This window comes from Pelodiscus sinensis, chromosome 20 (assembly GCF_049634645.1).
Source record: "Pelodiscus sinensis isolate JC-2024 chromosome 20, ASM4963464v1, whole genome shotgun sequence".
NCBI classification, from domain to species: Eukaryota; Metazoa; Chordata; order Testudines; family Trionychidae; genus Pelodiscus; species Pelodiscus sinensis.
Window position 1 is genome coordinate 12936895 of NC_134730.1, and position 109074 is coordinate 13045968.

Consider the following 109074-nt stretch of genomic DNA (forward strand, 5'->3'; position numbering starts at 1 on the left):
TTGGAGAGCTTACAACCGTAGCAGGATGCAGCCAGCATTGTGCTCTGCTATTGACAGCGGGAGTCACCAATAGGACTAAATACAAATTCCATCCATTGGCACAAATCTTCCTCTGATGCATCTCCACTGATTTCAACAGAGTTTGACTGATATAAGTGTGGGAGATTTTGGGCCCCTGAACATTCTTCCCCTCCAGGGCCTGAAGGTGGGAGTTAGAGAACATTGTGCACGTCATGGGCTTAAGTCAGGTCCAATCCATTTTCATTCCACTATGCCAGGTATATGGACACAAATCCTATTGACTAACTGGCTCCTTAAGGCTATGGCTATACTGCCACTTTTTTACAGAAGAGGCTATGCAAAGCACACTCGCATTTGCATATCTTTTTCCAATTCTTTTTGCAGAAGAGGTTTTGCTGATGAAAAGTCCCATGTAGATGGGGTCATTTGTTGTAAAAAAAACCCTTTTTTGCACGATCCTGTAAACCTCGATTTTTGAGGAATAAGGGATCTTGTGAAAAAGATTTTTTCCCGATAAATGGCCCTGTCTACATGGGGCTTTTTATTGGCAAAATCTCTTCCGCAAAAAGAATTGGAAGAAGATATTGAAATGAGAGCGAGATTTGCATATCCTCTTCTGCAACAAAATGGCAGGGTAGCCATACACTTAATTAACTTGCTGAGGTCAGTAGGCCTTGGAAGAGCGTGGGCTGTGTAACATCCAAGTGAGTACACAAGATATGGAGCACAGTCATTTTGACTTTTGAAACCCACAAGTCTCTGCCACACCTCCTTAGAAAAAATAGATTTTGATGATTGTTAGCCAGAAGCAGCTGGCTTTATGCTGTGACACCCAGCATGCATGGGAGGTTTGCCACCATCTTCAACAGGCCCCAGATTTAAATCAAATGGAGGTATTTTTTCACACAATGCACAGTCTGGAACTCCTTGTCAGAAGACATAGTGAAGGCCATGACTATAACAGAATAAGTTTTCAAAAAAGAACTAATAAAGTTCTTGGAGGATAGGTCCATCAATGGCCATTAGCCAGGGAGGGTGACCCTAGCCTCTGTTTGCCAGAAGCTGGGAATGGGCAACAGGGGATGGACCACTTTGTGATTCCCTGTTATGTTCATTCCCAGTGGGGCACCTAGCATTGGCCACTGTCAGAAGACAGGCTAGATGGACCTTTGGTTATCCTTTCCTGTTAACATATGGCATGTGTCAAGTATGTCCCATATCACTTTATTGTTTGCCCTAGAACTAGAACCCCTGAGAGTTTTGCTTTAAACCTCCCAATTCCTTCCAATCTCCCAGTGCGGTTAGAATTAATGCTAACATAGTAGACTAAACCACCCTAGGGCATGTGATTGTGTCTCCCCCTAGTGGCGGGTTTTATTCGCCATCAATGTCTACAGCTGTCTCACAGCCAAAGGCATTTTTTAGTTCCAGGCATGTGACTTTGGTGATCTTGATCCCAGATTTGATTCCTACTGATGATGGTTGTGTGTGTGCATGCAATATTCAACTTTTCCATTAGCAAGCTGTGGATCAGTGTGCAGCTAGGGCAGTGGTTCCAAGTGCTAGTCTGGACGTGGTACTGGCCTACTGTAGATTCTGGCTGCTACATTGCATTAGAAGAAAGCTTATTAATTGCATTACTACTGATATTTTTAATAACCATAGTTGCCACATGGATGTTAGGGGATCCCAGATGGCAGCCTGTGGGACTGTAAATGAGATGGGAAGCAGTCTGTGGAAAGATCTGTCTGGTAAACCTGTTCCACATGATGAATGAGTTTTGAGAATCACTGCACGATGCCAAAGTACACCCAACTCTTTGAAGATGTCAAACTTCAACTTACACATTGATCAATATTTTTGAGTACCCTGCAGATAAAACACTAAATGCCAACCCTGGAGAATCATTGCCTCATAATAGCCTGACGGAAAAATTTTCTCAGCACTTGAGTGGAAAAAATGCTGTCAGTGATATGCAGCTCACTGCTCATAGTCCACGCAAGAAGGATGGGCAAGTTGTAGAGCATGGGCCATCCATCTTGTAGACCGAAATTCTACTGATAATGAAGGATAAGATTTATTTCACCACCATGGAATTATTTCTTTACGTGTGCGCCATCACTCTATGCATCATGAACTGTTACACTGTTACACTCTCATACTGAAGTATCACCCAGACAGCGTGTATCAGCTCATATGTATAATGAGTTGCCTTGCTTTCTTCTCAAGAATATTTGGAGGTCAGTGGGGAATGCTTTGAGTAAGGGAACTTATCCTTCTACTTCTTTCAACTGCATGATTTAACTGAACTAGCACAAGCAAAGGACTCCCGTTGTTATGTAGCTTTATTTTCAGAAGAGATATTTCAATTCTAGTTAGGCCTGAGCCATAAATGCCAGGAGATGAATAAACTCTGAGGCAGCTCAGATCTGGATCTCAAGGTTACGGTTGGCAAAGACGGGCTGAATTCAAACCCTGGATCTGAACAGGGGAGTTCAGAGATCAGGAGAGAGTCATGGGAGGACTTGAGACCAGAAGTGGAGGAGTCAAATCAAGGCTGTAGAGAGAGATGATGAGGACACTAGCACATGGAATGGAGAAGCAGTGGGACCAGGAAAGTTGTCAAGGTAGAAAATGAAGTTCCACAGATAAGGAGGGGGACAGAGGTGAGAAGAAGAAAGTGGATCAGTCAGGCAGCAAAGATGGCAGAAAAACAGAGGAAGAAGAGTTAAGTGGAGAGGCAGATAATGCCTGCACGAGGGGGAGGACAGGGAAGAGTCGCATGGTGGGATGGCCAGTGAGGAAGGAAGGAAGAATGAAAAAGAGAAGGGTTAAGAGTGGCAGGGGGATGAGAGGAAGAACCCAGTGGCATTGGCCAGGGCAGTTTAAGATGAAGAGGCACCCAAGGAAAATGCAGTGACAGTTGCTGAGTCAGATGGAGAGACCTAGGGTTGCATGAGGGGAAGGAGGATAGCAGGAGACAAAGAAGTCATGGAGTGGTGGGAGGGTTTCAGGGAATCAGGAAGGAGAATGGGTACAACAGGGTTAATACAAAGTTGGCGGGATCAGACTGCAATGGGCAGGGAAGGTGGTGTGGGGGGAAAGAGATGATGGGACTGCAGGGTGGACCAGGGCTAAGAGAGGTCTCCCCACGGTTGCATAGGTGGTGAGGAATGAAGTGGAGATGATATGAAGGTTTATGAGAGTGAAGGAATGAGGAGAGGAGGAAGGAAGGACAGCACAGAGGAGCAAAGGAGGGGTATGGGTCAATGGAGGCATGAAGTAGGAAGGAGATGCTGGAGTAAAAAGGAGGAGGCCGGAAGAAAGAGATGAGTTATGGCTGGAAAGCAAAGTGGCAGAAGTGGACTTCAGGCTTTTTAGAAGCGCAGACATTAGAAGTAGGGTGACTCAGGCGAAGTTGGACTAAGAGACTGTGGCTCTTTGTCTCCCTCTAGTGGTTGGTCCACATTAGAGGTTTGTAAGGCCACTGCGGTTGCCATGTAGATAACTTAATCCTTTAGCTCTGGGGTTCTCAAACTTCATTGTACTGTGACCCACTTCTGACACAAAAAATTACTGCAGGACCCCAAGAGGGGACTAAAGCCTGAGCTGCCCGAATTCTGCTGCCTGGGGGTGGGGCAGCTAAAGACAAAGCCCGAGCTCACTGCCCAGGATGGAGGGAGGGGAGGGAAGGAAAAGAGGATGGGGCAAAGCTGAAGCTCAATGGCTTCAGACCCAAACACAGGGCTTGTAACCTGAGCTCTGCTGCCCAGGACTGAAGTCCTCAGGGTTTGGGTTTGGCCTAGGCTGGTGGAGCTCGAACTTCAGCCCTGGCAGGCCCTAGCAAATCTAAGCCGGTTGAGATGACCTCATTAAAATGGGGCTCCAACCCATAGTTTGAGGGTTCTACCCACAGTTTGAGAACTGCTGCCGCAGCTCAAAGCAGTAGAGGCTCACGCTTTAACTCTTAAGGCCTTGAATTCAATCCCCATTGTTAGCTGGTGTGGGGAAGTCCCTTACATTGGCGCTCAGGGAGACCGAGATGGCACCAAAACCAGATAGTTTCAATATTGCCATTGACAGTATCCGTCTCCTGATTTTCATTAACCAAAGCACTTACTGCATCTCAGGTTAAACTTGTTAATCAGCCTTTTCAGGTTGCAGGCTCTCATTAATACTTGTGTCCAAACCAGTGCAGATGTTATAACCTCTGTCACTGGTTTGTCTATGTGGTATTTTTACAAACTGTTCTCAGCTGGATGAAAAGTTGTTATGGGCAGAGTTAAAAACCTCATTCAAACCACTGTGTGAGCATGCTGTTCATCTATGATAGTTGTAAGACATGCTTTAGGAGTCCTACCTAAAAAAAGGCCTAGTAGAACCTCTCCAGAAACTAGTATCGGGTGCAGAGAGGTTTCCACCGGGTATTGGGACCAGGTGTACATGTGTGTGTTTATGAGACAACAAATAAGAATAGAGATAGAGGCAGAGACAAAAAGCAAGAAAGCCAAGCAGTAGCCTGTGAGCATAGAGTGACTCTGGGGAAAAGCTTTTGTATCTGTTGGTTAGAGATTTTGGACAGGAAACTAAGAAACTGCCCCTTTTGTTTTGGGTTCCTCTTGCATTTGGAGAAGCAGGATTTGTACGTGCCTTGTACATAAACAAGGTCACATCAGAGAAAACATCTGACTCCCAATAATTGTTACTTCCAAGTGGAACATTTCCAGGACTGTGAAATGTCACTAGCCACCCATACTGAAAAAGGGCACCAGGACAGGAGGCTACTGAGAGTGACTATGAGCCAAATTATGCCTGATCAGTACTTAGGGTGCCTCCTCCCAACAACACCAGTCCGTGGGTTGGATGCTATGATAGTCTTTGTGAACCAGTAGAACAAGGGATGGAACGGGTCTGCCTCAAGGCAGGACAGTGACTCTGTGCTTTAATTGGTCCTATGTCTGCAGCTGTTCTGTGTGCTCATTGGTCTGGTTTTCAAAGGTGCAGCTTCCATTGCCCTCAACAGGATTTGTGCATCCCAGAGCAACTGAAAATCAGCTCATATGTTTGAGGCCAACCTGCTGTTCTGACATTTTTAAGAATCCAGTTAAAATTGCTTATGGGGACTAGAGACACCAGACCTGATATTATTATGGCATCATAAGTTAGGGGAACTCAGCCATTCCATTCAGCAGGGATTATAAACACTTTTCCCAAGAGCTCTCTGATTCTGTTGATCTACTTAGAGAAGATCTTACAAAAAGGAATTGCCAAATGTCTTCTGTGCTGTTAGCTGCACAGCTGTTGCTACCTGAGCTGTGATTCCAATCAAATATTGCTGATGATTACCAGTAGGTGGCACTCTTCTCTTTGCATTGTTACAAGGCCCTTATTCTAGGCAGGCCTGTGCTGTCTGTCAGATGAGGCACAAAATCAGTCCTCTTGTCTGCTTGGGCTCATTAGAGATCCCATGGCACTTTTGATAAGAACTTGACTGTTAAGTAACTTCCCTCACAGTTTCTTTGGATACAAGATGAATATTCCTTTCCACTTACGGTCCTAAACTCGTGGTGCTGGAACAGTTTTTGGAGTGGGGGGTGCTGAACTGCCAGCCCACCCCCATTACCACTGTCTGTGCCCCTCACCATCCCCTAAATCTGGGGCCAGCACCTAGAACCCTGGGACCAGAGGCCAGGTGAGACCTTGGGGCTGATAGTGGAGCCCCGGGGCTGGTGCCCACGTGGGACCCGCGGCCATAGCGGAGCTTCGGGGCAGCACTGGGTTGGTGGCCAAGACACTGCGGCTACGTCTACACTGGCATGATTTTCAGGAAATGCTTTTAACGGAAGTTTTCCGTTAAAAGCATTTTCGGAAAAGCGCGTCTAGATTGGCAGGACGCTTTTCTGCAAAAGCACTTTTTGTGGAAAACCGTCCGTGGCCAATCTAGAAGCGCTTTTCCGCAAAAAAGCCCCGATCGCCATTTTCGCGATCAGGGCTTTTTTGCGGAAAACAAATCTCTGCTGTCTACACTGGCCCTTTTGCGCAAAACTTTTTTTTTTTTGCCCGAACGGGAGCAGCATAGTATTTCTGCAAAAAGCACTGATTTCTTACAGTAGGAAGTCAGTGCTTTTGCGGAAATTCAAGCAGCCAGTGTAGACAGCTGGCAAGTTTTTCCAGAAAAGCGGCTGATTTTCCGGAAAAACTGGCCAGTCTAGACACAGCCCAGAAGTGTGGGGCCAGTGGCCATGACCCTGGATGGCAGGGGCCTGGGGCCAGGATTCTGGGTGCAAAACCTGGAGGTGTTGCAGCACCTACCACACTCTCACATCCCATGCTTATGTCCTAAACTGCTTTATGACATCACTGCTGAGATGTTAAACAGCTGCCATCTACCTCCCCAGAGTGGGCTGCATTTCAGCAGTGGCCAAAGTAATCCCCATGTATCCTTCTAACAGGAGTTGTAGAGCAATTTGAGATCCTTGGTAGGAAGTTGCTGATAAAGTAGAGAGCATTATTGCTTTATACTAAAGCAGATCTAAAGGCAAGGATCAGGAAGCACAGAGGGTAAGTGATACACAAATCTTTGATTAAACAGCCCCTGCCCATAGGTGTATTCCTTCAGTGCTTAATGGCGTGTTTGGATCACGTCATTACCTTTGCTAGCAGAGTGACTGGCAGCTACAAGGAAATGCACACGGCTATATTCTCCTCACAATGCCACCAAGAAAGCAAGCATGGCAGCTGATGAGACTTACCATTCTCTTCGCAGCAGATACCAAATGATGGGTTAGAGGTAAGCAGTCAGAGCCTTATCCAGCTTCCAGACTGGCACATGGTTTGTACAGACTCATGGTGCTGCTCTTACAGCTACTCATCAGCGCTGGTGCTATGCAGTCCTCTCTCATCAGGTCATTAGGGACAGCAGGCAGCTATTACCTCATTCCACAAATGGGCAAATAGGATTTAATCTCTCCCTTCCTGAGGTGATGGTAATTAACCAGACATTAAATTATTTACTCAAACACGTGTTGGATCACAAATAAAAAAAGTGCCCAGTTGTTTGTAAAGTTCATTTTGACCACAACAGTAATGCTGGGCAAAGCTGTGATGCAGGATGATCATCTCTGATCGGGGAGGGTGGAGCAACTGCACTTGCTGCTGGGAAACTGACTCTGGGACTGGAGCCAGCATGATGATGCAACAGAGTTTGCATGGCCACTTCCCAATTAGTAAATGGCAGGATTGCCTAACAGGAGGCTTTAGAAAAATCAGACGCTCAACCAACATAATCCACCTAAGAGCTTTATTTTCAGCCAGATCTGTCCCTACACCACATTCGCATAATAAGTTCCCCTGCCTTGCGCAAGCGCATTATAGGTAGCATCGTGTCCAAAGAACAGACAGGAAAACGTCTTGAGATAATGGGTAGCCATTGTATTGCTCCCACATTAGGTTAGGCTTAGGGTTAAGTTGCATAGTCAGTCACCTGCTTCCAGAGTTGTCAACTTCACAGTCTCTTGAGGACTCAGCCCACTTCTGGCTTAAGTAGCTTTTACAAAAGTGATTCCTTTTGGCCAGGTTCTTATCTCAGTTACACCAGGGCCAATCTGGAGTAATTTCATTGGTGTTAGCCTGGGTATAACTCAAATCAGAGCTAACCTTGTGTTCTAGGTAACTGTGTATCCATTTTACAGTCACACCTGTGCAAGTTTCCAAGGCACGGTCAGGACAAAGTACTGGTATAACTATTTTGTTTAGGGGAGTGATTTTTTTTAAACTACATTAGCTGTATAAATACAATCACTTGTGTGGACACAGTTATATTGGCACATAAGTAAAAAAATCCTGTCTTATGCAGATATAGCATATTTTTTTACCTGTATGAGACTAAGGCATGGTGGTCTATACCTAAAACATAGGTCAACAGCTCAGGGCTGAGAAAAATTTCTTCCGTCCAACTAGCTACTGTCTCTTGAAGGGATGGATACATGAATGACCCCTTTCTATATGGTAAGGGTCTATACTACAGTGGTGTTGCTGTAGTCTTGCAGTGCTGTTGTGCTTTTAGTGTAAACATTCCCTTAGCTCTCCTGGTATAACCATGTCCACAGTAGTATGGTATAACTATACCAGTATGCTTAAAGCAGGGCAACCTTGGTAGATAGACAAGCCCTAGGAATAAAGACTTATCACGGTCGCTATTGCCAGGCTGGGTATGAATCAAAGACGGTATGAGCTCTTATGTGACCCAGACCTATGGCTTTAGTCCAATGGGTGTGTATATGTAACCCGCACACCTTCTGGGTGTGTTGTATGTCTAGTGGCACTGAGACCACGTACAGAGAGAATAATGAGCTCTACAGCCTTAGCTACCAGCCAGCTGGCTTTTAGCTCAAGTCGTAGAGGCACATGCATTAAGCTCCAAACCTCCCAGGTTTGGTTCTGCCTGCAGACCACTGGGTCTGGCAGCCTGGCATGTGCAGGAAGTACAGTTCCCCTATCTGGCCACTGGAGTCGCTGTGATGCCTGCCCTCAGGCCACATGGCCTCTTAGTGGTGGCCCGTCTGTGTGCTCTCTGCTGGTGCCATGGCAACGTGGGGCCTTAAGAGGAGGCAGCATTGCTGGTAGGGTGGGGCAGGGATGGTGGCTGGGAAGGGACAATATACGGGAGACATATGGATGGGGGAGCATTGGAGGGGCTGTCCCAGGCCCTCCAGCCTCTCCCATCTTCCCAGTAGGAGAATAGGGAATGAGCACCAGGAAAGAAACTAAATCCTGGTCTACAGTAGGATGATATTTCAAAATATCCCCCCTAAGATCAAATTTATAAGCGGGGCCACTTATTTCAAAATCTGTACTCCTGCTTTTCTTGATGAATAATGCTATTTTTGAAATACTTATTTCAAAATAGCGGTAGTGTGGATGTGCTAGTGCTGCTATTTCAAAATAATTGGGCTCCAGAGGCCTCTCGCAGCTGCAGCTCTGACCACTCTGGTCACACCTGGCATCTCCACGGCGCCCCTCCTCCTGCAGAGCTTAAAAGTCCTGGGAGCAGGAGAAGGGCTTCTTGCATGTGGCCAGCTTAGAATACCCTGTGTGAGAGCCCACCACCCACGGAAGGCATGAACGACCTCAGTGCTCCCTTGCCCCTCCAAAGGCTACTGGCACTTCTGCTGCTCCCATGGAAGCCACTGCCCAGGGACGCAGAAGAGTGCCAGCCTCACCTGGTGCAGAGATCCTGGACCCCATCGAAGTCTGGGGTATGTTAAATATTGGTTAATTGAAAAGTAACCTCATGAAATGTTATTGGTTAGTCGACCAGTTCATAGTCCCTGGGGATGGGGTCAGCAGCCACTGTATCAGAGGCAGCAGCGTGGGGTGCCAGGTTGGAGCTGGTCGATGGTGTCCAGGGGATGGAGGGGCATGTGAAGTAGCAGGAGCACCAGGACGTAGGTGAGTAGGGCCTGCAGTCCATGGTGAGGTTCGTCCTGCTGGTCCTCATCCTGATGGAGCAACATTTAGGCAGTCTGGCCCGTGAGCATGGCACTGCTTTCCAGCAGCTCTGGCTCCATACTGTGAGTGCTTTGGCATCCACAAGGGCAACCAGAGCATGAGAAGGCATGTGTCCAATGTATCCTTTTGGGTCCCAAGAGAGGGAGGCAATTAAGGGGAGGCTTGTGAGACACAGCTGAAGAGAGGCGCCCCTTGAAAGCATGTGTTGCAGCTTGCCTGACCAAGCAGCCGCAGGAAGTATCCACCCTCCTGGTGCCTTCCCCAGAGACAGGCTCCATTCAGTGTGGACACACTATTTCAGACTAATTCTAACTAATTTTGAGGCTTCCCAGTAGTGGGGACACTCTATTTTGATTTTGTTACATCGGGAGTTATTTAGTCGATTTTAGTAATTTTGAAATAGTTTCCTAGTGTAGACATGGCCTAACTCAGTGGTCCCCAACACTGTGCCCGCGGGCACCATGGCGCCCGCGGGGGCATTGGTGTGCGCCCGCCAAGTGCTCGGGGCTGGCCTGGCCTCGGGCACGTGGCGCATGCATGGAGCCAGAGCCGGCCCTGGGCGCATAGCGCACAATGAGCGCCGGCCCCCGGAGCGACGTGGATTGGCCACCCACGCTCTGGGCGCGCGGCGCTTCGAGGGGGCGCTGGCCCTGGGTATGCGGTGCTTGGGGGGGCGCCGGCCCCGGACGGGCAGCGAATTGGCCGCCCGCGCTCCGGACGTGCGGTGCTTGGGGGGGGGAAGGGTCCCCACCCCCGGGCGCACGGTGCTTGGGGGGGCCACCCCCAGGCGCGCGGTGCATGGGGGGGCCCTGCCCCCAGGCGCGCAAGTGTCCCCGCCCTCTGGTGTTTATTATGGATGGATGGAAAAGCCAGGCTGCAGGATTTGTGGAAGGAACCTGCTTTTGGAAAGACTGCTGGCATCAGGGGATTATATTTGACCCCACTAAACTGCCCTGTATTTTAAGGATTTGTGAGCCGTTACTGTGTTTTTCCTCTCAGAATTGTAGTTTGTTGTTTGAACATATGGCTACAAATTCTGCTTTTAGTTATACCAGCACAATTTCATTGAAGTCACTGGGGTTTCACAGAAGTAATGGAATGTGTGTGTCAGAAGTTGGCCCATACCGTTTAGCTGCTTATGTGCTGACTGTATAAGGCAATAAGTAACATAGGCTGGAGCTGTTGGGTTTAAACATTGTCACTATAGATACAAAAATCTTGCCACATTGTGCTTCACAATGAAATTGATTATAACCAAAAATGAAACTGACGGGGCTTGTTTTACTGTCCAAACTGAATGTAATGCAAGAGGAGTCAAATGTATCCCTTTGTAAAAGGTGAATATAAACCCTTACCTTAAGTGGGACTTATGTGATGTATAGACTTTGTGCTGGCCTTCAGCATAGAACTGAGTTTTATCCAAAGTAAACAAACTGCATACATAGTGAAAAGTAAATTAGATTTAAGAATACTTCTTGTAGTTTTAAGGATAAGAGGTGTAATTAGTGACTTTGTAAGGAAATGTATGGAGTCTTTGAGTTGGATAGGCTCATGATGTAATGTATGTTACAGTAGTGTCCAGAGTTTACAACTGAGACTGGGGCCTCTTTGGGCCAGACCCTGTATACACACAAAAATAAGGCAGTCCCTGCCCTGGAGAGCTATTAATTTAAAAAGACAAAACAGAGAGACAAGGTGGTGAGGTAATATCTTTTAGTGGACCTTCTTCTGTTGGTGAAAAGTACAAGCTTTCAAACTACACAAGCTCTTCCTTAAGCCTGGGGCAGGAAATCAGAGTCAGAGCTAAATCCAAGTTGCTTCAGATGCTTGATTTCCTTCCCTAGTACCAAAAAAGAGCTCTTTGTAGTGTGAAGGCTTGTACTTTACCCCAACAGAAGTTGGTGCAGTCGAAGATATTACTCACCTACCTTGTCTTTCTCATATCCTGGGACCAGCACCACTACAACACTGCCAAAGACAGACAAAGGAAGTATCATTATGTCACTGTCACAGATGGGGAACTGAGGCACAGGGAAATCACATGACTTGCACCTGTCACACAGGAAGTTTGTGACAGAGTTCCTGAGTCCCAATCAAGTGCCTTAGCCACAAAACTGTCTTTGCTCTTTGTTTTCTTGTACATCTTAATCATTCACACTGAAATAACATTCAAGGTCTTCATATATAGTACATGTGTTTAAAACCACACGGACTTCATTGGGAACATAGGAGGCCATTAAAAACCATAAAATAGCTTCAAGAGTAAATCAGTGTGGTGACACAACATTCCATCCCAAATTACTGTTGGTCTTAGAACGACAATAAAAGTCTGGGCGAGTGAATTAACAAGACAACTGCTGGTTTCTGATGGAGCCGAATTCATGGATATAGGCAGACAGGAGAACTGGAACATTCCCAAAGCTTGCCAGTCCAGACCCCACTGCACTTTACTCACACAGACACTGGCAAGGAGAGAGAGTTACAAGCAAAATATAATTGTAAATTGAGAACCATCATCTGAAGGATGTGTTTCTAGTGGGGTCTGCAGGGATCAGTTCTTGGCTCGATGCTACAGGTTGAACCTCTCTAATCTGTCACCCTTGGGACCTGATCAGTGTCAAACCAGAGAACTGCTGGACCATGGGAGGTCAACATTGTCTAGCAGCATTACCCACACTTCCTCTGTTTACTGGGCTCTTAGAAGACATTTTGGGGTAAATTGGTGCTAAATAACAGCACAGAACACTGAGAGCCAGGAATGGTGGCTGTAAACAAACTGTTTGGGACCCTGGGAAACTTGGACAAACCCATGATAAGTGGACATCTAACTAAAATCATGCTGGACCACAGATGTTGCCGGAACCATAGAGTGATGGCCTAGGGAGGTTTAACCTGTGTTTGATATTTTTATTAATGACCGGGAAGGAAATATAAAATCATCAGTGATAAAGTTTGCCTATGACACAAAAATTGGGGTAGTAATAAATAAGAGAACAGGTCACTGATTCAGAGCAGTCTGGATCAGTTGCTGTGCTAGGTGCACATAAGAAATATGCATTTTAATATGGCAAATATATATACCTCAGAACAAAAATATAGGCCATACATCCACAGGGGAGGACTCTAGCATGAGAAATAGTGACTCTGGCAAAGATTTGAGGGTTGTGGTGGATAATCAGCTGAACATAAGCTCCCAGGGCATAACCGAGACCAGAAGGGCTAATGCAATGTTTGGATGTGTAAGCAAGGGCATCTTATGAAAGAGTAGAGAGATTATTTTACCTCTGTATTTGGCTCTGGTGAAATCTCTGCTGGAATCCCTCTTCCCTCTGTCCTATTGTGGAGTCCACAATTCCAGAAGAATGTTGAAAAATGGAAGAGGTTTCAGAAAAAGCACAAGAATGATTGAAGGATAAGAAAGGATGCCTTACAGTGATAAACTCGAGAAGCTCAATCTATTTAGTTTAACAAATAGATGATTAAGGGGTGATTTGATCACAGTCTGCAAGTACCTACATGTGGGACAGATATTTAATAATGGGCTCTTCAGTCCAGCAGAATGAGGGCCAATGGCTGGAAGTTGAAGCCAGATTGGAAATAAGGCGTACATTTTTAACATAGAGCATAATTAGCTATTGTGATAAATTACCAAGGGTCATGATGGACTCTCTATCACTGGCAATTTTTAAATGAAGATGGCATGTTTTTTCTAAAAGATCTGATTATCCTTTATAATTCCTATAGAGAGATTCTATCGCCTGTGTTACACAGGAGGTCAGACTAGATGATCACAATGGTCCCTTCTAATCTTGGAATCTATGGATTTATTAATGCATTTCTATTGGAGGAGTGGCCAGAAGCTGAAATCAGAGCCAAGGAAAGAATTTATAGAAAAGGGAAAGGTTTGTCTTATGGTTAAGGGCCCTGGACTGTGACTCAGGAAATTTGAGATAATTTGCCAGTTATCTGTCACGGATTTCTTTTGTCAGTTATATGATCAAGGGCTCATATTCCTGTATGTCCAGCAATGTGATATATGCCATCATGTGCCAACAATGTCCCTCTGCGATGTATATTGGACAAACTGGTCTGTCACTTTGCCAAAGAATTAATGCTCACAAATCAGACATCAGTTATCTCCACATAGAAAAACCTGCTAGGCTACATTTTTATCAAACTGGCCATTCCCTTAACACCAGATTAGAGAGAGAGACTTCAGAACTCTTTTCTATGCTAAAATTCGTCATGTTGCGAATGGGCCTTCATTTAGATGATAATTACCTTACACATTACAAAGGCAGCCTCACCACCTTTTGATATTCGTAGTAACTCCAGATAAGCCACTTAATTGACGCTTACAATAAGCAATTTCTACCTTCCTTGTCATTTCCTCCCCCCTCGCCTCCACCTTCCATGCTATGTATCTGATTCATTACTGTATATTTTGTTTACTTTTTCATTGTATCCCTCTGTTACATGATGGTCATGCCTATTCACTTTCAGAATATGATCTAAAGAAGTGGGTCTGCGCCACGAAAGCTCATCACCTAAAAACCATCTTGTTAGTCTTTAAAGTGCTACAAGGCTATTTTTTCCCAAAGTTTTGTAACAGATTCCTCAATCTAAAGCTACAGTTTAGTCTCAGTCCCTTTTAAAACATACCCATCTTGATTTGAACTTGGAAGCATGTTTTATACATCAATCCTACACTGGATCACCTGACCCAGTTAACTCCTGAGCAGTCCAAATTTAGCAACTCAGTCTTGTGGTTGTTCAGATGAGCAAGACCTTTCCACCTGAGACCAACAGTAACATTTACTGTGACAGTAACTTCCCGCCAGGCGCATATGCAAGGGGGGCAAGCAGGGGCTTGTCAGGAGGACAGAATACTCCTCCAGTCCTGATGTGATGGGGCAGGAGAGTGAGGCCCCTTCCAGGATCAGGGGACAGAGAGAAAGTAAAGCAAGATCGTGCTGGAGTGAAGACGGGGGAGCAGAGGAAAGAGAAAGTTCCTGTGAAAGTGGGGTGAGAACATAAGAACAGCCATACTGGGTGTGACAGGGCGCTCGCCCTGCACTGGCCCTTTAAGGGCAGACCCCGGCCTGAACCAGGGCCGGGGAATTTAGCCCAGCTGAGGCTGTACTAGCCCATTAGGGCCCAGCTGGGCGCTATAATAGAGAATGGGCTGCTGCTGTGGGGGGAGGCAGTGAGAACCTGGCTGCTGAGGGAGGAGGAGGCTCCCTGGAGCTAGGGCAGGGCTGGGGAGGCCAGGCAGGGCTAGGGGAGCTCTGGCCCGCAAATCTCCAGACTGCAGGGCTTGAAAGAAGGCCCGCTGGAGGAACATCAACCCCCGGAAGGGGGGCTCAGAGACAGACTTGGGCACTGCCGGAGGGCAGTGTGGCGAAGAGGACGCCGCAGCCGGGAGTGAAGAGGGGAGACACCACCCCAGAGAAGGCACCCCACCTGCCAAGGGAGTCAATACCGGAAGACAGACGGCAGGGGGATACGGTGGTGAGTGCGAACACCCTCACAGATGGTGGAGAATGTGGGCACGTGCGGTCCCCCCCTGATACAAGGGGGCTACTTTGGTGAACTCGGGCCATTGGGCCTGCTGCCCTGCGACCAAGGGGGCTGGTTTGGACCCGGGACATTGCCGAACGAGATGGACATTTATTGGAGGCCGTGGGTGGCCCAGCCTGCCGAGCAGCAGAAGAGGCCGGTCGGGCCGCTGCAAGGGTGGGCACCCAGACTCCAGGGACACACAGGCGCCAAGGGCTGGGAGCCCGGGCCTGGACTTGCAACTTGTTTCTCCTGTGGACATCGGGGCCACAGGAGGAGGGAGTGCTGCTACTGGGTTAGGGAAAGGAGGTCCCACCCAGATAGGATGGATGGTGGGAGAGTCCCCCCTGTGAAGGCAACAGGGGGGTTACGAAGGTGTTGGGCCTGTGGGGAACCTGGGCACCTGAAGAGGGAGTGCGCCAGGGAGACCTACAGGGCACTGGCTAGCCCGAGAGGAGGGGCTAAGCCACAAAGGGCCTGGCGGGGGGCCAGGACCCAGGGGAGGCACAAACGGTGCTTCTACTGCCACGCTGCAGGCCACATAAAAAGGCACTGCCCCCAGGGAGGGGGGCGGATGGCCCAGAAAGAGAGTCAGCGTAAGGCGACTCCCCAGGAGGGAGTGGGGGAGATAAGAGCCTTTAGGAAGGGGAAGGCTGAGGCCCGAAGGCCTAGCGCAAAATGGGGAACCCGCCTCGGGATAGGCAGGGCCTCGGTGGGAACCCAGACTCCAGCTGTGGTCGAGAGGACCACAGTGGGAGTCCAGACCCTGGAAGAGGGGAGTAGGCTGCTCCTGCGAGTGGAGAATCTGCGGGAAGAGAGGGACACCCTACGGGCCCAGCTAAGGCGTACATTGGGGCGTTAGGGTACTTCCCTCCCCTTCCCCCCCCCCCCCGGGAGAGATACTTAAGGGGGAGGGTGTGTGACAGGGCGCTCGCCCTGCACTGGCCCTTTAAGGGCAGACCCCGGCCTGAACCAGGGCCGGGGAATTTAGCCCAGCTGAGGCTGTACTAGCCCATTAGGGCCCAGCTGGGTGCTATAATAGAGAATGGGCTGCTGCTGTGGGGGGAGGCAGTGAGAACCTGGCTGCTGAGGGAGGAGGAGGCTCCCTGGAGCTAGGGCAGGGCTGGGGAGGCCAGGCAGGGCTAGGGGAGCTCTGGCCCGCAAATCTCCAGACTGCAGGGCTTGAAAGAAGGCCCGCTGGAGGAACATCAACCCCCGGAAGGGGGGCTCAGAGACAGACTTGGGCACTGCCGGAGGGCAGTGTGGCGAAGAGGACGCCGCAGCCGGGAGTGAAGAGGGGAGACACCACCCCAGAGAAGGCACCCCACCTGCCAAGGGAGCCAATACCGGAAGACAGACGGCAGGGGGATACGGTGGTGAGTGCGAACCCCCTCACACTGGGTCAAACCAAAGGTCCATCTAGCCCAGTATCCTGTCTGCTGACAGTGGCCAACACCAGATGCCCCAGAGGGAGGGAACACAACAGGTAACCATCACATGATTCCTCTCCTGTCATCCATTTTCAGACAAATAGAGGCTAGGGACACCATTCCTACCCATCCTGGCTAATAGCCATTGATGAACTTAATCTCCATAAATCGATGTAGCTCTTTTTTGAACTCTGTAAAAATCCCAGTCTTCACAACATCTTCTGTCAAGGAGTTCCACAGGTTGACTATAAACTGAAGAAAAACTTCCTTTTGTTTGTTTAAAACCTGCTGCCTATTAATTTCATTTGGTGACCCTTGGTTCTAATATAGTGGGAATAAGTAAATAACTTTTCATTATTCACTTTTTCCACACCATTCATGATTTTATAGACCTCTATCATATTCCTTCTTAGTTGCTTCTTTTCTAAGATGAAAAGTCCAACTCTTTTTAATCTCTTTTCATATGGGACCCATTCCAAACCCCTAATAGTTTTTGTTACCCTGTTCTGAACCTTTTCCAATGCCAATATATCTTTTTGAGATGAGGTGACTGTCGCGAGAATCACAGGTCCGATGATAAATACCCAAGGGGGGAAGGACAGAACCAGGTGGACAGTTTTATCAAGTAAAAAATATTTATTTATGACAATGGTGAATTTATAGTATTTATTCTAAGATTTGTAATAGACCGTGTTAATAATGAATTTACAGTATTTATTATATTTATTCTACGATTTCTAGTTAAACGTGTCAGAGATATAAGGATGGGAATGGCAAGGGGAATAGTCTCTAATCTTAAAATATCCAGCTACACTAATTAAATAACAGTGATAACTACAAACTCTATGTACTACCCAAAAACAACTACAACACTAAGCTTATACAACAAGAAAAAATCAAATCATACATACCAACTTACACAGCACATGGAACATTTCACAGATATCGGTTCGGTTGCGAAGGCGTTGGTTACGCCCGAGAGTCGGGGGAGGTGGCTGGTCAGTTGATCAGGCCGGCAGCACTTTGAAGTATGCGAGAAGGCACACGCACGGTGGTACGTGTGTTGCGAAGACCTCCTAGAGTGAACTGTGCCACGGGTATTTATCCCCAAATCTGCACATCGCTTTCCTGCACTTGCATATTACTATATATGGCCCAATGGTCACCAAGTGGGGGGGTCGGTGTCCCAGGGGTTGGGCCGAAACTGTGCAGGTTTCATGCGACCAGGTAAGCCCCGCAGTTCTCACGCCAAGGTGACGGGTGGGAGAGTCAGGCTATTTTCCCCTTTTCACACCTTCCCCTTTTCTAAAGGCAATGGTATGCAGGAAGGGTGCCGCTGGTTTCTCTCAAGGAGTCAAGAGCGGCCTGGCCAAACTTTTTTACTGGGGGGCAGTTTCTTTTCTCTAACAGTGACCATATCTGTACACAGTATTCTAAGATGTGAGAGTACCATGGTTTTATATAGAGGCAATAAGACTTATTTACTATTCCTTTTTTAACTATTCCTAACATTCTATTTGCTTTTTTGACTGCTGCTGCACACTGTGTTTTCAGAGAACTATCCATAATGACTCCAAGATCTCTCTCTTGAGTAGTTGTAGTCAAATTATATTGTATGTACAGTTGGGATTATTTCTTTAATTGTGCATTACTTTACGTTTATCAACATTAAATTTCATTTGCCATTTTGTTGCCAGTCACTTAGTTTGGTGAGTTCTTTTTGAATCTCGTCACAGTCTGCTTTGGTCTTAACTATCTTGAGCAGTTTGGTATCATCGACAAACTTTGCCACCTCAGGCTTTGCAGGGTTTTTGCGCAAGAAGCCTTTTGCAGAAGAGTTCTTCCGCAGAAACGTATTGCACAAAAGCGCGTCCAGACCTCAAAGCACATCGCAAAAATGATGTGCTCTTGTGCAAGAGAGTGTCCACACTCATGGACACTCTTGCTCAAGGAAGCTCTGATAGCCATACACAGAATGGCCATCAGAGCACCTGTGCTTTTTTGGTGAGTTCTTTTTGAATCTCTTCACAGTCTGCTTTGGTCTTAACTATCTTGAGCAGTTTGGCATCATCGGCACACCCTGCGGAGTGTCCACACTTGCTTTTTTGTGCAAGAACTCTTGCATAAAAAGGAGTTATTCCTTGTGGGGAGAGGAATAATTGTACCTCCAAAAGCCTTCTCTTCTGCTGATTTACTTCCACAAAAGTGCACTTGAGGTGTGGACACTCTGCCGGTTTTTGTGCAAAAACCTTGTAGTGTAGACGTACCCTCACTGTTTAACCCTTTCTCTAGATCTTTTATAAATAAATTGACTAGGATTGGTCCCAGGACAGACCCTTGGGGGACCCACTAGTTACCTCTCTACACTCTGAAAACTTACCATTTATTCCTACCCTTTGTTTCCTGTCTTTTAACCAGTTATAAATCTATTAAAGGATCTTCCCTCTTATCCCATGACAACTCACTTTGCTTAAGAGCCTTTGGTGAGGGACTTTGTCAAAGGCTTTCTGGAAATCTAAGTACACTATATCCACTGGATCCCCCTTGTCCACATGTTTATTGACCCCCCTCAAAGAACTCTAGTAGATCAGTGCATGATGGCACAAAAGGCGCTCTCCCTGAGTGGTCAATGTTAGATTTGTGTACATGCACCTGCTCCCCTCTCTATTGCTGCTCTACCTCTGGCTATCTTAAAACATTACTCCCCAAATCCCTGCATCCCAAGTCGGTGCCTCAAAGTTCTTTTTGTTATTATATTCCTTTTTCTGGTGCTACATTTGAGAACTTAGTGTGGCTGAAGACATAGCCAGCTTCCTCACATGCTCTCTCTAGCTGTCCACACTCCTTGCTGGGAAAGTAGACCAGCATTGGAATTTCTTAATATCATTCTCTTTGATTAAGATCCAAACCCCAGATAATGGGGGAGAGTGGTAGTGGGGGGGAATATGATCTGCTTTGTATATATTTTTTGTGGGTGGCTTTTCTGGGGCTTTGTGTAAGATGTCTTTGTAGATGGAATCTGCAAATGTAAGCCAGTGGGCATCGCTGTGCCGTGTGGTTCCTTTCCTTGCTGAATGTAGTACATTCAAAAATAATAATAATGGTGGAATTTAACTCAGTGTAGAGAACCTAGACAAGACCCACACACCACTTAAGTTCTTAATGAGAACATAAGGAGTTTAGAAGGTCATGTGTAGCTTTTCTGTACTCGGCTGAAATTGACCCAGTGTCCTTGTATAAGATATGTCTCCTCCACGTGCCGCAGTTAGTAATTTGCTTCACAGGATGTTGCTAATGAGTCCATGTTCAAAATGATCTCTCAGCTGTTCAACTGTATCTCCAGAGTATTTTAAAATTGCTATAAGCTGTTCTGGTGTAGTCTGTGGCATTTTGGAAATGGTCTTTCGGCCAAGGCATGTTTGTTATGGGAATAAAAATCTAATAAAATAATGAGGGTACGTCTACACTACAGCGCTAGTTCGAACTAACTTAGTTCGAATTAGTTAATTCGAACTAAGCTAGTTCGAACTAACGCATCTAGAACTAAAAACTAGTTCGAACTAGCGTTTTGCTAGTTCGAACTAGTAAGTCCACATTGAGTGGACTCTGAACAGGGCTTAAGGATGGCCGGAAGCAGTGCCGGCAGGGCATAAAAGGAGGACTTAGAGCATGGAGATGCTGTCTCAGGCTAGCCGAGGGCTGCGCTTAAAGGGTCCCGACCCCCACCCCGGACACACAGTTCTAAGGGGTGCCCCGCTTGCAAAGAAGTTCTGGCTTGGAGTGCCCTGAGTGCCCACACTGGGCACATCACACCACTCGGCCATCAGCCCGGCTGCACTTGCCGCAGGCTGCCATCTGGGGAGAGGGAGTAATTGGGGGGCTGCAGGAGAGCTTCCACCCCCAGAAGCCCGCAGAGCCAGCCCAGTCCTCCCCATCGGGGGCTCGTACCCCATTCCTCCCTCACCTCCTTCCACTTACCCTTCCCTAGCCCCCCTTCTTATTGATGTACAAAATAAAGATAACATTTCTTCCAACATTGACTCTGTCTTTATTGAAAAAAACTGGGGGAGACTGGGAAAAGGAGGTGGGAGAGGGGAAGAGAGAGGCTGGGAGAGGGGAGGGCAACTAACATGATCAGGGGTTGGGAACAGGTCCCAGATGAAGAAAGGCTACAGAGACTGGGAATGTTCAGCTTAGAAAAGAGGAGACGGAGAGGGGACAGGATAGAGGTCTCTAAAAGCAGGGGTTGGGTGGAGAGGGTGCATTCAGAAAAGTTCTTCCTGAGTTCCCATAAAGAAGGACTAGAGGACACCAAAGGAAAGGAATGGGTAGCAGGCTTCAAACTAGTAAGAGAAAGTTGTTGTTCTTGACAAAGCAAATAGTTAACCTGTGGAACTCCTTGCTGCAGGAGGCTGTGAAGGCTAGAACTAGAACAGAGTTTAAAGGGAAGTGAGATAAAGTCATGGAGGTTGGGGCCATGGAGTCCTATTAGCCAGAGGGTAGGAGTGGTGTCCCTGCCCAAAGTTTGTGGAAGGCTGGAGAGGGATGGCACGAGACAAATGGCTTGGTCACTGTCTTCGGTCCATCCCCTCCAGGGTCCCTAGGGTTGGCCGCTGTCGGCAGACAGGCTACTGGGCTAGATGGACCTTTGGTCTGACCCAGGACGGCCATTGTAAGCTCAGGGCTCAGTGTCGGGGGTCTCAGTGGACCCCCTTGATTTTCATGCACACCTGGTCCTGGGTGGCCAGGCTGGCAGCTCTCCTGCCCTAGACGGCCACTTTCCTGTGCCTAGTGCGGAGATCGTGGACGAGGTCCACGATGTCCGCACTAGCCCAGGAAGGTGCCCGCCTCTTGCGGTCCAGGGCAAGCTCCCGGGAGCCGCCAGCCTGGTCCCGGCAAGAGGGGGTGGGCTGGGGGGCATCGGGTGGGTGGCTCTGTGCCGTGCCAGGTGCAGGGTCTGCTAGCTGGGTGCTGGCAGGCTTGCACCTGGCACGGGCACCGTAGCCAGCCCGTGCCCCTTTAAGGGATCCGGGGCCGGGAGGGGGGCATAGAGTTTCCCTGGTGTTGGCCAGAGTGGCCACCAGGGAAACCTGGGGAGGGCTAGCCTCCCACTAGTTCGAACTAAAGGGCTACACAGCCCTTAGTTCGAACTAGCTAGTTCGAACTAGGCGTTAGTCCTCGTAAAATGAGGTTTACCTAGTTCGAACTAAGCGCTCCGCTAGTTCGATTCAAATTCGAACTAGCGGAGCGCTAGTGTAGCACCTATTAAAGTTAGTTCGAACTAACGTCCGTTAGTTCGAACTAACTTTGTAGTGTAGACATACCCTGAGTTTGTTACATTCGGTATTGCCTAATATGAGTTGTCATGAGGTCCTTTAGGAGAGGATATGTCTTTGAGCCAACTTCTGATATGAACCCCTTCCCCACCCTGGTTCTAAATTATTTGCTTAGCAAATCCAGATGCTTCCTATGCCCTGATCTACACTAAGGAGTTATTTACCCTTTTATAATAAGTGGAGCATCCACACTACTGAGCCCGTTATTTCAAAATAATGGGCTGATTTTTTCAAAATCTGTACTCCTGATTTCCTTGGGGAACAATGCTTATTTTGAAATAGTTATTTTGAAATAGCGGTAGTGTGGATGCTGCACTGCTGCTATTTCGAAATAAGTACACCCCGGAGTCATTCGAAGTAATTACTCCCCAGTGCTTCCTGAGGCTCCAAGTGGAGGTAGCACGTCCACAATAACAGAGCCTTCCTTGGACTAATTTCGAGGCTTCTCCATGGTGGGGACACATTATTTTGATTTTGTTCATTTAGGTATGTCTACACTACAGCGTTATTTAGAAATATCTTATTTCAAAATAGTTAATTCGAAATAAGATATTTTGAAATAACGCGTCCACACACGAAGGGTTCGTCTACACTGGCCCCTTTTCCGGAAGGGGCATGTTAATTTCAGCTATCGTAGTAGGGAAATCCGCGGGGGATTTAAATATCCCCCGCGGCATTTAAATAAAAATGTCCGCCGCTTTTTTCCGGCTTTTAGAAAAGCCGGAAAAGAGCGTCTACACTGGCCCCGAATAAGAGCCTCCGGAAAAGGGCGCTTTTTCCGGAGGATCGGGGCCAGTGTAGACGCTCTTTTCCAGCTTTTCTAAAAGCTGGAAAAAAGCGGCGGACATTTTTATTTAAATGCCGCGGGGGATATTTAAATCCCCCGCGGATTTCCCTACTACGATAGCTGAAATTAACATGCCCCTTCCGGAAAAGGGGCCAGTGTAGACGTAGCCAAAATGCATTTCAAAATAGCACGTCCACACTGATTGGATGCTGAATTGCATTTAAGGCCAGCTGAAACCAGTTGCAGCAGGGCATCAGGTCAGTAGTTGCTGTGTGTGGCTGCTGTCTGAGGCTATCTGAGGCTTGTGCTTAAAGGGACCCGCCTGGACAGCCGGTTCTCACCTTTCCTTGCTTGCTTGCCTACCTCACTGAGGGACAGCAAAGCATTTTTGTCTCTGCCTGCTTTGATTGCCCTGACTTGGGACACCACAGCACTTGGTGCCATGGAGCCAGAGCTGTCCCTGGGCACTCTGGTGCTCATTTTGGATGTCTTGCTGCAAGCCTGGCAGCAATTGCTGGAGTCTGCCTCGCAACATCTGCTGCAGCCCGACCCCCAGGCCCTCTTCCAGACTCTCCTGGGAGACGAGGAGGAGCAGCAGCAGTGCCCGGATGCCAGCATGCCCTGCCGCATCTGGCTTCTGGACACCAGTAGCAACTGGTGGGACCACATCGTCCTGGAGCGCTGGGGAGACCAACACTGGACCCAGAACTTCAGGATGAAGAAGGACACCTTCCTCGAGCTCTGTGAGTGGCTTGCCTCTGTTCTGCAGCGACGGGACACGCACATGAGGCCTGCCATTCCCCTCCAGAAGCGCGTGGCCATCGCCCTCTGGAAACTCTCCACGCCGGATAGCTACCGATCCGTGGCAAACCAGTTCGGCGTGCGGAGATCCACCGTCAGAGCAGTGCTCATGCAGGTATGGCAGTCTCTGGCCACTGTGCCTGGGAGGAGGGGCTTCCCCAGGGAAAATGGGGGGAGGTGGTGCAATTCCCCTCCCCGGGAGGGTTTGTTCTGTCCCAGCCACACTACGGACTGCTCGTGATGGCCAGGATTGCAGGGGAAGGGGGGTTGCTCCAGGGGAGGGAGTGGGGGGCAGTGGTGAGGAAGGAGCACTGTCAGCCACCCTGGCACCCCAATGACTCTCGGTTTTGTGTGTCCCTCTGCAGGTGGTCAAGGCCATCAATAGAGTTCTGCTCCGCAGAGTCATCTGCCTCACTGATGTGGAGGCGGTCATTGAGGGCTGTGGCGCTCTGGGCTTCCCCAACTGTGGGGGGGCAATTGACAGGACGCACATCCCCATCCATGCCCCAGACCACCAGGCCTCCCTGTATGTCAATGGTCTCCAACCTTTTTACACCCAAGATCACTTTTTAAATCTCAGAACAGGAGAAGATCTACCACCCCGCCCTTCATTGAAGCCCCGCCCTTTCTTGAAGCCCCATCCTCTCTATTCTTCTCCTGTCCATCACTTGCTATCCCCAGCCCTTCCATACACACTCTGAGAAACAGTTTATTTTTTAATTGTGCGATATATAAAATTAAAATCACGTGTTTATAGTTATGAAATAAATGGTCTATTTTTTATTCATGCTATTTAAATCTAAAATGAAGCATTTATAATTATACATTTTGTAGGGACAGAGTTCTGTGGCTGGGGGCAGGGGAGAGAGAACAGGGTGCTGGGAGGGCAGAGGACAGGGTTCTGCATCGGGGGACAGGGTGCCAGTGGGGACAGAGTTCAGGGAGTGGGGACAGGAATAGGGACAGAGTTCTGTGGCTGGGGAGTGAGGTCTGGGGAGTGGGGAGTGGTGTCTGGGGAGTGGGAGCTGGGGAGCGGGGTGCCAGTGGAGGCAGAGAGTCCCCTGCATCTGCCTCCTCCCAGGATCCCTGCCCCCAGAGGGAAGCCAGCACGTGCCTCCTCCAGGCCTGATTCCCCCCCTCCCCATGGTGCAGGGAAACTCCGCGCGTGCCTGCCCTGGGCCAACTCACCCTTCCAGCGCCGGTGCAGGGAAGTCGCTGAGCTCCTCCTCCAGGGCCGACTCCCCCTCCCACAGTGCACCTGGCAGAGCAGACAATGCACTTACGGAATCCCCGGAAGTGGCGTTAAGCTGCGGGACTTCCATCCACCCGCGGGAAGCCGCTGCTATCTCCATTTTTGCTGGAGGTAGGTAGCGGGGCTTCTCAGGAGTAGGAGGAAATGGGGGGGGGGGGGCGCCACTCGATCGACTGGTCGAGGCCTCGCGATCGACCAGTCGATCGCAATTGACCTGTTGGTGAACATGGCTGTACGTAAAGTGGAAGGGATATTTCTTGGTCATCCTGTAAGTTGACCACCAGGGCCGCTTCCTGGACATTAAAGTGGGTTGGTTCGGCAAAGCACACGACACGCGAACGTACTAGAACTCCTCCATGTGCCAGAGGCTGCACGCCAGGACTTTCTTCCCTGAACATTCCTGTGGACATATCTGTGTGCCTGGTGGGGGATGTGGCCTACCCACTACAGCCCTGGCTCATGAAGCCCTACACAGGACACCTCAACCCCTCCCGGCAGGCCTTTAATGCCAGGCTCAGCAGGGCCTGCATCATGATGGAGGGTACCTTTGGCCGGTTGAAGGACCGTTTTAGATGCCTCCTCACCCACCTGGACCTCTCCAAGAAGAATATTCCACACGTGGTGGCGGCATGCTGTGTGCTGCTCAAATTGTGCGAAAGGAAGGGGGAAGCTTTCCTGCCAGCCTGCATGGCAGAGGCTGACCACTTGGCTGGCTTCTACGTGCAGCCCTGCACGGCTGCCAGCCGGGAGGCCCAGCGGGGGGCTGTCCGTATCCGGGAGGCCCTGCGGGAGAGCTTCCAGACAGAGGAGGAATGAGGTCTCCCTGGCATACCCCACTGGGGCCTTGTGCCTTATTCCACCCAGGGCCGAACGGAGGCATGGGTGAGCCGGGCAGCTGCCCAGGGTGCCAATGATGGGGGGCGCCTGATAGCAGCTGTAAGGGGCGTGCGGCGTCCCTTACAGCTGCCATCAGGCACCGCATGCTTGGCTCCCGCAGCGCCAGCCCCTGTGGCACTGGCCCAGCAGCATCCTTCCCCGCACAGCCGCAGGGCCCTGAATGGCCCGGCGCGTGCGCCAGCAGCACTATCGAGGCCGGGCCGGGCAGCATATGCGCCGTGCGCCCTGGTAGCAGGCCCTGGGCTGCGCGCCAGTGGTCATGGCTGGCCCACGCATGCGCCGTGCACCCTGGGGGCAGCGCTGCGCGCCTGGGCCCAGAACGCTGAAAGAGCTCGGGCTGGCCCCGATTCCACCTGATGTCCTTCCACTTTCCCCTCCCTAACCCCCCTTCCTGATGTAAAATAAACACACGGGTATGGAGGGGGGGTGGAGGAAGAGGCGGGAGGGGGAGCAGGAGTGGGAGGAGGAGCGATAGATGGGGCAGTGGCAGGGGCTGGAGCGGCAGGAGGCACCAATCTGCACCAGAGTCTGCAGGTGGTCGCAGATGGCACGGCCCTGGGCAAGCAGCTCCCGTCAGCTCTCCCACCACAGCTGCAGGTCTTCATGCACCTAGGGCTCCAGGATGTGGACCTGCCTTCGCAGGAGCCCTAGGTGCTGCCGCTGGTACTCCTCCTGGTTCCGGGTCAGCCTGCTGAGTGCCTGGGTCCGGGAGGCTGTCCTGGGCGGGGTTGGGCGCCCTGCACTCACAGCTGCTGCGGCTGTGGAAAAACAAGAGAAGTGGTCAGTCATCCCTGGGGACACAGTGGGTGAAGCCCAGCCCCCCCTCTGCAAGGCAAGGACAGCAGGTCTCCGCACCATCAGAGCCAATGTGCTTGCACACACACCATGTTTGGAATGTCCTGCTATCCCTGGGAGTGTGAGCTGGCCTGGGACTGCACCCATGCCCTTGTGCTGCATATAGTGTGGGGGTGGGAGGGAGAGGAGATGTGCCCTGCCTCTGTGTAGAGGGGGCTTGTGGAAGGAGGGCATTGTACAGTGTCCCTCCCTGGGGCCAGGAGCATGTCATGTGCTTTCATACATACACGCGTGTGAGTAACAGGTCAGGGCCCCTGTGTGGCAGCCAGCCGGAGCCACATGCCCAAGGTGGCATGACACATGCCCAGGTTGCTGCGTGCTCCATGGTCAGCAAGGCCCACATGCGCGGTCCCTGGTCCTCCTCCATGCCCTGCTCAGGGCCCTCTGCCCCAGGGTCAATGACCACCTGGGAGGCACGGACTGTCTGCCCCCCCCAGGATGTGGTCCAGGGCATCATAATAGTGGCAGGGGTCTGGGTTAGCCTCTGGTTGGGAGCTGCCCCTGTGGCCCTGGCATAGGCCTGCCTCAGCTCTTTGATTTTCATGCGCACCTGCTCTTGGGTGCGCATGTGGCCTTTGGTGGCCAGGCTGTCAGCCATCCACCTGTAGACGGCCGCGTTCCTGCATCTAGTGTGGAGATCATGGACATTGGAGGGCTCCCCCCAAACCTCAGTCAGGTCCGTGATCTCTGCGCTAGACCAGGAAGGTGCTCACCTTTTGCGGCCCCTGGCAGACTCGTGGGAGCTGCCAGCCTGCTCCTGGGGAGCAGTGGAGGTCTGAGTGCCAGTGGGTTGCTGGCTCATGTTGGGTCAGGGACAGCGACTGCTGGCTCTGGGCTGGCAGGCTTGCCGCTGGCACAGGCACTGTGGCCAGAGTCTACCCCTTTAAGGACTCCGGGGGGGAAGCAGAAGAGTTTTCCTGGTTTGGCCCAGAGTGGCCACCAGGGCACCCTGGGAAGGGTCGGAGGCCCCCTATCCTATATATGTAGTAGCCCAATGTCTGTGACTCTGTAACGCTGTAACGCTGGCTGTTCCCTCTGGGTGGCGCTGTTGCCTCCCGCCGTGGCACTCGGCTGACTTCTGCCGTGTGGGAGCAAGAGGCGCAAGCGGCTGTTTGGGGTCCGCGCTCCCCATGCAGCACAGGGATGCTGCATGGAGAGCGCAGGGCTCAAATGGCAGCTTGCGCCGCTTGCTCCCACGCGGCGGCCCGGCTGAGCGGCGCAGAAGTCAGCCGAGCGCCGTGGCAGGAGGCAACAGCACCGCCCAGAGGGAACAGCCAGGGGGCGGGGCCTGGACGAGCGTGCATCTCTGACATCAGGAAAGGCCATTGGATTCAAAAGGAGGAAAGCGGAGGAGACAGAGAGGAGAACGGAGGAGGCGGAGAACAGCAAGAGAGAGAGTGAGAGAGACGCAGCAGGAGGAGGAGAAGAGAAACACAGAGTGAGAGGCGGGAGGGAGAGAAGAGAAAGAGAGAGAGACAGAGAGAGAGGCAGGAGGCGGACGAGAGCTGAGAGAGCGAGAGGGCGAGGCAGTAGAAGGAGAACATAGAAACATAAGAATGGCCGTACTGGGTCAGACCAAAGGTCCATCTAGCCCAGTAGCATAGGCATGCGCAGCACATTTCATTAGGGTGTGCACTCAAAGAATTTTTTAAAAATGTACTTTGACCCCCCCATTAGCCACACCCCTGACCCCTGTTAACCACACCCCGGGACCCCATTAGCCACGCCTCTGGAGGTAACCCTCTCTGGGCAAGATGGGCACATGACCAAAAGTAAAGTGTTATGTGACCCCCCAAAGACTTTTCCCACCATCCTCCTACCAATAGGGATTAGTTTGGCTCTCCCCCACCCATGTAACTATCCTGCAATTGCATTAACCCAATGTGTGTGACATTAATGCGGGGGTGGAGAGGCTGGGGGGGAAGTGTTCCCTCTAAGAGTTTCCTCCCATGAGCAGAATGAATTTTGTGTTGTGCACCAGTACTGAACTGATGTGGCTTGTTTAGATGTGCCATTGTGGCACCCAAGTTATTAATAACTATCTACCTTCCCACTCTGCTGCCATGTCTCCTCCCCTTGCTCCATCAACTTCCCTGGTGCCTGCTGCCCCCCAACCTCTCACCCTCCTCTGCTGTCCTGACTCCTGCCCTTCTCACTGCCCTCAGCCTTCCTGAGACCTGCCCTCCCTCCACCAGCCCTTCTCTCCCCCCCCCGTGCACACTCCTCCAGTACCCCACTCTGATCATGTGAGCTACCCCTCCTCATCCCCTCGTCTAACACGTCCCTCGTTTCTCTCCTCTGGTGCTGGTCCCTCCCCTGCAGGCGTCTGCCCTTCTGCTTCAATCCCAGAATCCCCTGGCACCTGCACATTTCCTTACCCCTGCACCCTCCTGGTGCCTCCCCCTTTCCTCACTGCCCCTACCCCCTTTTCCCTTTTTTCCCTGATGCCCATCCCCTCACCACCCTCTGCCTCCATTCCCCTCATGCCCCTGTGCCCTCACACATGACTTGCTCCAACCCCACCTTCCTCATGCCTACCCCTTCTGTAGCCTTCTCCCAGCACCTCCCCTTCCAATCCCCAATGCCCTTACCCTCTCCTCTTCCAGCATCACCCTGTCCCCCCTCCCACTGACACCTCCCCTCCTGCCCTTTTCCTCATTGTGTCCACTTCCCCCCTAGCATTTGTGTGTCCTCTACCCTGTTGCTTTGGTGCCTTCCCCTTTCTTCCTCCTCTCCCTTCCCACTCCGTACAAGCCCCTTCCACCTCTTCTTCTTCCTTCCTCTTCCACCCCCACCACAAAAGCCCCTTCCTCTCCCACCCCTTCTTCTTATCCCCCCCCCCCCCCCACTTTCTTACCTTCAGCTTCTGCCTGGGTATGTCTACACTACCCCGCTAGTTCGAATACCCCCTTACAGCTTGAAGGGCTGGAGTCAGAGCCAGCCCAAGCTGCAGGGCTGGGATGGGGCACCCCCAGGGTGCCGCGCAGTGCTGCAGGGCTGGGTGCCGCACGGTGCTGCCGGGAAAGGTGGGGGCGGCCCCAGGGCGCTGCGTGGTGCTGTAGGGCGGGGCCTGGGCTGCAAAAATGTCTCGGGCTGCCGTCTATAGTAGGGTCCCAGCTGTTTTTGGAGCTGGGCCACTGGGTTTTAAAGTTCCTGGTGTTTCCCCTCTCACCTGTTGCGCGGTGTTTGAGGATGCCATGCATGCGCTCTCTCTGCCCCACAGTGCCCAGAAGATGGCTGCGGGGAATTTAAAGTGAGGGGCTGTGGCGCACCGTCAGAAATCCCCCTCTTCCTCCAGCAGCTGCTGGCTAGCTCCAGACATTAGGGTGTGCCTGGGCACACCCAGCACACCCTGTGCGCATGCCTATGCCCAGTCGCCTGTCTGACGACAGTGGCCAGCGCCAGGTGCCCCACAGGGGGTGGACCAAAGACAATGATCAAGCGATTTGTCTCCTGCCATCCTTCTCCAGCCTCTGACAAACAGAGGCCAGGGACACCATTTCTATCCCCTGGCTAATAGCCTTTTATGGACCTAACCTCCATGAAATTATCTAGCTTCTCTTTAAACTCTGTTATAGTCCTAGCCTTCACAGCCTCCTCTGGCTAGGAGTTCCAAAGGCTGACTATGCGCTGTATGAAGAAGAACTTTCTTTTATTAGTTTTAAACCTGCTACCCATTAACTTCTAGTTCTTCTATTATGGGAACTAATAAATAACTTTTCTTCATCCGCCCTCTCCATACCACTCATGATTTTATATATCTCTATCATATCCCCCTTTAGTCTCCTCTTTTCAAAACTGAAAAGTCCCAGTTGCTTTAACCTCTCTTCATATGGGACCCGTTCCAAACCCCTCATCATTTAGGAGAAGAGAGAGAGAGGCCGTTTGCGCCTCTTGCTCCCGCGCGGAGGCCCGGCTGAGCAGCGCAGAAGTCAGGCGAGCACCACGGCGGGAGGCGAAGGGGGGCGGGGCCTGGACAAGTGTGCATCCCCAACGGAGACAGAGGAGAGTGGAGAGAGAGTGAGAGGCAGGAGGGGGAGAAGAGAAAGAGAGAAACAGAGAGAGAGGCAGAAGGCGAAGGAGAGCTGAGAGAGAGACGGGGAGGCAGTAGGAGGAGGAGAGAGAAAGAAAGAGACTCGGAGCGAGAGACCGGAGGCTCAGGAGAGAAGACCGACATGGAGGAGAGACCAGAAAATCCCGTCTTATGACGGGCTAATAGGCTAGTTTCAAAATAAGCGTCTACACAGCGCTTATTTCGATTTAGCTATTTCGAATTTGGCGTTATTCCTCGTAGAATGAAGTTTACGAAATTCAAAATAAGCGCTCTGCTATTTTGATTTAATTTCGAAATAGCGGTTTGGCTGTGTAGATGCTAGTAAAGTTATTTTGAAATAACGGCTGTTATTTGGAAATAATTTTGCTGTGTAGACATACCCTTTGGGAATTATTATTTCGAATTGAATTATTTTAAAATAATTTCCTATTGTAGACGTGCCCTATGGGGGGGCTGATATAAATTAATTAGCATACATGTCAGACACTACTGAAACAGGGCTGTTTCTTTTTTCTTCTATTTCTTCCTCTCTTTAAAATACTATCAGCCCATTCCTTTTTTGCTGCTTTTCCTTCCGTACACAGACAATGAAATCCTAGAGCTTAGGGAGAGTTGGCTGAACCATTTGTTATGAATTTAGCTCCCTTTATGATTATGATGATTATTAATAAAGCACTTCTAAAGTACTGAAAGGCTTCAGTCATGATTGAGTTGTGGAGGTACTGTGCAAACAGCATTAGAAGCATTTGCTGCTTCTTAGCAACTGAATTTTGTGAATGTATTTGCTAGATAGAAGCATTTTTTTTCACAAACCATTTGCAGTCCGTTGATTGAACACCAAGACTACCATCTACACTGCAGCCTTTTGTCAGCAGAGACAATGCAAATGAAGTGCTCATTAGCATTTGTCACACTTCATTTGCATATTCTCTGTCGATGCTTTTTGCGGAAGAGGTTTTTGTGCAAAAACAAGCAGTGTAGACAGGTCTGTTTTGTGCAAAAAAAACCTTTGTGCAAGATCCTGCATGCCTCCTTTTTTGAGGCATAAGGGATCTTGCGCAAAAGGATTTTTTGTGCAAAACGGCCCCATCTACACTGCTTGGTTTTGCGCAAAAACCCCTTCCGCAAAAAGCATCAGCAAAGAATATGCAAATGACAGAGTGACAAACCCTAATGAGCTCTTCATTTGCATTGTCTCTGCTGACAAAAGGCTGTAGTGTAGACGTAGCCTTGCAACTGTTCATTTCTGTTGTTCACTATTTTCTGGTTGTGTGGTGTGATTGGTCACATACAGGAAGTCCAATGGTATTGTTTTTCCTCCCTTGTTTGGATAAAACTTTAAAAGTGGGTGAAGACTGAGAGACAAATGTGAGCATTCAGAATACAGTTTTGAATGAATAGTAATTTCTGTTAAAATAATGGACACTGTCAAGATTCACATGCCATGAGTACCCAGTAGTTGCCCAAATGATAGATGAGGTTCACCCCAGTGAGACCTCTAATCTACTATTAGCCCAGATAAACTCTGTTTTGAAGGCTTTAGTGGGATGCAGATGATGCAGGGGACCCATGCTAGCCCTCTGCACAGGAGTAAATTTAATAGTGATTAACTACTATTGTGAGCTTGTGAATCATAATGAACTAAACTCTACATTTTTACACACACAGGTACTTGTGAACCAGGTTTCCTTTTACTAGTCAACCAGCCATTGAAGTCAACTACTGAACTTTCAGTCTAAGTGACTTTTATTTTAGATTGAAGGAAATGACAGACTAAGAAGGAACAAATATAAAGTCTCTAGGAGACAGACTGTGGAACATTTCTTGATCTTTCTCCTTCAACACCCTGCTTCTTAGCCAGCAGGTAGCCAGGCAGGGTTCTTTTATGTGTTTGTTCAATGCCCAGCACAAGGATTAATGACTGAGGCCCCTAGGCACTATGGTAATACAAATAATAATGCTAAAAGTATAGTATGCAGCAAGCAGAGCCATAGCTAAGGATACTGCTATGCCAGACAGTTGTGTCTGAAGTAAGACTAAAAGTCTGGTGGTGAATCAGGCTTTGTCTGAACAAATGGTTATAACCATCAATTGCACTAGTGCAAATCTCTAGTATAAGCAGGGAAAGCCAATGTAAGCCAAAATTTGCATCAGTACAATTTATCCAGGCTTGATATGGAGTAAACTGCCCAGGTAGAAATCATGGCTCATAACGTACCAAATATATATGCTGGGGGGAGCTACATCAGTAGCCAGCCGCTGATGACTGCCACTGGGACAAATCCCCCACATGGACAAGACATTAGAGAGCTGAATAGATGATTTATTTAGAAACTCAGTTCAATGGCAGGAGCAGACGAGGAACCTAGAACATTCTCAAAGTGGATGGGACTGGTTTTCCCAGAAATCCGCCCCCACAATGATGTTAACTATGAACGCATTATTACACCCAAGCAATGCTTGTTGGCTAAGCTGTGACCTGGGAGCAGGAGACTCTTAAGTAGTAAGTTCTGAGAGCTGATTAATCCTTAGTGGGTGGCACTGACTCCACAGTCACACAGCCAGTGTATCAGCTTTGGCGAAGGGATGTAACATAGAACTTTAGGTGCATGTTTACTGGGGACATTCTTCACCCAGCCAAAACCCACTGTGAAATCCAAGATCTCTTTGCCCTTCTAGGGAAAACCTCTGATCTCTCTCTACTTGGTCTGGGGCTCTAGCTTACTTAATAGTACAGCATGTTAGCACAGCTGATGCTATGGTTCCTAGAGGAGATTTTCCTTATGGGTCCCAAATGGACTTGGTGAAGTTCCATCAGGAAGGGAGAACAGTATCCCCAGCGACCAAGTCTTTGACAGGAGACCCCTGCTATGGTTTGCAGACATGCAAAACCCCGCAGCCTCCATCTTTCAACCTGCAGGAAAGGAAAGAGCACAGTAGAAAGAGAGAGCAAGACAACATGCATGAGTCACTTGGCACCTCATCTCTGATCCTGTAACTCCCCTTTGCATCCTTCTTGCTGTGTCTCTTGTAAGCTCGATTCTGTCCTTAACCTCTGACTTCTCTTAACCTGCTCACCAAAGGCTGTTGCGCCTGAGACAACAGAGCCACCCAGCATCCTCTCTGCTCTTGCTCCTCTTTTCTTGGGAGTAAATGAAACCATATCCTCTGGCCTAGATACATTGTTGGTGTTTCAGTAGTTTCCACCAGTGGATTTCTCCCCCTTTGCCATTTCTACTGCCCGTGTGACTGTCTATCTCCATCTCTTATTACATTCTCTTTTTCCTACCCCTTCCCTCCCTCCTTCCCACCCTGCCTCCCATGGACATTCCATGTGCTAAAAGTTCCCAGAAACTATGCTGATGCTTGCTTTTAGAAATGGGTTAGTGCTGCAGCTAACTCTTTCCCCTTCCTGCCCCTTGTTTTCACTCCTAGACTCACTCATGTTTGGTACTCATATGTAGGAACATTTGGAGAGAAAAATAGGAGTACACCTAACTCCAAAATCCACAGAGCTAGGGGAGCTTTAGGGCAAGACAGAGTGAGAATATGAGTAGTATCTCGCTCTAGGAACCCTCCCTCCTAATGAGGGATGCTTGGCACGCATACGAGGGTCCCACTCGCTGTTCTTTGTTTCTCTCTGCTCTCTGCTCTCCCTTTTCTTGCCTCCAGAATAGCTCTGCACTCCTCTGTAGGAGTGGTAACATTTTTTTATATTGCTGCCCTTCCCATGTCCTTTGGCTTTGGCGAGAGCAGCAGAACTCTGCTTGCCTGCACAAGCTATTCTTCATGACAGGGAGAGCCAAGGGCAACAGACACGGCAGCACCATAAGTGGGAGAGAGTCAGAAAGGGCGTGGAAGGAGCAGATGAGGGAGAGAATGAGAGGGTGAGAAAGGGGCAGAGTCTAGGGATGGGAGTAAAGCCAGCTTCACATTACTAGTGCTAAGCAATTTGAGCTTACAGTCTGCAAACATTTCCGATTGCACACTGTGGCCCTTCTGCCAAAGCCAGCTGCATTTCTCTGCGGTCTCTGCCCTTCCCAGGACAGGCTCATTTGTTATTTGATCCGGCAGAGGTACTGGCACTTGGATCACTCTGCAGTGTCCTGTGCTCTGCAGGGGGATGGAGTCATGGCAGGAGACGCGGATGGAGAATCAGGACCTGTACCAAGAGAGACAGAAGGGGAAGCAACCAAGTGAGGCAGGCACAGACAGGACAGATCCTCTGCAAAAAGATTCTCCCCTAAACCACAGAGTGGAACAGCCAGCTGCCCCAGGAGAAGGGAGAAATGGCCCGGAGAAAGGTGAGAAACTGGGGCAAGGGGACACACCAAGTCAAGACACTGCAGCTCCAACACCACAGCTTCAGACTGGCCTCAGCAGAGCAGACCCCCCAGTGCAGGAGGTGACTCCAAAAGGACAGGATCCAGGGTCCTCTTTAAATCATCCAGTCCCGGAAGGAGATGGAAACACACCCAGAGGAGAAGAAATGCCGAGGGTCGTCCAGAGAGGTGCCAAAGAAGAAAGGGAGCCTCCCGAGGAGGGAAGAAGTGAGGAATCTCTGATGGGGGAGCTCTCTGAGCTGGTGCAGCAGGTGGTGAAGAGAAGCAGCTGGTGGGAGAGACATGGCATAGACGACTGTATCATTGCCCTACACTTCTTCGTCCTTCCTGCAGGTAACAGTGGGAAGGCTTGTGTCAACTAAGGGAGGGAAGGGAAGGGAAGGGAAGGGCCCCTGAATCTCCTTATTGCTTTCTCATGATATGTTAATGGGAATTGTATTCCCTTTGCGTTAGCAGGCATGATAGCTCAGCTGGTTATTAGCCACCTAGATGTTGCTGCTAACGGGGTGAAGGGCACCTCCGAGCACTGCCGCTGTGATCCAAAGCTCTACTTCTCATACTGCCACGTGGGTCGGTGCCTGAGATCTGTATCATATGAACACTGTTACCTGGGGTCAGCAGTGGGCTCAGCGGAACCAGTGCCCAATGCCGTTTCTCTGCAAATGTCACTCCAGGCAAAAGAGCCTGTGGCAATGGGTGCAGCGTAAGAGCCGGAATGCAGCAGAGCCGAACTGTGCTCAGCATCATTTCGGTGCCCATGCTTGAAACCTGCTCAGGCTTAAAAACTTGATGCAGCTGGTAATTGTTCCTGAGGATCCAGACTGAGCATGCAGGCGAATTTCAGATAAGTGGGATGCCAAGGCAGCAGCCTTTTCAGTGCCTCTGCCTTCTCTGATTTAACCCTTTGCAGATGTGCATTTGGGGAAGCCTTCCCTATTCAGCACTGCAGGGCTGCTTTTCAACATTCACTCTGTCTGCCCTTGTGAGATCTTCAAAGGGGAGCTCAGCCCTGCTGGGAAAGATTTGTTATTATATTTTTATGAGTGACTCCGTATAGTTCTGGTGGTGGGCGTGATGTAAGAGAGACATTTTTATAATTGCAGGCAGAGCTGGTCTTGCAGCTTCTCTCAGGAGGTGCAAGAATTGCCAGTACAGGCCCTAGTTTGTTCTCTGGCAGCCAGTGAACATTAATTCTTGCTATGAATAAAGGGCATGAGAAGCTACCAGCATAGACAGATATCACTGATAGTTCTCCATTCATCCTGGGACAGGTATTTCCAGGTCTGTCCCAGTTACACTGAAGAGCTTCTGCACCCTACAGACAGTGCTCACACCCCTTTTGTAGATCCCTAAGGTGGCTTTGGAGCTAGTGGTGTTTCATCTCCTGGAAGTGCTGCATAGGGTTGGAATTATGAAGACAGCAGCTTATGCATAACTTTATATCTAAACCAAATGTATCCTAGTAAGTCAATAACGTGACGCCTCTAACCCCCAGCAGCTTCCCTCACTGCAGCTCAGAATAAGGGATTAGGAGGGTGCTAAAGCTTCTCTCATATTTGTTTCATTGTATCAAATCTTGAACTCCTTAGGCAGGAAAATTTCCCCTTTGGCCATATTCTGGGAGGGGCTGAGTATCTGCAGCATCCCTTGATGACACTGGGAGTTTTAATTAAGAACTCAGTACCTTTCAGGAGTTAGCTCAGTGGGTATCCTGCCTGAGAACCTGGTAAAAACAACTGGGTAGGTATTTCTCCCTGTGTGGAGTATGGATGCAAGAGTGTAGCTATTTACATGGGTAACTGATAAGCATGAGCTTATTGGTTACCCAAACAGTTATATATGTGTCTCTCCGGTCCCGGGGGTATCAGAGGCAGCAGTGCGGGGCAGAAGTTGGGAGCCAGGGCATGCCGGAAGCCGACTTTTAAGCCAGCTCCTGGTGTGCACTGGCTCCTGGGGAGCAGGCAGTCGCCATGCCCTGTGGGTGTGTGTAACCATGTAACTGCTGACATTTTCAGTTGTAACACGGTTAGCCAATTACCCACATTTTAACATCCCTAGCACAGAGGGCTTGTTCAGTTCTTATTTAGGTAAACTCTCATTGATTTCAGTAGGAATTTGCTTGAGTGAATTAAAAAAGACACTGGGAACTTATAGATCCTTGTGCATGAGGGGAGCTGTTGTGCCAAGCAACTAACAGGTCCCTGCCCTAAAGAGCTTAGAGTCTCACTCTAATAAGGTACAAACAAGGAGACATACGGTGTGATTGGAGCTAGAAAATGCGAGAGTGGGGTAACTTCTCAGAAGTGTTTTTGAAGAAGGAGTGAATGGGAGTGTGGTGTTGGCCAAGGTACACTGAGCAGTGTGACAGAGGGCATCGGGTTGGGAGTGGGGAAAAAGAGATTAAGGGAGTGAACCTTCCTGGGATGGGGTTGGGTGGAGCTGGAGATGCAAACTGAGATGGAAGCAGGGTCAGGTTTATGAAGTGCCTTAAAAGCCTTGGCTTTAATGTGGAAGATGAAGAGTCTCCCACAAGGAGAAGGGTGGGGGGACTTAGATCCCTGGGATTATTTTTTGGATTTATGGCTGCTTAGCTAAAATGGACTAGAAGTCTGGAATGTTTTGCCATCACTGTTTATTTGACCAATCGTGTGAGGCCTTCCACTCACTGTGATGGCATTGCTCCATGTGCATGTTTGGATTCAATACAATAACTTACAAATGCTGTATCCAAACACTTCCAAAATGTTAGGGAATGATCTCAGGACACTAGATAGAACCCTATATATTTTGGTGGACATGCAAAAACTGGAAGGATGGAAGGAAGAAATGTGGGACCCATGGAGACCCTGGCATCTAGTTATTAGAGCCATCTGTTTGGACCATGTATAATTGTCTATAGACCAAAGAACTGGCGGATGGTAGCACATTAACAATACTCCTCAATTTAGCTCTCCTGCTCCTCCCCAATACAGTAAAAAGTGGTGACAATACAGTAAAAAGATGAAGAAAGAAAGGAAAATAAGAATGGTGGAAGGCAAGGAAGGAATGGAGGTGCGTGGTTGGAAGGGAGGCAATGTATGTTAAATACTTTTGCTAATCAATCTGTCCCACCTTGTATATAATTGGACACAGAGTATGTTTCCCAGACCTGAAGAAGAGCTCTGGTTAGCTCAAAAGCTTGTCTCTCTCTCCAATTCAAGTTGATCCAATAAAATATATTACCTCACCTAACCTGTTTCTCTAATATCTTAGGCTAGCTCTACACTGCACTTACTTCGATATAACTGCATTGCTCGGGGGTGTGAAAAATCCACTTCCCTGAGTCATATAGTAATACTGACCTTAACACACACACCCCAAGTGTGGGCAGTGCTGTGTCAGAGGTGAGCTTTTTTCATGAAGCTGGACTTATTAAAGCAACAGGAGAATTCTCACCTATCAGCTTAGAGCAGTGGTTGGCAACCAACAGGGTGCACGTGGCCCATCAGGATAAGCTCCTGGCAGACCACCAGGCAGGTTGTTTACCTTGTATCCACAAATATGACCACCTGCAGCTCCCGTTGTTCTGCAATTCACTGTTCCTGGCCAATGGGAGCTGCAGGAAGCAGCGCAGGATGCGCGGACGCTAGGTAAACAACCTGTCTGGTAGCCCGCCGGCGGCTTCCCCTGATGAGCCATGTGTGGCCTGTGATCGCAGGTTGCCCAACACTGGCTTAGAGAGTTTTCACCAGAAGTGCTACAGCAACACAGCTGCACTGGTGCAGTTGAGCCAATGCAAGTTTGTAGAGTAGACCTGCCATTAGAGATGTTAAGCAGAAGGAATCAGCAAGTTTTAGATATAGCCTGGGTATGAGGATCTATTCTAGAGAGAGATTAAGGTTGAAGGTGATGCCCTGATATTAGGCCTAGATGATGGTGGTGTCCACAGTGGTTCAGAAAAGAGAGAGGGGAGGGCTTGGCAGTGGGGAGTTAGGAGTTGTGAGTTAATCATGTTTACCTTGAACTGATGGCTAGACATTCACAAGGTACACACAGACACTTCCCTGTCTCATAGACTTTAATCTATCCATCTAGCGAGGTACTTTTTTGGCCCTCATCCTAGTAGTATATGAAGTGGACACCTGGATTTCCACTTTACTGCAGTGAGAAGAAGGAAAATGGAGACTACCTCTGAAAGAGATATCATTTGCACAGGAGGGCTACGTCTACATTGGCCTCCTATTACGAAATAGGCATGCTAATGTAGCACTTGGGAATAGGCAAATCCGCGCGGCATTTGCATTTTCATGGCCGCCGCTTTTTTCCGGCTTGGAGATAAGCCGGAGAAAAGCGTCCAGACTGGCGCGATCCTCCGGAATAAAGCCTTATTCCGGAGGATCTCTTATTCTCTTATTGCAAGTAGGAATAAGAGATCCTCCGGAATAGGGCTTTATTCCTGAGGACCACGCCAGTCTGGATGCTTTTCTCCAGCTTATCTCCAAGCCGGAAAAAAGCGGCGGCCATGAAAATGCAAATGCCACGGGGGATATTTAAATCCCCCGTGGATTTGCCTATTCCCAAGTGCTACATTAGCATGCCTATTTCGTAATAGGGGGCCAATGTAGATGTAGCCGAGAAGTATAGTTCTTATGGGGAACGTAATCCTGCCTTGGCCATTATACTGCTCTGATCTTGATTATCTAGAGAAGGCTTAATACCTCCAAGGTTTTTCTTTCTATCTCTAGGGTTCCTGTGTCTGCGTTCAGACAATGTCCTTCCCTTCCTTCTGGGCATCTTCCTCTTGGGCATGGTACACCACACAGCAACAGTGAAAGGAAGCCACTTGGCCAGCCACAATGCTTTGACAGAGTCCAAGACTTGGGGGAAAGTTTGGGCCATATTCTTCATTGAGGTATATCACCAATACCCTGCTGTGTGTAAGAATGTTCCTGTGTGTAAGTTTATATCAAAGGTGCTCAGATTTCATGCTGCTAGGAGGCTATAAAAACCTAGGTAGCTCGGCAGAACACTGCAAAGCTTACAACAGATACACATTGTAGTGTTGCATCAATGTGGAGATGGTGAGCTGCACCACTGCATGGCACGTGTATGTGGCTCAGGGTACATACACGGGCGATGTGGTAGATGATATTCATAGAAGCACATTTCCATTGAACAGAGGCAGTTCTGTGAGATATTTTAATGCCAAGGAGGGAGACTCATCACCAGGTTCCTAACTTAGTTACTCTCAATTCATGCTAGTGTATCCAAGTTCAGAATTTGTTACATTAGTTCTAACCAGCGGCTCAACAAGTTGCAATGTATTCACTGCCAAGTTCCTCTCCAAAGAGGAGAGACTTTTCTTCTGATTTTGAAAATACTAAAGGATATGCAGGAAATCCTCTTCTGTCTTCTTCTGATAGCAACCAGCCTCACTGATCCACTAGGAAGTAGCTTTTGGAATGAAGATTTGATCCCTGGTGTGGAAATAGTAGCACTGTCCAGTCAAAGGACAGGTATATTAAGAGAGAAAAATTACCTAAAAAAACTAATTAGTTCTGTTGACTAACTTTATTTTTCTAAATGAATAACCTAGCAGAACTTGGAAAACATATTTTTGACTGTCCACTGTATAGATAGAACACTGCAATCAGCTGGCTAGTGTGCCTGTACCTCACTGCCCTCTACTGGGTGGAATCATAACTGTTCAGGAATGTGTTGTAGCCTCTATATTGTTGATGATTTCTAGGGATTCTCCTTTGGCTCAGTTGTTGCAACCTGGTGCTTTTTGGAACAGGAGAAAGTGAGTTTTATCTCTTCTGGTGCTCCAAAACTGCAAATGGCCCTAGTGTGCAATGTAATGACAACCAGGAAGTATAAAGTGAACACAGTTTGTTATAATATCTTATTGTCATATTAAGCAGGCCATATATCAACTCTGACACCATACTGGAAAATTGGAATTTCCAAAATAAAGATAAATTAGCTTTCCAATCAGTTAGGGCACAGACATCAGCTCCTAATTGTCTAAGAGTTTATACATTCAGAGCAGCCAATTGTAGACACAATTATTAGAGGTCCCACTTAGTGGAGCTGGGCCTGAAAATCAATTCTGCATCTCACTACCCCAAGCTGGAAGTTTTTTGATTCAGGGTTTTGATGAAAGCCTGTCTCTGATAATCAGTAACTTGAATAACTCTTTGTGTAACTGGAATGTTCTTATCATGGCAAGTGACCTTAGAGATTAGTACTGTCCTCAGCGGTAAAGCACACATCATTGTGTAACTCCAGAAATTATCTACCATCCATGTGTCACGCAGCTTCAATAGCATACCACAGATGCATTTCTCCAGTGTAGTTATATCATATTAGTCCTCTTATCCTATTGCATGACCATAACAAGGCCTTGAGTGTGAACCTCTGTGGTGGTGTCATTCCAGAGAGACAATGTTGTGGATCTGTATGCACGCTGTTCTGCATTTACATCCCTTTTCTTTCTCTTCCAGATTTGCTCAGCTTTCACAGCAGAGCAGGCATACTACAACCATGTGAAAATGCACCACGGTTACACTAACGTTATCAGCCTAGGCGATTCCAGTACTTGGAAGATTCCTTTCTTGAACCGATACATCTACATGTTCATTGCACCCATAGCTGTACCTATTTTAACTCCTCTAGTGGCCCTTGGTATGTTGCTTTCCTCTGAGATCTCTTTCTTCTATGAGTATTGTTTAAAACTTGCAAGTTTTTAAAACTAAAAATTAAATTCATTTGTAAGAGCGAGGGAACAGATAGATACAGTTATTGACATGATGAAAATCCTAGTCAGGTTAAAGGCCTGGTTGTAGTAGGGAGTGAACATATGTCATTCCTTGCCTGAACAGCATACAGTCTAAAGGTAGGTTTACACTACGCACTTATTTAGAAATAACTATTTCAAAACAGGTGTTATTCCTTGTGAAATGAGGGTTTATTATTCCAGAATAAGAAGCCTGTTATTTTGAAATTATTTTGAAATAACGGGCTTGCTGTGTAGACACTCACCTTGTTATTTCAAAATAATGTTAGTTCCGGGGCAGCCAACCAGCTAGAGATGAAGAGCCAAAATAGCTGTGGATAGAGTACAAAGAGCCACATATTATATATTTATTTTTATAGATAGATAGATAGATAGATAGATAGATAGATAGATAGATAGATAGATAGATAGATAGATAGATAGATAGATAGATAGATAGATAGAACACAAAATGTAGTGATAAAAATTACAGGACATTTCAGACAAAAACCAATAAAAAAGTCTGTAGTCACTTGAAAAATTCACAGCCAGTCCATAGATCTTCAGAGAACTTGACAAGGAACAAACATCAAATAAAAAATAACTTTAAAAATACAGTAATATTCTCACACTAAAAAAAAGCATCCCCACCATGTATTTTAAATTTAACACTACTGCCCTATTATGGCCCGTGAGGTTTTTTTTTTAAATTAAACTGAACAGAGAAGTAAATTAGCACAATTTGAAGTGCCTGTTTCACTCCAGGTTGTTGATCTCTCGTATGATTTCCTCATTTTTTTACTTATGAAGATTATGGCTTTTTTATAGTTCTAAAAATTCAGGTCTGTCCCAGACTGCAAATATGATAAGTTCAAAAACAACAAGGGAGAGACTCATATCTCAGAATAATTGCTTCAGCCTGGCAAACAATAGTCTTTGATTTTTCTTTAAAGAAATACAGTGTAAATCAGGTACATGCTGATATTTTTTTTGCCCTGGAATTTAAATATGACACTTGTGTTGGCTGCCTTATTCTGCATCCATGAAGACTTTGAGTTTAAGGTGCTTCAGCACCCCCCCAGCCCTGCTCTAACCCAAAATCCCCTTCCTCTCCCCCAGAGCCAGGCACTCCCAGCCTCCCAACCTAATCCAATGCCTCACTCTGCCTCCAGAGCCAGGCATCCCTGGCTCTCCCCGCCCCCGCTCTAACCTAATGCTTGGGTCTCACTGGAGCTGCTGCCATCACTGTCGTCATGTGCTTCTCCCTCCAGGTGCTGGGGCATGTGCGCAGAGCGGCCAGCCATGAGCAGTCTGGGCGCACGGCTCAGAACTAGCAAGAGCCGCATTTCTTGGAACAAAGAGCCGCATGCGGCTCAAGAGCTGCGAATTGGCCACCCCTGCATTAGTTATTTCAAAATAACACTGCAGTGTAGACGTGCCCAAAGTTAGGATGAGACATGACAAGCACACGTAACACGTGATAGGAAGGAGCAGGAGAAGAGCACTGGGGTCAGTGGTAGGGTGTGTAAGAAGATGGTGTTAGTGGGAAGAATGAGATCAGGAGGTGCAGACAGTGGAAGAAGAGACTGCATGATAACTGAGGAAATGCAATGTCCATTGTGTATGGAAACTCTTCTGTCAGCACATAACCACAGGCAGTGAACAGCTGCCAATTGCTTGCTGAAAAATCAGATAGGGCCAAATTCTGAGGTCATTATGTAAGCCCTGATTCTGCCATCCCAACTTGTGTTGCAGAGTAACTGTAGCGTTCAGTCAGTGGGGCTACTCATTCGGGTGAGTGCTACTCAGAGTGAGCGAGCTGCCTTTAATTTTTAGTTGGTCCTTGCTCAGGCAAATGTCTGTTGACTTCAGTGCAGAATTTGACCTGAGTAAGCTGAAGCTTGCTAAGAGTATCAGTAATTTGACTCAGGACTGAAACCGTCCAGCCAGTGGAACCGTAGGTGTTGAAGTGGGTCTGGGATCAAGTGCCCTTGGAATTTATACAGAGTGACAGACCAGTGCCTGTTCTGGGATTTGGAATATAAGCACTGCAGCATTATACCCCATCTGGGTAAACTGGGAGATGTAGGGAGATGTTGAGTGCTGCTCTGTATGTTATCTGTTCTTTCATAGGTTTGCTGAAGGATGTCGAGTTGAAAACAGCTCTCCGGACCCTCTGCTGCATGTGTCTTGGTCTCTACTCCCATTACTGGCTCTTGGTCAATGTCTCAGGGTTCCAATCGGTGTGGTCTGCCCTCATCTGCATGTTGATCACACGATCGTTCCTTGCTCACCCCTACATCCATGTTAACATCTTCCAGGTAGAGGCCACAAACCCCAGCTTGCACCAAAGTCCTTGGAAGCAAAAAAAGCAAAGCTCCCTGTATTAATTAACTAGCTGTATTAATTAACTAGATCTCACTTTGTCTTTGGCAACTGAAGCATCTATAAACTTAAGACAAATGACCTGACTCTGATCTCAGTTGTACTGATGTCACATTGGATTAGACTCGGGTCCAAAATGTTGAGGAGACCAATGTCACCTGGCATAACAGTGTGGATAGTTGAGACAGAATGAACACAGAAGGCTTCATATAGGTGTAAATGAGATCAGAATTTGCTCCTTCTCACACTAAGAGATGATAGGGTGTGTCTAGACTACCTAGTTTTGTTGACAAAAGTGGACTTTTGTCGACAAAACTATACCAGCGTCTACACTACTGCTGAGTTCTGTCGACATAACGTCGACAGAACTCAGCAGTTTTGTCGACGCTGGTATACCTCATTTTACGAGGCATAACACCTTCTGTCGATAGAACTCTGTCGACAGAAGGTGTTATTGCCTGTAACACTGCGTCCAGACTACGGAGTTCTGTCGACAAAGCAGCTTGCTTTGTCGACAGAACTCAATGTGTCTGGACGCGCTTTGTCGACGGAAGTTTTGTCGACAGTATCTGTCGACAAAACTTCCGTCGACAAAACGCGGTAGTCTAGACGTACCCTTACTTTAAAAGCCAGGTGCCTTTGGGAAGGATGGAACAAGAATAGTTGGTCCTTGCCCATTGGAGAGTCACTGATCATTTTCAACAGGCCTAAGATGAAATGGCCAGATTCCGATCACATTTACATAGAAACTCCTCTGAAGTCACAGGGTTTCCAAACTCTTGTCATGTCACTTGACTCTGGGACAGAGGCTTCTTTTTGATTTGCCACAAATAGCTGGCCTTGAGATAATATGTGGGAAGCAGTGTGTGAGTGCTAGTGCTCCCACAACAGACTTGACCCGTAAGGTGTGAGTGGGAAATCAGAGCATTCCAGTTGATGGCACTAGCCTGTTACCTGTTATGAGGACTTCTCAACCCCATAAAGAAGGAGACTCACAAGATCATGTACAGAAAAAGATGAGGAGCTGGAGAAACAGCCATCATTCCACCCTGGCCTCACATAGCTGGATTCCACCCTTGTCCTCAGGAAGCCATGCACCCTATCTGCCTGCTGAAGAAAGTGATGCCACGTTTTTTATTTTTGTCTTGTAGCACATTGGCCTCCCGATGTTCTCTGTTGATAAGAAGCCCAAGCGGATTCACCTGATGAGTCTTGCAGTTCTGAATCTGCCCCGCAATGCCCTACTGGATTGGACCTTTGGGCACTCAATCATCAGCTGCCATGTAGAACATCATCTCTTCCCAAACCTCTCTGACAACATGTGCCTGAAGGTGAGAGAGAAAAGGAGGGCCTGGCCAGAGGGTGTGCCGAGGGAGGGGAGCAGGAGGGAAAGTGACGTTTAACATAGAGGAGAAAATTGATGCCCATGGGAGGAAATAATGAGGAGATAAGTTTGTGTGATTCCCCTTCCACTTAACTCAAAATGGAGGTGTGAAGCCTCTCTCCCTACCTTGCAGGTCTGAGCACGCTTCTGTGTTCCATTCTTGCTCAGGCTTTCCCTCATCATTAATTTTAAACCCCTTCACATTTTCAGAACACTCCATAATGCCAATTCTAACTGCATCTCTGTCCTCATTTCCTCACACTCCACTTCCTTCTCCACACACTCTACCCTACCTTCTCTTCAACCTTCTTCCATGGTCTCCTTCCTCCATGCTTGACTTTGTGCTTTATTATTACAACAGCCTTCCAGAGAGTGTTTAGCAAAGTCCCTGCTCTACTCCTGGGAAAGCTTTTCAGACCACACCTAAACTGTGAATAATTCCTGCTAGAATCATCAAACACCTGGCTGTACTGCCTTCATTCTCCACTAGCAATGTATTAGGTGTAGACTCCAATCAAACCCCTACATCCAACACCCTGAATTTTTGGGTTAGTTGAGATGTGGATCTGTATTTTTCAGTCCAGGCTGTATTTGTTTGAAACCCTTTACTTATTTTACAGTCCCATGAATACTTATGATGCTAGTAACAATAAAGACATGCTGCTGCTATGATATTAACTCAAAGCAGTGTCTTTGTCATATTTCACATGCCTCAAAAAACAAACCTTCAGGGGCTGCAAAAGATGATGTTAATTCAGTAAGCACTCTACCTTCTGAACCAGTGCCCCAGTATGATATGAGGGAAAGATGCAGGAGATCCTAGATGCAAGAGCAAAGTAGTGAGCGCTTGTGGTCATCCAGCCCTTATTATGACAAAAGGATGTCAGCTTTTCAATATCCCTCCCTTATTCCAACTCATATAAATATATTGTCAGTCTAAATTCCTGTTGCTGCTCGAGCTCGATATTATATTCATCTTCATTCCCTGATGTAAGCCATTATATAATATTAGGTACTGTTAAATAGTTTTCTTGTTCCACCCCGGAGTTGGCTGCATTTTGACAGTAGGCAATATGATGCCAACATGCATAGTTTTCAATGATTGCTCTGGATGGAAGGTCCTGTAAAAATGTAAGGCATCACCATCATCATTAGAACTTACGGTGTCATTGTAATATTTTTTCCCTTTTAGATCAAACCCATAGTCTCCCAGTATCTGAAAAAGAAGAAGCTGCCATACAATGAGGACTCCTATATGTCCCGACTACGGCTGTTCTTACAAAATTACGAGGAACTGATGGTCAATGCACCCCCAATAACTGAACTTGTGGGGATTCAATGATGACTGTCCCTGGAGCACTATAGCAAGATATGGGGCCATTTCCTGTGGGTCATTATAACATCTGACAAGATTGGGAAGGTTAGAACCAAAGACATTGCTCTTATAAAGCAATCAAAGGGGAAACGTGTTTGCCTCAAGTGTCTTGCTTCTGGGCAAAAAGAAATACACATAGAGGCTTAGAAACAACACTGGAATGATAAATTGTGACTGAATGGTGATGGGACAAAAGGGAATTCTGTAGCTCCAGTACAGTAGGGTCAAATGGAATTTACTTGAGATATTAGTAACTGGTATTTATTTTTCTTCCATTTTCTTTTAACTCTTGGTTAGAGATTGCTATTAATTCCTGTTTTCTGTACTGTTATGTCTCTGGGAGAGGATTGGGAGCACAACAAGGAAGGGGCTTAATATTCTATCCAACTCCAGGGTCCCACACACACAGGATGACTCGGGGAACTGGCCTTTAACTCTAGGTCAGAGGTTCAAATCCAGGCAAAGTTTGTATTTTTGAAAACAACTGAAAACTGGCTCCCATCTGAGGGCTCTTTGGTGTCCCAAGTCACATGGAGTTTATGACTGGTTTCTCAGAGAAAGAAGCCTGTATTACCAATCCTTAGTCAGCTTGAGAGGCTGAGGCTGGAATGGGCCATAAAGAATGTAGTGCTTTAAAGGTGGTCTCTCCAGATTAATGGAGGCACACTGGAGGTGTGGTGTAAAGGAAACTACACTACCACCAGCTGTCCTCTACCTGCTTTGTGGCAGAATAATTCCTTCTAGGAGTGTAGATTTGACAAAATTAGCCAGAGCGTTTTCGGACTAAGTTGGTGAAAATTTTTAGTGCCTCCCCTTCCCAGTGCAATCATGGTTTCACCAGAGTGCACAATGCAGGATGGAGGGTTTGCAGAAGAGGTAGAGAGAGGTTTCTTTGGGGTGCACTCCAACTCATCTGACTTCTGACATATGGAGAATTTGTCTTGTGGGTGTTGAAGGTGGAAATCATAAGGTTACCCCAGCCTCCTGCTGCAGACATGGAACCCAGCTGTTTGTCCTGGCCAATTACCTAGTAGCCAACAGGGCAGAAAGTTTTCGAGAGACAATTATCCAAAGAAGGCAGGACTCTGGGAGCCTCTTCGTTTCCAGCTACTGGAGGGCTCAGTGCTCATTCAGGAATGTTGCTATGTCCCTCAGGTGAAATCCTGGCTTGTTGAATTCAATGGCAAAACAGGCAGCGCTGGTCTACACTAGGGCTTTATTTCGAAATAACCTCCCTTTGGTTGAATTTATAAGTGGAGCATCCACCGTTATTTCAAAATAAGAGGCTGCTCATTTTGAAATCTGTACTCCTGCTTTTCTCAGGGAGTAATGCTAATTTTAAAATGCAGGTTGAACCTTTCTTGTCTGGGACTCTCTGGTTCGACAACATCCATGTTCCAGCAGGACCACAGATATTGCTAAACCAGAGAGACTCTGGACCAGAAGCCAGGGAGGCCATGGGGTTGGCTGCAGGAGCCCTGGGATAGTGGAGCTGTGGCAGCTCCGGTGGCCTGCTGGGATGCCAGAGCCCCCAACAACCAAGAGCTACTAGAAGATTCTCTCTAAAATTGAGTGATCTGTAGCTCAGGTATTCATGAAGCCAGTGGACCAGCCCTGGGTGTCTGTAGAGGAGCCAAAATGTAACCTCTGATCTTTAAGTGAAAAGTCTGTGGCGAGCTTTCATCCATAGTTACCGGGTTCCATCAATTAAGTTGTCAGAGCACTTTGCAAGGAAAAGACTGAGAAACTTGAGAGAAGAGATCCTCTCCTATACACTAAATGGCATAGTTCCTGCACACTTGGGGTGGGGTGGGATGGGGTGGGGTGGGGTGGGGTGGGAGTGGGGGGTGGGAGGGGAGAGGATAGCTCTGGGAGCCACAGACACCTTAGGTTGGCTCTGGAATTTGGTATCTTTTGCCAGCACCAAATTGTGGGTCAAAGGACTAAAATGCAGGTCGTCTGTTCTCAGGGAGAGATCTGGAAAGCCTTCCTCCCTTCTGCTGTAAAATCCCACCCCTGCACCAGTAGTATTGTTGGAGAATATTGTGGGAAGAGGGGAGGTGACTGTATAATGCTAAGACCTCCTCTCAGAGCTGTCTGAAAAACAGCAAAAGGCAAACTCCTCTTCTGGCCCTTTTGGATTCTCTGCCAAAAAGCTATTAATATTTATCCACTTGAATGGATTAATATTTCATGTTAAGAAAAGGCAGGATAACTGCTGATAAGGGAGTACTGCCTGCACTGTTCCTAACACTTTGTGTACTGTGTGGCTATGCAAAGAAAGAAATGCTCATTCAGCAAGAAGCAAATCCTAAAGCCCTGTACATCAGCCAAGCTGCCTATTACAAACCCTTCTCAATGGGCAATAAAATTCTCTTATTTATCTTTGTCCTCAGGTCTCTACTGCTGTTGGGAAGGCAGATTCTCTGGTCACCCTCTCTGGGCCAAGTCCTGCAGTCAATCCTTATTCTGGCCAAATTACCCCTGGGCTACGTCTAGACTGGCATGATTTTCCGCAAATGCTTTTAATGGAAAAGTTTTCTGTTAAAAGCATTTGTGGAAAAGAGCGTCTAGATTGGCACGGACGCTTTTCCACAAAAGCACTTTTTGCGGAAGAGCGTCTGTGGCCAATCTAGACGCGCTTTTCCGCAAAAAAGCCCCGATCGCCATTTTCGCCATCAGGCCCTTTTTGCGCAAAACAAATCTGAGCTGTCTACACTGGCCCTTTTGCGCAAAAGCTTTTGTGCAAAGGACTTTTGCCTGAACAGGAGCAGCATAGTATTTCCTCAAGAAGCACTGATTTCTTACATGAGATCGTCAGTGTTCTTGCGGAAATTCAAGCGGCCACTGTAGACAGCTGGCAAGTTTTTCCGCAAAAGCAGGTGCTTTTGCGGAAAAACTTGCAAGCCTAGACACAGCCCTGGAGTTAAGGAAGAAGGATTGAAAGATCTGGCCCTGGGAATACCGTGGCGGTGATAAGGGTGGAGTTGGGGAGTGAGAATGGATCTGGTGCTGGAATGTGCATCTAAAAAGGGTCATACTCGAATATCTGTGGCATTTACCTGACCATGATTTACCATAGCTCACATTTTGGCAGATAAAGGCCCTTCCTTTTTCTCACTGAGTGTGATTTTCACCTCTGAGCACAAGGCCAGCCCCAGGCATATCCACAGCCTGCCCCCCTTGGCTCAGGGCACAGGAGTGAATATCACCCTGACTACAGGGGTCTCACTCCATTGGCTTCAGTGCAGTGACTCCTGAGTAACATCACCAGGAGGGGAGAATCAGGCCCTGTGGATGTGCCATTGAGTCATGAAGAGTTAAGCTTTTATAGACCTTTTCCATCTATAACTTTTATGATTCCATAATTAAATGCTTCATTAATCATGATGGCCAATGTATGCTAATATCGGCAGAGTGAATGGAGCTCCCACTTGCAGCAATAGCGGGAGAGAGATTTTAACTGTGCATTAGCTACACGCTTAGGCAGTATAGGGATGCTAATCCCACTGCCCCATACTCCTACAGTTATTGCAGCACTCTTTGGAGAGAAGTGGATTTGACAAAAAACCTGGTGGGAAATGAAATCCGGAGGCCGGAAAGTGCCATTTTAAAATCCACTAACACATACATAAACTGGTATCTCATCAGCTTATGAATACGCTAAGCAACAAAGCCTGTTTTAAGTAGTTCTGCATTACAGCTGGCATCCTTACATATAGCTGTCTAGAGGCTGAAAGTGGCTATTACTTAGGTCTAGGAAAGACTCTGCAGGGTAGGAATTCAACCAGTTATTAATCACTACCCAAAAATCTTTGTGCTGAGGTTAAGGTTGGGCTGTGAATTTTCCCTTACCGAAAAAACGATAAGGCTCTGAAAGTGGTATGATCAGCTCAGTATAGAGGGGCTGTCATGGGAGCCCCTTCACCAAATGACCCCAATGTTGATCCTGAAATCAAAGACCTACTTCAGCCTCTAAATTGTGACATACCAGTTTTCAAGATAATCTCCCTACACACATGGGATTTAGAGTAATTTGAATATTCAAATAAGCTCCTTGTTGAGGAAGCTGTGCTTAAAAACCTACTGGGCTAACTCACCACTGCCTGCCACTACTCATTCTGCTCCTGGCTCTGGCAAGATATAGCAATTTTCAAAATAAAAAAATCTGAATATGCGTGTGGCTGTTAAAGCAATTTGAAATGTCAGCTCTTGAGCCAAACTCTGGTGGGGTGGCCTGTGCCCAGAGGGTTGGAGGCCTGGAGCTGGCCAGCCCCTGTCCAATGAGCCCAGCTGGGTATGGAGAAGCGGACTCCAAGTCGGGGAATGCTCAGGAAGTTGTGCAGAGTGTACAAGGCTTCTTCAAGAGTCTTGATACTAGCATGTTCCTCCAGCAAGGAAGAGCTGAGAATAACCAGGTAAGGTTGGAAGGACCCTGGGACTCCTGGGGGAGGAGGAGATTTTTGTATTTATCTTTAACTTTAATAAGCTAGACACTAAGAATGGCTGTTTTTATTGGATTCATGAAAACCTCTGGGCCGGGGGGGCTTATTTAGGAAGCTTCTTGACGATGGAAACTGAGGCAGGCCCCAGGCAGAGTGATCTCTGGCCATGAGGGGGCACTTGACAAGCAGCCAATCTGGTGACATATGCTGTGATCTCAGGCCAAACTTCCAAAAGGAGCTGCTCCAGAGCAGAAGCAGAGAGGTCCAGATCTTTAGAAGGGTTTGGGTTAGGGATGTTACATTAGATTAATTAACTAATGGATTAATCGATGGGATTTCCATTGACTATTCGATTAGTCTATAAGGGCACCTCTGCCTTTGAACTGTAGCAACAGCCCTGCCGGGCTCTTGCTACAGTTCAAAAGTGGAAGCCCCACATGGAGCACGGCCCTGCGCTGCCTGCAGCACGTCAGCCTTTGAAATGGGGCTCTTGTACATTTCAAAAGCAGAATTGCAGCAGAAGCAGTGCAAGCAAAGACTGCTTCAGACCCCGCTTGCGCCATTTCCTGCTGTGCCTCTACCTCCTCTGTCCCCCGTGGAGATGGTGTGAGGGGGACTGCCTTTTAAGCTGGCTCCCCCCAGCACTGGCTCCTGCCTACCCCTTGCTGCCTCTCTCTGATAGAGGCAGCAAGGGGGAGGGGGGGAAGTGACTAGTCACATCACTAGGGATATGTCTACACTACCCCGCTACTTCGAACTAGCGGGGGTAATGTAGTCATCTGCAGTTGCAAATGAAGCCCGGGATTTGAATTTCCCGGGCTTCATTTGCATGAAGCCGGCCGGCGCCATTTTTAAATGCCGGCTAGTTCGAACCCCGTGCCACGCGGCTACACGCGGCACGGAGTAGCTAGTTCGGATTAGGCTTCTAATCCAAACTAGCTGTACTCCTCATGGAATGGAACTAGAAGTACAGCTAGTTCGGATTAGAAGCCTAATCCGAACTAGCTACTCCGTGCCGCGTGTAGCCGCGTGGCACGGGGTTCGAACTAGCCGGCATTTAAAAATGGCGCCGGCCGGCTTCATGCAAATGAAGCCCTGGAAATTCAAATCCCGGGCTTCATTTGCAACTGCGGATGACTACATTACCCCCGCTAGTTCGAACTAGCGGGGTAGTGTAGATATACCCTAGTTGACTATACGATAAGCTTCAACTAGTCTCTTAGGGTATGTCTACACTACAGCACTAATTCGAACTAACTTAATTCGAATGAGTTAATTTGAACTAAGCTAATTTGAATTAGTGCATCTAGACCTAAAAACTAATTCGAATTAGCGTTTTGCTAATTCAAAATAGCATGTCCACATTGAGTGGACCCTGAACTGAGGTTAAGGCTGGCCGGAACCAGTGCCGGCAGGGCATCAGGTTAGGACTTAGAGTTAGGACTTAGTGGAGCTGCTGCCTCAGGCTAGCCGAGGGCTGTGCTTAAAGGGACCCGACCCCCATCCTGGACAGACAGTTCTCAGGGTTCTCCTCTTGCTTGTCTACCTCGATGAGGGACAGCAAAGCAGTCCTGACTTGGAATGCCCTGAGTGCCCACACTCGGCACATCACAGCACTCGGCCATCAGCCCGGCTACACTTGCTGCAGGCTGCCATCCGGGGGGGTGGAGTGTCAGTCGAGGGTCTGTCAGGATCCAGGAGGCCCTGCAGGAGAGCTTCCACCCCGAAGAGCCCGCAGAGCCAGCCCAATCCTCCCCATCGGGGGCTCATGCCCCATTCCTCCCTCACCTCCTTCCACTTACCCCTTCCTAGCCCCCCCTTCCTGATGTAAAAAATAAAGGACATGTGTGTTCAAAAATAGAAACTCTCTTTATTTAACAAAACTGGGGAGGGGATTAACCCCTGGGGAGACTGGGAAAAGGAGGTGGGAGAGGGGAAGAGAGAGGGTGGGAGAGGGGAGGGGGAAACCTGTGAGGAGGGAGCTGGAAGGGGGAAGCCAGTGGAAGAAGGAAACTGTGGTACGCCATATCTTCTGTACTGTGTACAGATGTGGTCTCCTCACCTCAAAAAAGATATTTTGGCCTTGGAAAGGGTTCAAAAAAGGGCAACTACAATGATTAGGGGTTTGGAACAGGTCCCATATGAAGAGAGGCTAAAGAGACTGGGACTTTTCAGCTTAGAAGAGAGGAGACTAAGGGGGGATATGATAGAGGTATATAAAATCATGAGTGGTGTGAAGAGGATGAATAAAGAAAAGTTCTTCATTAGTTCCCATAATAGAAGGACTAGAGGACACCAAATGAAATGAAAGAACAGCAGGTTTAAAACTAATAAGCGAAAGTTCTTCTTCACACAGCACATAGTCAACCTGTGGAACTCCTTGCCACAGGAGGCTGTGAAGGCTAGAACTATAACAGAGTTTAAAGAGAAGTTAGATACATTCATGGAGGTTGGGTCCATGGAGTGCTATTAGCCAGGGGCTAGGAATGGTGTCCCTGGCCTCTGTTTGTGGAAGGCTGGAGATGGATGGCACGAGACAAATCTCTTGGTCATTGTCTTCGGTCCATCCCCTCTGGGGTTCCTGGTGTTGGCCGCTGTCGGCAGTCAGGCTACTGGGCTAGATGGACCTTTGGTCTGACTCAGTGTGGCCATTCTTATGTTCTTATGTTCTAAGCTCAGGGCTCAGGGTCGGGGGTCTCACTGGACCAACTTGATTTTCATGCAAACCTGCTCCTGGGTTCGCATGTGGCTTTTGGTGGCCAGGTTGGCAGCTATCCTGCCCTAGATGGCTGCATTCCTGTGCCTAGTGCGGAGATCATGGACGTTGGAGGCCTCCACCCAAACCTCGATGAGGTCCACGAACTTGCCAGCTCTCTGCACTGGCCGCTTGAATTTCCGCAAGAACACTGACGATCTCATGTAAGAAATCAGTGCTTCTTGCGAAAATACTATGTGGCTCCCGTTCGGGCAAACGTCCTTTTGCGCAAAAGGGCCAGTGTAGACAGCTCAGATTTGTTTTGCGCAAAAAAGCCCCGATGGCAAAAATGGCGATCGGGGCTTTTTTGCGCAAAAGTGCATCTAGATTGGCACGGACGCTTTTCCGCAAAAAGTGCTTTTGCAGAAAAGCGTCCGTGCCAATCTAGACGCTCTTTTCCGCAAATGCTTTTAACGGAAAACTTTTCCGTTAAAAGCATTTGCGGAAAATCATGCCTGTCTAGACGTAGCCCCCTAATTTAGGTGCCTCGCTCCCACTGAAATCAGAACAACTAACTCTGCTGGGCCAGAGAAATGCAAATTCTCAGAAAGCTGCCCAGTGATTTTCAAGACAATGTGGGAAATCCTGTGGATTTCAGAACTCTTAGAATAACCAGCTGTTATACCGTAAGCAAGTTACAGTCCTCACTCTATGGGGGTTACCAATTCCAGTGTAACAACCAGCTTGGAGATACAAATCCATCTCTTGCTTGATGAGTTGTGGTTCCAAAGAGTGCAGCTTCTGAGGAGGGGAAGAGCCATTGCTTCATGCTGGTCAGCAATGCAGAAGTAGGGACCCTGTGAAGTGGTTTGGGACACATCTGAAAGATGGTTAAATCAAGTTCTGCCAGTACCAAATCTGGGGTTGATGTTAAAAATCAAAAGTTACTGCACAACATGGCTGTAAATGTCCCGGTAAGAAAGAAGGCTGAGTTCAGGCTAATGGATGTGTAAGAAGCACAATGAAACTCCAAGCAGAAAAATTACTAGCCTGAGAATAAAATATTAAAGGACAAATTAGGGGCATCATGGAGGCAAAGAAGAAGGTACAAGGAGTCTCATCCTCACTGGTGCTTCTGCTCACAAGGCAACCATAATTTCCCAACCTGCCCCTGTTGAGAATGGGAGTATGGTGCTAGTGCTGGAAGCACTTAGTAGCCCAGAGGGGAACAGGGCAATAGCAGAGGGGGCAGGAGCCTGTTCTCTTTCTGCACCCACAGGCCTATGGATGATGGTACTGGAGGGAGGGCCTGGGCAGCTAGTGGGTATGCTCTGCTCTGCGTCCTTGGTCCTGTTATGGATGCAGTACTTCTTTGCAACACTGCTTGTGTAGTAGTGTCCCTCCTCCCCGCTCCCAAATGCAGGTCAGGCTTAGTTGGCTCCTTACTTGGCAATTAAACACCAAAGGATTTAGAGAAAAGAACTGAGGGAAATTTTTCCCAAGATCTGAAATGACTTCGGTTCCTAAGTCCCATTTTTAAAAATGACTGAAAGGCTCAGGAGCCTAAGTCTTACTGGAAAGTCTTTGAAATTGAAAGACGTTAGATACATCAGTGCTTTTCAAAATCCCACAAGGCACTTATCTGCTTCATTAGGGGCCTAAATTACCTTTAAACGCCTGTCCCTTATTGAAAATGTTACCCCGTTGCTCTGGTGCTATTGTAAAATTGATTGTTCCCCACAGCATGCTCTCCGGTGTTTTGTCCTGGGAGCTTAAATTCATAACTCTGCTATACACTAAAAATCATGGCTGAATAGAGACACTGATTTATGGCTTTTTACAACAATCTGTAACCTGCTGACCCCTATTTTTGTCCTATGACTGCAGAGTTATTAATGAGCCACTCTGCCTTGAACGGTCCCTTCCAATGCATGCACATAATCTGTTCCATTTTGCATTTTGTTGTGATGTGGGGTGCACCTTTCTAAGACCTGAAAAAGAGCTCTGTGTTGCAGAAGCTGCACTACACTGCATACAACTCCTGTTCCAGAATGTACAAAAAGAGGAAGATACTCACCTTGGTGCAGTAACAATGGTTCTTTGAGATGTGTGTCCCTGTGGGTGCTCCACTGCAAGTGTTGTGCTTGTCTTGGCACCACAGATCGGAGACTTTTAACAGCTGTAGTCAGCCGGACCACGCATGCACAGTCAGCATCTTGGGCCGTTCACACCCTTTTCCTCATGTGCGCGATCCAGCTCCCACCAGTTCCTCTCATCTGCTTGAGTATCTGAAACGAGAAATTTACTAACAGAGATTCCGGGGCAGAGAGGAGGGCGGGTAGTGGAGCATCCCCGGGGACATACATCTCGAAGAACTGTTGTTACTGCACCAAGGTGACTAACTTCCTCTTCTTCTTCAAGCGATGTCCCCTTGGGTGCTCACTGTAGGTGACTGTGTAGCAGTACTCAGAAATGTCTGGATGGTGGGCTCCGGAATCAAGGTTTGTTTGATGTTGAAAGTCCTACTGAGGTCAGCATGGAGTCTGCAGCCAAATGCTGCACGATTGCATAGTGCTTTATGAACGTGTGGCTGCCCGACAAATGTTGTGAAGGGGAACTCCCGGTAGAAAGGCCAAGGATGTGGCCACAGCTCTTGTAGAGTGAGCCTTTGGTTGTGATGGAAGTGGTCTATAGTGGATGGAGTAGCAAGTGGTGATGCACGAAACTATGAGTTTAGCGATACGCTGGGATGACAGTGTCTCGCCCTTGGATCGATCAGTGAGAGAAACTATCAAACGGTCTGTTTTACAAAAATCTCAGGACCTATCAATGTAGAAGGCGAGCGCCCTGCATACGTTGAGAGTGTGGAGGATTGCCTCCTGTGGTGAAGTGTGTGACTTAAGGTAAAAGGAAGGGAGTATGATTGGCTTGTTAATATGGAATTCAGAGCAGACTTTGGGGATAAAGTCTGGGTGAGGTCGTAATACCACAATATCCCTGTTGAAAGTCATGTACAGTAGCACTGACACTGGGGCGCAAGCTCACTGACTCTGTGGGCAGATGTTATAGCAAACAAGAAGACCACCTTCAGTGTCAACATTTGGAGCGACGTAGTGGCTTGGGTTCTGAGTGATGCACTTGAGGTGATGCACTTGAGGTGGTGGGCTTTGTGGTGGTGGCAGGGTGGTGGTATGGAGGCAAGTGGGTATCTGGGTGACCTATGGCAACACAGGGACCCTCTCCTTGAATGTGACTGATGGTGATGATAATAGGACAAGTGTGTGTGGTCGTGATGGTAGATGTGCTAATGATGTGGTCGCCCAGGCGAGGACCGTCTAGAACAGGGGTCTCCAAACTTTTCAGCCCGAGGGCCGCATTAACTATCAAACAGCAGTTCGGGGGCCGACTACACACTTGAGGTCCAAATAAAAAACAATCAAAACATGGATGTTGTTTTTAATTATTTATTTAATATTATTTTATTCAGTTATTATTTAATAACACATTGATACACTACACATGAACACCTGTATTAGTGTGAATGGTGAAATTGTTTCCTGGATGCCAAAATAGCAGACATTTCTGGCTTTAGATTTGTTGTCCCTAACATCAACAGTGACCTGAGATTATCATCGGATCAAAGATTGAAAGGTACCTTGATGCAAAAGTTTTGACATTAGGAAAGTCTTCCTTGGGCAAAAACTGGTAAAAACCCACCAGTCCTATTTTGAACGTAAATTTCTGTAATTTTTTTTCCGTAGACAAAAAGGTCTCCACGGGCCGGATGAGAGGGCCTCGCGGGCCGCATCCGGCCCGCGGGCCGTAGTTTGGAGACCCCTGGTCTAGAAGAAAATGCACTCCTGTGCTCCCCCAGTACGCAGCATGTGGTGACAGTATTGGGGAATGAGGAAGGATTCCAGATCCTCTCGACGAGGGGGGTGGAGAGAGAGGGGTCTCACGTGGTAGCAAGAGTCTCTCTGCAGTGCCTCAGGGTACGGGGATGGAGACCTTCCTGATTATGAAAACTCCTCCGGTTCCATATGGGGAATGCGCAGCACCAGCGACCTCAGTGCCGGTAAAGAAGGTGCTGATGTCGGAGAGAACGTTCGGGAGACAGAAATAGGGCTCGGGCTCCAATGCATGTTGTTCTTTGCAGACACTTTTCTTGGTGCCGAGAAAGCGTCGGCCCTTTCCAGTGCCGGATTGGATTGCGGCACGGATTCTGCAGCAGCAGGTGCCAGCGGTGCTGCTGGAGTCGGCGTTGATACTGGTGCAGGTGTCTTACACGATGAGGCTATCGGTGCCAATGTTGATCTTGGTGCCATCAGTGCCCGTGCAGTTGGCACCGAGGGTGCCATCTTTTTAGGTCTTGTATGCAAAGAGGCGGTACCGGGCATTCCAGGCTTATCTCCTGTGCTCACCCTGCTCAGCAGGATCGGCGGCAGAGAATGTGCTGGTGAAGCCTGCATCTGTTTTGCAGGAGCTGCCCTTGGAGAGGACGCTCTCTGTTTCTGTATAGTAGCAGGGTCTATTGTAGCCACGGACGCCAAGTCAAACAGGATCATCTGAAGGCTCATTTCACTATCTCACTGGGCTCTCGCCATTATCCTTGAGCAATGGGTGCATTTCTGAGGCGCATCAGCCTTGCTCAAACAGCAGACGCATGACGAATGGCCATCTGAGGCTGGTGTGGACTCACAACAAATGTCACATTTTTTAAAACCCAGAGAACCTGGCATCATCTGTTTGAGGGATGGTCTTTTTTGGGTCAGCATCTTAAAGGCTGATGGAACAAAGAAGTTTTTTCTTTTTTGAACTATGAACTATAAACTCTAACTATTAACTATAAATTGGCTAATATTAACAACAACAATTAACTAATAACTATCTATGCTTCTCTGACTAGACGAAGTTGGAGAGAAAGAGAAAGCTCCGTCTGCAACCGAGGACGGTTGGGAGGAACTGGCGGGAGCTGGACCGCGCTCATGAGAAAAAGGGCATGAATGTCACGAGACGCTGGCCGCACATGCTGGTCCGGCTGACTACGTCTGTTAAAAGTCTCTGATCTATAGTGCCGGGATAAGCCTGATACCTACAGTGGAGCACCAATGGAGACATCACTCGAAGAAGAATTACCTGTTACTGATAACAAGTGTGAGCAGCAGATGCTGAACACAGCACAATTTGCAAGCATAGCCAGGCAGTACCCATGCTCAATACTGTGACAGCTTTGACTGGGACCATCATCATCACAAAGAGCAGCGAGGGCTTGAATATGGAGGTTTCTGAGTAGCAGTAGTGATGCTCAAAATCACACTCTTTAAAAACATTTTGTCTGGTAGTTGTGCTTAAGCGACAATAGGAGTTGTCTGGTTTGTGGTGAGGCAGACAATGTAAATATACTTACTATTCAATGCAAATACATCCCACAGGGTAATAAAGGACACAAAGCTCCATATTCCTATGCCCCAGCCACATAAATTGTCTAGCCTTGGGGTGTTTATCTCTGGGTCGGAGGACATTCTTATCTGTCAGACCTTCTTTAGAGAACATATTCTGGGAACGTATTCTGGGCCTCAAGGCTATTTTTCTGTTAAAAGTAGCCTCACAAAGGACTAACTTGTGTTTCTGTAGATAAAGAAAACTCAAATAGCAGCAGCTGTCATGGGTAGGACATTGGGGCAAGTATGAGAGCTAGCTGGCTGATGCTCAATCCAGATAAGACTGAGGGGATACTGGTAGGCTAAGTGACATGGTGTCAAGGCTGTTCCCCACTTTGGCAGGATAAATGCAGAAGTGGAGGCCCCCTAAAGTACCCCAAAACTTTCTCTCTCCAGGCTTTGGTATAAAACTTCTCCCCCAAATCCTAAAAACCTAAATTTTGGGGATAAAAATCTGCTGCCACCATCATGTGCTTTTGAACCCACAAACAGGGATGGATACTTGAAACCAACCCCCGGGTTACCCCAAGCTCTCTTCCCAAAAGAGCTTGAAAAAGAGAAAAGAGAAAAACAACCTTCAGTCTGTGTGGCTACCCCTCTGTCGGGCAGGTAGAGATATACAGTAATTCCTCATTTAACACTATAGATATTTTCATAAAATGATCATGTTAAGTGAAAATGTGTTATGCGGGGTCAATTTTCCCATTGAAGCGGTGGTGTCTGTTGGGACTGGGACATAAGGTTGGGGGAGAAAGGGGACTGGGTTACAGCAGGGAGGGGAGGTGTTTAGCTCTGAGGAAGGGAAGGGGAGGGGGATTGGATTGGGAGTATGCCCCTGTGACGGGTCTGCCGGGACCCGCACTGTGTCCGGCAAGCGGGGGGTCATCGGGGAACGGCGCGGCAAGCGGCGAACCTTCCGCCGCTTTGCAGGGAGGCGGGGGAAGCCCCGCGCAGCCACCGGCAGTGGGCTGGCTGGGGAAATCGTGTTATACCAGGGATGGTTGTGTAATTCAAAAAATGTTCCCTAAAAAAAAAATTGTGCTATCTCGAAAACGTGTTAAGCGGGCACGTGTTAAATGAGGAATTACTGTACACACAGACCTTTCAGGACACAAAAAAGAACCAATACCGGTTACTTAGAAAAAGAAAATAACCTTTTATTACCAAAACAAGATTACAGTTGCAAACATGATTAAGGTGACTGTACGGTAAGAGTCACAAATTAATAAACTCATCGGGGAGTCCCATGGGCTCAGGACTTAGTTACAGAAGGGAGAAAAAAAACATTTCTAACAGAACAGATCTTAGATCAGTGGTCTCCAACCTTTTTACACACCCAAGATCACTTTTTAAATGACAGACCAAGCCAAGATTTACCGCCCTGCCCCTTCCTTGAAGCTCCGCCCCTTCCTTGAAGCCCAGCCCTCTCTATTCTTCTCCTCTCCATCACTTGCTATCCCCAATCCTTATACTGCTGCTTTTTTAAAAAGGTTTTTGAACATTTGGAAGTGGTGCCCACCAGGGTGCACCACGCTCCAAGGTGCACCACGCTCCAGCACAGCTGGAGCTAGACACAGCCTCCCTGGGCTGAGCGCAGGGCAGCCGGGCTGGAGGGAAGAGAAGCGGCTGCCCGGCCAGCTGGCCATGGCACTCAGCCAGGGTGCACCAAGCTCCATGTGGGCAGGCGCAGAGGAGAAGCCGCCGATCAGCTGGAGTGCGGGGCAGCCTCTTTCAGCTGAAAGCCACAGTCAGCTGGCTGGGGTGTTTCAGCCCTCCCGACCTCCCAGCTCCCACCATTCCTCACAACTACTCACCTGTGTTGTTGCTCGGAGAGTAGCTGCTCCTCAAATAAGGAAATCTAATGTAAATGTACTGCACAAGCGCGCAGTTCAGAGAGGGCTCAAGAGCTACTCTTAGAGCCCCTGAGATCTACTGGTAGGTCATGATCTACCGGTTGGTGACCACGGTCTTAGATCCAAATTCTCAAACCAGAAAACAATAAAACCTGATGGATTTATCTAGACTTTTCCCTACTTACAGATGCTGAAGAGTCTTTTCTTGGAGAGAGACAAGTCCTCTGTCCCCCCTCAGAGAGTCAACTGGCTCAGAGACAAAGGAGGGGAAAATTAAAAATTCCTTTGTCTCGGTTTGAAATCCCTATCTGCATTTCTATTGGCTGAGCAGATACCTGGCTAGGTACAGGGACATAGTTAACCTCTTAATCCCCAAGCTACTGGCCATCTCTCATGGTCATGACACACCCCCCAAATCGCAGATGGTGCTGGACAGCTTGGCTACGTCTAGACTGGCATGATTTTCCGGAAATGCTTTTAACGGAAAAGTTTTCCATTAAAAGCATGTTCGGAAAAGAGCGTCTAGATTGGCATGGACACTTTTCCGCAAAAGCACTTTTCCGCAAAAGCGTCCGTGGCCAATCTAGACGCGCTTTTGTGCAAAAAAAGCCCCAATTGCCATTTTCACGATCAGGGCTTTTTTGCGCAAAACAAATCTCAGCTGTCCACACTGACACCAGGGTCCTCTAGAAGATTATTTCGAATTTACTAAATTTAACTTCTGGACTCACGATTTTACAAATTCGAACTTGTGTATCCTCAAGATGGGGAAGAATCAAATGTAGTCCAAGGTAGGCTCTGTTAATGTGGACGCGCTACCTCAGACTTAGAGCCTAAGGAAGCACTCTGGGGAGCTGCAGAAGGCCTCCTGGAGGCCAATTAATTTGAAATAGTGGCACTGGAATGTCCACACTAACGTTATTGCAGACTTACAAGTTCAGAATTAGTGTTATTCCTCATGAAACACAGGAGTACAGAGTTTGAATTCCACAACCCCTTATTCCAGAATAACGGGCTAAGTAATGTGGATGCCACTTACAAATTTGAACTTGGGGGCGTATTTCAGACTAAGGTATTTCCTAGTGTAGACCAGGCCTTAGAGAGCTGGTCCAAAATAGCCCAGGTCTGTAGATGACCTTCAAAGCCTGGTGCAAGGCACATGTGTTTATATGGGCTGCTGTGGCAGTGAGCCATTGAGAGAAATCAGATGTGAAGGAGAGAGGTTTGAGGATCTGCAAATATTATGTGTCCCCCCTGTAAATCTGGCAGGTGTGCCTAGAGTTTGGTTTTGTAAATAAATACATAATAATAATAATAAAATATCCTAAAGGCCAGTGGAGTTTTGCCATTTACTTCAATAGGAACAGGACTAAAATAAGGACCTTAAATAATTATATGGACTGATTAATCATGGTATATTGCTTTGAAGATGGAACATTCTATCCTTAAAGTCCCTGGGAAAGAGATCACAACCAAGTCATATTCGTTACTGAAGAAAAAGTCTTATGTTCTACACCTGCGGTGTCCAACATGCTAGCTATTAGCCACATGTGACTATTTGGTTGGTTGAGTGTGGCTATTTGTCTGGCTGAGTGCCTTCGGCATGTCAGCATTGCAGTAATAATGTAGGACTCTGCATTTCTATAGCACTGTCAGTCTAAGGCCGTGGTCACCAACCAGTAGATCACGATCTACCGGTAGATCTCAGGGGCTCTAAGAGTAGCTCTTGAGCCCTCTCTGAACTGTGCACCTGCGCAGTACATTTACATTAGATTTCCTCATGTAATGTAGACGGGGCTTCAAGGAAGGGGCGGGGCAGTAGATCATCGCCTGTTCTGAGACTTAAAAAGTGATCTTGGGTGTAAAAAGGTTGGAGAACACTGGTCTAAGGATCTCAAAGCCTTTTACAATAATAATGAATTAATCCCTGGGGGCCTGAGGTACACTGTTATCCCCATTGTACACATTAGAAAATAGAGGAACACAGAAGTTAATAGACATGGTCAGTTATGGAACACAAACCAGACCCCAGAGGCGCTGCATTACACAGTTAGGAGGCTTGCCCAAGGTCAGACAGGAAGTCAGTGGCAGAGACAGAACCTCAGTCTAACTCCCAGCCCATGCAGGGGATTCAGGGACTGTGTGATAGGAGCTGTGCTGGGACCATCCAGATGACCCTTCCCACGGGGGGGGGGAGGAGGAGGTAACAGCCTGTTTGGGACCAGTGGCCTCTGGCTCCTTCTCCTCCCAATGTGCCTGGCCTCCCGCCTCTATGGTTCTTCCTAGCAGGGATCGGTTTGCAGACACTGGCCCCCTCGCGCTCCAGGCTAGGGGCGCGCCTAGCTGTGCGCGCGGGAGGATAAACCATAGAGACGGAATGCACGGGCCGGGAAGGGGCGCTTCCTCTCTATGCTGTGGGCGGTGTTCTGACTGGGCGTGGTTAGGCTAATTACACGATCGCCTTAGACTTGGTGCTTGAGTACGCGGGGGGCGGGAGCTGTGCGCCGGGGGCCGGGCTATGCTAATAAAAGGGGACGTTCTGCCATGTGATTGGTTACGACTGAAGCGGGGCGGAGCCTCGGCCTGGAGGGTGGGAGTGTGGAGGAGGCAGAGCGTGTCCGGCGGGCGGGGGTGTTCCCTGCGCGCTCTCAGCATGGGGCTGAGCTGCGGCTGCGTCTGCTGGAAGTGGGGGTCCCCTCTCCGCCGCTGGCGGCCTGACGGCGGCCTCGCGGGTAAGGAGGCCGCCCGCCGGCGCGGACCAATAGGGGGCGGGGATCTGGGGGGGACCGGACCAATGTGGGGGCTGGGAGCCGGGCTGTGCGGGGACCGTACCAATGGGGGGGTGGGGATCTGGGGGGGACCGGGCCAATGGGGGGGCTGGGGACCGTGCCAATGGGGGGCGGGGATCTGGGGGGGACCGGGCCAATGGGGGGGCTGGGGACCGTACCAGTGGGGGGCGGGGCTCTGGGGGGGACCGGACCAATGTGGGGGCTGGGAGCCGGGCTGTGCGGGGACCGGGCCAATGGGGGGCGGGGATCTGGGGGGGACCGGGCTAATGGGGGGGGCTGGGAGCAGGCCTGTGGGGGGACCGGGCCAATGGGGGGCGGGGATCTGGGGGGAACTGGGCCAATGTGGGGGCTGGGAGCAGGCCTGTGGGGGGACCGGGCCAATGGGGGGCGGGGATCTGGGGGGGACCGGGCCAATGGGGGGCGGGGATCTGGGGGGAACTGGGCCAATGTGGGGGCTGGGAGCAGGCCTGTGGGGGGACCGGGCCAATGGGGGGCGGGGATCTGGGGGGGACCGGGCCAATGGGGGGCGGGGATCTGGGGGGGACCGGGCCAATGTGGGGGCTGGGAGCAGGCCTGTGGGGGGACCGGGCCAATGCGGGGCGGGGATCTGGGGGGAACCGGGCCAATGGGGGGGCTGGGAGCAGGGCTGTGCGGGGATCGGGCCAATGGGGGGCGGGGATCTGGGGGGGACCGGGCCAATGGGGGGCGGGGATCTGGGGGGGACCGGGCCAATGGGGGGTGGGGATCTGGGGGGGACCAGGCCAATAGGGGCGGGGATCTGGGGGGGACCGGGCCAATGTGGGGGCTGGGAGCCGGGCTGTGGGGGGACCGGGCCAATGTGGGGGCGGGGATCTGGGGGGGACCGGGCCAATGTGGGGGCTGGGAGCCGGGCTGTGGGGGGACCGGGCCAATGTGGGGGCGGGGATCTGGGGGGGACCGGACCAATGGGGAGGGCCGGAAGCCGGCTGTGGGGGGGATCGGACCAGGGGAAGGGCGGTGGGGAAGGAGAGCTCGCTCATAGGGTGAGTGGAGTTGGCTAGAGGGAGCTTGACTGGGGGGTACCAGAGAGCTGGGCTACGGAAAGATGGGTCAGCGCATGGGAGCCAGGCTATAGAGCTGTGTCCCTCAGCCTGTCCTCTACTGTGCTCCTTTCATGTCTGCTATGCCTTGGGTACCCCTAATTACACCCCACTTAAAAACTGCTAGTTTGTAAACTCAAACAAAGTGTCACAGCACACTTCTACTGATACATGGCTCCCTTGCTTATTGCTACCATTACAGCTATAAAATAAATCAATTGGAATATAACTGTACTTACATTTCGGTGTGTTATCTATAGTGCAATATAAACAATTCAGTGCTGTATGAAGTGTTAGTTTGTACTGACTTATCTGGTGCTTTTTATGTAGCCTGCTATGAAACTAGGCAAATCTATAGATGAGTTGGTGTACCCCAGTTGAGAACCACTGCAATAGATGGTCGGGAGAGGGCAGGGAAATGGGAACTTGGCCTCAGTGGTGCTGGAGAGCCTTAGGGCAGGGGTTCTCAAAATTTGTGATACCATGACCCCCTAAAATGCTAATGTGTATGACCCCGCCCCACCCTCACTGCTCTGGGTCACTTCCTCCCCCCTTCTGACCAGACTCCTTGCCCTCCTGGGGTTCCTTTAAGGTGTTTGTGGTCCTCCGCTCCTCCCCCCCTTTCTCCTCTGTGCCTCTTTTCTCCTCTGCGTCCCTTTAGTTCCTTCTCTCTCTCCTCGCCTCCATCCTCCACTCCTTTCCTGTGTCTCCTCCTCTGACCCCCATGTGCCCTTATTTACCTCCGGGTCCTCTGCCCCAACCCAATCCCCCAGCCCGCTGCCTGAGGGACCCTGCCCTCTCCCAGCTGGGGAAGCATTCGGTTGCCCGGCAACCATGCCCCAGCCAGCCCCTCTTGCATCCACTCCTGCGCTGGCCTCACTCTCTTGCCGCCTTGCCTCCTGCTGCAGCTGAGCCGTGGTCCTGGAGTCCCGCGGCCCCAGCCATGCTGCGTGGCTTGCCGGTGGCTGCCTTAAACTGCCCTGCTGCTCATCGCAGCCCAGGAGAGAGGGGTCGCAAATGGAAAAACTGAATCCCCTCTAAGTTGCTCACGACTGGTTGCGACCCACAGTTTGAGAAACGTTGCCTTAGGGAATGAAAAATGAAGTGGTAGGAGGTGTGCTGTGGAGGCAGTGGTTGGGGTGTAGAGGAATGGGAGCTGTGTCACTGAGGAAATGCAGGGAGCAATATGATAATGAGATGGGAATGAGGTGAAGGAGCCAGCTGATTCTTCAATGTCCACATGCTTAAGAACAGTAACTGGCCATGAAGCCTGTGCTCACAAAAAGAGCTTGGCTGTTTGCAAAGATCCAGAGTCTTCACTCACAGAAGTGATAGCCCAAAGGAAGGATTATGCTACCTTGGAATAGGCCTACCCTGAAATGGCCAAAACACCGTTCCTGTCCCACAGATGTTGTGCCCTGGAATCTGCATTGCAAGGGCTTCTTCTGGAAGCTGCTTTCTGAAAGAGTGAATAAAACAGAGACCCCTAGGAATCTTTGGGCCTGATGTTTTTGGAAGATGAACACCTGTGTGGATGCTTTATTCTGAAGCACCATGTGTCTCAAGTTGAGTTGAGACAATCTCTCATGGAAGCGTGATGCTAGGTGATGTAGAAGTGATTGGTGAGACAGCTGATGACATTAAATTGGTTTGGCTGATTTAAAAATAAAGCAACTAAAACCACTGCAGGTGAGAGAGATTTGGATGCAACAAGGGAAAAGACCAATGAGAGAGCAGAGCAAGTTCATCTGGCTACATATATAGCAATGCAAGTTGGTAAAACTACTTTAAACTTTTAATCTGCTGTTAGGCTCTGAACTTGCAAGATTTTTTTTCCAGAAAAAGAGTTGGAAGTAAGCGGCAAGAATGCCATGAAAATATCTGTCCTGTATTTAGTGTCAGTCTGAGATGCTTGGTGGCCTCTGGAAGGGAGGAGAAATATTAAAAAAGATGAAATTTTTATCAAATGGTGCAGCCTATGGAGTTAGCCTTAAAATAGAGGCATTTGAGTGAATATGACTCACTTTCAAACTGATCAACTTTTCCTTTTATTCTTGTCATGTAACTTGAGTGCCTAGGTTCATTTTCTTCAAGTAACACTGTTCAATACAATACAGTGTTGTAAATAAACCACTGATTTCCTGATGTTAGTAACTTCTAGGGTGACTAGAAGTAAAAGTACCCTGCAGCAATGCCTGTTTGGAAGACTCCACCATATCAAAATGCAGGACAATGTAGCACTTTAAAGACTAACAAGATGGTTTATTAGATGATGAGCTTTCATGGGCCAGACCCACTTCCTCAGATCCACTTGCTTCAGCTACCCCAGACTAACACGGCTACATTTCTATCACTATTCCACCATGTCAGTTAGCATTTCAAGAGCTAGAGCCCCTCTCTTTGTTAAATACATGTACATTTGGATGTAGGATTGTGTGCCTGGGAGTGTTGTTTGTTAGTGTCTTCAGAGACCTGTTGGGTTGCTGGTTTAAGCACAAATCAGTAGCGACTTTATTGTTGCCTGCTGACAGGCCTCAGAAGAATGAGCTGGTTTAGTCCAGTATGTGATGAACAAATTTCCATGTCTAAAAAATTGCCTTCATGGTTAATGCTATTTTGGGGGCTTGGTTGGCAGCCTCAGTAGAGGCCTAAAGTCTGAATGAACCATGGAAACTCAACTATTTTCTGTCCTCCGAGGTCAGGGTAAGTCAACTTTTTGGAGTGGGAAGGGGAGGACTCTTGCATTGCTATTGCCTGTACCATAGCTGTTCTGGGAAGAGAGAATTTCAGTCTCCGAGGATGTCCAGCTGCCACCGTTCACCAAGTGTAGAGTCACTAAAAATTATCCCCCACCCCATGCGCACATATCCTCTCCCTTTCAGAGGAGGGAGGAAAATCTGTTCCTGACTTGTACTTCTATCATGCCTTTCCTTTGGAGTCAAAGTGCTTTAATTAACATATTAATTAATGAAGCCCCAATTTCCTTGTGAGGTAGGTAGGAATTTCTGTACCTGATTTACAGGTGTAATGGTGGCATCAAGAGGTGACTTCCCAAGGCCAGCTACCTTCGGAGTCTGGAATGGAATCATGACTCCTACTCCTCAGTGCCTTCCCCAGACACGCTCCATTTCTAAGAGTCCAATTGACTCTACAGGGACAGTGGAAGTGGAGCTGGGTAGCTGCTTCTAAAATACACATATCAAGGACACTTCAGAAAAATATCAGGGTTTGACAGGGAGGGGTTGTTCCTGGCATTTGACCCCCATGCATTTTTCTTTGAATGCCTTTGTACTTAGAGGAATAAAACTTCTCAGCTGACTGGCAAGGTCGTGCTGGGCTATGGCTGAAATTGCTCTTTTGTCTCTGGCCCTTCCGATTAATGTGATCCGATTAAACAGCAAAGTTTATTGATGGCCTGTTCTCTGAATAGCCTGCACTGTGGGGAACATGAAACGCTAGATTACCATTGCAGCAAGGTCTCTGGTTGGGCTTGTGTCTCAGGAGAAAAGTTTCAAGTGGGAGGGGGGCAAGAGAGTAGCACAGAAAGGGACTTAAAAAGTAATCCACAAGGGAGGTTGTCTTATGCCGTGTTTCAGCAAAGATTCCCTTCCAAAGGGGAAGTCTGTTACCTGGCAGAATCCCTGGGTATTTCAGAATCCTTGATATTTTCCTGTTGGTGGCTTGGCTATCCTTTCCTTTCCATGGTATGTACACATGTTCCTGAGGGTAACATCCATCCCTCTGTTTCAAAGTCCTGTGCTTCTCAAATACAGAAGAACTAGCTCTTAGAAGCCATTAGCATCCCTCCCAATTTCGAGGGCCAGCCAGCATGCGTGGGAAATCCTAGCAGGAGAAAAGGTGTCAAGGGTAGTATTTTCTCTGCTCACTGACTGCTTTTGTGCTCTTTGCTCAGGCTTCAGCAAACTGCTTTCTACGGCTGCCCTTGCTCCTCAGATATGTATCGTGGGGAGTGGACCTGCTGGGTTTTACACTGCCCAGCACCTCCTGAAGGTAATTGGTTTTCCTTCAACACGAGGGGAGATTTTTCAGCCTCTTGCTTGCTGACATATGGGCTGTAGCCATCCTGCAACAATTCTGGGGGGATTCTTCTGGTGCCTGTATTGTGCTGGGCTGCCATAGTGGTTCTGTGCTGTCCCCGTCAAGCCAGGATGAAAAGCGTGTGCAGCGATGGAGTTGTATTGCCTATTGCTGTGGCTGAGCTGGCTTGCACGGTGAAGTGCAGGCACCACTGGGGAGGCTTCAGTAATCTAGAGCAGCCTCTGATCTGCTGAAGTTCTGCATGGAGCCAACTTGGTTCCCATAGCAGTCTGGGATCAGAAGCGTGCAAAGGTGGTTTAACATTTGCATCTATTCTAGTGGACTGCCCATCTGTTAGGTGCAGCACAACCTCTAACTCAGCTTCTTATGGACAAATCATCACTATAAATTAGGACAAAATTATGTTTCTGTATAATGCCACACCATAAGTATCTGTCTCCGCACCATTTAAAATATTCCACAGAATGCTGGTAACGTTCATCTATACATAAAGGAAACGAGTGAGAGTGCTTTAGATCCTTCACCATTTTGACTAAGCCAAACACATGGAATTTGTTCTTTTAACAGTGAATGTCAGAACCTTGTCGATCAGTTTTTTAGTCTGGCAATGAGACTAGATTGCAGAACCTGCTGAGGATGCTGCTAATGAATAAATCTCATCCACAGGTGATTTATCAAGTGAGGTTACCTGCTTTTTGCTGTCTCTGAAGTACTCTTGAGCATGCTTTGGTATAATACTCTGCATTTTAGCCATTAGTGAACTACAAGGACAAATTTCAGGGCTATTTAATCTCCACAGGTAGCACAACAGAGACACTGTCTCAAAATAACTGCTGGCAAAGTACTTAAAGCAAAAAGTCTGTCTCTAAAATACATACAAGTTGCAAACCTAAAATGTCTTTAATCAGCAGCAAGATTTCAGAATCTTGGCTGGCATCATTAACTGATCTTTCACCCTATATATGTCTGCACCAATTGCTTAAATGTCCTGTGCCATACTCTCCATGATGGGCTGGTCATACATGGATTTCTGCTGGCAGTGTTTTGCAGTATCTCGTATTCCTTTCACTGACCTAATGGGCATGTTCTAACATAAAACAGTTACTGCACAAAAATCAAACAGTCCATAGTCTCTAGCTCAATATGGTGCTCCTATTGGTACAAGTTAATGAATCCTCAGGTCAGAAGAGAGATCCTTGTGTAAAGTTTCTTTAAATAGTTCCTTTCCTCTTACTATTGGGGCAGGCTGGCAGAATCCACTGCATTACACTCTAGGGATGTAAGCGAGTAGTTGAGTAGTCGACTACTTGCATTTCCTTCTCCCCCATTGCCTCTGTATCAGAGACAGTAAGGGTGTGGGGGGGAGCTGGCACTCAATGTGGGTGAGGGGAGAACAGGGGAGGCTGCCACGAAGCTGCCTCAGCCTGCAGCCGGCCCAGGTTCACTGTGAGCACAGGCTGCTCCGCACTGGCTGCTGGAGACGGGGGCCTCTGCCAACAGGGGCTGCAGTAGGGGTTGCTCCCGGACCCGGCATGAGCTGGGACTGGTCTGGGACCTACCCCCGCTGCAGCTCTGCAGTTTAAATGTAGTAGGAATCACGCTGTCTGTGCGCCTGGCTATTGCTACGCTTAAACTGCAGAGCTGCAGCGGGGGGTAGCTTCTGGACTCATCACGAGCTGGGACAGAGCGCCTTCTCTTATGGGCTACACGATCAGTTGATACAAATTGTGTTGACTACACGATTAGCCAATTACCTGCCTCTTAACATTCTTATTCCACCCTGATAATATGGTTTAGCTGAACGCAGGAGAGTTTTGCTATGGAAGTGCATACAAGCCTAAAATGCACAATATTGTACATTTCTAGTGCATCTGGTCCCCACATACTAATTTTTTAAAACGTTAATTGAGGATGGGAGTAGTCTGGCCAGCCTCTTTTCTTTTATTCCAAGCCAGCATTCTGCATACATCAGTTTACTTTTATTTTGGTGACTGACCAGAACATGTGAGTACTGTTAGGACAGCTAGTCTTTATAAGATCAGACAATTGTTGTCACCATTGTATGCGCCTCCTTACTATCTGAATGCAACATCTTACAACCAAAATTAAATTCAGACAGCTTTGCTGATGTAAATATTCTTGCCCCAGCTGGACTTACCAGATGTTCTGCAACCTGTGCATTCAGAGGTAAAAGCCAGACCCTTGATAAAGACTGTAGGGACACAGAGGATAGGCTATATCTTGCCTTCCGTTCCTGCATGATGACCCCAGTGTTCAGGAAGTTTATATGGGTCCCTGTGAACTACAGACTCCCCGCACGCCTACTCTCAGTTTTTGCTGTGCCTGCAGATTCAAGAAGTTCAGTGACTCTTGATGCACAGCCTGTTTCTGCAGCAGGTTGATGCTGGTGCCTGTTAGCCATTTAGCTTGTGTGTTTCTGTTCTGTCTTGGTAGATTATATCATAATTGTGAACTTGCTTTTCTCCTCTAGCACCACCAGCTAGCCCAGGTGGATATTTATGAGAAGCTGCCGGTTCCCTTTGGCCTTGTTCGTTTTGGAGTGGCACCAGATCATCCGGAAGTCAAAGTGAGTATTGGCTTTTCCATTGCCTCCTGGGAGGGATGGTGGAAATGGAGAGTCCGTTTCAGGAGCTTTGTCAGAGGGGTGAAATGGGTGTTCTCAGCTCAGTCGCATAAGCGGACAATGAGTTGTACATCCTCTCAGGTCTCTCCTCTTAGTATAAAAATTCTTAGGTGCAGTTCTTGTTGGTAGGGGCCTGTTCTCTGTGGCCAGACCAGGTCTGGTCAGGCATTTGAGGCACTGAAGTGGTGTTTGACGAACAGAAAAAGGTACTGGAAGGCAGAGGCATTGGAGACTGACATGGGGGAGGAAAGCTTGAAAATGAGGGAGGTGCATATCAAAATTGCTGCACAGTCTGGTTTCAAGAGGAGCTTTTATTTTAAAACTTGGGAGAGGAAGGCAAGGACACTTGCTTCAGAAAGTCAGCGCTGAAATTATTCAGTCATATTGCTGTCTCAGGATTTCTCCTTTAAGGAAAGGTGTTCTTGCTAGTACACTGCAGCAGTATGGTCTGTGATAAACCAGGGAGTGACCGGACCTGTCATGAAGGGTCAACTTATTAAAACCAGTGAGGTTCTTACTGAAAAATGAAAGAGTGCTTCTAAATGAGGCCCCCAAAATCCAGCCAGACTCTGGCCTTCTGTGCTGTGCCGGCTGGAACTTTGAGTTGCTCCTTTTCCTGCTTGTTATGACTGTTCCAGGGACAAAAATTCAACCTAGCAAAACTTCCAGCCAGGTGTTCTCTTCAGTGGGGCAAACTCCCACCAGCCGTAAATGGATCTTGTTCCTGCTTCTTGCCCTTTGCAATACCCACTAAAAATGATCTATGCTTCCTTTCGACAGAACTGACTGGTGTGGTGCCAAGCCATGGATAGCTGTGTTTATTTTAAAATGAAATATTCAAGCTTTTCTCAAATAAGAGCAACACATCTCGGAGCAGCCAGCGTGAATTAGGGAAGGAGACGCTGACCTATAACTTCAAGGCTGTGTGGGGGCATTGAGGGCGTATTCAACAAGGGACCATGCCTCTGTCCCATCTCTGGCTGTGCTTTGCTGTTATATTTAAACCCTTTCAAATTTCTTTTGACCCAACAGAATGTAATCAACACATTTACTCAGACGGCGCGTTCCGATCGCTGCTCCTTTTATGGGAACGTCACTATTGGGAAGGACGTGATGGTGGAGGAGCTGGAGCAGGCTTATCATGCAGTGGTTCTGGTGAGTTACTGGTTCCTGTGTCTGTGGGGGAAGGGACTGGGAAAGATCCAACATGGTTTTGGGGGTATCTGCTGGATCTGTTTAGCCCGTTCTGTGACGTTTGGTTTTTAATGGGGAGGGAATCTGTCTCTCTCTTAGGTACTCCGTCACTATAATGTCTGAGCACCTCGCCAACCATTTTTAACTATTTCTCTACAGCACCCCTATATGGCAGGGCAGGGTTGATGGGAAACCAAGGCATAAAGCGGCTAAGTGACTTGCCCAAGGTCACTTGAAAGATTGTGGCAGACCAGGGAATTGAATCCACATCTTCCCAGTCACAGATTGGTGTTCTAATCATTGAACCCGCCCTGTCTGCTGAGGATGAAGTGACCCCTGTTGGGTACGAGTGCTAGGGGATGAATTTTGCAGCTACAGAAGATGGTGTTTAGATCTCTGAGTAATCTGTGCTCTGAGCCGGTGAATATTTGCTGTTGCCATTCAGCCTGATGTGCGCATCCCATAGCATGTTGCTGACCTGGGGACCGTTCACCTCAGTGCTGGTTGCAGAGAAATGGCTGTTCCTTGTTTTCCATTACAGATTGGACTGGGACCCCTTCTGACTGGAATCATCATTCCAAGTCTGGTGCCTGACTCAGTTGTCAGGCTGTGGGTTGGCAGAAGGCTACAGCCTTTGACACTCAGCCAGGGGAGAACGTGTCTATGGCAAAGTCTCCCTGCCGAGCCGCTTGAGGAAATAGCTGTTGGTCTAAAAAGGGACGGGCTGTATGGTTGTTTGGGGACTGAGAGGAGATGCACAGTTACCATTTCTCCAGTTTTATGTTGCCCCTGCCCTAAAAATGCAGCTTGAAGCCCAGCTCTCCCTCCTCATGTCCTTGTGTCTGACATAGCTCAGCAGGGCCCGGACTAGTGTGGTGAGCAGGGATTCCTGCCGGCCAAGAAAGGAGAAGAGCCAGTAACTCCACAACTCACTGGGCAGCGATGAGTGACCCGGCTAGTGAGTGGGCCACATGAGCGGGCCCACTTCATCCCAATGCAGGATGGTCTCCTGGGATAGGGCAGTTTTGCTAACAGCACTGGAATCTGCAGCACCTAGAATCTGCAAGCTTTGCGGATTGAACCGTAGCAGCACTTGGACTGCAGAGAGTGCACAGATTTGTGTGCAATCAGCAGGCACCTCCCTTCACATGTCCTTGCTTTACAGGTTTGCCACTTGGGTAATCTTGGTTGGGGGGGAAAAAATGATGCAGACAGAAACCAGCAAAATCTGGTTACCCTGTGCATGGACAGTGGTAAACAATGTCTAGTGGGCCACACACAGAACCCCTGATGGGCAGCATGTAGCTCGTGGGCTGCAGGATGCCCACTGATACTTTAGGATCTTTGCTGTGCTGATCTACTACCCCGGCCAGTGCGCAGATAGTATGGTGACTGGCAGCAGTACAGTGTCCAAGAAATGCCACTGCAGAGCATTGGCTCCTCTGTGATGTGTGTAGTTGAAGACTTGCCTTGGGTCTGATATGTATACCCCCATGTAGCGACGTGTATATGACTATGGGAGTGTTGATTCTGTCTCTGCAGAGCTATGGTGCTGAAGACAACCGGATTCTGGGCATTCCAGGGGAGAACCTCTCGGGGGTTTATTCAGCCAGAGCGTTTGTGGGCTGGTACAACGGACTGCCCGAGAACAGAGATGTAAGGGTTTGTTTTTTCCTCTCTAAGACTTTGTACTCTTCATGCATCTGCATGCAGTCAGCCAGCTCCGGATTAGTGCCTGCCTGAGAGGCTTGCAATTGAAAAAGATTAGCAGATGCAAAATTAAATCCTTCTTAGATGTTAAAAATGTGAACAATTTTCACGTCAATAAGAGAGGATTAGCGAACTCTGTAGGTTGGCAGCGCTTCTTGGAGAGGACGTAAGGAAGCCCAAAAGGGACACTTTTAGGGCTGGAAAGATTACGCTGGTTTAGTAGATGTTCATAGAGCTTCCCTACAGGAGATATGGGAATCCGGGAGACCTAGAGGAGTGGGGGCCCAGGAGCTACTGAAAGATTTGCCAGTTGGGAAAATAACTGAATGTATTGCTAACTAGTCTTTCTGACAAAGCCGCACTAGGCAACTGCATGAGGAGGAGTGACTGTTCGGCCTACCTGGGTCCCATTATCTGGATTGGAATGGCCACTAGATAGATACAGGAGGCTGAAGAAACTTCTGCCTTTGTATGTAAAAAATGTACAATAATAGTAATCAGGTAACTGACCAAAAATCGGTCGGTTACATGGTTAAATGTTTTACCTGAGGCTGTAGGGAGGGAAGAGTGCTAGAGGGGTGCCCCTGTGCTTAGGGTCCTAAGTGCCAGTCCCTCACTGCAGGCTTTGTCGTCGGCAGTATCCTGGCTGCAGACTCTGCTGCAGGTAGCTTCCAGGCATGCCTGAGGTCCCAGCTGCCAACCCCTCTCTGGGGACCCTAGTGGACTTTAACCATTAACCTGATGCTTATTAGTTTCTATCATCATTTAGCGGGTTGAACTCTTACATCCACAGAGAGAACTAGTCTTCAGTGGGGTAAAGATAACAGGGTCCACCAGCTGTTGAATGTGTTATTCAGTGGGTGTCTCTCTCCGTACAGCTAAAGCCCGACCTAAGCAGCGAGACAGCTGTGGTCCTGGGGCAGGGGAACGTGGCTCTGGATGTTGCCCGAATTCTGCTGTCTCCACTTGATACACTCAGGGTGAGTTGAGGCCGGTGCTGTAAAATATAGAACCCAAAGTGCAGTTTGTGTGTGAAGGGCTGGAAATTGACTTCAAATTCATTAGGGTTTGCTGGAAAGGGAAACTCAGACAAAAGAGCTAAATGAAACACCCCCCCCCCCCGAGCCTACTGCCAGCTCTCTGGAGGATTCGGCTTTTGGGTTTTGTTTTCAAACAGCGCCTTTCTCCCTCACAGCCTGCTTCCCCCCTGCTCTTCCCGTATTTCTGTTGGCAATGCTCAGGCATTGCCAGGGGCGTGATTGGAGGAGGTGCGGATTCAGCATTACTCTTCTGCTGATGGGTGGAAAAAGCATATTTGGTGCTTTAAGAAAAGTCAAGGGCAGCACCATCCTCCAGTCTGTTCTGCCGTGTGTTAGAGCTTTCTCCAGTGTGAAATGTTCTAGGGAATACAGAAATGTTCTAGGGAATGGGGCTGGGATTCTCCCAGAGCCAGGGCGTCTCCCCTGTAAAACTCAGGGCCCATCCTGGCATTTCATTTTATCCCACACAACATCAAACTCCCTGAGTTCTTTAAAGACATTGACTAAAGCTGGGCCCTTTCTCCTTGCAAGGGCCCAAGCAGGAGCCGCTGCTTGCTGGAGCTGCTGGCAGGGCAGAAGTTTAGCATGAGTTTCTCTTTTGGAAAGGGTGCACCTCTTTCCCAAGCAGCTCTGCTTCCAAGGCTCTTAGCAGTAGCAACACCTTATGTACCTGCTCCTCAGCCTGTTAGATCTCTTCTCTGCTATGCTGGTTTGATAGCTGGGGCCTTGTTAGCAGCAGCTGCTGTCTACAGCTGCTGCCCCAGATGTTAGCACCAAGGGCCTCCCAGAGCTTACTGTTGCTCGGGAACTGAAGAGAGGCTGATTGAAACTTAACTACTACCTCCAACATTAATGGCTAAATTTAAGAGCTTGGGCTTTAGCCAGGTTTTAGAGGCCTTAAATAGTAAAACTGATTGGGAATTGAGAGCTGTGCTTCTAGCCATGTGGTCTTGGGGACCACAGGCCTTACTCAGCCAGAGCACAAAAGGGAATGGCATATGTCTGAAATGCAGTGTTCCCACAGCCAACTCTGTGCCTTAGATTTGCACCCTTTTTGTGCTGAATGTAGGTTCTTCCCTGCTTTTCTCTCTCTGAAGCTAATCCAGCTACAAGCAAGTGAGCCTGGAAATGTGTTTGCACCTCGGGCATTGTTAATAAAGCTGTCAGCCAGTTCTGATTGCAGAATCTTTATCTGAAGGGGGTAGGAAGAGGCAGGACGGGGCCCTGCTGGGCTTTTCACATTGTCTAGCTTGCGATGCTGGCAGTTAGGAAAATCACCTTTTGATTTCTGAACTGAGCAAATCCGATTTGGATCCCTCTGAGGTACCGTCCAGCTGGAATCTCTTAATTAATCTCATCCCCTGAGTGAAACTGCCCTTCTCGTTTCCTTTCTGGTGTGTACTGGAGTCTCCTTATGTTTTGTTCTACTCCCCACCCCACGGCACGTTTTCAGTGGTGCCAGCATAGATCCCATCCCAGCCTGTAGGGAAGTTTCCTCAGCAACGAAGCTTCCTCTATTGTAGGGAACGGCAGAGGAGCCAACAGCCTTGTTGTGTCCCTGAGTATGGTGGGGGGGGGAGGAAGGCCTGCTCTATGCTCCCAAAAGAATCACAGCATGCCCTCCCCCCAGCCCTCCACGCCTCCCGGAGTGTAGCGCTCTGATTTAAAGGTCTCTGAGCTATGGGACCTTTTGACTGACTGGGCCCTGGAGCAGTCGTCTCCTTTGCGCCCCCCCCCCCCCCCTCACTTCCCACTGGCAGGCCTGCGGAACAGTAAAGGGACAAGTCATCAAATGCCCCCGTGTGCACCCCTACAGCAGAGGTGGTTAGAAAGGTGAGGTTGCTGTACTGGCCCCAGGATTTAAATGACTGGTTTGGGGCTGGGTTTCTTTTTAAGCACCATCTTCAAAGGCCTTTAAAGAAGGGAGACTTCCCTTTGAGACTGCTCCCTAAGATGTCACTGCTAAGGCTTGTAGCGCGATTTTCACTCAGTGCTTTAAGGCATTCGCTGTGAACACCACTTGTGCAAAAGGAAGGGGTGGTGCGCGTGTGTGCGCGTGCGCGCAGGTGCCCCATTGTCTTCACCTTCCTCTGTCTCCCTCCATCTTGGTTCATTGTCGCATCTTTGTCTTGCAGAAGACAGACATCACTGAAGGCTCCTTGGCAGCCATTGCCTGCAGCAGGGTCAAGCGCGTGTGGCTTGTTGGGAGGAGGGGGCCCCTCCAGGTAGCTTTCACCATAAAGGTAAAACTGGTTGGCTTGATCTTAAGGATGTTGTATCGTGACAAGTTTTCCTGCGACTGTAACCCTGTGCCCCTCTTGCTATGGGTCTAGTTAGCGCGACGTGAGCTGTTGAAGCCGTTAATTGTGGCTCTAAGGGTCTGCCAGAAGGCATGGAAATGCAGGTGTCTCGGCTACTGTGCCCACCTGCTGAATGCCGCCTCCTGCCTGTAGGCATTGCCAGCTTGTGTGGTGAGGGTGGCTTCTCTTTTGGCTCTGCATTGTTCTTACAGCTTCTCTGTCTCCTCCGTACACGGGACAGCAAGGTATCACCTCTTCCTGTCTGACATTCCCAGGAGTTGCGGGAGATGATAAACCTGCCTGGAACCAGACCTCTCCTGGACTCTGCCGACTTCACAGGCCTGGGCGATGCTATTAAAGGTGAGGGAAGTGCTCAGTTGGAAATTGAGATTCCTGTGGCGGGGCGAATTCCCAAGGGTCCTGTCTGAGGGAGCTCTGAGCGGCGAAGGACGAGGTGATGGGGCCTTACCTTGCTTTTCAGTCTGGTGGCTAAACTAAAACAAAGCCAGTGGGCAAATGACTCTGCCCTCATTGCCCTTGTCTCTTGGAATCTAGTCTCTAATTCCTGCCTTCTCAGGGTTGTAATGAGACAGCTCGTTCCTTCTTCCCCTTGGCCTTCATTTGCTTGCTTGGCCGTAAGGCTCCAGAAGAAGCCCTTGCAATTCACTGATTGACTAACACATGAGTTCCACCTGGCTAAGCCACTGCTGACAGAGCAGGTAGCCCTGGTGGCAAGCCTGTAAGGATGGCTAGCAGCAGGAGAGCTGCAGCCCCTCTGGTGCCTGGAAGAAATGGACATGCTGCCAGTAAGGGCTGGATGTCCCAGCCTAGCTTGCCTTCTCTGGCTTGTAACAGCATTACGTGGCTGGGTGGGGGGCTGGGATTGGGGAGAGCTCATCCAGGGCAGGATCAGTGACTTCAGTGAAGGCGAGTCCAGGTCTGAAAGCCGATGTTCCCAGCTCAATTGGAAAGAGTTTGGTTCTAAGGTGCCCTTGGACTTTCTACTCACATTGAGTTCAGAGACTGGAACAGCTTTGTCAAAAGCCACAAAATCCCATTTGTGCAGCTGTGCCAGGCACAGCTATCTGCCGTATGCATGCTTAGAGGCTTGCAAGGCTTGACTTCCTGTAACTCCTTAGCATTAACTGGATGCTGGTCCTTACTCTCCTTGTGTGGTCCCCCTCTGGAGACTGCCAGACCTTTGTTCAGGGCTCCCTGTGCTCTTGCAGTGCTCTTGTAATTCTAGATGTTCCCAGACCCAGGAAGCGTCTGACCGAGCTGATGGTCAAGTCGGCTCTGGAGACACCTGGTGAGAGAGAGGCTGGTCGCTGGGCATCCGCAACCAAAGAGTGGGGCTTGAAGTTCCGACGCAGCCCGCTGGAGGTCCTGCCTGCTGCTGACGGGAAGCAAGCAAGAGGCGTACGACTGGCCGTCACCAGACTGGAAGTATGGACTCAGAGTTCTCTTTGTAGCGGATTTGCCTTCCCCATGCTAGGCTCTCTGTGTTGCTGAGAGATGAGTAAAAGTCTGTTGCATCCACTTGGATCTGGAGATCTCTGGGGAGCCCTTCTGCGTTAATCTAAAGACAGCTTGATACTCCTGGTCTAATTAGAAGCAGCAGAACTGCCTGCTGTCTGAGCAGCTGGACTGGCAGATTCTTGGGAAGCCAGCACTGGGTCTCCCCCAGGAGCTGTTTCTGATACAAAGGCAGCACTTTCTTTCCCTTGGCATTGATCGCTGCCACTGGCGAATGCTCCAACCAGCCTCCTAAATATCCAATAACGGGATTGCCAGTGAATCCGGGCGGTAGAATGGAGATGTTGCTGCTTCTCTTGGGGTGATAAGACTTGACTGCATTTGCGGTGCAGGCTCTTTAACTATTTGCTTTCTTCCCATCACTCCCTGTGTCATGTAGGGTTCGGGCGAGTCTGCCAGAGCTGTCCCCACTGGAGAAATGGAGGAGCTTGAATGTGGATTGGTCCTCAGCAGCATTGGCTACCGGAGCCTCCCGCTTGACCCTTCCGTACCATTTGACCCCAAACTGGGGATCATCCCCAACAGCCTGGGCAGGGTCCAGGGGGTACCAGGTCAGTGTGAATGCTCAGGGTGCCATGTTTGGGTATCACCCCTTGTGTGTGGGGGACAGGCTTTTAGGAAGGTTGAAGAGGAAGTGGCCTGGAGGTTTGTGTGGAAAGGAGTGAATGGGAGAGTCTGGGCTTGTGTAAAATCGGGATCAGGAAACCAGTGTTCCATCCCTATCCAGTTCCTAGGCATTCTTTGTGACCCCTCTTGGGCAAGCCATTTATCTGTGCCTCGGTTTCCCCATCCATACAAGTGCTGTAATACTGCCTGTTTTAAAGGCGCAGTGAGGCATCATTCACCAACGTCTGGAGAATGTTTTAACATCCTTTGGCAGAAGTTGCTATCGAGGTATCAGGTAGCGTAGCAGCTGGACCATTTTGTGTCCTTGTTATTAAAAAAGTTAGTTTTAAAGATTTGTCCCACATTTTGGAACATTAAGAGCTCAGGCACACAAATCAGACGACACAAACTAGCAGGTAATTATTAGTTTATTAAGGAGAAATGGAAGCCTGCGTTCATGAGGCACTGTAAACTCCTGTAGCAGCTCTGCACTGGAAAGGACAGTGCAATTAAGACAATGCGCACTCTGCTGTGGGGAGCGTAGATACTACCCTATTACGCATCACAGATCAGATGCTCCAGTGGGCCTGGTAGTGATCCATGTGATGTATCCTAGTGAAAACTCTTGTTAAATGTGGTTAACTGCATCTGAGACAGCCTGGGCATGAAACGTCAGTGGGTCAGGACATGTAGATCTGTAGTTAATGCCCCCACAGGGACTCAAGCATTTGCTGGACCCTGTCCATACACGTGCACTGGGGATTGCGTAAGAGCATGTCAGTATTTGTCTAACATGCTGTCCTAGGTCTGTACTGCAGCGGCTGGGTGAAGAGAGGCCCCACCGGCGTGATTATCACCACCATGAACGATAGCTTTGACACAGCCCAGTCCGTGCTAGAAGATCTCCAGTCGGGGGTGCTCAACCTTTCAGACACCAAGGAAGGCTTCAAGTCCTTGAGAAGCGTTCTCCACAGTCGAGGTTGGTGAATGTGCATCCATGAGTCCTTGTGTGAGAGCACCTGTAGCAATGAACAGAGGTGTGGTGTCAACCAACCTCCTTCTAGCAAACTCATGCAGAAGTTCTAGGCTGAGACGTTGGGTTAATGAATGGTCTCCTGAAATCTGGAGCCTGGGTTCTAATTTGACAAGGAAAAGGGTTTGATTTTTGTCTGTCTGTAGCAGACATTCCTCTTGCCCTCATTTCCTGGTGGGTGGTGGGAGAGGAGGAGAAAACGAATGTCACACATGCTGTTCTGTCAGTCTCTGTACAGACAAGGGCAGGCTCATGGTGCTGAGAGTGAGGATTGAATTGCACAGGCAAGGCTGAGTGGGCAAAACTTGCACAGTGCACTCTCTGCTGTTCCTGGTGTGTTCACTTGTGTGGACGCTACCCGAGCTAAATTCCACCCATCTTTCTAACATTTGATTTTGGAAAGCCTAGGTTACACTTTGGCTGTGTCTAGACTACATGGCTCCATCGACGGAGCCATGTAGATGAGGGTTGTAGGCAAAGGGAAATGAAGCGGCGATTTAAATAATCGCTGCTTCATTTAAATTTACATGGCTGCTGCGCTGAGCCGACAAACAGCTGATCAGCTGTTTGTTGGCTCAGCGCTCTAATCTGGACGCTCCCCTGCCGACATCAAAGCCCTTTGTCGGCAGCCCCGTTATTCCTTGTGGGATGAGATTTACCAGGGCTGCCGACAAAGGGCTTTGATGTCGGCAGGGGAGCGTCCAGACTAGCGCGCTGAGCCGACAAACAGCTGATCAGCTGTTTGTCGGCTCAGCGCGGCAGCCATGTAAATTTGAATGAAGCGGCAATTATTTAAATCGCCGCTTCATTTCCCTTTGCCCAATAAACAAATCTACATGGCTCCGTCGACGGAGCCATGTAGTGTCGACATACCCTTTGTGTGCTGATTGGACACGGGAAGCCGTTCTTGCTTGTCTCTGACTTTCACTTTTTGCCAGGAACACTGTATTTTTAAATTAAAAAAAGGGTGAAAATTATACAGTGCCTTTGGATTAGGGATGTAAAACCCTATTTAGTTAGTTAACTGGTTAAATGTAAAGTTTAACTGGCTAATCGATTAAAGGGGGGTTAGCTGGGCTAGAGCAGCTCCCCCACCGTGGACAGGGGCTGATCTGGTCTGCTGCTCCAGCCACCACCGATTAACCAGAACCAGTAAGTCCCACCTGTTGAGGGTGAGGCTTACCAGTTAACCATTCACATCCCTACTTTGGATTAGTTTGCCACAAACTCACCAAAGCAGCAATAAGGTGGAGGGCTGAATAGAGAGAGACCGAGTGCTATTTTGGGCACCTCTGCTCTGCCTAGTCTCTTAATGTTATCATGTGGAACCTTGTATACAAAGCTTTTGAGTGGTTACTGTGAACGTATTAGTGACAGGCGGCTGTCCAGGGTCTGAGATGGTTACCCGCTGCTCTGTTCAAGGACAGCATGAGCTCCTCACCAGCAGGAATTCTGAGCCCTCTCAGAAGGAGTCACAAGCCAAGGCACCCCGCCCCTACCCAGAGAAACCCTGAGCCCCAGCCCTCAACCAGGAGACCCTCTAGTGCAGTGGTTCCCAAACTTTTTGGCATCACGCCCCCCTTTTTCATTTTTGAAAAACCCTCATGCACCCGCCCCCTAAAGCAGCAAAACTTGTTGAGCAAAAAAAGAATGGAACAGGGCAGCAAAACTTGATTGGGGGGGGAGGCTGGGTCACCTCGCACCCCCCTGGAATTTCTTCAAATCCCCCACTTTGGGAACCCATGCTCTAGTGGGTCGCTGTGTCATCCCCCCACCTGCCTGGAGGTGCCCTTTGACCCTCCTTCCTTGCTCTGCCTCCCTCCCCCCCCCCCCCCCCAGCAGTCCTGTGCGCCCGTCCCTCAGCTTTTCTCCCAGATGTCCCTGCCTACCCATGCTTGCACCCCTCTGCTCTTTTGCCTTCTCAGCCCGGTTCTTCTGCATGGCCCACCCCCCCCCCCCCATCCTCACTCCCTGTAGTCCCAGGCCTGGCTCTACCCCTAGAGCTCAGCTTCCTTCTTCTCAGCCAGCTCTTCCCTACCCATTCGCTCTGCCTCATTCCCACTGCCCTGCCGCACTGTGGACCTGCATGGGGGTTTTAAGTGACAGAGATCTCCTGCTTTCCACCCCGTGCTGCCTGCTCTGCTGATTTTAGTGCAAGGCTTAAAGGGGCAGGGAGCTCTGGGCCCACTTTCTGCCCTGCTGTTCTGCAAAACTGAGCTCCGGGTTTCACCACAGCTGCTGCCTTGCTGCTACAGCACCGCTATTTAAAAGGACCAAGTCAGGGCTGCTGCTTAACTCCACCAGGCCTCTGTGCCATTTCCCCCTTTGCTCCCCTTGTTGTTGGGCCTGCCCACCAGAGCTGCACTCCCACAATGCCTCAGTCCTAACCTGGAAGAACCACCTCCAAGAATGTAAGAGACGATATTTCCATGGGTGGCTAAACCCTTGGTACTGCTGCTGAGGTAGCCGCGAGGGTGCCGGTCATGCTGGTAGATTCTGTAGTGTGAACACAAGGGCTCTGTCGTCTGTGATCAAGCTCATTTAACAGATGATACTCAATAGCTCTTGCTTTCTACTAATCTGATCCATATTTAAGTCCCTGATTTAGAGAGACATTTCTACCCGGTTCACCCCTGGAGGCGGCCTGTTCTCAGAGCCTTCCCTGTGATGAATCTCTCCTTGAACTCTGCACTTATAGGCTCTCAGGAATTAGCACAGTCAGCAAACACCAAGTGGTGCAAGTAATTCCCTAGTGGACAGTTATGGAACAGCCTCTCTGGATGGAAATTTTCTTCCTAACACTCTGATTTAGTGGTTAACTTATGCCCTGAAGCATGAGGGCTACTAGCCTTTAATTTTTGTATCTTGCCTTAATCTAACTGCAAACCATACTCTTAGCCCCTCTTGCCAGTGGTTTGCACAGGCTGTGGGGAGCAGAGTATGTAGCAAGATAAGCATCCAACCGCACTTTTTGTTATGGAAAAAACCACCTTTCTGGTGGGGGACTGCAATTCTCCCAAATGAAATGCAATTATTAAGGTGCCTTCAAGACTGCACGGCAGGGGCTAGGCAAGGGCCATTTAAAAACTGCAGTGTCATGTCAGTTGCATAAATGGTGTGGCTGCTGCTTTTGAATGGCTTTCATAGAAAATCCTTCCAGGCACGTTTGGGGACACATTAAAACACCCAGGAGGGTCATTTGTAGCTGCTGTATTTAAAGGCTTTCAGTTAAACTGAGCTTCCCTCCAACAATTCAAAACTTTAACTGAACCAAAGCCGTTTCCCTGAAGCAAGTGCTGCACTGAATGTTGTGGCTCTCAAGTGTGTCTGATCAGGCAAAGTTGACTGGCTATCTGCAATCTGCCCTCCTGCAGAGTTCTGGAGGCGCCTGCGTTTGCAGGGTTCTGGGTTTTCTGTGTGCTTACATGTTTCGTTCTTGTTCATTTGTGAAAGATGGGCCTGCACTTTCTCTTGCTGTCACACCAGGGGTCCATCCGGTCACCTTCTCCGACTGGGAGAAGATAGATGCTGCTGAAGTGGCAAGAGGCAAGTTGGCTGGCAAACCTCGGGAGAAGATAGTGGATCTTCAGGAGATGCTGCAGTTGATCGGTCACTGACAAGGCCTGTGCACAGCTCCCTGGGTGTGAGGAAAGTGACATATCCATGGTGTATCCTTTGCATTTCCTCAGCAAGTCCCACTTGCTGCTGGGAGTGTCTGCCATGGAGAAAGGGCACAGTCAGACCTGATTGCTGTGCTTGGATGCATGGAAGAAGGTGGGTGGCCTAGGCCTAGGGACCTTTCGGGTACTGAGCTGGAACGGACTCTGGAGCCTCAAAGCAGATACGAGTTTACACAAGGCCATGTATTACTGACTCCAGCCACCTTCCCTTCCTGAACCAGTCTTATAGGTGGTCGCTGCAGAACCTGGAAACTTGCTATAGACTGGGTCACTTGGGCATAAACGTTTGGTTGGACCAGATGCCGTGTAGGGGGAGAGGCCCTGGCTTGCTGATCTCCTTTGACCATTAGAGAAGTTTTACTGCACCTGTAAAGCCAGTGAGAGAAAATGGGCAACCGTCCCCTTTCCATTTACACCAACAGCCTGAAGCCAAATGGCTTGATTCCTTTGTAACCTGTCACAGTCTGAGCAAGTTATTTTCTCTTTTAAATCCCTTTTAAATAAACCCTTTCAAGAAGAGGAAGATGAAGGGGGAGCTACAGTTTAAAACTCCAACCTTTTAATCTGTGTCTGCGTTCATCTAGGAGCTGGCGGGCCGGCCTAGGGTTGCAGCTAGCCGTGAAGCTGATAAATGCAGGGCAGTGGTTCTCACCCACTGAGCGAGTGTTGCTTTCTGTCTGTTGCCAACTTTACTAGGCAGCCTGGGTCAATAAGCCTTGGAGAGTCCCGATCAGCACTTCATGGAGGGACCCTACACCGGACTGGACTGATTCTGTTTTATTTTAGCCTGTGGAGCAGGGGGAATTGATAAATATATAATTGACTTGTCCCTGAATCATCCGTGTACTGGTACTTAGAAGCTACAGCCAGTCCTGATTGGGACTAGTGGCAGCCTCTTGGCTGTCTACTTTATTTGGTAGACTGTGTATTTTGAAGATTGTTAAACACTCTTTGATCACATCTATCATGTTTTAAATGACTCCAGATTTTGCTGATAAACTGTGAGCCCCTAGAGACTAATGTCCTCTCTTTTAGTGACAGAAGAAGTAGAGCTATAAGGGCTACCTGTCTGGCTGTGACTGCATCTGTGTCGCATGTAAACTGTTCAGATCCCTTTTCTATGTGAACACATGTTTTAATGACCACATCTGCAGAGTTCCCCCTCCCCCATCAGGTAAATGTCTACCATCCACCAGGTCTCTGGTGTTTGGGGAGTTAAATCTCTGTCCTTATGCAACCCTTGGTCCCTTTGCTGACATTGTCAGTTTGGGTGCTGTTTTGTTGCGTCGTGGACACCTGTCTGCTGGGAGGTTCCAGATTGTATTTCCATGCTCAGCATTTAGTCCGGTTGTAGACGAGACAGATCTGGGCCTCATCTCTTTTAAAATCTCATTTGCAAACTCATTAAGAAACTCAGGAAATGCGATGACTGCTGGAAACATCTATGCAAATGAGCAATAAAGCTTGCTGAACAGCTGTTTGTGCGACGTGACTCGTGTTATGTCGTAAGGATGATGCATTTGTAATGTTAAACTCTGAGCTGGAGATTACGTGGACTCTGGATTTGGAAAAGTGATTAAGCTTTTTTTGGTAATGCTGTCGACTACAAGGGAATGGAACTGTTCTGCCCTGCTTTGGGCCTGGGCATGCAGAAACCTAAGAGTAGAGGAAACTATTACAATGCATTCTGAGTGATGTATTTGCCCGCATCGTGATGTGATGGGCTGGACCTTGCTTGCTTGTAGTGGGTGGTGGTAAATGCTTTTTTGCTTCTCCCATCAACAGAATTCACCTTGAATGTTAATCCTAAAGCGCTTTGCCGGCTGTGTACGTGGCATGAGGAATACACACTTACATGTTGGATGGGTTGCAATAGTCAGTTCTGTACCAACAGGTCTCCAGGCCAGGTTTTAGGAAGGGACAAATATTGGAGGGAGATTTTAGGCAGGCAGAATGCTATTACTTAGATGGCCCTGGTGGGAAGTGCCATAGGACTATTCAGGGCACACAAGAGGTCAAGATCTAGATTTTAATAGTTCAGGCAGATGAAGGACTTTTATTGAAGATTATGTCAATTCCTCTCCTGTTCGCAGTGCCTTTGAACTGCCTGTTCCTAAGCTGGCTGCACATCATCTGTCCCTGACCAAGTTAATTCATTGCAAGGCGGAGAGCTGGCTCTTTCCCCTTATCCTCACGCTGCTCTTTCATCTCTAGTGACCACAAGCTTCAGAGGGGTGGCAGAGTTAGTCTGTAACTGGAAAAACTTAAAAAAGCAACGAATAGTCTAGTAGCATCTTAAAGACCTACAAAACATGTAGAGCTTTCATGGGCAAGACCCACTTCCTCAGATGACTAGTGACCAGGGCAATGAAACATGCCTGGTAAACTTTATTTCCCACTTGCGCTCTGTCCATTAGGTGGTGCTGTGGAGCCAACACTAACACCTAAGAAGTGCAGCAGTGTCACTTTCTGGGGCTGAGTGACAGCCTGCGTTTGGAGTGGTGCTGCCTGGCCTGAAAGAGCAAGCGGCGTATTTAGCCGCCTTTTATTTCTACTTGATTTCTGCAGAGGTTCCATTCTCCTGCAGAAATGGCCAGTCTGAGAGATGATTCACAGATTTTTCCTGTGTGTGAGGTGGCAGCATCCTTCCGTCTGAAATGATGTCCGGTCCGCTGCTTTCCGCCCCCACGTTTTTCAAGCCCTGAGCTGCACAGAGATGAGTGCTGCACTTCAAAGGGTTGTGGAATTCCTATCTCTGAAGTCGAACAGCTGGGACCAACACCTGTCAGGCAGTGTTTATTGTGAGCTTGTGTGGCCACTCGAGAGAGATTCTAAAGCCATCCAGCTGATTCACTGAGTGCCCACGGCTTAGTTTGTCTCTCTCCGGGTGGTGCACATTCGCACATGCCTTGGTGCACGTAATTTATTTCTCACATGGATGGAAGAGATTAGAAGGAATGTTGCTGTCAGGAATGGTGTAGGTTCACTTGATTCTGTGGTATTATAGGGGCTGGACTTGATGACCTCTCCAGGTTCCTTTCAACCCTCCCATTCTGTTCATGTTTCAGCTGCCTCACTGCAGTGCTATTCCCAACTATGCATGATATGAGCACTAAGAAATCCTGCTGCTATGTTTGAAATGTTTGCCCAGCAGGTGGCAATGGTGAACATCACTAGACCAGTGGTCACCAACCTTTTTACACCCAAGATCACTTTTTAAATGACAGAACAAGCCAAGATCCACTGCCCCATCCTTCCCCCAAGACCCCACCCCTTCCTTGAAGCCCTGTCCCGCCCTCTCTATACTCCTTTCCATCACTTGCTGTCCCCAACTCTTACACTGCTGCTCCCCCCCCCCCCCAGTTCTTCTGTAGGATGAGGTTTTTCCAACATTTGACCTGTCTAGCCTGGACCAAATGTCAGAAAAATCCCTTCTTTTGGAAGCCCCCTTATTCCTTGTGGAAAGAGCCATATAGGGTGACCAAAAGATCATGTTTGCTCTTCCACTAAAAAGTGGAAGAACAAATGCATCCCTGGATGCAGAAGACTTTTTCTGGGTTATCTCTGGAATCCTGAAAAACTGCAGTCTAGCTGTACCCTCACTAGGTTGAGACAGGATGTGTAGGCTCTGGGGTGGGAATGAGGGATCTGGGTGTGGGAAGGGTTGAGGTGTGCAAGCTGTAGGAGGAAATCTGGATGCAGGAGGAGGTGGAGAAGGGGACACTGGCTCGGGAAGGAGGCTCCAGGCCAGGCAGTGTTGGGGTACTAAGCAAGCCACAGACTTCTGGATATGAGGGTGCAGAAATTTGGGTTGGGGTTTGTGCGGGGCTCAGGGCAGGGTGTTCCATTATATGATAGGCTCAGTTCTAGGGTCTAGGTGTGTGTGTGCTGGAGTGTTATGATGCTGCAGCCAGATGGGGGCTTGGCCCCAACTGGGGGTTTGTGGGCCAGGCTTCATTTTTTAAATAAAATACTATGTCAAACACACAATTTCTGCATTGTCTTCATTTATGAGAAGGGCAGGGAACCTGTTTTGAGTCAGTCACTGACCCACAGAAAAATCAGTTGGGGCCACACAAGTGAGATGCCAGGGGGAAAAAAAACCCTCCAAAAACCCCTCAAGCCTCACTAATGTGGCCCCAACTGTGCTGTTGGGAGCAGGGGACATGGTACTGGGGAAGGATGCTAGTGGGTGCTGGGGCAGGGGGCAGGGTGCCAGTGCAGGCAGAGTGTCCCCTGCACCTGCCTCCTCCCAGGACCTCCTCTGCCTCCTGCCCGCTCGCGGAAAAGGGAAGTCCTGTCATGCGCCCCCCTCCCCCAGGGCTGGCGCATGCCCCCCACAGAGCAGGGAAGCCCTTGTCACGTGTCCCCTCCAGGCCTGACTCCCCCTCCCACGGAGCAGGGAAGCCAGCGCACATGCCCCCCGCCCCCCGGGACCAGCGCACCCCCCCGCAGAATAAGAAGTCCTGTCGCGTGCCTCCTCTGAGGCCTGCGTGATCCTCCCGCAGAGCAGGAAAGCCCTGGTTGCGCGCCCCCTCTGGCCTGACTCTCTTATCTCCCCCCCCCCCCCCCCCAAACAGAGAAGGCAAGTCCCAGCGCGTGCCTCTGGCTACTCCCCCGGTAAGTTCCTGGCATGCCACAGACCTGGCATTCCACCAGCGCATTTCCCGAACCCCTGGAAGTGACGTGCAGCTGCAGGACTTCCGTCCACCCCATGGGAAGCTGCCACTATCTCCATTGTCGCTGGAGACAGGGAGTGAGGGTTCTTGGGGGTGAAGAAGAAATGGAGGGCCCGGAAGGCCTCGCAATCGACTGGTTGAGGCCTCGTGATTGACCAGGCGATCGATGGGTTGGTGACCATGGCACTAGAGAGTTGCCCTATCCTTGCTCCTCAGTTAAAAAGTGGCGCGGAGGATGGTAAGAGAAGTTACTGGTATGCGAAGTTTAGTTTCCTTTGTCATGGTCCTGTGTGGTGGATAAGAAATCAGGCAATGCAAAGCTGATGCAGCTGCCTTTCCTCTCACGCTTTTGATGGGAGAGAACAGAAGAGCTTAAAGACAGCACTTGACTAGCCTCTGTTAGTGCCCTGTGCTGCTGGCTTGTGTCACAGCTTAGCTTTAGTGAAACAGTATAAAGCCACCAGTGCACCCTCTAATTTTTCTATCCATGTGCAGACTAAATGTAATATGCACCCAGACATGTGCAGATGTGCACCACCAGTAGAAATATATACTAGCAGTGGTGGGCACTTGGCTAATCAGCTGGGTGGCATCTGAATCTCCCTTGCGTGGCTGCTCAAATGTTCAGTTTACAGTGAACACTGAAAGCAACAGAGGCCAATACAAGTCTAGAATGTGGTGAGGAATATTCTTTATTTTAAGAGTCTGTCTGCCAGGTGCCCTTGCCCAGTTACACCACATCCACTGTACTGTAGGTAGAGCCTTGGCCCTGCTTTGGAAGCTGGCTAATACTTGGGGCCCTGTCTGAGCTTTAGCCGGGTTACACGGGCCAGTCACATCAGTGGAAAGTCCCATCCGTGCATGATGCTGTACATTGTCATGGTGGTGCAGTCTGGTCCCCTGACTCAGCTGTGTTTTGGGATGTAGACTGGATAATGCCACTTCTCTAGTCCGGGAGACAAGCTAGAGCAGGTCGGGATTGCTGGCTGCTCTTTCTCGGTGCTCCTGGCAGTCAGAACCTCACTGTGCCTCTGTTTCCTCATCTGCGAAGTGAGGAAGCTGCTATATTTCCCCTGCCATTTGGCGGCATGTAGAAGAGGGCTGTGTTCTCTAGCAGCCCATGCTTTCAGGACTCTCTGGCCGTGTCTACAGTGGCGTGATTTTGCGCCAAAGCAGCCACTTTTGCACAAAAACATGCTGCCTGTCTACACTGGCGGGGAGTTCTTGCGCAAGAACACTGAGGTTCTAATGTGTGAAATCAGTGCTTCTTGCGCAAGAACTATGATGCTCCCGCTCAGGAATAAGCCCTCTTGTGCAACTGTTCTTGCGCAATAGGCCAGTGTAGACAGGCAACATGAATTTCTTGCGCATGAAAGCCCGATGATTAAAATGGCCATCAGAGCTTTCTTGCGCAAGAGAGCGTCTACACTGGCACGGATGCTCTTGCACAAAAGCACACCTCTTGCGCAAAGGCACATGCCGGTGTAGATGCTCTCTTGCACAAATACTTTAATGCAAGAACTCTTGTGTTAAAGAGTATTTGCACAAGATCATGCCAATGTAGACGTAGCCTGTGGTTCTGATGGCATTCCATGAAGAGATACTGTCACCACAGGCGCTGCCCAGGAACTAACTCCACATCCTACGTAGGCTGTTCTTTCCTTTGCCATAAGCTGCTGGGCAAGATGATAAAGATGCAGCATAGGAAAAAATCCAAGTAGCTGCCCCTCCTGCCCCTGTTGGTTGTGGTAGCACTCCTGCCATTCCAGGGTGGTGCTGTTCCGTGGCGGGGCATGGAACAGTCAGCTGGCACTTAAGCCTATTGCTTTTTTAGCATTGTGTTTATAAACACATTGTCTGTCTCCTGAGCATCAACTGGGCAGCCTCCTGCCTGCTTAACTCACACACTGTTTATGGAAATATGTATTTAAAGTGACTGAACCACCTGAGGGTAATGCTGTCTTGAAATCTGGTTATTTAATATCCATTACCGGCAAAGGGAAAGGTCCTGCATTACATTTGCAATCCAGCTGGGAAGAGGAAGGCATGATTGAAGAGCGAGGTAGCGGAAAGGCATTGTTTAAAAAGCTATTTGTTTAATGAAATCATAAAAATGAATTTAGATTAATTTCCCCAATTACTCTGTCGGCCGAGGCAATAGCCCGCTCTGAAAGTTCCCCGACGTTAACGCATATGAATCACCCAAGGCGGCATTCCTTCTCTGTGTCTGCGTGACTGTCTTTAATGGCTGTTTGGTCTGGGAACAGATGGCACCAGAAAGTGCTGATACCAGCAGCAAAACTTTTGGAAAACGTTGGGCGTAGCCACAAAGCCCTCCTTGTCGTCTTGGAACGTTGGGGGTCAGCAAAAATAATTTGTGGTGCATGGTGCATATCCCCCTCAGGATATGGGGCATGGGCTGGCCACAGTGGCCCTAAAATAGGTTTCTAGAGACCCTGCCCACACTTGTAGGCTGCGTCTAGACTGGCATGATTTTGCGGAAATACTTTTAACAGAAAAGTTTTTCTGTTAAAAGTATTTCTGCAAAAGCGCATCTAGATCGGCATGGATGCTTTTGCGCAAAAGCATCTGTGGCCAGTCTTGATGCGATTTTGCGCAAGAAAGCCCCGATCGCCATTTTAGCCATCAGGGCTTTTTTGCGCAAAACAGTTCTTCCCTGTCTACACTGGCCCTCTTGCGCAAGAGGGCTTTTTCCCGAGCGGGAGCATGAAAGTATTTGTGCAAGAAGCACTGATTTTGTACACTACAAAGTCAGTACTCTTGCGCAAATTCAAGCGGCCAGTGTAGACAGCTGGCAAGTCTTACCAGTCTAGACGCACCTGTAATGTGTGGCCATGGCCTGCTTCAGGACTAACAGGCAAAATTTTGGTGCAAGGGACAAAGTCAGTTTTGAATTAGTGGTGGGGGGAGAGGAAGGCGGGAAGATTCCACTTTCCTTTGCGCCCTCCTCATTCAAATCACCAATTGGCCCTGTAGCAGATGCCTGTTGTTATCCTACTAATAGAGATGTAGCCGTTTTAGTCTGGTCTGACACTTTACAAATGGGCCTTAACAAAGATGCTAACTACCTTACCCATTACAAAGATAGCTTCCCCATTTATCACCCCTAATATCATTATCTCATAGACACTAACCTCCTCCCTACACTCCCCCCTCTGTTCTAAAATCTGATTTGTCAATTTTACATGTGTTCACTTTTTTTGGATTGTATCCCTTTGGTATATATGGCCATGTCAATTTTCTTCCACAATTTGATCTGAGGAAGTGGGTCTGGCCCATGAAAGCTCATCACCTAATAAACCATCTTGTTAGTCTTTAAAGTGCTGCATAGTCCTGTTTTTTGTTGTTATCCTGTGACTGTTGCACAGAAGCGTTTCAATTCGTGTCAGTGTCTCCTTTATGCTGCTGAGGAGGTTACAAAGTCCATCAGAATTTAGGTTACAGAATCAGGTTACAGAATTTATACCATACACCAAGGGTGAAATCCTGGTCCCATCAGATTCAATGGCAAAACCCCCTGTTGACTTCAGTGAGGCCAGGATGTTACCCCTAGCAGTGGCGAAAGTGGTCAAGGGTCACTAACCTCAACCTACCCCCCATGTCTTCTCTAGTGTAGCTGTAAGTCAGCACCTTTAGCCTCCGGTTAGGCGGTTGAGGATCATTCTAGAGGGAGGCTTAAGCACCCCATGTGTAACGCACCTGTAACGCTAATGAAAAATTTTAACTTTCCATTATGAAAACATCCCTTCTGTAGCTCCGCTGAAAGCCTCTGTCTGATCTCTGTGTGTTTGGTTCTAGGCACGCTGACGCCCAAAGTCCTCCATCCCCTGTGCTCGAAATCTCTCTCTTGGAGCAATCCAAAGAGGAAGAGAAAGGGGGCGCTCTTGCCTCTCGGGTGCAGGCAGGTGTGCTCTGCAGCTCCAGTTTTCATAATTTGGTTGTAGGGTGCTTTTTTTCCCTTCGCTTGTGCTAATGACTTTGGCATAACAGAGCCTCCTGAACAGGTTTCCTGGGGCTGGAAGGGGAATAGAATAGAATGAGATGTGAACCTGCAGCAGCTGCTTTGAGGAGCTATTTAGGGACGTGATGAAAAGCAACAAATAAAGTCGTTCAGGTTGGAATAGTTTGTTTTTGTTTTGAGTAACCTCCATGGGCAAGTTCCCTTAGTGTGATTTTCTTTTCCACAAGGTTTCTAGCTGCCTCTTGCCCAGTGAGCCTGTAGGCCAGTGTTTCTCAACCAGTGGTATGAGTACCCTTAGGGGTACTTGAGAGAAGTCTGGGGGGTACGTCAACACAACTGAAATTTGGAGAAAACTGAATTTTTGTTTTAAGGTTTATAGCGCTTTATTATTTTTGTACTTTTTTACACCCAAAAATTTCATCGCCTGTCCGGCTACGATTAAGTTGTTTAAACAAATGTGTTGCCACAGTAGGAAAAAAAAATGTCTCTGAAAACTGTAGGTACTGGGGGGTACTTATAACTTTTTAAAAAGGGGGTGCTTTAAAAAAAAAGGTTGAGAAACACCGCTGTAGGCGACTATCAATGAATGCAGGGCACTGTGTCCATTGATCAGATGGTCCCACCCTGTTCATGTTGTGGTTTGTTTGTTTTTTAATTAATGCAAGTGGCTTCTGCATTTCCAGCATGTGCCACAAGGAAAGCACCATTCCAGAGCTAAGAGCGTGGCATGGGGGCATCGGCTTTATGCTGCGAGTACAGCTTTAATGGACACACTTACCCTTCAGACTTACTCAGCTGCGCGTTTCTTTTTGTACTTCATTTTGCCACGCGTTGTCTCTCTCCTGGGTTTCTGGACTACAGTTCTATTACGTACTCACCGTCCGTACTCTGCCTGCCTGCTCACCTGCTAACGCCAGCTGGTGCTTCCTTCATGCTATGCAGAGTGGAGGTTTGTTGCAGCCAAGCTGTTTGCTGGGGTTATGGACAATTTACTGAGTTTTGGGGCGTGCAGGAGCCATAAACGAGGGATACTTATGTAAGTGTTGGCCCTTCTGTATGTGGATCATCCTCCCTCACTTAATCACACATGAGCAGCCCTAGCATATTTGTGTGGATTTGGTGGGAGACTAGGGTACAGGTCACACTTGTCTCTTCAGGAGCAATGACTGGCTATGGGGTGAAATCCTTGTCCCCCATTGAAATCAACAGCAAAACTCGTATGGATTTCAACAGGGCCAGGGTTTCACCCAGCATGCTTTGCGTGATGTTGTGCCAAAAGTTTGGGTTGGCACTGATGACTCTACAGCATCATCTCAGGGTGACAGGGTCGGGGGGAGGGGAAATCATTGTCTCCCATCCCTGCCAGTGAAGGAGGAATCAAAGGAAAAGGATTTGACAAGCTCCCCGCCATTTCCATTAGGACTCAAGATGGCACTTAGAGGCATGATTAAGGATTGGCAAGTGTGAGGCCATGCTGTTGTAAGCAGCAGTTCACAGCCAGGAAGGTAGGATATTTTAAGGGGACACTGCCCAAGTGGGGGCTCTGACTTGGAAGCATTTTTGCCTACAGAGCCTTCTATTAACAAACAGTTTCAGGGGGTTGTTTTAATCAAAAGGATTTTTTTTAATGAATGCTTGTCGGAATGGAACACTGGGTGCTTGTGCGGCTGCTCAGGAGACATTCGAATGCTGCCCAGCTAATTAGCAGAGCACCCAAACTACGCTTTTGTTTCTGCAGGTGGTGCACATCCGCCTATGCATCGGTGCACATTAGAGAACCTTATTTCGCACATGGATACAAAAGAGCAGAGGGAACATTGAACTGAACACTAAAGCGACACTGACTACAGGCAGTCCCCGGGTTACGTACAAGATAGGGACTGTAGGTTTGTTCTTAAGTTGAATCTGTATGTAAGTCGGAACTGGCGTCCAGATTCAGCCGCTGCTGAAACTGACCGCCAGTTCTGACTTACATACAGATTCAACTTAAGAACCCCAAGCTTCCCCAAGTCAGCTGCTGCTGAAACTGATGAGCGCTGATTCCAGGAAGCCTGGGGCGGAGCAACTGTGCCTCGGGCTTCCTGTAGTCAGCGCTGGTCAGTTTCAGCAGCGGCTGACTTGGGGACGCCTGGGGCAGAGCAGCTGGGGTGCTGCTGGGTTGCTCCAGTAGCACCCCTCGGCGCTACTGGACCAACCCAGCAGCACCCCAGCTGCTCTGCCCCAGGCATCCTGATTCAGCCACTGCTGAAACTGACCAGCAGCGGCTGAATCAGGACCTGGGGCAGAGCAGCTGGGGTGCTGCCGGGTTGGTCCAGTAGTGCCCAGAGTGGGTGCTGCAGGACCAATCTGCAGCGCCCCAGCTGCTCTGCTCCAGGGTCCAAAACAAAAGCCTGGTCTGCTGGGGGGGGGCCCACTATACGCCCCCCCCCCCCAGCAGACCAGGGACACGGGGACCAGAGCAGCAGCGGCAGCGGGGTGCCGCACCTCTGAGGCTTTGCTCTGGCAAAGTCTCAGAGGTGCGGGACCCCTCCCCCCCGTGGCTGCGGCTTCAGTCCCGGTGCCTGTGGTCTGCTGGGGACCGTCCCCAGCAGACCACAGGCACGGGGACCCAAGCGGCAGCAGCGGGAGGGTTCCCGCGCTTCTGAGGCTTTGCTCTGGCAAAGCCTCAGAAGCGTGGGAACCCGCCCGGTGCCCCTGGTCTGCTGGAGACGGTCTCCAGCAGACCAGGGGCACCGGAGCAGCTTACGAACGGGACTTTCTCCCCCGGAGCTCGCAGGTAGCAATCCACTACCTCGACCTCCGGGGCGAGAAAGCCCCGTTCGTAAGTGCAGATCCGACGTAAGTCGGGGACTGCCTGTATATGGCTTAGTTTCATTGTCCATACTGAATGAAGTGCCAAAAGCAAACAAACCATATTGATGATGAAATATTAAACTAGACTACACTTTTTATCTAGTTTAATTCTCCAGTGTTAGGAACAGAGGCAAGGGCAATGGCATTTTGTTTTGGTTTAAGCCTGGAGCCAGATTCTCAGTCCCAGCAGCGTAAATCCAGACCTTGTTGGACCTGCAGCAAGGTGGGGGGGAGGGGTGGAGGAAGGGGTACTTCAAAGTGGCAGCACCTGGTACCAGACCCTGAGCTCTGCACAGTGTTGCTGCTTTGGAACACCACATGCAGCCCGGGGCCAGTGGGGGAGTCCCCAGCTGGCCCCGGGCTGTACGCGGTGTTTCAAAGCAGCAGCGCCGCATGGAGCCTGGGATCAGCTGGGGACTCCTTCACTGACCTCAGGCTCCATGCGACACTGCCACTTTGAAACGCCATGGGGAGCACGGGGCCAGCGGGTGATGGCTTAAGTCCCCCACTGGCCCTGTGCTCCCCGTAGCACTTTCGCCTTTGAAGTGTAGCACCAGCCCAGGGACTGTTGCTACACTTCAAAGGCGGAGGTGCCCTTATTGACTAATTGAATAGTTGATGCAAATTGCATTGCCTATTCGATTAGCCGATTAATCTGAATTGAACATCCCTACTGCAGCTGTAAAATATTACTTTATCAAGTCGATCCCTGGTTTCATCTGGCTGAGGCAGCTAAACTGGAGATGGAACCGCTTCCCCAGGGAGGGATGCTGTGCAGAAATGCAGCCCTTCCGCATTCGGCTGTGAGCTGGCTTTCATTAGCGCGGTGGGGCTGGGATGGTACTTGGCTGTCAGGCCTTTGGGAAGACTTGTCAGGTTGCACTCTACCCTTGGAGTCAGTAGTGGATCACACGCCACCACTGCATTAGGGAACACTCTGCTGCCAGAGCCGGAGCATTTCTGACATGATACAGCAGCTTGACTGCTTGCTCTAATTGGAGCATCCCCGGGCACTTCTCAGACATTGTATGAAGGTTAAGCTGGGTCTCCCGGCCCCATTTCTAACATGGGCAATTACATCCTCCCTACCCTCCCTCAGCCTGCCTGTGTATCTTCAGGTGAGTGAAGTGTCTTTATGGTCCTAAACTCTCCTGTCCTGGGTATCAGCCACTGCTTTCCATTCCTGACGTGGCTGCGTGTCAGTGCGCTCTGTTACGCTCTTCAGATGCTGTTGGCGTCTTCTGGATGAAAGGGAATGTCAAAGACGTGAAAGGAGGAGCTGTCTTTTTGGTGGAACCTTTAGAATAATGCCCCTCCCCTTTTTTTTTTAACTGAGCAAGAATGGCAAGGAGCCCAGGCATGAAAGTTTTACCACAGTATCTAAATACTTGTAAGCTAGGACCTCCCCCTTCCAACTTTCTCTATCTTACTGGACAAATTTCGGTTGGTGACAGAGCCAAGACTTCAAGCTATAGAGACCCTCTTCAAGGGACCCAGATAAGCTTGTCTCACTTGCCCACAAAGATTGGCTCAATAGACTCATAGAATACTAGGACTGGAAGGGACCTCGAGAGGTCATCGAGTTCAGTCCCCTGCCCTCATGGTAGGACCCAGTACTGACTAGACCATCCCTGATAGACATTTATCTAACCTGCTCTTAAATATCTCCAGAGATGGAGATTCCACAACCTCCCTGGGCAACTTATTCCAGTGTTTGACCACCCTGACAGTTAGGAACTTTTCCCTAATATCTAACCTAAACCTCCCTTGCTGCAGTTTATGCCCATTTCTTCTTGTTCTGTCCTCAGAGGCCAGGAAGAACACGTTTTCTCCCTCCTTCTTGTGACACCCTTTTAGATACCTGAAAACCACTATCATGTCCCCTCTCGATCTTTTCTTTTCCAAACTAAACAAGCCCAATTCTTTCAGTCTTGCTTCATAGGTCATGTTTTCTAGACCAGTGGTCTCCAACCTTTTAAAGCATGAGATCACTTTGGCTGTGTCTAGACTGGCTAGACTGGCAGCTACTTTTGCGGAAAACTTGCCAGCTGTCTACACTGGCCGCTTGTATTTCCGCAAGAACTCTGACGATCTCATGTAAGATTGTCAGTGTTCTTGCGGAAATGCTATGCTGCTCCCGTTCAGGCAAAAGCCCTCTTGCGCAAATGCTTTTGCACAAGAGGGCCAGTGTAGACAACGCAGTATTGTTTTGCGCAAAAAAGCCCTAATGGCGAAAATGGCAATTGGGGCTTTCTTGCGCAAAACCATGTCTAGATTGGCACGGAAGCTTTTCCACAAAAAGACGCACTTTTCCGCAAATGCTTTTAATGGAAAACTTTTCCGTTAAAAGCATTTGTGGAAAATCATGCCAGTCTAGACGTAGCCTTTTTGAATTCAAGTGCATTCTGAGATCTACCTCAAACCCAAATACCCTGGCCCCGCCTCCTTTGTGCCCCTTCTCTGAGGCTCCTCCCCTTGGTCACTCCATCCTCCTCCCCGCCCCCATCCTCCCTCACTTTCGTCAGGCAGGGCCAGCGGGTTGGGGTGCAGGCTCTGGTCTTGGATTAAGGAATTTGGAGTGTGAGGGGGGCTCTGAGCTGAGCTCGGGGCAGGCAGTTGGGGTGCTGGAGGGGTTTCTAGGAGCAGGCTCTGGGAGGGCATTTGGATGCAGGGGTGCTAGGGGCGGGGCTTGGAGTGCAGGAGGGAGTTCATGACTGGGGTGGGGTTTCAGGCTTTGGGCTCCAACTTGGCACTGTATACATCAGGTGGCTCCTGGGTGGTGGTGCAGCAGAGCTAAGGCAGACTCACCCCTGCCCTGGCCCTGCACCACTCCTTCCCAAGTCCTGTTGTGCCCCTACTCTGCTCTGTGGAAATAGTATAGAGGGTGGGAGAGGGGGCACTTGACATCAGCACCCCTCTGCTCCCTCCCCTATCCTGCACAGCAAGCAGGAGGCACCCGGGGATGAGGGGGAGGCAGCTTCAAGGCAAAGGGCAGGAGTTGCCGGCAATTTGAGGGAGGGGCAGCTGAAGTCCCAGCACTTGATAGCCTCTTGGCCAAACCTCTTGAGATCACCTGTCAGAGGCTCCAAGATCTCCCAGTAGATCCCTATCTACTGGCTGGTGACCACTGCTCTAGACCTTTAATCATTCTTGTCACTCTTCTCTGGACCCTCTCCAATTTCTCCACATCTTTCTTGAAACGTGGTGCCCAGAACTGGACACAATACTCCAATTGAGGCCTAACCAGCACAGAGTAGAGTGGAAGAATGACTTCTCGTGTCTTGCTCACAACACTCCTGTTAATGCATCCCAGAATCATGTTGGCTTTTTTTTCAACAGCGTCACACTGTTGACTCATATTTAGCTTGTGGTCCACTATGACCCCTAGATCCCTTTCTGCCATACACCTTCCTAGACAGTCGCTTCCTAGGCAGTCAGAGGTAACCCTGACTGCCCCTTCCCCCGTCCTTGCATCTCCAGTGTTCCTGGGACTTTTGACCCCACTACAGCGCTGCATACCTAAGACTGATTAAAGCAGTTAGAAGTGCCGGCTACTGACAGAAGACTAGATTCACTGCAAGTGGCAGCAAAAATGCAACCCCCTGTAGCTGCAAAAGCAGCTGTGCTAGGGGGGTTTCACTAGGAAGGCAGGTGCAAGCACCCTCCCTCATCTTACCCCAGGGATGCTGCAGAAAGGGGGGGGCTTGGAATTCCAATGGGAACCCCTTGCATGAAAAGTGCCGGGGAGCTGTGGTGAAAAGACACGCCTTCCACCCGCCCTGATCCTACCCACTTCATAGGCTGCAAGAGCCAGCCCCAGCACCTGCGGGCAGGGGGTATAATTCACCCCAACTCCTCCAAGGCTTTCATTCCTGGGGAGTCTGACCTGGGAGAACCTGGCCTGTGGAGGGGCCAGAGAGCTTAGGGGACAGGAAACGTGCAGCCTTTCACAGTTCAGGGGAGCGACGTCTCCCAGTGCAGCAGAGGAAGTAGCTGAGGTAGTAACTGAGCCGGGAGATGAGAACTAAATGCTGCCTTCTTCCTTCTCTCTCTACCTCCTGGAAATACTCCACAGTGAGCTGGCGGGCGGGGGGTGGGGGAAAGGCTGGGGAAGGCCTCTGGATCCTAATGGGCCAAATCAAGGTCTGCCAAAAGCTGCCTGTCCTCTGGCTGGTCAGCATCACTTCAGGGCTGCTGGATACAGGTTTCCAGCTGGCTCTCAGGGAAGTGATTTGGGGTAGGGGGCGGGGGTTCAAGCTGAATAAAACACAAGTGTTTTGAAGGGCAGGAAATGAATCTCTCTGCCTGTCTCATGCACACAGAGAAGGGAGCCTGGGTGGCAGGCAGTGAGGGATCTCCTGCTGGGCTGGATTTGAGGGGGTGCTGGGCCTTCTGGGGAAGAGGTGGCTTTGTGCAGGGGTAGGTGCATGAGTCAAAGAACTGGAAGTCTCAGATTGTCTCCTTCCATGTGCCATATGCTTGGGGCAAGATGCATTGCCTCTATTTCTCCATCTGTGAAATGGAGACAGCGATACCCACGCTGGCGAAGTGCTTTGAGTTCTATGTACCTGCAGAGAGTGGATACCACCATGTGGTTCATGTCAGGGAGCAATCTGAAAGCCTAGGCCTGGGAGCACGTCAGTAAAGCCAACGGGAACAGCAAACACAGCACCACCTTGGAGGAAGAAAAGTTTCAGAGGGGTTGCCGTGTTAGTCTGTAAGGGTGTGTCTAAACTACATGGCTCCATCAATGGAGCCATGTAGATTAGGCTGATCAGCAAAGGGAAATGAAGCCGCGATTTAAATAATCGCGGCTTCATTTAAATTTAAATGGCTGCCACACTAGGCTGACAAACAGCTGCTCAGCTGTTTATCGGCTCAGCACGCAAGTCTGGACACTCCCGCGCCGACCTGAAAGCCCTTTATCGACCTCCCCGTTATGCCTCGTAGGATGAGGTTTACCGGGGAGGTCGATAAAGGGCTTTCATGTTGACAGGGAAGCGTCCAGATTGCCCCAATCTGTCGACAAACAGCTGATCGGCAGAGCAGGGCAGCCATTTAAATTTAAATGAAGCCGCGATTATTTAAATTGTGGCTTCATTTCCCTCTGCCGAACAAACAAATCTACATGGCTCCGTCGACGGAGCCATGTAGTCTAGACGTACCCTTAGAGAAAAAACTTAAAAACCAACACGTGGTCCTGTGGCACCCTAGAGACTAATAAAAAATGTAGATGGTGTCATGAGCTTCCGTGGCCACAGCCTCTTCATCTGAAGAAGTGGGTTGTGCCCATGAAAGCTCATGATACCATCTGCATGGTTTGTTAGTCTCTAAGTGCTGTGGCACAATTCGTTGTTTATGGTTTTTCTTGGAGGAAGAAGCCATTGCACGCCAGGGCTGTGCTCCATAGAAACTCTTACACGGCTTGCCGCCTCGTGCGCAGCTGCAATGCCTTGGAATGCTGCGTTTGGTCTTGGCGGTACGAGCCCTTCCCACTGCAAGCTGGTCCTGCCTCCCCTGGGAGAGCACGGGAGAGCTGCTGAGTCATTAGTTCCTAGGCAGAGAGGGCGGGAGCCGTACTGGGCGATGGAGGCCTGCACCCATATCTGCCTTTTATCCTGCTCTGGTGGTGGGGGGACATCTCCCAGTCATCACAGGGTCCCATCGATTCCACGGGACCATTGTGATCATCGAGTTGCCAGTCCTGGATAATGCAGGCCACAGAGCTTCCCCGGAATCATTCAGAGAGCAGAGCTTTTAGCAAAACATCCTGTCCTGGCCTTGGTTTAAACACTGTCAGCGAGGGAGAACCCAGGAGTACTTGTGTGAAGACTTCCAGCCTGCTGAACTCTGAAAGTGATAGATTGTGACTGAAAGCAGCTCGATGGGTTTTTTTATTACATTCCCAAACCGAGTGTGGTGTTCTCGCACCTCCACCATCCTCATCCTCCCCCAGCTCACACAGAGCAGCAGTAATTAAAATTCAAGTCCTCTGAATTCTTTGATGGACTGTTGAAGGGACTCTGTCCCTGTGTGCACATTAAGGCTATGTCTGCACTGCACATTAAACTCAAAAGAAGATACGCAATTTGCACTGTGCAAATTGCATCCTTATTTCGAGGTTATTTTGAAATTTGAAATTCGGTGCTGTCTACACAGCACCAAAGTTCAAAATAAAGTGCCGTTTCGAGACATCCCTTAACTCTTGTGGAATTAAGATTACTGGGATGCCAAAATAGCACGCCCGTTATTTCGAAAAATATTTGTAAAGATGTAGGGTAGCTATTTTGGGATACCTCTGGCATTCCAAAATAGTTTTGTTGTGTAGACATACTCTAACAGCGTGAAGGGAGTGCTGTGAGAACAGCAGGAGAGAGGCTGTTAGAATCCCCTTCTAAAAATCACACCTTCTGAGGGCTGATGGGGGACAAGGCTTTGCAAGCAAGGGGCATATTTTCCTCTTGGTAAGTGACTGATGCTGATTGGGGATACTGGGAATGATGCAGGGTCCGATTCCTGATTGCCCTGGGGTCTGGGTCTATTTCCAGTCTGCAGTCTACGGCCTGATTTTATTTTTCTTCCACCTTTCCCTGTCTGTTCTTAGGCCATGTCTGCCCTACAAAATAGTGTCGACCTAACACATGCCAGTGTACAGCCTCTGCAGTTATTAAATTACTGGTGTTGCTGGTGCACGTCCTCAAGGAGAACTTGTATCAACCTGGCTGTCAGCGTGCGGCATTGAGGGACGGCCCCTAAGAGCTAGTAACCAGTCGGTGCAAGCAATGAAGGCTCTACACTGATACTGCATCGACTTCACGCTATTGACCGTGACTCTATGCTGCTGGGGACGGGGGTGGTAAATTGGCATAGAAAGGCCCTTCTCAGCTAGGTCAGTGAAAGGCAGCTTGCGTTAACCTAATCACGCAGCGTAGGCCAGGCCTTCGTTTCATTTCTCCTGATCTCGCCACACCCCTTTTCTCTCTCCAGCCTATCTTGTCATTTTCCAGTGTCTGTCCAGTTGCATTAATCCCTCAACTTCTCCATCTTCTTTACCTCATTGGCCCTTGCTCCTTTATTTTCTTTCCCGCCCTTTGGTCTCGTCTGTGAATCTCCTTCCCTCTCACTCTGTCACTGCTCCTCTTAAACTGACCCTGTTCCTCCCTTCTCCCCCAGCTCTGTCCCTCCCTGCCCTGCCAGCTTGCTTGCTGGGTGCTGGAAAACAATGTCCCTTTCAGCACATTGGCTGCTGAGTATCCTCCCTGACGCTTTGCTGCTGCACCTTGAATGTGGGATGCACCTCCCACTTGCTCCCTTGAGTACATTGCCTGGGGCAGCCGCTGTTTCAGCCCTTCCTGGGGGACTGTACAAGGGCCGCATGGATAACTCTCCCCATTTTTATCCAAAGTCTTGTGATATTTGAGGGTCGTCTCTTCTTGAAGCTGCAGCTCCAGGAGTCATGTGACTATGTGAGCACCTCAGCTTGCCTCTTATTTTTAAAAATAAGTTCCCCGCTCTCGTGATGGGGAGAAGAGTTGGTAGCTGTGAGCCTGGAGCACCCTAAAGTATTCCTGGGGCAAAGAAAAGGAACCCCAAATGAGGTTGTTTTAAAAAAACAAATCTCTTGAGGTTAAGTCAGTCCCAGGATTGTATGGAGGGTGGTGATGGATGTTGGAACAGCTGGAGTTGGCAACACAGCAGAAGAGTCTGTTTTCAACTCTAGCAAGGTCAGTGGCTGGGCAATGTAGGGGGGAAGAGACACCAGCAGCGGCTGGGAAGTGTAGGGGGGCACAGACACCAGCAGTAGCTGGGCAGTATAGGGGGGGCACAGACACCAGCAGTGGCTGGGCAGTGTTGGGGGGGGGGAGGCACAGATACCAGCAGTAGCTGGGCAGTGTGTGTGGGGGGGGGCACAGATACCAGCAGTAGCTGGGCAGTGTGTGTGGGGGGGGCACAGATACCAGCAGTAGCTGGGCAGTGTAGGGGGGGGAGGCACAGATACCAGCAGTAGCTGGGCAGTGTGTGCGGGGGGGAGGGGGGGAGCACAGATACCAGCAGTAGCTGGGCAGTGTGTGTGTGGGGGGGGAGCACAGATACCAGCAGTAGCTGGGCAGTGTGTGCGGGGGGGCACAGATGCCAGCAGTAGCTGGGCAGTGTGTGTGTGGGGGCACAGATACCAGCAGTGGCTGGGCAGTGTGTGTGTGGGGGGGGCACAGATACCAGCAGTGGCTGGGCAGTGTGTGTGTGGGGGGGGCACAGATACCAGCAGTGGCTGGGCAGTGTGTGTGGGGGGGGGCACAGATACCAGCAGTGGCTGGGCAGTGTGTGCGGGGGGGCACAGATGCCAGCAGTAGCTGGGCAGTGTGTGTGTGGGGGGGGCACAGATACCAGCAGTGGCTGGGCAGTGTGTGTGGGGGGGCACAGATACCAGCAGTGGCTGGGCAGTGTGTGCGGGGGGCACAGATGCCAGCAGTAGCTGGGCAGTGTGTGTGTGTGTGGGGGCACAGATACCAGCAGTGGCTGGGCAGTGTGTGTGGGGGGGCACAGATGCCAGCAGTAGCTGGGCAGTGTGTGGGGGGGGGCACAGATGCCAGCAGTAGCTGGGCAGTGTGTGTGGGGGGGCACAGATACCAGCAGTGGCTGGGCAGTGTGTGTGTGGGGGGGGCACAGATACCAGCAGTGGCTGGGCAGTGTGTGTGTGGGGGGGGGGCACAGATACCAGCAGTGGCTGGGCAGTGTGTGTGTGGGGGGGGCACAGATACCAGCAGTGGCTGGGCAGTGTGTGTGTGTGGGGGGGGCACAGATACCAGCAGTGGCTGGGCAGTGTAGGGAGGCACAGATACCAGCAGCAGCTGCGAGCGCCAGGTGCCAAACAAAGGCCTCCGACTGGATCTGAGACACCCCGGAGCCCTTCCCTCCACTCTGCAGCTCTCTTTGGAAAGAACAGAGGGACCCAACCCGCCAGCAGCTGCCAGGGCCAGTCTCTTGCAGCACAGCCTGGAAGGAGCAGAAGCCAGAGAGGGTGCAGCTGAGGAGGGTGCTGGAGGATGGGCATGGGTGCCTGAGCGTCTCCCTGTCCAGACTGCAAAGCCACAGTGCACGGTGTCCTGAGGCTCAGAGGAGGCTCCTTGCTCTTGTGCTCCTGCCTCACCTGTTGTCCCTGCTGCTGTGAACTCTACAGCAAAAGGATCCAGATGAGGGGAGGTTTTCCCCCCCAGCCCCTTAGTGTGAGGGAAGGTTGGCTTCCTTCCCCTCCCGGGAGGGAAATCATCCACAGGGGAGACCCCCCCAAAGGGTGGAGGGGAAAACAATGCTGAGAAGGGGGCAATGGCGTAGGCACAAATTGCCAAAGGAAGGGAGATCACTGGGCATGTAGGATGCACGGAAGGATGTGGAGTGTGGGGGAGGGGGGAAAAGGGGTCTCACATGCATTTGTTTGGTAATGACTGGACCTAGCCAGGACATGGCTCTCCCGTCCTGCGAGAATTTGAGATTTTAGGGTTTTCATTTCTATCCTGAATCCAGAGAAATCCATCTTCCGTTTTCATCTGCTGAAGTCTCCCTCCCCCACCCGAATTTCAGATCAGACCATCAAAATATCGGGTGGCAATTTTGACCTCTTTGTTGTAGCTGAAAACCGGGCCCTTTTTTGTTTTGAAAATGTCCAAACCTTCTGTTTTGGCAACTTTGAATGTTTTTAGAAGCAAGATTCGTTGAAACCAGCCCTTTTCCACGGATGGTTTTGGTTCATTAGCATTTTCTGATTAAAAAAAATGTTTTGGCTGAAAAATTCCTAACCATCTCTAGTAACTAAGCCCTTTAATTGTTTTTTTAATTGCAGTGTTTTACTGTGGCACTCACAGACATGCAAGGCTGCACTGGCTCTCTTGCCAGTGAACTTCTTACTTCTACCCCAGGGCTCCTGATGGACACTGGCCCCATCTGAGAACTTGCCTGACATCCCTGTGTTAGGGGGAAGACTTTGCAAGAGAGAAGCGGTGACAATGAATTTTGTTGCAGCCTTGGTCTCCTCCTACAGCTCTGTTCTACAGAGGTTCTTATACTGTGATCATCACTGTAGCATGTGAGTGCCTTCCATTCCTTTGTTAGCAATGTGACTAATAGCCGTGACGTGGCTTGTTTTCTCACCCTCTGCCTAAGGGGAATGGGTTGGACCGTGGGCTCTCCTCGCAGAGCTATACTTTGGGTCATATTCTCAGCTGGTGTAAATTGCTGCCTCTGTGCCAAGTTGCACACGCAGAAAATTTGACTCTTCCAGATCAGCTGAGCTCTTGCGTTCTGAGCTGCACCGAATCTGCCTCTCTAAATCATATGCAGGTAGATGGAAGTACTTCCCTTGAATGCAACATAAAGGCTGGGAAATCAATAAAGGGCTGGGGAGTCTAAAATTGCCCGCGATATTAACTCTGCCATGGGGCAGCACGAGCAGCTTTTCCTGTACCTGTTGTGCTTTTTGAAATGCAGCCCTTCGTATACTATTGTTTTTGATGGTTTGTGCCTTGCATTCTCAAACAGGGGCTGGCAAATGGGTGTCAAAGCATCACACCCCACGCTGCTAAATGGTGAGCCAGGCTTTCTGGTATAGAAAAGGGGTCAGTGGGGTGGAAAAGGTAAATATCTGGCAAGTACTAACAGCATACAGGTGCTAGGATACGTTATTTGGGAAGGTTAAAATGACTCCCCTCCCCTGTGTGTCTGGATTGTAAATCCCACAGGGAAGTGCAAATCCAACCACAACACTATGTTTTCATTGAAAATAAAATAAATCAAGAAACGATTTCATTGTAAAACCCTTTACCTGTGCAAAAATGTTAGGTACCATTGCTGACCTTTTTAAGCTTGTTCCCTAGCACAAGTAAGAAAGAAAATACAGTGTAGCCGCATCAATTCATCTGAGCATTTCATGGTTTGTTAGAGGAATCCAGACCTATGCAATAGCCAGTTATAATATGCATAACAGGCTTCTATATTCCTGCCACTTGCTAAAGTGAAAGAATTTAAATTTGTCCTGCTCCATAACTAGGGCATGGGGGGGAGGGGGGTGGCACAGTAACACAAATCATCAGTGAGTTTGGCCTAAGTCAGGGCCCAATCCTGCAAATGCAACCAGGCGCCCACTGACTTCACTTTGCTTTCAATTGGATCAAGCCCCATGAGCCAGGGTGCCAAAGGAATTTAGGCACTTACCGATGCCTAGTAAGATGTTTTACCTAGTTCCAGCACTGTGGGTTTAGGATGGCGTCAGTGCTATTTCTTTGGACTTCGATGTTTTTAGCTTAGAGCTTTTAATGCCACAGTCACTGTTTTTAACTTGTCAACTAATGTGAAGTCCTAAAATTATTCACGGGTCGTTGGGGGCCAGTCATAGTTCCTCCAGCTGTTTAAAACAGTTTTATAAAAGCAACTGCCCAGAAATAGGTTGTCTCCCACTATTAGAGTGTCAGAGTATAGTTTAGACAGCGAACAGTTAACTAACAAAGTGAGGGTCATTAAATAAGTGGCCATCTCTCTCTTGAAATGCCAGGTGTCACTTTTCAGGAGTCGGTGATGTTCAGTCGTCTTCTCTCAGTGCTTTTCTTATCAGTTTCAACCAGAAGAGAATACCATTTTTATGAAGTGGTGCGTGGCTGAGAAATGTAAGCAGAGCAAGGCTTGTGCACAATATCAACTGAGCTTATGAACCTGATCATATTCCATTGTATTTGTACATTTTTATTGTCACAGACTTCACATACGTGAGAGAGAGGGGTGGGTGGATAAAAAAAAACAACAAATACAAGTATATTGGAAATCTTGGTACATCTGTTGCTATATTAAAATGTTCTTTCAGTGCTTCAAGGCATTAACCTGTTGTTTTAGCCTTCTCTCCCAGAAAGACATGGTCTATTAATGGAACATTTGCAGGCGAGGAGTCCCTTGTTGTGCTAGGTGTTGTACAAATACATTGTCCCAGCCCCAAAGCACGTACAAATCTAACTTGACAAGACAGACAGAGGATGGCCCTCAGATGGCTCGTCTGCAGTCACACAGCAGGAACTCTGCAAAAGTAGCCAATGACCCTGAAACACCTTAGTTCTAGGCCAAGACCTCAAGTGCACAACTGAGACCCTTTTGCAGGCTGAGTTCCTAGCTGGAGCAGGAGGATCCTAAAGTCTACGTCCTATTGTGGCTAGGATTCACTGCAAGCTGATCCTGAGACCCTCCGATCCTGTGGGGATCAGCACCACTAAGTGTCAGGCCTTCTGGGAACTGGTCACCTAGGACCAGCAAGATGCTGACACTAAGGGGGGCAGGACTGGCAGGATCTGGCCTGCAGCAGCTCTCTGTCTCACTGTTCCAGCTTCCAGGGTGGGAAATAACCCTGGAGGAGGGGAGTGCCCTGGAAGCTTTGTAACAACTGCCTTTCCTAAGGCTGGCCCTGCCCCTTCCACAGGAGCAGGGTCTAGCTTATAACCTAGGGCGGCTCTTTTACAGCAGAAAGATGGACAGAGTGATACAAACCCTGGGGCTGGGAAGGGATCCCTTAAGCCCCTTCCCCATGGCTTCTCCCTTCCTTTGCAAGTCCCCCCCCCCAGGCCCGTTCTATGGTTTCGGGTTTTTAAAAAAATATTCTCTGCTAAGCACTCCTGGTCAGCTGACCATTAATACTGGGCCCAAGCGACAGCTGGTGGCTGCCAGAGCTTTGCTGCCTG

At 49.1% G+C, this 109074-nt stretch overlaps 2 protein-coding genes and 1 long non-coding RNA gene across 5 annotated transcripts; 2 read left to right on the forward strand and 1 right to left on the reverse strand.

Moving 5' to 3' along the window:
* Nucleotides 1–6417: 6417 nt before the first annotated feature.
* FADS6 (fatty acid desaturase 6) lies at nt 6418–48545 on the forward strand. 3 transcript variants are annotated; one of them, XM_025178135.2, is made up of 8 exons: nt 6418–6582; nt 6682–6811; nt 34622–35178; nt 39570–39736; nt 41331–41511; nt 43736–43923; nt 45139–45318; nt 46564–48545. In XM_025178135.2, exons 3-8 carry the CDS (start codon nt 34626–34628, stop codon nt 46711–46713), a joined length of 1419 nt encoding a protein of 472 aa, XP_025033920.2. In that variant the 5' UTR covers nt 6418–6582; nt 6682–6811; nt 34622–34625; the 3' UTR covers nt 46714–48545. The 3 variants fall into 3 exon arrangements, with proteins under 3 accessions (XP_025033920.2, XP_025033919.2, XP_025033921.2); XM_025178134.2 differs by lacking the exon at nt 6682–6811; XM_025178136.2 differs by lacking the exons at nt 6418–6582; nt 6682–6811 and adding an exon at nt 13375–13433.
* On the reverse strand, nt 41518–61415 carry LOC142819103 (uncharacterized). Its single transcript, XR_012896817.1, has 3 exons — nt 61142–61415; nt 55964–56174; nt 41518–41934 (listed from the first exon to the last, which is right to left on the reverse strand). It is a non-coding gene; the product is annotated as an uncharacterized LOC142819103 (long non-coding RNA).
* Nucleotides 61416–63757: 2342 nt separating this feature from the next.
* FDXR (ferredoxin reductase) lies at nt 63758–86327 on the forward strand. Its single transcript, XM_075903706.1, has 12 exons — nt 63758–63912; nt 68962–69059; nt 71599–71694; nt 72784–72906; nt 74488–74601; nt 75534–75635; nt 77831–77938; nt 78271–78355; nt 79242–79441; nt 79911–80082; nt 80943–81116; nt 84657–86327. Exons 1-12 carry the CDS (start codon nt 63834–63836, stop codon nt 84785–84787), a joined length of 1482 nt encoding a protein of 493 aa, XP_075759821.1. The 5' UTR covers nt 63758–63833; the 3' UTR covers nt 84788–86327.
* Nucleotides 86328–109074: the final 22747 nt, after the last annotated feature.

Excerpts from the sequence above, each read along its gene's own strand:
- FDXR (XM_075903706.1), top strand. The coding sequence starts at position 63,834 with ATGGGGCTGAGCTGCGGCTGCGTCTGCTGGAAGTGGGGGTCCCCTCTC. Across the intron at positions 78,356-79,241 it reads CCTGGGCGATGCTATTAAAG|ATGTTCCCAGACCCAGGAAG; the intron begins GTGAGGGAAGTG and ends TTGTAATTCTAG. Across the intron at positions 81,117-84,656 it reads AAGCGTTCTCCACAGTCGAG|GGGTCCATCCGGTCACCTTC; the intron begins GTTGGTGAATGT and ends CTGTCACACCAG.
- FADS6 (XM_025178135.2), top strand. The coding sequence starts at position 34,626 with ATGGAGTCATGGCAGGAGACGCGGATGGAGAATCAGGACCTGTACCAA. Across the intron at positions 35,179-39,569 it reads CTTCTTCGTCCTTCCTGCAG|GGTTCCTGTGTCTGCGTTCA; the intron begins GTAACAGTGGGA and ends TTCTATCTCTAG. Across the intron at positions 43,924-45,138 it reads TCCATGTTAACATCTTCCAG|CACATTGGCCTCCCGATGTT; the intron begins GTAGAGGCCACA and ends TTTGTCTTGTAG.